Genomic DNA, 144179 nt, shown 5'->3' with positions numbered 1-144179 from the left:
CCTACATCTACAATATCTATCAACCCTATTTGGCTACCTTCTGAGACTGAGCAGAGATGGCAATGAAACATTCCAGAAATTAGATCACATACTCTTCTGGACCACATTAGGTTCCTGGATTTCACCCATTCTTTAAACTGCAGCTTTGTCATTTGTTTCTTTGTTGCCTCTTTGCCACTGGCCCATTACACTTCCCTCCCATCCTTATCTTTGCCCCTTCAATCTTTGATAACTAAATCTATCAGTACTGGCTGTCAGTAGTTACTCCGTGGGCAGGATCACAGCAAGGTAACCGTTTCAGGTTCACAGGCAGCAGTTCACATTCCACACAATGACAGAAGATTATCAAAATGATCTGACAAACAGTTTCTCAGTCTCTTTAATTCATCTACAGGAGCTTTTGGGGTGGGCTCTATTTGGATAGCAATAAGGACTGCGTGCCAGTGGCACCTCCTCCCTGGACTGTCATTTCAGTCACTGGCCCAAACACTGAAAGGGCCAAGCTCATTTGTGTTCGGTCCCCACTCAAGCTGGTGTGGCTTCCTTCACACGCTGTGAGTAATTTCTTCTCTCTGTTGGTCTGCCTTGCCATTGAGGTTGTGGAAGGAACAAGGGGTGGAACTCATGTCTTTCCCATAACTCGGATCCCTCCCATCTATTTTTCCCATTATCCTTCCATTCTGATCTATATAACTAATTATCTACCTTCTAGAACCAGCTGTTATATTCACAGCTGGCTGCCACACTCTCTCTGTGTCTCCTGCACTTGTGTTCCTATTCCTTTACATTCGCTATCTACATCAGGCAGGAAGTTAATGGTCATAATTTAATTCTTTAAGTTTCCTGTAATAAAATTGTAAGTGGGCTGGCTCACTTGTCCTGACTTTTCCCTTTGGTTCTCTATGGTCAGCAATAGTGAACTCTAATTTGCATTTTACCATGCACATTTGGACTTAAAGCATTCCTAGCAGACAGACACTGTGACTATGTTATATAGGAGTGCGTGCGTATATATATATATATATATATATATATATCTGTTTGTCCACCCCATGACTCGGCACTCCTCACACTGGGCAGGGCAAGAGAATCTTTTCTCTCTTATCTTAGGCCTTACATATGTAAAGAGGGTTTCTTCTTTTTGTTAACTAGCAGGAATGCTAATTTACTGATAACGAGAATGGTATTCCTTTGTAAACCAAATGGGGATTAATGTTCTTTCTTCTGTGTCTGTAAGCTTTTGTTGACGGGCTTTTGGGCAGATCGGCGCGAGGGGGTCGAGAGAGAGGACGCAATGCTCTAAGCTGGGCGAGGATCGGACCCCAAAGGGGGGTCCGAGGCCAGGAGATTCTCCGAGGACGGAGGGGGGGGATGAAGCTAGATGTGCTTGGTTGACCACTCGGAGGGTCCTGAGCTGTTTGGAGAGTCGAGGAGTTCAGAGGGGATCGAATGGTGGCCAGAAGACTTCAGTAATTGAGCTCCAATGGTTGTGCACGAAGTGGTTTGGACTTTGATAAGTTTGGCGCCTTTTCTTTAATTTTCTCTTCATATATACTGTATCGTTATTAATCACTTAGTTATAGTAACCTTTATAAATTGTACTCATTTAATCGCATATGGTGTACTGTCTGTTTTTGGGCGAGGCGGGGACCTCACACAGCATCCACACCAGCTGATTACCCAGTTTGGCGGGGCCGAAGGCTGCTCCCCATAGACGAAACGAGCTGAGCCAGCTTGAGGCGACCCAGGGGGTTACACATAAATGAATCCGTTCAATCACTGAACCCTGCTCATGGCACCAATTGTAGTGTGAAGTTAGATTTGCGGGTTTGGAGAGAGGTAACTGAAGACACTTGCTACCAGTAAGTAAGTTAATCACTTATTTACTGGACAAGACAGACATTCAGTAAACCATTCAAGATACATTCTAACTAAAGTGTGCACCTAGGCTCCTTTTACTACAGCACTCTTCCACTGTTTCCATGGAACCACCTGCAACCTGGTCCAAGGTCATCCAGACAGCAAAAGAGACCAGGTGCTTTCAGTGTGCTAGATCTATACTCTACCTGCGCTCTGACGGCATTAGCCAGTGCAGGTGCCAAAGAGCAGCCAATGGGAAAGCAGCAATGCTCTTTAAACGGGCGAAACCCAGCTTGCATGGGGAAGTGGCTTTTGATCAGCAGGTAAGATGGACACTTGCAACACAAATGTGAGATGTTGTACTTGGGAGGACAAAACAGGGCAGGGCTTATGCAGTAAACGTTAAGGCACTGGGGAGTGTAGGAGAACAGAGGGATCTGGGAATACAGATCTTTAATTCAAAGTTCTAAATAGATTTATTATCAAAGTACATACATGTCACCATACACAACCCTGAGATTAATTTTATTGTGGGTGTACACAGTAAATCCAAGAAAAACAATAGAATCAATGAAAGACCGCATCCATCAGGACAGACAAACAGCCATAAGACAAAAAGACAATAGGATAAAGGAGTGAAATTAGGCCATTCGGCCCTTTGAGTCTGCTCCACCATTTCATCATGGCTGATCCAATTCCCTCTCAGTCCCATTCTCCTTCCTTCTCCCCTGTGGTGAACTTCATATTCCTGTCTGGACACCCCCCCCCCCCCCACCGCTGACTGCTCTGGTGGCTCCTCCCACTGACCATGGCTCCTCCCACAGACCCCAGTATAAAGGCGATTGAGGCCTGAGCCCTGCCCTCAGTCTCCAGGATGTAACATGGTGGTCAATTGCTGCTTGTTCTTTCTTCCAGTCAATAAAAGCCAATATCTTGCCTCACGTCTCAGAGAGTTATTGATGGTGCATCATCCCCATAATCTTTCACCCCCTGATAAATAATCAAGGACCTATCAACCTTCACCTTACATACATCCAATGACCCGGCCTCCAGAACCCCCTATGGCAATGAAGACCAAACGTTTACCACCCTCTTCTCCATTCTAAATGGATGTCCCTCTATTCTGCAACTGTGTCCTCTTGTGTTAGACTCCTCTACCACAGGAAACATCCTTTCCACTCTATTTAGGCATTTCAATTGCTTTTTGATAGGTTTCAATGAAATACCCATCATTTTTCTAAATTCCAGCAAGCAAAGGCCCAGAGCCATCAATCATTCCTCATGTGATAAGCCTTTCATTGCCAGAATCATTCTCATGAACCTTATCTGAACCATCTCCAATGTTAGCACATTCTTTCTTAACAAAGGGGACCAGAGCTGCTGACAATACTCCAAGTGAGGCCTCACCTCTGCCTTATAAAGCCTCAGCATTACATTCTAGCTTTTATATTTCAGACCTCTCAAAATGAAAACTGGTATTGTATTTGCCTTCCTCAGCAATAACTGAACCTGCAGATTTATCTTTAGAGAATCCTGCTTGAGGAATCTGACATCCCTTTGCACCTCAGACTTCTGAATTTTCTTCCTATTTAGATAATAACCTGTGCTTTTATTCCTTTTACCAAAGTACAAAAAAAGAAATAGCAAATTATATTCATTGTAACGTTCTCCTTCGCGTGTAACGAAACGCCGAATTAAACGTCGAGATAAACCACAGTTAATAAGAACCAGATCGCAGTAAGATTAACCATTTACTGTTCACTCTTCACATTAACATATGGTGAAAACTGTTGATAAAACAATACAAGATTGATACAGTATTTGTTCCTTCCTTAATATCACATTTCAAGTGTAAATACTTGCAAAGGTGACTATAACTACATTACACTAAGGTGCAGTATACAGGGAGAGTTTACCTGCTCCATTGACTACTTTAAATACACTTCCATGCAAACTATCCGCGACTCTTTAACTAACGAAAGCATAAACATTATCTACCGTCGTTACTTCTAACAGGATCGGCATTAACATCTTAGTTCAATATATCGATTATCTATTAACTTACAGCGTTGCTCTCACTGTGATTTCTCATGCCTGCAAAACTACTTCTGCTCAGGTGAGCCTCGTGGAAAGCCCCCACCCTCGCGCTAATTTCAAACTGGTGTTTTCCCACAAGACGCGGCGAAACCGGATGTGACGTCATCGCATGCCGATATATTTTACATGCAATGAATATACTTTAAACACTTCTAATTCTAACTAGAAAATACTATCGAATGAATTACTAAGCGAAAATATTACAAACTAAATAACTGATATAAAGACAGCACATTCATGGTGCTCAGAAATCTGATGGTGGAGGGAAAGAAGTTGTTTCTGAATAATTGAGTCAAGTCGTCAAGTCACTTTTATTGTCATTTCGACCATAACTGCTATGTAAAAACCAGACAACTTTTTTCAGGACCATGGCGTTACATGCCACAGTACAAAAAGTAGACTGAACTACGTAAAAACAACACAGAAAGAAAAAAAAACTACACTAGACTACAGACCTACCCAGGACTGCATAAAGTGCACAAAACAGTGCAGGCATTACAATAAATAATAAACAAGACAATAGGGCAGTAAGGTGTCAGTTCAGGCTCTGGGTATTGAGGAGTCTGATAGCTTGGGGGAAGAAACTGTTATATAGTCTGGTTGTGAAAGCCCGAATGCTTTGGTGCCTTTTCCCAGACGGCAGAAGGGAGAAGAGTTTGTATGAAGGGTGCGTGGGGTCCTTCATAATGCTGTTTGCTTTGCGGATGCAGCGTGTAGTGTAAATGTCCGTTATAGTGGGAAGAGAGACCCTGATGATCTTCTCAGCTGACCTCACTATCCGCTGCAGGGTCTTGCAATCCGAGATGGTGCAATTTCCAAACTAGGCAGTGATGCAGCTGCTCAGGATGCTCTCAATACAACCCCTGTAGAATGTGATGAGGATGGGGGGTGGGAGATGGACTTTCCTCAGCCTTCGCAGAAAGTAGAGACGCTGCTGGGATTTCATTGCTATGGAGCTGGTGTTGAGGGACCAGGTGAGATTCTCCGCCAGGTGAACACCAAGAAATTTGGTGCTGTTAACGACCTTTACTGAGGAGCCATCGATGTTCAGCGGGGTGTGGTCGCTCCGTGCCCTCCTGAAGTCAACAACCATCTTGCTTGTTTTGTTCACATTCAGAGACAGGTTGTTGGCTCTGCATCAGTCCGTTAGCCGCTGCACCTCCTCTCTGTATAGGTCTTTAGGATCCTGTACTTCTTCCCTGATGGTAGTAATGAGAAGAGACGTGCCCTGGAAAGTGATGGTCCTTCATGATGTATGCCTGCTCCTTATAGCTCTGCATCATGAAGATGTCCTCAATGATCATCATGAACATTCCTTTCCTAAAGTTAACGGAAAGTAATTCTGCATTTCCAGATGTGAAATTACATTTTCAACCATACTTGACCGAAGTGATTGTGATTTTGAGCCAGTTGAACTTAAAATTAGTTTTGGAGAAACCTTCAATGTAATCTTTTGTGGGACCATCTCTGACTAGTGAAACCAGGTCCATTTAACCATTTTAGTCTCACTCAGTTTTCTGAACATCAGAAACATTGCTGATGTACAAAACACAGTAATTATGTTCATGGTTTTAGGTCTAAGGCAAGATTAGTATGTCTGTTGCATGCAGTCTCAAAAGATCATTAGGATATTATCTCTTTTTTACCATTCCTGCAAAAATGAGCCTTAAAATAAGGAACATAGTTCACCCTGACTTGGATCAAATCTCAATTCCCTCAACTCTATTTTCAGTAAATACAGGTCCAATTTTAATTATTTAATTAAAACCCCTAAATTAAGTTAAATGAAAGACATTCAGTCTAGTCATGGAGCATATGTTCGCAGTCTTCTGTTGCTATAGCCCATTCACTTCAAGGTTTGATGTGCTGTGTGTTCAGAGATGCTGTTCTGCACATTGTTTTTGTAACTGAAGCAGAGCTATTTCAGTTACTGTTGCCTTCCTATGACTTGAACCAGTCTGGCTTCCTCATTAACATTCTTCTGACCTTCCTCATTAACAAGGCCTTTTTGCCCATAGGACTGCTGCTCATTACAATTCTCTTTAAACCTTACACTGTTGTGTATGAAAATCCCAGGTAATCAGCACTTTCTGAGATAGTCAAACCACCCCATCTGGCACCAAAGATCATTCCATGGTCAAATTTATTTACATCACATTTCCTCCCCATTCTGATGTTTGGTGCCAGATGAGGTGGTGTGACTATCTCAGAACAAAACAATCGAACCTTTTGAGCATGTCTGCATGCCTTTAGGCACTGAGTGTGTGCTACATATCCTTGTACCAATATCCTTGCAGGCAGGTTTGCTAGAGTTATTGGGGAGGATTAAACTCACTTCATAGGGGATGGGAACCAGAATGATAAAGCTGAGGATAGGGCAGTTGGTGTACAATTAGTTGCAGTGCGTGGTGAATCTGTGAGACAAGAAGGAAAATGATAGAGCAAAATTGCAGTCAGTGGGATGAGTTGCAGTGTAACATAGGGACAAAATCAAAAACAGTGATGAATACAGGACTGAATGTGTTATATTTGAATGCATGCATTATATGGAATAAGGTAGATGATGTTGCACAGTTAGAGATGGCAGCTATGATGTTGTGGGCATCACTGAGTCATGGCTGAAATAAGATTATAGTTGGGAGCTTAACATTCAAAGATATACATTGTATTGAAAGGACAGGCAGGTTGACAGATGGTATGGCATGGCTCTGATGGTAAAAAAAATGAAATAATATCTTAGAAAGGGAGGACATAGGATCAGAAAATGTAGAATTTTTATGGGTAGAGTTAAGAAACTGTAAGGGTAAAAAGACCCTGATGGGAGTTATATACAGGTCTCCAAACAGTAGCCAGGATGTGGGCTACAAATTACAATGAGAGATAGAAAGGGCATGTGAAAAGGACAATGTTATGACAGTCAAGGGGGATTTCAATGTGCAAGTAGATTGGAAATATCGGGATGCTGCTGGATCCTAAGAGAGAGGAGTTGTAGAACGGCTTTTTAGAGCAGCTCGTGGTTGAGCCCACTAGGACAAAGGCTATTCTGGATTGGGTGTTGTGTAAAGAACTGGATTTGATTAGGGAGCTTAAGGTAAAAGAACTTCTAGGAGACAGTGATCATAATAAGTTAGAATTCACCCTGCAATTTGAGAGATCAAGTTAGATGTATTAGTATTACAGTGGAGTAAAGGGACTTATAGAAGCATGTGAAATGAATGGGCCAAAGTTGATTGGAAGGGGGCACTAGCATAGATGACTACAGAACAGCATTGGCTGGATATTCTGGCAGCAATGCAGAAGGCACATGATAGATACATCCTAAAGATGAAGAAGTACTCTAAAGGCAGGATAATGCAACCATGACTGACAAGAGAAGGCAAGGACAACATAAAAGCAAAAGAGAGGGCAGATAATAGAGCAAACATTAGTGGGAAGCTAGAGGATCGGGAAGTTTTAAAAAACATAACAAAATGCAACTGAAAAGCCATGAGGGCAAAGGTTAAATATGAGGTTAAGCCAACCAATAATATCAAAGAGGATACTGTACCAAAATATATAAATGTATAAAGATTATATATATATATAAAGATTAAAAGAGAGGTGAGGATAGGACCATTGGAAAATGATGCAAAAGCGGTAGTAATGGGGAACAAGGATGAACATCAGTCTTCACTTGGAATACATTAACAATAAACTGGAAGTTCAAGAACGCTAGGGGGCAGAATTGAGTGCAGTTGCACTAGGGAGAAGATGTTGGGAAGCTGAAAGGTCTGAAGATAGATTGGTCACCTGGACCAGATGAACTTTTCCCCAGGGTTCTGGAACAAGAGTCTGAAGAAATTGTGGCGTTATTAGCAATGATTTTTCAAGAATATCTAGATTACAGCATGATTCCTGAGGACTGGAAAATTGCAAAAGTCACTGCACACTTCAAGAAGGGAGGGAGTCAGAAGAAAGGAAGCCATAGGCTAGTTAGCAGGACCTAAGTGACTGGGAAAATGTTGGAGTTGATTGTTAAGGATAACATCTCAGAACACTTGGAGGCACATGATAAAACAGGCCAAAGTCAGCATGGTTTCCTTAAGGGAAAATCTTGCTTGACAAACCTGTTGGAGTACTTTGAGGAAATAACAAACAGAATGGGTCGATGTTGGGTACTTGGATTTTCAGAACTCCTTTGACAAAGTGCAACACATGAGTCTGTCTAACAAGATAAGAGCCAATGGTATTACAGGAAAGATACTAGCATGGACAGAGGATTGGGTGAATAGCAGGAGGCAAAGAGAGGGAATAAAAGGAGCATTTTCTGGTTGGTTACAGGTGACTCGTGGTGTTCAGACTAATAGTTGCTTCAGGCGGCTGTGCAGGCGTTGTCATTGGGTGTTTTTAAGGTCCATGTTGGTTGGTGGGTTTTTGATTAATCGGGCCGTGAAAGGTTACGGAGGCAGAGGAAAGGAAGGAAACTGGGTTCAGAGGGAGATTGATGAAATAGCGGAGCTGACTGAATGGGCCGAATGGCCTAATTCAGCGCCTTGTGGTCTTAGTCTTACATGATAGGCTGATTAGATATTTGCATAAACGAGCAGGTGTACAGGTGTACCTGATGCTGTAGGTGCATGATTCTATCCTGTTTATTCGCTGCGAATCCGCTAGTTTAAGTAGAGGTTCGTGCTGGCACTTTCCGATGCGGCAGGAAAACAACTGACTGAATAGAAGCCGGGTCCACTTGCGAGCGAAATCGAAGCCGCTCGCTGTCTGAAACCCAACCAGCCTATGCCTGGAGTGTAGTTCCTTTGCGTCCGTCATGAATGCGTGTGTGAGTGTGATGGTGTTGATTGATCCTCTGTCTCCTCCCCCACAATTTTCATTCATGAATGCTCTGATAATTTTTGCGTCACCAGCCAGGATGCAGTCGTGATGCATGAAGAGCTGATGGAGATATAAAAGAGAAAGAGCCAGACTATACCCCAAGTAACTTCTTATCACCTTGCAATCTCATCTGGAGGTCATTAGAATCTGGACTGCAGAGTAGTTCGGGTCTGCTCGATCCTGTTAGGTATTTTATTACTTATCCATTCACTTCGTTCCGTTCTTATATGTTGCTACTGGTCTTTGAAGGTATTTTGAAATAGTTTGCGATTGTGAATCTTACACTGTTTTAATATTATAATTCAATTACCGTGCATATCAGATCAGAGAACAAGTCTTGAAGTGCTTTTTATCTGAAGCTCTATTCAGATAACTTGATTGATGCCTTCTCTTAATTCTCTCATGTTTAGGGCAGCTTGTATTTTGATTCGGATTTCGAATATCCGGGGTATTTTAATTTAATTCTATGTCTTGCGACTTTTGTTACACCAAGACTGGAGCACGCTGAACTTCCAGTAGGCGCTGAACTGCAGATAGTCGTGTATTTGGAGATACATCGATTGTGTTTTGAGAGGCTTTAACTGCTTAAACTAATTTATGAAAAGCACCGGGCTTTAGATATAAATCCAAACATGCTAAAATGCCTATTTCATTTTATTTTCTCTCGGACTCGCCAGTTCATTTGATGCACCGAAGTGTTTTCGCTTTATGGAAAGTTAATGGAGGCAGATGTTGGTAAGACCTGAGACAAAGTTGGGAATCAAAAGGTTGAGCATGGTGCGACTAGTGTCCCGAGCTGCCTGTGTTTCAATGCAAGAGGTATCCTAGGAAAGGCAGATGATAGTGCTGAAGATGAAGTAACTGGTTTGCAAACAGAGGCAATGTGTTGTGAGGAAAGGCTGCTGGTAGGGCAAAATTGTAATCAACAGCATGAGTTGCAACGTAAAGGGGGACAAAATTGAAAAGGGTGGATACAGGACTGAAGGTGTTGTATCTGAATGCGCGCGGTATATAGAAAAGGTACGTGAACTTGCAGCACAGTTGCAGATTGGCAGGTATGATGTGTAGGTATCATTGAATCGTTCTTAAAGAAGATTACAGTGATGAGCTTAATGTCCAAGAATACACAATGTACCGCCAGGCAGGAGGCAGTGGGTGCCGTGGCTCTGTTGGTAAAGAATTAAATTAAATCATTAGAAAGATCACATAGAGTCAGAAGGTATTATGGATAGAGGTAAGGAACTGCAAGGGTAAAAAAAAGATGCTGATGGGAGTTATATACAGACCTCCAAACAGCAGTAAGGATGTGGCCTACAAATTACAACGGGAGATAAAAATGCATGCCAAAAGGGTAATGTTACAAGTCATGGGGTCTTCAATATGCAGGTAGATTGGGAAAATCATGCTGATGCTGGATTCCAGGAGGGAAAATTTCTATAGTGCCCACGAGATGGCTTTTTAGAGCATCTCGTGGTTGAGCCCACTGGGGGATCAACTATTCTGGAATGGGTGTTGTAAATGAATAAAAAATGATTAGAGAGCTTAAGGTAAAAGAATCCTTCAGGGAAGTAATCATAATATGATCAAAATCACCATGAAATTTGTGAAGGGGAAGCTAAAGTCAAATGTATCAATATTACAGTGGTTGGCCAGAATTGATTGGAAAATAACATTGGCAGGAATGACAACAGAGCAGCAATGGCTGGAATTTCTGGAAGCAATTCAGAAGGCACAGGATAATATACATCCCAAAGAGGAAGAAGTACTATAAAGGAAAAATGACACAACCATGGCCAACAAGATAATTCAAAGCCATATAAGAGGGGATATAATAGAGCAAAGGTTAGTGGGAAGTTTGAGGACTGCGAAGCTTTTAAAAACCAACACAGGGCAACTAAAAAGTCATAGAGAATGTAAAGATGGAATATGGAAGTAAACTATACAATAATATTAAAGAGGATACCGAACATTTCTTCAGATACATAAAGTGTAAATGAGAGGCGAGTGTGGATTTTGGACCTCTAGAAAATTATGTTGGAAAGGTAGAAAAGGGGGAACATCAAAATGTCTGGTGAACTGATTAATTATTTCGCGTCAGTCTTCACTGTGAAAGATGCTAGTGGTATGGTGGAAATTCTGGGTGTTGGGGCATGAAATGTGTGAGGATATCATAAATAGAGAGAAGGTTCTTGGGAAACTGAAAAGTCTGAATGTAGATAAGTCTCCTGGACCAGATGGTGTAACATCAGTATTCTGAAAAAGGTGGCTGAAGAGATATTTTAGGCATTAGTAATGTTCTTTCCAGAATCATTAGATTCTGGAATGGTTCCAGAAGACTGGAAAATTACAAATGAAACAGTATGCTTCAAGAAGGGAGAAAGACAGAAGAAAGGAAATTATAGATCCGTTACTCTGACCTCTGTGGTTGGGAAGATGTTGGAGTCAATTATTTAGGATGCAATCTCAGGATACCTGGAGGCACATGATAAAATACACTGCAGTCAGCATGATTTCCTCAAGGGAAAATATTGTCTGACAAATCTGTTGGAATTCTTTGAAGAAATAACAAGCAGGATAGAGGAGGGAGAATTGGTTGATGTTATGTACTTGGATTTTCATAAGGCCTTTGACAAGGTGCCACATGGGAGGCTGCTTAACAAGTTGCAATCTCATTGTATTACAGGAAAGATTCTAGCATGGATAGAGCAGTGGCTGATTGGCAGGAGGCAAAGGGTGGGAATAAAGGGAGCCTTTTCCGACTAGCAGCCAGTGACTAGTGGTTTTCCACAGGAGTCTGTGTTGGGACCAATTATTTGTACATTATATATCAATGATTTGGATGATGGAATTGATGGCATTGTTGAAAAGTTTGCAGATAGGTGAAGGGACTTGGGAGTCCTTGTGCAGGATTCTCTAAAGGTTCAGTTGCAGGTTGAGGCTGTGGTGAGGAAGGCCAATGCAATGTTAGCATTCATTTCCAGAGGACTAGAATATAAAAGCAATATAAAAGCATATTAGTTTCTAAAGTGCTGGTGATCCCTCACTTGGAGTAGCATGAGCAGATTTGAGCCCTTATTTTTGATTTAAAGGAGATTCACTGAAATGATTCCAGGATCAAATGGCTTGTCATAGGAAGAGTGTTTGATAGCTCTGGTGTATTCACTAGAATTCAGAAGAATGAGGGGTGACCTCATTGAAACCTATCGAATGGTAAAAGGCCTTGAGGATGTTTCCTACAGTGAGAGAGTCTAAGATCAGAGCACAGCCTCAGAATCGAAGGATGTCCTTTTGGAACAGAGATGAGGAGGAATTTCTTTTTTCCAGAGTGGTGAATCTGTGGAATTCCTTGCCACTGGCAGCTGTGGAGGCCAAGTTTTTATGGATATTTAAAGCAGAGGTTGATAGATTCTTAATTGGTCAGGGCAGGAAGAGATGTAGGGAGAAGGCAGGAAATTGGGTTTGAGAGTCATGATTAAATGGTGGAGCAGACTTGATGGGTCAAATGGCCTAATACTGCTCCAATATATTATGGTCTTATGTATTATAACTTTAAACAACTAAAATAACTACTCAATCATTCCTCCAATCACTTCCAAAAGTCATAGATATCAAGAAGTAAGATGCAATTTTCATATGATTTTATCTCTTGAATCCCAGCTCTGTGCCATGAAGATCTCCGTGTTGCTTTGCACTGCCGTCCTCCTGGTGGGGTTCGTACCCGGAGATGACTGTCGCGCCTTACAGAACTCTGTATCAACTAAACACGGCCCTGCTCAACAATCTGAACTCCAACGTTTAATTCCGCGAGGCTGGGTTCGTTTAGATGAGGAATACATTAGGCCACAGGCCTATAATAATCCTTCAACTCTTGATCGAAATTTGGTTGAAATGTTTCCTGTCGAGGCAGCTTCCAAAACACCCCTGACGCACGTCCAGCATGGAGCAGTTGGAGGCCTGAATGACGTTTACGGCAGACAACAAGATTTAGTGGATGAGATGCTAGAACGAGCTAAAAGACGCGGCACGCCTTCCCTTTCCTCCCTCGATGTTCCTTTGCATGTTCTCAGCAGAATGATCGCGATAGCTAGAGTGGAGCAACTGGTCAGGCAAGCAGAAGAAAACAGGAAAATAATGGACGCAGTGGGGAAGTAGAATCGCAATGGTCAAGAGTCCGCTATCTGTCACACAAATATGGCGCTGTTCCTATCGTTCACGTTTAGATTTCGGGCGTTAATGTAAAAATGTTGCACACTTTCACTGAATTAACGTGCTTTTGACTGTCATTGTAGAATTGTAGATAATAAAACGCATATATACCCAATTATTTATCCTGTGCGAGAGAATGCCTAATTTTTATATTTATAATAAAGCTGTACCGTGATGGCCTACTTGCTTTATTCCGGAGACAGTACTTATTTAATAAAAATCCAGTTTGTATTCTGAGGTATCTGAGGGGATTGTCTATGAAAGCACAATGCACGTAAAGAACTGATTAAAGTTCGTGTTGCAGCGCGAACCGCTCCATTGAGACGGTGTATTCTCCCGACGAGGGGGAACGCGATATGCGAGTGAACTGAGAACGCGAAAGCCCAACAACCCGCCTGCCGGCCCGATTGTAATCAGGAGGAAGCCCCGCGGAATTTCAAATATCGGAGCATACAGAACACTTATAATTGAAAATACAAGGCAGAACTCACTTCTGTTCAGCCTGAACAGAAACCTTCTCCCTCCACCCACTTCTCCCCATCACCTCACCAATCGCGGGTCCAAGAGAAGAGTTAACATGCAGAAGAGTACTGGGTTCTTCAGTTACTGGAGAGGGAGCAGCCGGGTTGGGCGAGGAAGCCCCTCAATTATTATAGTAGTGACCCACCCGAGCGGGCTGCATTTGTGTCACAGTCCTATTGGTTTTAAGGAATGCAAATGAACAGTACGGAAAGAATTGATTATTTATTTAATAAGATTTAGCATGGAATTGGCCCTTCGGTCCACGAAGCGCAGCAATCCCCGATTTAATCCTAGTTTAATCACTGGACAATTTACAAAGATCAATTAACCTACCAACCAGTACGTCTTTGGACAGTGGGAGTAAACAGGGGTGGGTACCCGCAGTCACGGGAGAACGTACAGACAGCGGTGGGAAATGAACCGGAATCACTGGTACTGTAAAACGTTGTGCTGAGCGCTGCACTATCTTGCAAGAATGAGATTTCACGGTTTTTTCTTGAAGGTGAATTTCATTATGAATAATTTTTATTTTGATATAAATAAAGCAGTCCCGCCTGACACAGTACCTTCGAAATGATCGGCAATGTTACTCTCATCAGTCCGTCAAACTGTTTCGTGTCTTCAAGACCCAGCCATCCCTAACTCAATGGTCGACAGTGAAATTAGCTCAGCGTGGTTCATAAACAGGCGACTGTAAACAACAAGCGTAAACCCAAATGAACTCCCTTAAATATTGAATGAATATTAATCTAATTTTACAATGACTGCTATTGCTCTGGATTTGATATTTTTTCTTTTGCAATTTAGCCAGCGTGATTAACATGGAGGAGAAGACAAGGCGGATGAAGTGTCACCGTTTGCTTGCCTCCGCCGCCCTCTTCACTTCCAGCTGAAGCCGAGTTTTCAGAACCGTTCAGAAAGAAGAGGGATAGATAGGCACTCAGTTTTATTCAGACTAACTAACGGCTTTCCTGGAGCATTGACCTGTTAGGAAGTTCCGGCAAACACACACAGGTGCAGGTTCACTTGGTACAGTTTGTACTCGCGATTTCGGATGGCACGAAAAAAAAGACACATCATGTAGAGGGTGCTTTTGCATTTTTGACTCATACCTGCAAGTATCTGCCCGTCAGTGAAGAAAGACCGAAGTCAAAGTTGCTAACGTAACTTTGTAGCTAAAGCAGACAGTTCCGAAGGTTCCTTTCAGCTACATCAAACCTTGCCTGGCAGACTTCTTGCCCTTTTTCGTTACAAAAAAGCCGTAAATGTTCCTTATCACGATTTTCACCCTGTCTCCCAGCTGAGCCCAAGTTAGTATTTATAAAGCTTCGGCTTAACTTCCTGACAGTTTTACACTTATACTCCTGCTTCTAAAATCCACGATCCATTGCTTGCTTTGGTAATCTGCTCTGCCATTTTGAAAAATAATCTGCGCGAACACGCCAGCGTTACTACTGCCTTGCAACATTTGTACAATTTAGCGTCATTATAATGTGACCATCTCGCACCCCTTTTGTAGAATTTCAGGTGCTAAATCCAACAGGCAGTTTTGAAGTGTATAACTGCGGCAGTTAAAGTGTTTGTTACCTAAAGCTCTTTATGGCTGGACTACCCAAGGAAAAGTTATGTTAGCATATAGAGAAGAACAGGTGCTCTGGAACTGAATCTTGGAAATCTACACTCTCGTCCTTCCAAACAAAAAACACTCCCACTGTAATTGTTCCTACTGCGTTTACTCTCAATGTTGGCTGCTATACTTTTCATCCCCTAGTTTTCAATAATCAACCTAACGTGTGATTCATCATCTAAACAACTATATGAAACGCATTGTCTTCATCTAACGTCTCCGTTTCTTCATTGAAAAACTGCTGCAAGTTTATCAGTAATATTTAACTTTTTTGTCCATTGTGTATTCGTCATTCGCCCAACCCCATTCAAGCACTTTATCATTGTATCCTGGATTATTAATTCCAAGAGCATCTTCTTCTCTGGCATTAAACTGCGTAAATACTTCAGCGATTGTGGATTGGAATTAGCAGGATAAGAGTTTATATTCTGATCGTGATTTAAATGGAGAAAATACACCTCCCTTAAATTATAATTTTAGTTTAACTGAACATTGTTCCAGGTGTTTATTACACTCTTTAATAAATTCACTGGACCAATATTTACACATTATCTAAATTTATTCGACACGCTAAACTTTCCCAAGCAAACTACAACTATTTATTCTAGTAATATATTTCCATTCATTGCAGCATAAACAACATGCTGGAGGAACTCAGCTGGCCAGGCAGCATCTATGATAATGAATAAACAGTCGATGTTTCGGGTCAAGAACTGGAAAGGGAAGGGGAAGACGCCAGTGTATGGGGGGCGGGGGAAGAGGAGGGGGATAGCTGGAAAGTGATAGATGAAGCCAGTTGGATGGGAAAGGTAAAGGGCTGGAGAAGAAGGAATCAGATAGGAGAGGAGAGCGGAAGGGGAAGGGGAGGAGACCCGAGGGAAGTGATGGGCAGGTGAGAAGAGGTAAGAGGCCAGAGTGCGGAATAGAAGGAGAGGGGAAGGGAAGGGAAGGAGGTATCGATATTCACGCCGTCAGGTTGGAGGCTACCTAGACGGAAAATAAGCTGTTACTCTTTCATCCCGAGGGTGGCCTCATCCTGGCACAGGAGGAGGCCGTGGACCGACAGGTCATAACGGAAATGGGAATCGGAATTAAAATGTTTGACCACCGAGAAGTCCCGCTTTTGGCGATTGGAGCGGTGGTACTCGAGGAAGCCGTCCCCCAGTTTACTGTGGATCTCACCAATATACAGGAGCCCGCATCGGGACCACTGGACGCACTAAACGACCCCAGCGTTTTCGCAGGCGAAGTGTTGCCGCACCTGGAAGGACTATTTGGGGACCTGAATGGAGCTGAAGGAGGAACTGAATGGGCAGGCTTAGCATTTAGGCCGCTTGTAGGGAGATTAGTGGGGAGGGACGAAAGGACAAGGGACTCGCGGGGGAAGCGATCCCTGCAGAAAGTGAGGGGAGGGGGGAGGGAAGTAGAGGTTTGTTCAGAAGTAGGATCTGTTTGGAGGTGGCGGGAGGATGCAATTAGGATGCGGAGGATCATGGTGTGGTAGGTAAGGCATTGATGTGTTAACAGTGTTATCACCGTTAAGGCGGCAGGAAGAGGGGGTGAGTGCAGATGTTCGGGAAATCGAGATGCGGATGAGGGCAGCATCAATAATGAGGAAGGAAAACCGGTTCTCCGAAGGAGGAGGACATTTGCAAAAGAAAGCCGTATCCTGGGGACGGTTGCGGCGCTGGTCAAGGAACTGAGAACTTGGAATAGCATTTTTACAGGAGACAGGTTGTGAAGAGGTATCGTCATGATTACCGTGGGAATCGATAGTTCATAACCGATGCCGGTTGACAGTTTGTCTCCAGAGGTGGAGAAAAGGGAGGGAGGTGTCAGAAATGGACCAAGTGAATTTAAGGGCAGGGTGGAAGTTAGAGACAAATTTGATGAAATTGACGAGCTCAGCATAGGTGCCTGAAACGGCACTAATTCAGTCGTCGATGTAGCGCAGGAAGAGCAGCGGAGTATTACCGGGTAAGGCTTCCAACATGGACGATTCTACGCAGCCAACTAAGCAGCAGGCGTAGCTGGGACCCATACGGATGCTCATGGTTACCCCTCGAGTCTGGAGAAAGTGGGAGGGGCCGAAGAAATATTTGTTGAGGGTGAGGACCAGTTCTGGCGGACGGAGAAGGGTGGTGGCGGAGGGGAATTGGTTGGTTCACAAACAAGAGAAAATCAGCAGATGCTGGAAATCCAAAGCAATACACGCAAAATGCTGGAGGAACTCAGCAGGAGAGGCAGCACCTATGGAAAAAAGTACACCTTTGAGGTTCGGGGCCGAATCCTAGCTTCAGAACTATGAAGAAAGTGAGAAATCTTCTCCTCTTCACTCTTCTCCTTTTCTCATCTTCCTCTCCAGTCCTAAAGAAGGGTCTCGGCCCGAAGCGTTGACTGTTTACTCTTTTCCATTGATGCTGCCTGGCCTACTGAGTTCCTCCAGCATTTTGTATGTGTTGAATTGGTTGGTTTTTCTGTCAAGAAAGAAACGGAGAGCTTTGTGGCTTTGATGGGGAATAGAAGTGGAATTGGACTGAACAACTATAGCGAAAATGAGGCGGCCGGGGCCAGGGAATTGATAGTTACTGAGGAAATCGAGAGTATGAGAAGTGTTGCGGATGTAGGTGGGAAGGGTCTGTACCAATGGGGATAAAATAGATTCGAGATATGAGAACACAAGTTCAGTGGGGCAGGAGCAGGTGGAGACAATGGGCCTGCCTGGACAGGCAGGCTTCTGGGTCTTGGGTAAGAGGTAGAAGCAAGCAGTTCGGGATAAGGGTGCTATGAGTTCTCCAGAGCTGACGATGTTAGTGATGCTGTTGGAAATAATTTTCTGATAGTCCAGAGTGGGGATCCCATCAAGGGGTAGATATGAGGAGGTGTCTGAGATTTGTCGCCTGGCCTCAGCAAGGTAGAAGTCAGCTCACCACACTACAACAACACCTCCTTTGTCTGCGTGATTGATGGTCAGGTTGGGATGATGCGGAGAGAGTGGACGGCAGTGCGTTCAGAACTGAGGTTCGAGGCGGAAGGAGGAGTGCTGAAGTCGAGACCGTTGCTGTCTCGTCGGCAATTCGAGATGAAATGATCCAGAGCTGGCAGAGGACCAGACCGGGCTGTCCAAACAGGAGGAGGGGTGAAGGCGGGAAAAGATGTCATCAGTGCAGGGTGTGGAACTTTTGCCGGAGATAGAGGCGACGAGCGAAGATCTCGACATCCTGGCGAGAGCGGAACTCACTGAGGTGCAGCCGAAGGGGTCCAGAACCTTCTGCCTCAGAGGGGGAAAGGTCGGAGGGAATGGCGAATGCCCGGCAAGGATTAGAGATGGGATCAGTCGAGGGAAGAGAACTGGTGGTTTCAGAGGGAAGAGGATGGTTGGGGTGTTCAGGGAATGTGGGTTAGGGACATGGAGGCTCCGAGGACCCAAGAGGTGACGGTGGAGCCTGTGAGATACAAGGTTGGAAGTGGTGGTGGGGGAGGGGAGCCTGGGGGCCAGCGGCAGCGAGTAAATTCTTGGTCTGACGATCAAGTTCCAGGTTGAGCCGGAGCTAATTGTTCATTGTTTCCAGACTTCATTAGCAAAGATTTATTTTCTACCTGTGACTCAGATTTTTTTTCTGGAAGTCGCGTTCAGGCCTGGGATTGTGCTGTCTATTTTGCTTTCAAGCAATGGAGGCAATGTATTATTGAACCACTGGCCGCCGAGGTCTTGGAGAGAAAGATAAAACCATTTTAAAATATTCCTTGACCCCGTACGTCTCTTTTTCACTATGTATGTCCAGTCCCATTCACCCCCATCCCCCATCCGGAGTATCTTAAAGCTCTCCGCTTCTTTCTGAGGAACAGACCCAACAAGTTCTCCTGTACCTCCACTGTCTTCCGTCCGGCGGAACTGGTTCTCCTCACGCTCAATAATTTCTCCTTCGGTTCCTCCCACTTCCTTCAAACCAAATGAGTGGCCATGGGCACTCGCATGGGTCCGGGCTATGCCTGCCCTTTTGTCGGCTACATAGAACAGTCCATGTTTCAAGCCTACTCCGGGATCGCTCCTAACTCTTCCTGCGTTACATTGACAACTGAATTGGTGCTGCTTCTTGTACCAATGCTGAGCTCGTCACCTTCATCAACTTTGCCTCCAACTTCCACCTTGCCCTCAAATTTACCCGCTCCATTTCCGAGACCTCCCTCCCCTTTTCCGATTTCTTTGTCTCCATCTCTGGAGACAGTTTACCTAGTGATATCTTTCATAAACCTACTGACTCTCACAAACACTTGGACTGCATCTCTTCCCACTCCGCCATCTCTTTCTCTCCGCCGCATCTGCTCTCGGGATGAGGCGTTTCATTCCAGAACCACTGAGGTGACTTCCTTCTTCAAAGAAAAGGGCTTGTCTTCATCCATTATCAACGCAGCCCGAACCCGCATCTCTTCCATTTCGCGAAAATCTGCCTTCACCCTGTCTACCCGCGTAGCTTTGGCTTTATGCTTGGGGTCATTGTCTTGCTAGAAAACAAATCTCCCAAGTCACAATTCTCTTGCAGGCTACATCAGGTTTTCCTCCATATTTTGCTGCATTCATTTTACTCTCAAGCCTTCCAGGGTCTGCTGCAGTGAAACGTCCCCACAGCATGATGCACACCACATGCTTCACGGTAGGGGTGGTGTGTTTTGACGGGGTGTGGTGCTTGGCTTACGCCAAACGCAGTGTTTAGTCTGATGACTATAAAGCTCAATTTTGGTTTCATCAAAGAACCTTCTTTCAGCTGACTTCAGAGTCACCCACGTGCCTTCTGCCAAAGTTAGCCGAGATTCCATGTGAGATTTTCAACAGCGGCTTTCTCTGTTCCACTTTCCCACAAAGCTGCGACTGGTGAAGCACCCGGGCAACAGTTGTATGTGCTGTCTTTCCCATCTCAGCCACTGAAGCTTGTAACCTTCAAAGTTATCACAGTTCTCTTGGTGGCTTCTCTCACTAGTCTCCTCCTTGCACGGTCACTCAGTTTTAGAGGACGGCCTGGTCTAGAAATATTTACAGCTGTGCCATATTCTTTCCATTTCTTGATGATTGAATTAACCGTACTCCAAGGGATATTCAGTGACTTGGAACTGTTCTTGTATCTATCTCCTGACTTGTGCTTTTCAATAGCCTTTTCGCAGAGTTGCTTGGAGTGTTCTTGTGTCTTGATGGTGTAGTTTTTGCCGGGATACTGACTCACCAGCAGTTCGATATTCCACATACAGGTGTATTTTTACTGTAATCAATTGAAACACCTTGACTGCTCACGTTGATCTCCGTTATGAGAATTCTAAAACCAACTGGCGGCCCCAGTGATGCTTTGGTGTGTCATATTAAAGGGTGTGAATACCTATGCAATCAATTATTTTGCGTTTTATATTTGTAATTAATTTAGATTACTTTGTAGGGTTCTGTTTTCACTCTGACAGTGTCAAAAAAGCTAAACAAAATGCACTGTGATTCAATGGTGTAAAACATGAACACTTCCAATGGAGGTGGGGGTGAATACTTTTTATAAGCACTGTAGATGTACATAATGTATATAGGCATATAATGCATATAGAAAGGAAACAACGTTTCTCCGAACCAGGGTGTAAAGCATAGTAGTACACATAACACGCGATAACGTATGAAGCTAAGAATAAAATCTACAGATGAATCGCGCTTAAATAACAAACCAAAGTGCATGAATATTAAATATTGTAAGGTATGGAACGGATTAACCAGTGACACTTTGAATACTTTGCTGCCGGGAGTTCAGAAGCCTTAATGGCCCGGGGGAAAGAAACTGTTTCTCATTCTGACCGTTCCTGTTTTTACGCATCATAGTCTCCTACCTGTAGAGAGTCAAATAGGATGCTGGATGAACGGTGGGATCCTTAATAATACTAAGGGCCCTGCATACACAGCGCTCCTGATATATGTCCCCGATGGATGGTAGCGAGGCCCGTTTGATCATCTCGGCTGTTCTCACAGTCCTTTGTAAGGACTTCTGGTCAGCTGACTGCTCCCATACCGGATGGAGACGCAACTTGCCAGGACGCTCTCAACGCTGCTCCTGATATTAGGGGACCAGGTGAGGTCATCCATGATGTGAACTCCCAGGAACTTGGTGCACTTAAATTTCTCTACGGAGGAGCCATATATTCGCAGAAGAGGATGGTTTGTCTGAAGTCCACATTGATTCCCTTGGTTTTCTCCCCGTTCAGGCGTAGGTTGTTCTTCTCACACCAACCCACCAGTTGTTTCACTTCCTCTCGATACTCTGTTTGGTCATCGTTCTTGATCCGCAAACTCGATGACACGGTTTGAGCTGGATCCTTGGACACAGTGCGTAGACTATGCGGCTGCTTTACAGAACACTTGTGAGCGGTTCACATCGACATCTTGAGCTTTCAGTTGTAGAAGAAAGTTGAAAGGGTTTCTACTACCCTTGCCATTACCCCCATCCGGCTGCCCGTCCTCAGCCTTACCCTCTGCCAGTGTATCGCCTTACGCACATTGTAACAAACAGTAGCTTGGTATTTGAAATATCACGGAGCACTTGAAATTGAACATACTGTATAGCTCCCGCCGACTTGAATAGTCTACATTCCAAAGGTATGATTACTGAACGCTATGGTTAAATGTACCTACCCCACCAGTGCCTTTAACTATAGAATCTTGTAGTTTTGTTTATCTTTTCCACCTTTGTCTCTTCATCGTTCCCCTTCTGTTTCCATCTTCCCATCACCCACATACTTGTCTGCCTGGATTTCTTCTCTCTTGTCTTTCTTTCCACCCCCATGCCCACTGGGCTCCATCTGCTCATTGTCCTTCTTTCATCGGTTCCACCTATCACCACCCTATCTCTGTCCCTCTCCCCATCTGCTTCCACGGCCGAGATCTCACTGGTTTCAACCTCAGTCTCATCCTCCGTCTTATTTCTAAATGCGGTATACATTGGCTATCTCCCCTCTTGCACTCTACATAAAACTCACACATAACACATAAAGTAATATTACCACAAATAAATTAACAAACAATAGCGTGTATAAGATACAAATTAAAAGGAAGCTGTATAACGCTAATGGCGCTTCATAGGTGATGACACCTGGGAGGCGGCAGGGAATTCAGTAGCCTTATGGCAGTACCTCCTTCCTGATGGTAGGGGGTCAAAGAAATTGTTGGACGGATGAGAGGGTTCATTGACAACGCTAAGGACCCTGCGTACGCAGCATTCTTGATAAATAACACTAGTGGGTGGAAGAGGGCCCCCAATGCATTCCTCGCGATCAATTGTAAGGACTTGAGGTCATTTGCCTGGCAATTTCCGTACCAGACGGTAATGCAGCTAGTCAGGGCAATTTTGATGGTGCTCCTGTAAAAAAATGTTTTAAAATGGAGTTGGGAAGAAGAGGAGTCTCGCTCGCCTCAATCTCCTCAGAAAGTGGAGACGCTGCAGAGCTTTCTTGATTAAAAGGATGGTGTTGAGGGTTCAGGTGGGATCGTCCGTTCTGTGCTCCCCCAGGCGGAGCCGTAAATACGCAGTGAGGAGTGGTCAGTCTGCACCTTCCAAAGATCCAGAACCGTCGCTTTGGTGGTCTTGTCCACGCTGAGGTTCAAACAGTTGTCCTCCCACCATTCTACCAGCCGCTGAATCTCCTCCCGGTACTTCGTCTCGTCATTGTTGTTGATGAGGCCTTCCACTGTTGTGTCATTAGCGAACTTGACTCGGTTTGAAATGCATCAGAGGCGATCTGAGCACACCCCTATGAAGCGCTGCTTTTAACCTATTACAGTAGAAAGGTCAACGGCTGAATTGATACGCCAGGGATTTGCAGGGATGGCAGGGATACTCCGGCGGGAAGATTCCTGTTGTGGACTACAAATATTTTCAAAGAATAACATACTGAAATGTTATTTTGTTATCGGATAAAGAGTAATGTCACGCTGGAACTTAACTCCTTTGAGTCTGTGGACTGGGCAATATTAGGGATTCTTCTTCGAATCTGAATGAGTACGCCTCAGTTGTCACCAACTTCAGAAAGGCCGGTGTGGATGAGTGTGTGCCTTCGAGAACATACCGGACGTACCCAAGTCCAAAACCATGGAGATTCGTACTTTGCTGAGGATTAGATCAATGACTTTCGAGATGGGCGATCTAGAACTATCCTAGAAGATATAGGTACAAGAAGATGTAGGTACAACCTACCGAGGGCTATTTTAAGAGAGAGAAAACAATTCCGAATGACGTTAGACAAGGAATCGGATGTTCGTCAGCTCTGGCCGGTTTCACAGACCATTACCTCCTACAAGGCAAAACCTAACTTAATGAATGGCTGTGAAGCTTCACCCCCAGATTAGCTTAACGCCTTTACGCATGCTTTGAAAGGGAAAATAAAACTACACCTGTGCGAATCCTTGCTGTGCCTGGTGACCCTGTGACCTCTGTCCCGGAGGCCGACTACAGAATATTATTCAAGAACATGAACCCTCGCAAGGCGTCAAGCCCTGATGGTATACCTGGTAGGGCTCTAAAAACCTGTGCCAACCAACTGGCGAGAGTGCTCAAGGACATCGTCAATCCCACCTGCTTCAAATGGGCGACAATCATACCAGTACTCAACAAGAGAAGGCTATCGCTCAGGGTCTCTCACATCTAGAGTGATGAAGTGCTTTGAGAAGTTGGTCACGGCTGGACTCAATTTCTGCCTAGGCAAGGAGCTGAATCCGCTGCAATTTGCCTATCGCTACAATAATGGATGCGATCTCATTGGCTCTTCACTCGGCCTTGGATCAGTTGGGTAGTAGTAGTATCTATTTCTGTCTGATGTTTATTGATTACAGCTCAGCGTTCAACACAATCATACGCTCAAGTCTAATTAACAATCGCCAAAACCTGGGCTTTTGTTTCCTCTGCAACGGGAGACAAAAGACTTCGCGGATCGGTAATAACAACCGCTTGCTGACAATCAGCACTGGCGCACCTCGAGGATACGTGCTTAGCCCACTGCTCTACTCTCTCTGCACCCACGACTGTGCGGCGCCCGCACAGCTCAAACGCCATCTAAAAAAATTGTGACTGCACAACTATTGTTAGCATAATTTCAGATGGTGACAACGAGGCGTGCAGGAGTGAGATAGATCAGCTGGTTGAGTGGTGTTGCAACAGCTTTGAACTTGATGTCACTAAGATCAAGGAATTGACTGTGGGCTTTAGGAAAGGGAAGTCGAGCGAACTCACACCAATCCTTATGAAGTGATCAGCAGTGGAAAAGGAGAGCAGTTTCAAGTTCTTGGGTGTCAACATCTCTGAAGATCTATTCTGGGTCCAATATATTCATGCTATTACAAAGAAGACACGACAGCTGCGATATTTCATTTGGAGTTTGAGGGGAATTGGAACATCATCAAAGACACTCGTAAATTTCGTCAGATGTGCTGTAGCCAGCATCTTATTTGGTTGCATGACCGTCTGGGAGGAGTGGGGGAGCACTGCACATGATCTGAAAAAGCTGCAGAAAGTTGTAAACGCAGCCAGCTCCATCATGGTGTGCACTGGCCTCCCCAGCATTAAGGTCCCCTTCAAAAGGAGATGCCTCAAAAAGGTGGCATCCATTATTAAGGACAGCCATCATCTAGGACACACACACACACAGTAAAATGTAAAAGCCTTAGACTTGGGTATATATACACTAGGATGCCTAGGAATTTTGCACAGTCGTGGGGCGATGAGCGAGCTTGTAAATTTGGCGGAAGCAAAGTATTCAGGGAATGGCGAGAGTGGATCACCGCGGGAGGAGTGTGTGGGACAGGTGCTCCAGGGGCGAGATGTAGCGGTGGTGCAGATACACCCAACTTAGTGACAACAGACAAGATCATTTTGTTCCAAACAATTGGTTCATTAATCATTATAGAATGTCTCTCTAATGATTACTGCTCCATCCTTTCTCCCTTCCACTTTTCTCAATCAGGAAATTATTTTTGTTTGCGGCGGCGCTACAGTACACTACATAAAATTACTACAGGATTGTGCAAAGGTCGTAGTCACCCTAGCTACTTCTCTCTCTCCACACACCTAGGTTTTTTTGCTCAGTACTATACTTATTGTAATTTATAGTGTTCTTTTATTATTATGCATTACTTCTGTCGCAAAGCAACTAAGTTCACGACGTATGTCTGTCATGGTCCCGACTGGAGGCGGCAGGCTCCAATTCTCTGGTGTATAGTGCGCTGCTGTTGCCCCTTTAAGACTCAGACTACCAAGTATTGCCTGCCGCATTTCTTTTTGGAAAGTCTGTACTTACAGGTACTCGGTGCTCAGTAGTAGGAGTTCCATTTCTAGTACTACTGCTTGTGATTACGTATTTAGATTTCATTCGTGTCGTCTTGTTTATTTCGAGTCTGAGTTTGAGTTAATTCTAGACCTTGCTGTGCAGTTGGATTCACCGCCATCCACAGCTCTCTCGTTACAATGCTAGTGATATTAAACCTGATTCTGATTCTGAGCTCGCTGTTCTGAAATATGGTGATCCTGGGTGCTTTTCAATAGACAATAGACAATAGACAATAGGTGCAGAAGTAGACCATTCGGCCCCTCGAGTCTGCACCGCCATTCTGAGATCATGGCTGATCATTCGCTATCAATACCCAGTCCCTGCCTTGTCCCCATATCCCTTGATTCCCCTATCCATCAGATATCTATCCAGCTCCTTCTTGAAAGCATCCAGAGAATTGGCCTCCACCGTCTTCCGAGGCAGTGCATTCCACACCTCCACAACTCTCTGGGAGAAGAAGCTCTTCCTCAACTCTGTTTTAAATAACTGACCTCTTATTCTCAATCCATGCCCTCTGAGAATAAGAGGTCAGTTATTTAAAACAGAGTTTTATTTCATGATACTGAATCCTCCTGGGCAAAGCTTTCTAATTCACCACTTATTGCGTTCACTCCAGCATATCCTCAAGACTATGCCTTATTGTCGACGTAAGTATGGGCCTTCGCTGTTTGTGTATGTGTTTTGGTGTTGGGGAAGGAAAAGCGGGCTTTGGCCTCCTTCCCCTTACTTTACAGAACACATTTAAAGCACATTTCTTATGAAGTACTGTAATATTAATTGATTGACACCTCACGCTAATTCTCTTTTAGCGTGTTTGATGCGGTTTCATTTTTATTTTTAGATTTTAATTTAATTCCATGCCTCATGCGTCTGTCTTACCAAGAAGGAACCTCATTGAACATATACGAGCGCTGAGTTATCGATATGGTCGTGTATCTGCAAGCGTGCTGAAATACTGCATAGATTGTGTATTTCCAGGTGTAACTGATTAAGATAGGTTGTGAAAATGCTACCCTTCAGATGTATGCTCTAACAATTCCCAGTCTATCGGTGTGTATTTGTGTGTCTGTCTGTCTGTCTATGTGCGTCCTTTCATGTCTTTTTGTTTTGGTCCCCGGCATATAACTTAAGGCCATCGCCCCTACTGGGACTGGGCGAGTCTTTCATGTAGTCCCCAGGTGCAGCCCATCTTCAAAGATCCTTCCTCTCCCAAGGATGAGGTCTCCGTTGACAGTTCTGTAGCTCTGGGTTTTTACGGGATGGGGTTGTTCGCCCCATGCCCAACCCTCCTCCTTTAGCAGATGGGTTTGGGGCCGACCATGGCAGAATTCAGCATATAACACAACGATACAAAGTTGTCACTGAAGCGTTAGACTTAAACTGATTTGATTATCAAATGTTAAACAGCCCAAGAACAACTGACGATGGATGTTTTTTTTTCCCCCGCTGGGTATCGAAAATTGAAGTGCCGGATTTCATTAATATGCTTCTGATTTACAAACAGTGCCTGCGGGGAGGATGTTCTGCTCGTGTACCTTTTAATTTATGATGTTTTGAAATAACTAAAACACCATTCAATCGGATGTTTTAATTGATTTTTATTTATAATTTGGCACTGCCATCCTCCTGTTGTGATTCGTGCCCGGGGGTTATTGTCGAGCCTTACAGAACTCCGTAACGCGGAGTTGTTAACGCGGCCCTGGTCAACAATCGGAACTTCAGCTCCAGCACCAATGTGGAAACGTGATTAATAATTCGCTTAACCATGGAGCAAAGTGTACAATTATCCTTCTCCACTCGCTTAAAATTTTCTCGACGTGTTTCCCATCGACGGCGCTTGCAAAATGCTTCTAACCTAATTGAACATTACTCACACAATGTTGGAAAAACATCCAAATGAACTGTCTGCATTTCGAGCGGAGACCCTTTATCTGAACTGGCAAGGAAGCGGGCAGAAGCCAGAATAAAAAGCTAGTGGAAGTAGGGTCATAAGATGGCGGGAAATAGGTGACGGTGAATGTAGGTGTGTGGGTGGGAGGGGGATGAGTAAGGGAATAACTTGAGAAGCTAGGAGCTAATAGATGGAATAAGAAAAAGGCTGAAAACGAAGGAATCGGACAGGAGACGACAACAGAGGAAGGAGATGGGGATGCGAGGTGAGGGGCAGCTCCTTTGGGAGATTTGGATGACGTTTACGGCAGACATCGAAACATCATTAGGTACACATCCACAGCTAGTCCTGAAGAAGATCTACTCTTTTCCATAGATGCTGCCTGACCTGCTGAGTTCCTCCAGCATTTTGTGTGTGTTGCTTTGGATTTCCAGCATCTGCAGACATTATCGTGTTTATATAAAACTGGGGTGTCTAAGACCTTTGCACAGTACTCTGTTTATTAGCGTGGAGCCGAGAGCCAGTTTGTAAATTTGGCGGGAGCAAAGGATGTTGGGAATGGCGATGGCAGAGTGCAGCTGGAGGGGTGTGGGGCAGTTGGCAGGGAAGGCGTGCCAACCAGACAAGGTCATTTGATCCCAAATAATTGGTTCACTGATCTTAACGGAATGTTTCTCTGCTTCCCGCTCCCTCCTCTCACCCTTTTCCCTTTTCCCAGCTATGATTCTCCTCGCCCTTCTCCCTTCCCCTTCTCAGTCCACAACAGGGAACCATATCAGAATCGGGTTTATCATCGCTAACATATGTCAGGCAATCTGTTTTTTCTTGCGGCAGCAGTACAGTGCAATGCATAAAATTACTACTGTACAAAACTCATTAGCACCCTAACTCTTTCTCTCGCTGTGTGTGTGTGTGTGCGCGCGCGCCTAAGATTGAACGGTACTGTATGTCGTGAAATTTGTTGTTTTTCGGCAGCAGTATATGGCAATACATCCTAAAATCTATAAATTACAAAAATATATATTTTTAGAATTAAATGGGAATTGCAAAAAGAAAGCAAGAACTACACGGGTACAAGGGTTCACTGTCCTTTTAGAAACCTAATAAGGCTCCCAAGGCAGCGGTTTCCAAATCCACGGCCTCTATCAAGGACAGCAAAAGTGCAGGGACACCACCACATGACCTGGGAACATGTCGCCGTTCGTTTGCCCTTTCAGTTTCAAAATCCTGGCACTCCACCCCCTCCCCCCCGCCCGGCAGCTTCGTGGCTATACTCGCACCTCAAGGACAGCAGCGGCTCAAGAAAGCAACTTTTTCAAACTCAACCAGACATGCTGGCTCCGTCTGGAAAGCCCATACACTTGAATGAATTAACAAAAAGCTGCCATTATACCTCGCAGGACATAGTTACCAAAATTTTCCATCTGTCCGACAAACTTCAGTGTTTTCCCGGTTCCGTCATCCGAACAAATCCACCAGCAGTGAATGCTGAATGAACGTTAGTTGCTTTCACCATGACTGCTATTGCTCAAGGAAGCGTCTCGGGCCTTATCGTGTATGACTGATGTTCCCTTTTATTCATCTTGTTGAACCGGGAGAACAAGAAGACGTGCGGGGGAGGGGGCAGCGGAGAGGGGAAAGGCCTTTGCTTCCCCTCCGTATTGGGATTGGGGCCGAGTTTACGGAACCAGAGTGAAGGGAAATAGACAATTCCTCCGGTTTAAGCCCAGATTGAATGCTTTCCGTAACACCATAAGATGTAGGAGCAGAATTAGGCCATTTGGCCCATCGAGTCCGCTCCGCCATTTCCTTTCAGCCCCAATCTTCTGCCTTCTCCGGGAATTTCCTGGAACATTAGGATCGCTCACAATCCTCCTGTACCTAGTAACGTGGCCACCGAGTGCACGTTGCTGGTTTCTGCTGCTGTGGTCCTTCCAATTCCAGGTGCGTTCAGAGATGCTCTTCTGCACCCCTCATACAGTATCCCTCCTGTCAGCTTGAACCTCCCTCGCTAACAGGACATTTCTCTCACAGAACTGTCGCTCGCTGGTTTTTTTTTGTTTGTATACCATTCTCTGTAAACCCCGTTGTGCGTGAAAATCCCGGGAGGACAGCAGCTTCGGAGATACTCAAACAAATCCTTCTGACACCAACAATCATTCCGCGGTCAAAGTTACTTAGATCACATTTCATCCCCAATCTGATGTTTGGTCCGAACATCCATGTTTGCACTCTTTCAGGCTGTCGCATGATTGGCTGATTAGATATTTGCATCAACGAGCAATAAAGTATCCAATAAAGTGGCCACTGGGGAGGAGGGTGGGGTCGGGAAAGACCCCGATGATGTTTTCAGCATTCCTCACTATCCGTTGTAGGGTTGTTTAGTTTCGAAAAGCCCAACAAATGCAGAGTCATTCGGCATGAAGCGCAGGTTTTGTATCACAGGGTTTGGATGCTCTTTCTACAGCAGGGCATATATAGGGTGGCTCTGAATTTTTACCTCACACCTGCATGTGCTCCGCTCGTCAGTGAAGAAAGACCTCGATGATATGAGAAGTACTGTAAAGCGATATACATACCCAACTGTATCAAAAGCAGAGCTTTGCAAACATCCAACCATTTACATCAAACCGTGCCTGGCAGTCTTACCCTTCTCCGTTACAATAAGCCCAAATAATTCCTTGCCACGGCATTCAACATGTACCCCAAGGGAACCCTAACTAATGTTTATATCATTTTAACACTTACTATCTGAATTTTTTACTCTCATGCTCTTGCTTCTAAAATCCATGATCGCACATTTGCTTTAGTGTTGCTGTATTAATCTGCCCTGGACCTCGAGGATTGCGAGGCGAAGGTTTCTCCTTTGTCACAGCCTTAGAAGAATTGTAATATTTAGCACAGAGTAGCACTCCTCATTCATTCTTCCTATTAAAATGATATAGCAATAAGAGCTATAGAGCTATATATCTAAGAGAATTACACGCAAAAAGCTGAAAAACTCAAAGGGCCAGGCAGCATCTATGGAGAGTCAACAGTCGAGATGGAGTGTATACGAATCTGTAAAAAAGAATATTTTGCAAATGTATTAAAAGTGGAGGGACATATGGGACTAATGTGCACATTTCTGCGACATCAGAAGAAAGGCACAAGGCTTCAGTTTTACATTGGATATAGTAAAAGCTACCAGGTTCCTGGTTGGATCTTCTGCCATATTAGCTATTTTCATCTCTATCCCGGACATCAGAATCAGGTTACATTTTACTGGCATATGTCGTGAAATATGTCATGGCATATGTCTGCAGCAGCAGTATATTGCAATCCATAATTTAAAGGAAACTAATTTTAAAAAGCATAATTAAAAGCAAGCTACAATTAGAAATATATGAAAAATTAAATTAGCGCAAAAAGAGAGCAAAAGAGAAAAATGCATTGAGGCAGTGTATTTGGGCTCATTGTCCATTCAGAAATCTAATCATTCTAATGAAGAACTCTAATGAAGAAAATGTTCCTAAAATGTTGAGTGGGCGTCTTCAGGCTTCTGCTCCTCTTCCTTGATGGTAGCAATGAGAAGAGGGCATGTCCTTGGTGAGGGGGAGGGGGGTTCTTAAGGATGGATGCCGCGTTTTTGAGGCATCTCCTTTTGAAGATGCTCTCGATGCTGGGGAGGCTAGTGCTCACTTTAATGCACGCAAAAAATCCATTTTTTTGCTGCTTAGACCATCCAGTGCACGGGTTCGAGGAAATATAAAGATAACAGTCTAAATTGTTTTTCTTTTCTTGCAGTGAATGCACTAAAGTGGGAAGATTCCTTTTGCGGAGTACAGTAATAATATTTTCAAAGAATGGATCTGCGAAATGTTCTAAACATATCGGAAAGGGGAGAATTTGGAGTTTAACTTATTTGCTCGCATTTCTGAAATCAAGTGATTATAGGTGCTTTTCATGTTACAGAAATGTCCTAAACTACTCTTTCCAATTCACACATAGGAGCAGAATTAGATCATTGAGCCCATTGACACTGCTCAGCCATTCCATCATGGCTGACTTAGTATCCCTCTCAAACGATTCTCCTGCCTTTTTAACGTACCCTTTGATGCACTTACTTATCAAGAACCCATGAATTTTAAATATACCCAATAACTTGGCCCCCACAGCAGTCTGTGGCAACCAATTGCAAAAATTCACTCCCCCTTACCCTTCCCCCCGGCTGAAGCTATTCTCTCTCATCTCTGTTGTAATTGGACGCACCTCTATTCTGGAGGCTGTGTAGGCAGGACTGGCCGAAGGGTCTCAACCTGAAACGTCGACTGTACTCTTTTCCATAGATGCTGCCTGGCATGTTGAGTTCCTCCAGCATTTTGTGTGTGTTGCCTAGATTTCCAGCATCTGCAGATTTTCTCTTGTTTTTTCATACATTAACCTTTTAATTTCCGGAATCAGTCGCGCGATTCTCCTCTGGACACTCTCCAAAGTCAGAACATCTTAGCTAAGGGGCCCAAAACTGCTCACAGTACCCTTAACGCATTCTGACCAATGCTTTATAAAGCCCCAGCATTACAACCTTGCTTTTGTGTTCTAGTCTCCTCGAAATGAATCAAAACAGTGCATTTGCCTTCCTTACCACTGACTCAACCTGCAAACTGACTTTTGCGCAAGCACGACCAAATCCTTTTGCACCTCTGATTATTGAATTTTCTCTCCATTTAGAAAATAGGCTACACTTTTGTTCCTTCTACGAAAGTGTATTACCATACATCATATTCCATCTGCCACTTCTTGCCCATTCTCCCAATTTGTCTAAGACAAGTCCTCTACAGTCTTTTTTCTTCCTCAACACTCCCTGCCTCTTCACCGCTCTTTGTATTGTCTGCAAACTTGACCACAAAGCAATCAATTCCATCATCCAAATCTTTGACATATAATGTCAATAGAAGCAGTCCCAATACTAACAGCTGCGGAACACCATTGGTCACTGACAGCCAATCAGAAAGGCTCCATTTATTCCCACTCTTTGACCACTACCAGTCAGCCAATCTTCTATCCATGCTAGTACCTTGTAATACTATGGGATCTTACCTTGTTAAGCGACCACATGTGTGGTATCTTCCCAGAGGCCTTCTGAAAATCTGAGTAAGCAGCATCCACTGACTCTTCTCTTTCTATCTTTCCTGTTACTTCCTCAAAGAATTCAAATGGATTTGTCAGGCCGGATTTCTCCCTAAAGAAACCATGCTGACTTTGGCCTACTTTATCAAGTGATTCCGAGTACCCCAGAACCCCATCCTTAATAATAGACTCCAACATCTTCCCAACTACAGAACTGAGGCTAACTGGCCCGCAATTTCCTTTCTTCCACCTTCCTCGCTCCATAAAGAGTGATAATAATTTTACTGTCCATGGGAACCACTCTAAAATCTGGTGATCATTACTAATGCCTACAGCCAGATCTTCAGCTACTTCTATCAGAACCTAGGGTGTGGTCCATCTGGTCCAGGTGACCTACTGTATCTACCTTAAGACTTTTCAGCTTCCCAAGCACTCTCTCCATAGTAATAGCAACTACATTCACTTCTGCTCCATGTTACTCTTGAATTTCAGGCATACTGCTAGAATCTTCCACAGTTAAAACTGACATAACATACTTATTAAGTTCATCTGCCATTTAATTTTTCCCCATTACAACCTCGCCATTGTCTTTTTCTAGCTGTCCAATCTCCACTCTTGCCTCTCATTTAATTCTTCATCTTTGGGATGCATCTATCCTGCCCCTTATGACTTGCTCCCAGAAACTTTGTCGATTACTATTCTGCCATCATCCCTGTATGTGTTCCCTGTCCAACAACTCTGGCCAGCTGCTCTCTCATGCCTCTGCAATTCCCTTTAATTTAGTCTGGCTTTAGCTTCTCCTTCTCAAATTGCAGGGTGAATTCTATCATATTATGATCTCTTCTTCTAAGGGTTCCTGTACCTTAAGGTCCCTAATCACATCTGGTTCATTACACAACACCTAAGCCAGAATTGTCTTTCCCCTAGCGGGCTCAACCACAGACTGCTCTAAAAGGCCATTTGAGGGCATTCTTGGGATTTAGGACTAACCTGATCTTTCCAATCTACCTGCTTATCAAAATCCCCATGACTATGGTAATATTCATATTTTTACATGCCTTTTCTATTTCCTGTGGTAATTCGCATCCCACATCCTAGCTATTGTTCAGAGGCCAGTATAAAACTCCCATCAGGGTATTTTTACTTTTGTAGTTCCTTAATTCTACCCACAAGGATTCTACATCTTCCGATCTACAGTAATGTTACTACTTTCTCAGGGGTTGATTTCATTATTTTTTACCGTTCTGGTTCCGTTTTACCCATTTCCCCCCTCCTCCCATATTGTCCTGGTTCTATTTGCTCTTCACCTCTCCCTCATTGGTTTCCACTGTTACCTTCCCTACCCGTCCAACACCGTTAGCTTTACGCTCCCCACGGATTGGTCCGGCGGCTGTATCAACCTTCACCCTCCCCACCCTTCCCGGCTCTACCTTTCTCCTTTTCTGTCCGCTTTCATGCACTATGTCTCTCAACTCCACACCTCCCCTACATGGTCCTATCTGCTCGTCATCCTTCCACTACCCCCGCCGCATTTCCTCAGTCCGCGCGTCACCTCAGTCCTCTGTCTCACCATTTGCCTCACTTCTTTATATTGGCTATCCTACTCTCTACTCTCGGTTTTGAAGTAGGGTTTCGACCTGGAACGTTCCTCCCACCTCCCACCCACCCCCACAGACGCTGCTCGGCCCACAGGGTTTCTCCCGCAGACTGACAGCTGAGGATTCCGGCACAGGAGACGATAAATACACCGTTAGAGAACTGCAATGGAATTTGAATTAACGTTAACATCTAATTTTGTGACAAGACATGCTAAACCTCATAAGCCTACCGTAATGAATCATTAGGATATACGACTGGTTTTTAATTGACCGGATAAATATTTTTGACAGTCTCTGCAAATACTTTCAGGATTTGGCAGTTTGATTACGTTTCTATGAATCTCTCGGGTATTTTGATGCATTTGGAAATGTAAGATTGAAAAATTAAAACAACGACATGACGATGCTAAGCTAGAGAATTTACAAAGAACGTCAATGTTGATCGACACTTATGACAAAAACAGTTCTCTTCTGAAATAAGAGCTAAATTGCCCTTCCGAGATTTATACCTGAAGTTCCTCATTTCATTACGCTGTTAACATTGTACTGTACTGTACGAGAGAAAAGACGATGGACTCTTAACAACAAAAAAACCCAGTTCCGCAACAATCGTATTATCCCATTACATCCGTTTTCATTAAACTCTGATGGCATTTTTGTTTATTAATTGAAAATCCTAAATCCCATTAGATAAGAGATATTCGGACCAGCACAGCCTAGGGTTGTTTTAATGCTGTTCGCTAGCCATGAATCAGCCAGTTTATCTTCAAGTTAGTGCTATCATTTTCCATGTATAATTGACAGGGGAAACACCACACTCAACAGAGCTAGGTCCAAATCTTGCGAAGGGACTGGGTCAGCGCATTCCTTTAAGAGTAATGTGTGTGTGTGTGTGTGTGTGTGTGTGTGTGTATGTCTGTGTGTGTGTGTGTGTGTGTGTGTGTGTGTGTGTCTGAGTGTGTGTGTGTGTGTGTGTGTGTGTGTGTGTGTGTGTGTGTGTGTGTGAGTGTGAGTGTGTGTGTGTGTGTGTATGTGTGTGTGTGTGTGTGTGTGTGTGTGTGTGTGTGTGTGTGTGTCTGAGTGTGTGTGTGTGTGTGAGTGTGTGTGTGTGTGTGTGAGTGTGTGTGTGTGTGTGTGTGTATGTGTGTGTGTGTGTGTGTGTGTGTGTGTGTGTGAGTGTTTGTGTGTGTGTGTGTGTGTGTGTGAGTGTGAGTGTGTGTGTGTGTGTGTGTGTATGTGTGTGTGTGTGTGTGTGTGTGTGTGTGTGTGTGTGTGTGAGTGTGTGTGTTTGGCCTCCTTCCCCTCACTTTTCATAATCTTTGCGTCACCACCCAGGATGCAGTCGTGACACACGGGCCGCAGATGGAGATATAAAACTGCAATAGCCAGACTTTACCCCCCAATTAACTCCTCTCCGTCTTGCAATCGCATCTGGACAGAACAAGACCACTGGGTAAATCAGGTCCGTCCGATCTTCTGAAGGTAATTTCATTTTGTTATTACGCAGGGGTAGTGGTAGTTAAAGATATTTTGAAATTGCTCGCGACTGTGAATCTCAACCTCTTTTTATGTTATAATTCAATTACCGTAGGGAACGACACTCATTACTGAGATAACTTTATTGGCGTCTTATGTTAATTCTCTTTTTAGAGAGTTGGGGTTAGTTTCTGTTTTATTTCAGTTTCTCCAATCTGCAGAGGATTTTGATTTAATTCTATGTTCGAGGCGATTGTTTCACCTAAATTGAATCCCTTTGATTACTAATGACTTTTCAAATAATTTTAAAATGAAAGAACGATTCCATAGGACATATTTTATTATTTCTCATTTACAATTCCACACATCGTAGATATGAAGAAGTAACGAATGCTTCTGTCTGCTTAAACCCTAGCTCTCTTCCATGAAGATCCCCGTGTGGCTTTGCCCTGCTATCCTCCTGGTGGGGTTCGTACCCGATGATGAGTGTCGAGCCTTACAGAACTCCGTATCAGCTAAACTCGGCTCCGGTCAGCATTCAGACTTCCAGCACTTAGTCCCACCGGGGGGATTTCGCTTCGACGAGGAATACCTTAAACCACAGGTCAAAGCGTACGATAATCCATCATCCCATCCTGGTCGAAAGCTAATTGAAATCTTTCCTTTCGACGGAGCTTCCAGAATGCCACTGGCACAGTTCCAGCGCATCCTACCTGGTGCAGTTGGAGGAGCGGATGACGTGTACGGCAGACACCAAGATTCAGTGGATGAGGCGATAGAGCGAGGAAAAAGACGGGGCACGCCTCTTCTTTCCCTTAATGTACCTTTGCATGTACTGAATAAACTGCTCGCGATAGCTAGGGTGCAGCAAATGGCCAAGCAAGCAGAGGAAAACAAGAAAGTAATGGATTCAATCGGGAAATAGACTGGCGTCCGCTGTCTGCCACACAAATATAGCTGCTAACGTTTATTTGCTCGTTAATATGCTGCACATTTGCGTCACATAAGCGTGCATTTCAAGTTTATTGTCGAATTCTAGTTACCTGTAATAAACGTATATACTTTATCATTTATCCTGCGCGAGAGAATGCCTAATCTTTATATTTCTAATAAAAGTTAAAAGGTGACGACAGTCTTCTTGCGTTATTCTTTATCGTGGAGGCGCGTAGGTTACAAAAAAAAAACCATTTCATTTTCCAGGATATCTGAAGGAATTGTCTATGAAAGCACAGAACCCGCAAAGAAACGAATGAAGTTCATGTTGCTGCGCGAAGCCTTTCCTGTGTATTCTACCAAGGCAGCGGGAACAGGTCGTGCGAATGAACTGAGAACGCGACAAGCCCGCAAACCTCCCAGTGTGAAGGACGGCCCGCAGTAGTTAAAATGTAAAGGCACACAGAACGGGTTTAATTGGAAAAACAAGACAGCACTTGTACATTACGCCTGAACAGAACTCCAACTCCTCGCCCCCTCCCCCCGCTCCTACATTTCCCCGTCACCTCGCCATTAGCGGATCCGAGATAAGGGTTAATAAGGCGGTGCAGACTCGAGGGGCCGAATGGTCTACTTCTGCACCTATTGTCTATTGTCTATTGAAACCAGTTTACAGATTCGCCCACCGCTGTTGCCGTGAAATGATCGGCAACGTTACCAGAGAATCCTTTCAGTCCATCAAACTGTTTAGTGTCTTTGCGGCCCCGCCACCCCTAATTCAGTGGTCAACAGTGAAATTAACCCAGGGGATTTGGTAAAGTATCCCATCCTCAAATTCACAAGCATAAATCGAAATCAACAGGCTCAAATGCTGAGTGAACGTTAGGTTATTTTTTTATAATGACTACTAGATTTTATCACGTATGCTTGATTTTTCTATTTAGCTGGTGAGTTTAACCAGGAGAACGAGAAGACGTGGCGGGGTGTCTCGTCGCCCTTTGCTTCGCCTCCGCCGTGCTCTTCACTTTGGACTGGAGCCGAATTTTCAGAACCAGTCTGAAAGAAGAGGAGTAAACAACAGCTTAGTTTGTTTTATGTACAGACTGTTTCATGTAAAGGCTTTCTTGGAACATCAGGTACTTACAGGTCCAAAAATTAATTTCAAATATAGACCTTATTCTTGTATATAAATACTTGTGTAGAGAGACACACACATACACACACACAAAAAAAAATGCAAAACCTGGTCTCAGCCCTCCATTTTCGGAAGGAATGACACGATACAGGAGGCGATATGGTAGCGTGGTAATCAAAGTAACTTGTTACAACGCCATCGAACACGGACAGGAGTTCAATTTACATCGCTGTCTACAAGGAGTTTGTACGTTCTTGTGTGACTGCGTGGGTTTCCTCCACCAGTCCAAGGGCTAGTAAATTATGGACATGCTATGTTGGCGCCAGAAGCATGAGGGCATTTGCCGGCTGACCCCAGCACATCCTCAAACTGGGCCAGTGATTGATGCAAAAGACACATTGCTCTATGTTTCCATGTGCCTGTGACAAATAAAACTATTCTCTAAATCTTTAAAATCTTCCCCACAGAGCCTTTTCAGTAGCTGCACCAAGTTTCAGTGCATCTCTCAGCAGGTACTCCTGCAGTCTGGAATGTGCCAATCGGCATCAAATCTGTTGGAGTTCTTTGAAGAAATAACAAGCCCGATAGACAAAAGCGCATCGGTTCATGTGAAATTTGTATTTTCAGAAGGCTTTTGACGAAGTGCTACAGATACGGCTGTTAACACATTAAGAGCCTATGGTACTAAAGGAAAGATTTCAGCATGGATGGTAATTGATAAGCAGGAGGCAAAGAGTGGGAATAAAGGGAGCCTTTTCTGGTTGGCTGTTGGTGACGAATGATGTTCCAAAGGGACTGTGTTGGGATCACTTATTTTTACTTTATATGTCAATGACTTAGGTGATGGAATTGATAACTTTGTTGCAAAGTTTGCAGATGATATGAAGATAGGTAGAGGGGCAGGTAGTTTTGAGGAAGTAGAGATGCTACAGAAGGACCGACAGATTAGGAGAATGGGCAAAGAAGTGGCAGATGGGATACAGTGTCGGAAATTGTATGGTCATGCACCTTGGTAAAAGAAAATAAAGGGTTGCCTATTTTCTAAATGGAGAGAAAATTCAAAATCTGAGGTGCAAAGGGACTTGGGAGTCCTTGGGCAGGATGCCCTAAAGGTTAATTTGCATGTTGAGTCAGTGGTGAAGAGGGCAAATGCAACATTACTGTTCATTTCAAGGGGACTAGAATATAAAATCAAGGATGTAAAGTAGAAGCTTTATAAAGAACTGATAAAGCCTCACATATGGTATTGTGAGCAGTTTTGGGGCCTTTATGTTAGAGAGGATGTGCTGACACTGGAGAGAGTTCAAAAGGAGCTCACGAAAATGATTTCAGGACTGAACTGCTTGTTTTATGAAGACCATTTGATGGCTCTGTGCCTGTATTCACTAGAATTCAGAAGAATGAGTGATGACCTAATTGAAACCTATTGAATGTTGAAATGCTTCAGTAGAATGGATGTAGAGAGAATGTTTCCTATGGTGAGAGAGTCTAGGAACAGAGTACACAGCCTCAGAATAGAGGGGCATCCTTTTAGAAAGAAAATGAGGAATTTCTTTAGCTAGGGAGAGAGGAATCTATCAAATTCATTGCCACAGGCAGCAGTGGTGGGCAAGTCTTTATGTATATTTAAGGCAAGAGTTTTTGATCAGGGCATGAAGGGAAGGAGATTGAGGCTCAGAGGAAAAATGGATCAGCCATGATGAAATGGTGGAGTAGACTTGATGGGCCAAATGGCCTAGTTCTCCACTTATATCCTGTGATCTTATGGTCTTTACATTCCATGTGCTGGAAGACCAACAAGTTCTGGGCAGACCACAGGGCATCTACATGGAGTTGCTACAGGACTTAATATTGGGGTCTGCATGTGATTCTGGGGCAGACCTTAGATCAGAGTTAAGGAGCTCTGGAAATGAACAAAATCATCCTTGCATCCTTCTCCACCACCTCTGAGAAAATTCACTGTCTGCTAAGAGATGGACGATTGTCCCCTTCCTAACATGTCTACTCTGAGAGTAGATTGCAACTGGGATGAAATCTTACTGCACAGAAAAGGATTGTGATGGCTCCCTCTCACCACCAGCCAGGAGACACCTTGGTGCTCCTTGGTGTGTTTTGATAATGAGGCATTCTGCCAAATGAAATTTGTGGATGATACCAAGCTTGGGGCTGCAGTGGACAGGCTATCTAAGCTTGCAGAGGGATCTGAGCCAGCTGGAAAAAAATGGGCTGAAAAATGGCAGATGGAATTCAATGCAAACAAGTGTCAGCAGTTGCATTTTGGGAGGGCAGACCAGGGTAGGACTTACACAGCGAACAGTAGGGTGCTGCAGAGTGTGGGAGAACTGAGGGACCGAGATGTACAGTCCATAATTCCTTGAAAGCGGTGTCATAAATAGATTGTGTTGTAAAAAGAATTTTTGACGCATTGGCTTTCATAAATCATAGTACTGAATACAGGATTTAGGATGTTATGTTGACATTTTGTAAGACGTTGGTGAGGCCTGATTTGGAGTACCGTGCACAGTTCTGGTCACCTAGCTACAGGAAAGATGTAAATAGGATTGAAAGAGTGCAGAGAAAATTTATGAGGATGTTGCTGGGACTTGAAGACCTGAGTTATAGGGAAAGGCTGAGTAGGTTAGGACTTCATTCTCCGGACATAGGAGAATGAGGGGAAATTTGATGTGGTATACAAAATCATGAAGGGTGCAAATAGGGTAAATGCAAGCTGGCTTCTCCTAATGAGATTGTGTGAGATTGGAACTGGAGGTCATGGGTTAAGGGTGAAGGGTGAAATGTTTAAGAGGAACATGAGGAGGATTTTCTTCAGTCAGAAGGCCAGTGCAAGTGGAGAATGAGCTGCCAGTGGAAGTGGTGGATACAGGTTCAATTCCAGCTTTTATAAGAAGCTTGGATAAGTACATTGATGGGAGGGTGTGAAGGGCCATGGTCCAGGTGCAGGTCAGTGGGACCTAGGCAGAATAACAGTTCAACATGGACTAGATGGGTCAAACGGCCTGTGCCTGTGCTATATTGCTCTATGATTCAGATGGTGTGCTTAAGGTACTACCTCACCGTATCCATAAAGTCCCTCTCCCACAGTCTAGGCAGGATGCTGTATGCTGACCGCTATCTGATTGACCTGTGGTCAAAGGTGTTTTCGTGGAAGAAAAAGTGATGTCCAGCTGAGAGGAACATTGCACAGAAATGGGGACAAACCTATCCTCAGAACACCCAAGGACTGGTAGAACCTCAGCACATAGTGAAAACTGGTGGTTCATTAAGGATGTCATGGCCAGGAGGTATAGGGGATAAGCTCCCACTACCTATTAAGTGCTCCAATGGTACTCATCTCAAGTAGCCTCTGACAACCAAGTTCAGCTCCTGGCCTTCACGTGTCGCCAGGAACGACTAAATCTAGCAGAACAGTTTCTACTGACAGGAGAGAAGGCAAGGGCAGGTCCAGTCACTTCAGGCAGATGAGGTTCATCAGGAGAAATTCCTGAGGAAAAATGTGGAGCTGGAGACTAAGTTCTAAGTTCAATGCTGACTGGCAACTGATGCCAAACTGGATCAGTGTCTGCTGTTCCTTTGAATTTATCAGCTGCATGGGCAACAGCTTGTTCTCCATGTCATAAGACCATGAGACCATAACACATAGGAGCAGAATTAGGCCATTCAGCCCATCAAGTCAGCTCCAGCATTCCATCATGGCTGATTCTCGATCCCACTCAACCCCATACACCTGTCTTCCCGCTATATCCTTTGATGCCCCGACCAATCAGGAAACTAGCAACTTCCACTTTAAATATACGCAAGGACTTGGGCTCCACCACAAACTGTGGCAGAGTATTCCATAGATTCACTACTCTCTGGCTAAAGAAATTCTTCCTTAGCTCTGTTCTAAAAGGTTGCCCCTCAACTTTGAGGCCATGGTGTCTAGTTCTGAATACCCCCACCACAGGAAACATCCTCTCCTCATCCACTCTCTCTAGACCTTTCAACATTCGATAGGTTTCAATGAGATCCCTCAGTATTCTTCTAAATTCCAGTAAGTACAGGCCCAAAGTTGCCAAGTGCTCCTCATATGTGAACCCCAGTCATTCCCAGTATCATCCTCATGAACCTCCCCTGGACTCCCTCCAATTTTTTCCAATTTGTCTAAGCCCTGCTGCAATTGCGTTGCTTCCTCAGAACTTCCTACACCTCCACCAATCTTTAAATCATCCGCAAACTTTGCCACAATGCCATCAATTCCATTATCTAAATGGAATTGGACAAACAACATGAAAAGCAGTGGTCCTAATACTGACCCCTGAGGAACACCAATGGTCACCGGAAGCCAAAGAGAAAAGGCCCCTTTCATTCCCACTTTCTGTCTGTCACCCATTCCACTATCCATGTTAGCATCTTCCCTGTAATGACATAGGATTTTATCATTTTAAGCAGCCTCATGTGGAGCACCTAATCAAACACCTTCTGAAAATCCAAGTAAATTACATCCACTGCCTCTCCTTTGTCCACCTTGCTCGTTACTTCCCCAAAGGTCTCTAACAGATTTGTCAGGCAAGATTTCCCTTTACAGTAACTATGCGGACTTTCACTTACTTTATCATTAGTCTCCAAGAACAGCTTTGGCTCATGTATTGGCTTGCATATTACATAGACAGCTAGGGTGCAATATCCATGGTCAATCCCAACCAACAGAGGGGTGCCTTGGTGCTTTGGATCCATGCTCAGCCTGATACAACCACGTACAAAGGTGGTCATCAGGATGTGCTGTACCTGGCAGGATAATCTCTGATAGCCTTGTGCTGCCATTGCCAAGATGTAGGACAAAGGGGTGGATACCTGCCTGGTCATCTTGGATGACGAGAAGGCCTTTGACAGGACATTACTCATGTACATGATGGCCAAGCTCTCTAAAATGGACTTTGGGGAGGGATTGATAGCCATAGTTCATTCCAAATCAATGGGTGGGAGACCATCCTATCATGTCTGGAGCCAGTCAGTGTTGTCCACTCTCTTGACTTTTTTGTGTACTGCATAGAGCCCTTTGCCAAATAGATTAGGAAGGTTGAAAGCATGAGAGTGGTGACATTGTCAGGCAGTGGAGTCACTAACTTCAAAACCTTACTGTACACAGATGATGACACCACCGTCTTCTCAGATCCATGGTCAGTTTGCAGATTGATCAGCATCTGTGACCATTCTGAGTTGGCATTGGGAACCAGAGTCAATCGAAGGAAGAGCGAGGCCATGCTTTCTCAGACAGTGGCCCAACAATTCCAGTATCCCCTACACTGCCATGTCTGGCTACCTTACTGTGCTGGGAGTCTGGTTCAGAGGAGCTGAGGAATGTAACAAGAATTTGCTGGGGCAGATTGAGAAGGTCACAACAAAATTGACTGTGTGAAAACAACAGTCTCTGTCATTAGCTGGGAAGAACTTGGTCATCAGTGTGTTGTGCTCTCAGGGCTGCTGTACTTGGAGCTGGTGTGGCCTGTTCCCCACTCTTTCTGGTCTGATAAACCCCCAAATGCAAACTTAGTCAACACAAAACATAGTGCATACGGTAGGATTTCACTCTCACAAAACCCTGCTGACTATCCTTACACAGTCTATCTTCCGAGTGTACATTGATCTTGCCTCGATAATTATCTTCAATAATTTCCCTATTACAGATGAGAGATCACAAGCAGGTAGTTACCTGATTATCACTTTTCTTAAATAAAGAAAATACTTTTCTTAAATAATATTTAGGTATCATTCTGGAATTGAGGAGATTGAGAGGGGATCTGATTGAAACGTTTAAGATAATTAAAGGATTTGATAGGATTGAGGCAGGAAATATGTTCCAGATGTTGGGAGAGTCCAGTACCAGAGGGCATGGATTGAGAATAAGAGGTCAGTTATTTAAAACAGAGTTGAGGAAAAACTTCTTCTCCCAGAGAGTTGTGGAGGTGTGGAATGCGCTGCCTCGGAAGACGGTGGAGGCCAATTCTCTGGATGCTTTCAAGAAGGAGCTAGATAGATATCTGATGGATAGGGGAATCAAGGGATATGGGGACAAGGCAGGGACTGGGTATTGATAGTGAATGATCAGCCATGATCTCAGAATGGCGGTGCAGACTCGAGGGGCCGAATGGTCTACTTCTGCACCTATTGTCTATTGTCTATTCAGTGTTCTAGTACCTTACTTGTGATTAATGAATTGACATAAATCTAGGTCAGGGCCTCAGCAATTTCCTGTTTTGTTGAACATACCATTCTGACATGTTCTATTCCCCTGCTGCTTGGGAAATCGGGTGCAGGGTTTTAAGATAATATTCAGATAAAAACAAAATTTTATCTGAATTATTTTCTCCCCTAGCAGGGACTTCTCAGTTCTGGGTACTTTCATAGAAAGAGAGACTGAAACATTTTCAAGATATTATGTAAGAAGTAAATTGCAAGTGGAAATTCATTTTAATATTTGCTCACAATTCTGAAATCAGATGATCATGGTTTTTCATAATAATACAGACCTTTCCTGGACAAAACTTCCTAACCCATCTTTTGCTTTCTCTCTAGCATATCCTGGCACTATATCTTAGTAACCGACACATATATGCAAAATAATTAATTTATCCAGACGTCTGATTATTTGTGAGCAGAACCTACATAGTTACAAATGCAACAAATGTTTGGCAGAAATAAAAAGAAGCAATGTAAGGACAAATAATTGGATTAGACCATTAAAGTGGACACAAACGCACAAAGAGAAATTTAAGCTCCTTATGATGAAGGTATTTTTTTTTAACAATAATGTGTATTGACCTGGATGTAATACCATTAAATGGGATGAAAAGTCATATATCATGGAATTACATATTCATGCTAAAGACAGTTAGTGAGCTGTCATTCAATTTGGATTAATGTTGCATTCTATTTTTGTGACTATGCATGCTGTTATCAAATCACACATTCCTGCTGTAATTAACATCATCCCTGTCAAAGTATATCTCAGAACAAAGGTTATTATTTCATTGATAATTATTTTTGAAAAATGTTATAGATTTATCAACTTGAAAATGTTGCTGTGAATTTCTCATTATTTTGATACATTTGGAAATGCCAAAATGAAATTTTCATCTTCATCCTGGTTATATTCCCTATGATAGGGAATTTACCAAGAATGTCAATATACTTCTGTATATTGATATTCAATATACAAAAGAATGTTAATATACTTTGACAAAAACATTTGTTATATGAAATAGGGTTAAAATGCACCTTCCAATAATTTTGCCAAAGTTTTTCTTTCACGATGTTGTTATAATTGCATGGCAGAAAACAAAGCACAACTCATGAAGCAATCAGTCAGAAACATTACTATCATAGCTGTATATCCAAAAATTCCAAAGTCCTAAAGGCTTTATGGATAAGGAAAATGGTTTTCTTTATTGGTATGTTCTCTATTGAAATTAGCAACTAAATCTAAAAATTGAACTAATGGTGTAGGTCACATATCTGTGACATCCTGCATGTGACTTATAAAGAAGTGTCAGTCTGAAGGTAGATTCAATAGGAAGTGAAGAATTATTGTTGGGTACATTGATATAAGGTACTTAAAGCTGATGTAAAACAATTTTATTTTGCAAGGGCACTAGGCTTATGCTCATTAAGAGTTAGAAGTCATGCAAAGATGACAGTAGATCAATGGAGGAATAAAACTGGCTTTCACTCTGCAGTTTGAGATAAAGTCAGATGCACTGTATCAGTATTCCGGTGGAGTAAAGGGAATTACAGAGGCATGAGAGAGGAGCTGAGCAAAGTTGACTGGAAGGGGACACAATCAGGGATGATGGCAGAAGAGCAATGGCTGGAGTGTCTGAGGACAAATTTGAAGAATTGCAGTTGAGAAAGTATTCCAAAAGGGAGAATGAGGCAACCACAGCTGACAAAGGAAATCAAAGACAGAATAAAAACCAAAGAGAGGGCATACAATATTGCAAAAATTAGTGGGAAGGTAGAAATTTGGGAAACTTTTGAAAACCAATGGAAGGTAACAAAAAAAGGAGAGAAAAGATGAAATATGAAATATCAGTAATATCAAAGAGGATACCAAAAGTTTTTCAGATAGATAGTAAAAGGAGCAGAAGAGAGCCAAGAGTGGAAATCAGACTGCTAAAAAATGATGCTGGAGAGATAGTAAGGGCGACAAAGGATTGGTGGATGAATTTAATAAGTATTTTGAGTCAGTGATCACTATGGAAGTTGTGAGCAGTTTGCCAGAAATTTGAGTGTCAGGGGGTAGAAGTGAGTGTAGTTGCTATTATTAAGGAGAAGGTGCCTAGGTAGCTGAAAAGACTGAAGGTTGATAAGTCACCTGGACCAGATATACCCCATAAATGGTAGCTGAAGAGATTGCGGAGGCATTAGTATTGATCTTTCAGGAATAACTAGATTTTGACATAGTTCCAGAGGACTGGAAAATTGCAGATGTCACTCCACTTTTTAAGAAGGGAGGGAGGCAGAAGAAAGGAAATTATAGGCTAGTTAGCCTGACTTCAGTGGTTAGGAAGATATTGGAGTCCATTATTATGGAAAAGGATTTGGGGTACCTGGAGGTGCGTAATAAAATAGACCAAAGTCAGCATGGTTCCCTTAAGGGGATATTTTGCCTCACAAATCTGTTGTAATTATTTCAGAAAATAACATACAGGGTAAACAAAGTAAGTGGATGTTGTTTACTTGGTGTTTCAGGAAGGCCTTTTACAAGGTGTTGTATATGAGGCTGCTTAAAATGGTAAGACCCCATGATACTACAGGAGGGATACTTATAGATGGACAGAAGATTAGCTGACTGGCAGGAAGAATTAAGTGGGAAGAAAGGGGGCATTTTCTAGTAGGCTGCCACCGTACCGCAGGGGTTGGTATTTGGACTGTTTCTTTTCACATTATATGTCAATGTTTTGGATTGATGGCTTTGTGGGCGAGCTTACGGATGATACAAAGACAGGTAGAGTGGCAGGTAGGGTAGAGAAAGAAGGAAGTCTGCAGAAGGATTTGCCTTAGACGGATTAGGAGAGTAGGCAAAGAAGCGGCAGTTGGAATATAGCACAGGAAAGTGTATGGTAATGCGCTTCCTTAGAAGGAATAAAGATGTAGACCATTTTCTAAATGAGGTGAACATTCAAAAATTGGAGTTGCAAGGGGACTTGGATATTTCCTAAAGGTTAACTTGCAGGTCAAGTTGGTGGTAAGGAAGGCAAATGCAATTTGAGAGAACCAGAATATAAGAGCAAGGGCGTGATGCTGAGGCTTTAAATGGCATAGGTCAGACCACATTCAAGTATTTATAAGAAAAGACATGTTAACATTGGAGAGAGTTCAGAGGAGTTTCTTGAGAATTATTCTGGAAATAAAATGGTTAACATATGAGGAGTCTTTGATGGCTCTGGGCCTGTACTCGCTGGAATTCAGAAGGATGAGGGAGGAATCTCATTGAAACCTATCGAATATTGAAAGGCGTAGATAAAGTGGATCTGGAGAGGATGTTTCTTATAGTGGGCATGTCTAAGGTCAGAGGGCACAGAGTCCATTTAGAACAGAGATGAAGAGGAATTTCTTTAGTCAGAGGGTGGTGAATCTGTGCAATTCATTGCTGCACTTGGCTGTGGAGGCCAAGTTATTGAGTGTATTTAAAGTGTAGGCTAATATATTCTTGGTTTGTCTAGTCAGGGCTTTGAAATGTACAGAGAGAAGGCAGGAGAATGAGGTTGAGAGGGATAATAAATCAGACATAAAGGAATGGCAGAGCAGTCTCAGTGGACCAAGTGGCTTAATTCTGTTCATTAGTCTTTACCTTAAGCTTATACCTAATTCCAAACCATATTAGCATATCTATGATGTGCATTTCACCAATTTACTCTGCCTTTACCTATAATAATGTGAGGGACTGATCTGGATTGTAAACGGAAATTGGTGCTGGGTTTACAATGTCGATTAACCTAATTCTGTTCTAGTTGGGCAGGAACTCATTCTGAATGCGCACTAATTTGATTCTTTGACATAACATCATAGCATCGAGTGTCAGGAGTGGCTCTCACCATTTCGAGTTAGCCAGCTTATACATCTTGAACTGGTGATCTCTGCACCATAAGAAAAATGGAGGGAAAGGTTCAATTGATAGTAGAGTATGCTAAAAGGTTAGCACATTATTGTGGGCTGAAGGGCCTGTATTGTACTGAACTGTTCTATGTTCTACTGCATCATCTACATCTGTCACTCAGGACATGAAGCTCATATTCTATGCTGCATCATACCCTCATGTATTTACTACTATTCCAAGTACAAATCGTCTAGCCAACTCATTCCAGATGTCTTTGTAGTCTGCTGAAACTAACTGCTGTCTGTCAGTGAGAGCAGGCATCCTTACATCCTGCAACACCATTGCAACCCATTGTGAGTGGGGAGAGAGGGTTGTTGACTGTAGGGGACAATGCCAATGGAGGAGAGAATAGTCAAGAACCCAAGGCATAGAGGCAGAACTGCAGGATGTTCATTAATCCAATGTATTATTGCTGCTGTCACACAGCTCCAGTAACCCATTTACAATCCTGACATCCAATCCTGTCTGCGTGGAGTGCTCAGTCCCTTCATGACTCTGCGGTTTTCTCCCAAGTGCTTTGGTCTCCTCCCATGTCTGAAAGTTGTGCTGGTAGGCTAACAGGCAAATGTAGACGATCTTGGTTTCAGTGCATCAGAAGTTGTGAGTGAGATGAAGTTATGGGGAATAAGAGAGGGAATGAGATTAATGGGATTGCTCTGCTGGGAATCTGCATGGATCCAATGTGATAGCCTCCTGTGTCATTCAAGGTAAATGATAAAGTTCAGTGTATGGCCCTCCTTTATCAACTGTCCCAATAGCCTCATACATTGCTCAATATATACTATCCCCATCACTCATCTATCTGTGTCCATCAGAGTAAGTTGCTAATATTCTATGCTTCACTGTACCATCATATATTCCAAGTGTATCTCTGCTATCCAGTTTAGAGCTTTATTCCTGTTACCCCATCACAATGAACCATGTCATGCTTATCTATATTAAAATTAATTTATAATTAACCCTCCATTCTACATTTATTGATAATCTCTTGTAATTTGAAGCATTTATTTCCCAGTGTTAACTATTATTTCAATTTGTTATCTGTAAACTTTTAAATTGCAATTTAAAATTCGGAGTTTAAATTAATAATGTAGATGTGAGCAACAGCAGTTCCTGTATCAATTTTCATTAAGCAACACATCTTTGTTTGCCAGTATGAATGGTTACCATTCATACTATTTCCAGCTTTTTTTGTATTATTGCTGTCTACTCTTTTAAGTGGCATAAGCTGTTCTAACCTTAGATATAAGTCAGCTATGTGATGCTCTATCAAAGGTTATTAGAAAACTCAACTACTATACATTTGCTCTTTCAATAAATCACTTAAACTTGGTCAAACATGTATGTTCTTCCTTATAGAAATCTGTGTTTGCTATTCTACATTATATGTCTACATGGTTTCAATTATATTACATTATGTATGGATTTAATTATATTTTGTATCACTGACATTACAGTGCCTAAGCATGTTCTACCTCTCTGTCTAAACTAACTGGTTGTCAGTCCTCTCCTTTTATTTATTTTTCCGATGTATAGAGTGGTGAATCTGTGGAATTCTCTGCCACAGGAAACAGTTGAGGCCGGTTCATTGGCTATATTTAAGAGGAAGTTAGATATGGCCCTTGTGGCTAAAGGGATCTGGGGGTATGGAGGGAAAGCAGGTACAGGGTTCTGAGTTGGATGATCAGCCACGATCATACTGAATGGCGGTGCAGGCTCAAAGGGCCAAATGGCCTACTCCTGCACCTATTTTCTATGTTTCCATGTTTCTATAATAGTGTCTCTGTTACTCCAGACTACTTTTAAAGTTATTTAAAATAAAAATGGGGCACACTTGTAAGAGAACTTGGAACATCTTAAGCAAATAAAATGGGATACTTATTTCCTTACACACTTTGACTCCAGTGAAAACATAGGCAGTAGTGATTAAAAGACAGGGGAATAAAATAAGGGAAGGGATATTCTAAAATAGTTGTAAAGTGGTTACCTATAGAAAGATTTCAAAGTGCAAGGAGCAAGAACATAGAACCACAGTTAACCTTCACCCTTCTGTGCCCAGTGTGTTTTCCTGATGACCAGCTTATAATTAAGCATATAACTTTTAAAAAAATGACATTTATCAACATTAATAGACAAATGAATGACTCATTCTCATGTGAGAAAATTCCAAAGTCAAGTGAAGTTCACAAGACACACTCATTATAAAAGGATTCATTCCTGAAAAAGAAAACATTTTTCATCCAGGAAAGATCTTTAGGGCATCAATCCACCACTCACTCAATAATTTCTGGGATTGCTTTATATGCCACATAAAAGTAGTTTCTCACTCTCTCAAATGGATATGATCATCATCGTGGTATAAGGATGGATCGCGAGGAAACTAAATTGTCTAAATGTTATCAATTATTCATCAGGATGCACTTTTAAAAGTTTCAAAATGTGTCATAGATTGGCAAATATGGAAATACAACTGTTTAGCATGAAATAAAAATGCAACAGTTGTTGGCTAATGATAACATAATCATCATGTTTTTGAAATTACTGTTGCTATTCATCAATCTTGAAGTGTAAGTGATGGAGAATTGGGTTTGTAATCCGAACAGGTGTAAATTTTCTCTCATCTCATAATTTCAAGAATGAGAAGGAAGAACTTGTCGGAGCCTATGACCCAAATATACTATCAGTCTATGGTCAGCCAACGTTGAACAATGTTAACATGAACATAACAAAATAGTAGCTAGGATAACCTAATTTCAAAGTTGGAACAAGTGTGCCTCAGGCTGGGTGGTGGATGAAACTATTTCACTCTAAATATTTATATTAAAAAACAATTGACATACTTTTCCTTAAGCAGGAGGAGAGTGTGAGTAACTACTTTGTGTTTTAAAGACACCATATTTAAAAATATTCTTCCTACCCAGAAAAGAAAAAATCATGTACTGAATCTGATTCCAAAGGTGGCGAAGTGCGATCATCAGAACCAAAACTGAAATGGAGAACGCTAGACCCTATGGGAAATAAGATACACTGGGTCTGCACTTTTGTTGACAACTAGTTCTTTAAAAACTTTAGTAAATGCAAAACTCTGCAGAGTGGTGAGAAGGCATTCACTGAACAATGCAGTCACTGTTATTCGTGGAGAAGCATTTTGTTTGGGTACATTAGATTCCACGTAGTAGAGTGCAGTTGTTCTCCTGAAGGGAGTGGAATATCTCCTTACTGATCTATTTTGTTGATCTCTTTTTGGGTCTCATTAAGGGAGGATTAGCAAGGGGATTTCACTTCCTGTCTGTGTCCCATCAATTCTTTTCCCTCTTTGCAGTGATTCTTGTTACTAAGGGGACTGGTGAAGCCCTCCAGTTCCCAAGTGTATTTTTCCCCTTTGGGAGTTTAGAGAAAATCATCTGGATCCAGTCTTATTTCCTAGCCAGCATTACTTTAATATCGATGATAATGCACTTATCAACGCTTGAGACAAAAAAGGGCAGGGCTTCATTTTCAAAAGCTTATTTATCCACGAGGACTGTCAAATCCCAGTCTGGCCTCGGCCCCGGCTCTGGCTGGGCACGTTTTAGCCCAAGTCAGCAGCTGGCCTCTCGACTTCCCAGTACTGCAACCTGAATGACATGAGCTAATTCAGTGCAAAGCAGAAGGTCAACCAGAGGACTTCCTTTTTTGGATTGCTCAGTGCCACACTGTGTTGAGGTTATCCTTTGAGCTTTGGGAAACACGAATGTATTCCCTCTTGTTAAAAAGACACAACTGCAGTCTACTTCTCGATGCACGAATCTTACTTAGATACATGAATGAGTATGACAGTATGTTAAAACTGCCCCACAACATGTGCAGAACTTGTTGTGCAAACAATTAACCCCTCACTGACCTGTGATTGAGCAGCTGCTGAACTAGCTTCATTAGTTTCCACTTCCCGTGCAGATGAACTGCTATCTACTTCCAGCTTCTTTACATCATTCTCAACTGGAATTCTTGACCCAATTTGAATGTTATTATCCCCTGAACTCTTGTTCACTGGATTCAAGTTAGGGCTGGTCTTGTCCAAAGAATGAGCTTTATGCCAAGCAGGGTAAAACAAAGGTTCTGCTGCTGCTGAAGCTGTTGGCAACTGAGTTCCAGACTCCAATGCAGTCATCTCTGTGACGGCCTTCATTAAACAGGATAAAATAAGTAGACACTAACTATTCTTTTATCTCTGTACACTAATAAGACAAGCATTTAAACAATACTGTGTTGTTTTAAGGATATATCAGTGTAAAGTTCTTGCTCCTTGGCGTGATCTGTTTTAACAAGAAAAACTAATATTTCCCATGGGTAAAGTGGATAGCGAGCTCGTCTTCCCAAATTCTGATAGTGAATTAGGATGAGGACTCTCCAAAGTTAACAGAAACAAAATAACAAAAAGAAATGGCTTGATGACATTACCAATCATCATTATTTAATAGAGTCCCATCAGTCTTTTAAGTAGCAGGTCAGAACAGTGCAGCTATGCTAACCATAACTTTCCAAAACTATTTCGATTTGAGTACTGAAGGGAACTTATTTTCATTTGAATCCAAGATATGTGCTAATGACAGCCTGGTATCTTTGAATGTAATGATGGCAAAATGGGTCCCTTTCCTCTCCATTCCATCACCAGCACAGACTTTAGTAACAATTCCGTTCTCACACATTGTTGATCTCGAGCTCAATAAGACCAACACCCTTCTTTCTAATGCTGATGGTGAAAACATCAAGCGTGTTTCGATTGGCTAAAAAGAGGCGTTTGGAGTTGTGTCATGGCTGAGTTGCCTGTGTTATTTTCTGTAGAGTTTATTGTGCAGTAATAGTCCTTACCACTTAAAATCTGAAGCTATATAAAAAGAAATATATATTTGACATGTTCTAATCAAAAAAAAATGTTCAACGAAGGTTGAACAAATTTATCTTCATCTATCCAATTTTGAATTGGTGGAGTAAAAAGGCACAGGTAATTTATATGGAAATATACAAACTCAGCTCTGAATGCTAACTCAACTACTATGTGTCGCCCTCAAAGTTCAAAGTACATTTATTATTGATGTATGTATATGTTATACAAACTTTAGGTTCATCTTCTTGCAGGCAGCCACAAGACAAAGAGGTAGCACATAGATGTGGATACATAATTAAGCCATTCAGCCCATTGGTCTGCTGATTTATTATCCCTCTCAACCCTGTTCTCCTTCCTTCTCCTACTAACCTTTGACACCCTTACCAATCAAGAACCTACCAACCTCCACTTTAAATATACTCAATGACTTTATTCCACACAGCCATCTGAGACAATGAATTCCACAGATTCATCACTCTCTGACCTGAAATCTTCTTGCCTGGTACTCCAATATTCTTCCCAAGTCAGTGAAAAGTTAGGGGTTGTGGTCACAGTCCATGATTTATTTTTCCCTGAAGCCATGGGCTATGTCTTCTTTAGAGAGCATACGCTATGCTGCCAGTGATTGCATTCAATAGTAGTTGTTAGGGTGATGGATTGGGTTAACAGGTAAAAGAAACAAGTATTATCTATTAAATGAGGCTTTTGATCAGTTCAATTCATAGATGTTTGTGAGAGAACAGCAATACAACCCACATATTAATACCAAGCTGACAAACTGTTCAGGAGAATTTCCATTTACCATGGCTTGCTGAAGTAGTCAGGCTCCTTTCTGTCTATATTGACCAAGGTATAAGCAATGTTCTAGTTAGTCCCACACTAGGTTCTAAGTCAGCTGGTTCTGGGTTCAAGCATAGAGACTTTTCAAAGATCTATGCTGACACTCCAATGCTGAATTGGTTTCACATAGTCAAGGTGTTGCCTTTTAGATGAGGATAATTTGAGGACTTTGCTGCTGTCTTAAGTGGATCCCAAGGCAGTATATTCTGGAAGAGCAATGGAAGTATCCTTGGTGTCACAATCACTATATACCTCAGTCAGCTAGGTCACTATCATGTTGCTTTATATGGGAGTTTGCACTCTGCAAAGTGGCTGCATTTCTCATATTAGAAAAGTAACTACACTTCAAAGCTATTTAGCACTTTGAAACATCCAGAGTCTAGTAAAATCTGTTTATTAATTTTAAATCTATTTTTCTTTCTCTGCATGGTATGGTGGTTTGATACTTATATTCCCAGAACTATTGAAATTGGGGCATGGGACTTGGGTGGAGCTCTGGATGTTTAATAGAATATAGGTCTCTATAGCACAGTACAGGTCCTTCAGCCTAATGCTGAAGTTCCTCAGTTAATGGTAGTTGTCCATGACATAAAAAAAGTTGGGAACCCCTGACCTATAGTGCTATGCTGATCTTTTAACCTACTCTAAGATCAATCTAACCCTTCATGCTTCATAGTCCTCCATTTTTCTATAATCCATGTGCCTATCTATGAGTTTCTTAAATTTCCCGAATTTATTTACCTCCTCCACTAACTCTGGCAGTGTGTTCCATGCACCCACCACTCTCTGAGTTAGCCACTTCTACCTGGGAAAATGTCTCTGGCTATCCACTCAATCTATGCCTCTGATCATCTTGTACACCTCTATCAAGTTGCATCTCATCATCCTTTGCTCTAGAGAGAACAGTCCAAACTTGCTCAATCTGTCTTCCCTCATAAGACATGATCACCAATCAAGGCAGCATCCTCTGCACCCTCTCTAAAGCCTTCCCCCCTCCACCTCACCATTCAGCATTATTTGGGTCTAATACACATCTAGAGTCAATTGTGAAAAGCTGAGGGCTCAGTGCCTTATCGTAAGCCTCTGATGCATCATGCCAAAGTTTCCTTCACACTAGAAACATTTCTAGTTTTAAGCAGCTGCTGACATTGAAAAGCTGCAGCAGCTTCTTTTCCATTTCTGTAATGTTGGGCTTCCAAACAGAGCTGATAGAACTAATGGCAACACAGAGACACAATACTTAAATGGTACCAGCAAAGTATTGCGATTGCGGTAGGTAAAAATTCATAGCCATCATATTTTCGGCAGTAATTTCATCAGAGAGGCAAATCCAGATTTGATAAGTGTAATCTGAAACAGGTGGAATAATAGCTTTGGCCATGTCTCAACCAAACCTTAGGCACGCACTCTTTCCAGGCAAGACCTATAATTTAGAGCATTAATTTAGTACCCTGATCCCAGGGACACTGAGGCCATGTGTGTTCGCTAACATATGGCTCTGTTGATCTGAGTTGGGTTAGCATGGATATGGGATTAGAGAGGCTGGAATTTGAAGCAACAAAATAATCTGCTGGAGGAACGCAATGGGTCAGGCAGCATCTGTGAAGATAAAGGAACTGGTGGTATTCCAGATTGCCGTCCTGCATCAGGGCTGAAAGTGGAGAGGGAAGATAACAATAATAATGAGGAGAAGGAGTGTTAGACAGGGGCCAGGAGGTGATAGGTGGAGTGAGGAGGGGTAAAGAGCCAGGTGAGGTGAGGGGAGGGTAGAAGTGAACACAGGGACTGGTGGGTGTTAAGTTGGGACACGTGGGCTGCAGGTGTTGGAATTTGCCCCATCCTCCACTTGCTCACCATCCCTCAACATTTCTCAATCCACCTATCACCTGCTAGTCCATGTGTTACCTCCCCACTCCCCCACTACTCCTTTTCCTGGCTATCTTCCCTTTCCCTTCCAAATGGGCTCTGCTTGGCTTGTATAAACTTCTAACAGTTTATGCACTGAAACACAAGGAATGGACAGACTTCTTGCTCTTGATGGAATACAAAAGCAGGCAAAGCAATGGATAGAAGCTGAGGGTCACTGGCCTGAAATTCACGGTTTCTGTTTGAAAATTTAAAACTAAAAACTGTTTCATTTATATTAAAATTTGAACGATTGTTAATGAACCAATTAAAAACACAGACACATAATTGAAATACAATATATAGATCCACCTGGGCAATTCCTTTCCCAGCCCTGGACAAATGATACAAGTGGGGAAGGAACTCAGAGCAGAAGCCTGATATTATATGTGATTTCATTTTTCAATCATGAATGATTGGGGGCAAGAGCTTTGAGGTGATCCAGAACATTAGCCTTTTCAGACTGTCTCTTGAGAGAATAAAACCAGGACTTTACATTCCTGATAGCAATTCTGTGACTTTCATCATAATTCTTTTCTCATCCATCTCTAAAATAAAATCCTTCCTAGCAAAATGAGGCTGCACTTTCTGAGAATTTTGAAATGCTGCCACTAATTGTTAGCATCAAAGCTTGAACGTCTGGGTTACCTGCTGAACAGCATCTGCTGGCAATGAATCATTTTCCACTTCTGCCGCCAATGCAGCTGTGCTTGTGGGTGCCGGCTCTGCTGGAGACGAGGGCGATGGCATAGCTTCAGCAGGTTCTTCCTGTCGTTGGGACTGCTCCACTTCAGTGCGAATCCCTCCGGTTTCTTCTGCTGCTGCTTCTTCCCCCTCTCCTTCCAGTTCCTCAGTCTCCTCGTCAGCTGTGGGTTTAAAGTGTGTTAGTTCACATGTGTGAGTGCTCCTTTGGCGCTGTCAGCTTCTGATATATGAACACCCAGTAAATGGCAGTAGTATCATCACCAAGCTGTTGCACGCTTGGGTGACGGGTGTGAGCTGGGAGGAGGGTTCGAGCTCGGTGAGATCATTGATTGGCATTGGCCAGTGCAGGGACACTAATATCACCAGCAACATCAGCACTTAAGAAATAAGTAAAAAATCAACAAAAAGACAAAGATGCTGGAAACTGGAACAAAACCAGAGCACGGGAAGAGCTCAGCAGACGAAGGAGCATCAGTGATTGCAAAGAAAGCTTACCAACATCTCCACTTCCTCAGGAAGCTAAAGGAATCCGTCATGTCCCCATCCGCCCCCATCAACTTTTATCAATGCGCCATAGAGCACACCCTTATCTGGATGACCGACAACTTGGTGTGGCGACTGCTTTGCCCATGACCTCAAGAAACTGTAGATACTGTTGCTGTAGACACAGCTCAGCACGTCATGGAAAATAGCCTCCCCTCCTGAGACCATGTCCACTCTTTTCCCTGCCTTGGTGAAGCAGCCAGCATAGTCATAGACCCCACCCACCCCAGAAATTGTCTTTTCTCCCTCTTCCATTAGGCAGAAGATAAAAAAAAAACCTGAAAGCACATACCTCCAAGCTTAAGGACAGCTTGTACCCTACTGTTATAAGATTATTAAATGGTTCCACAGTACAATAAGGTGGATTCATGACATCACAATCCACCTTACCATGACACAGTACTTCATTGTCTACCTGCACTGCCCTTACTCTGCAGTCGTTACACTTTGTTCCGCATTACCTTGGCAACCTCACTGCACTGTGTAATGATTAGATCTGTACAAGCAGCATGCTGACAAGTTTTTCACTGTGCCTCGGTACATGGGACAATAATAAACCAATTCCAATCCCAGAAGGTACAGATTGGCAAAGGGTCTCTGATGCTATGTGCCTGTGATATTGCTGCAATGTAAATTTTAAAGTGTCAGCTGAGATTCATACATTTGAAGCAGTTCGGTTTTTAACGTTGGATTTCTACTTCTTAGTGTTATTTTATTTCTGACAAGTTTCTGTTTGTGATTTCTCTCACTGTATTTATTATTAAAAGAATACGAGGAACTTCTCACTGGCCACAGGAGTAGTACTAGAAGAAGAAGAATGTTATTTTTTTGTTCAATAAAGGTAGTGAGGATAACCCTGCAAATTATAGAGCAGTAAATATGACATCAGCAGTGAGCGAAACATTGGAGAGGATTCTTAGAGACAGGATTTACAAGCATTTGGAGACTCACAGGCTGATTAGGCATAGCATGACTTTGTGAGGGGCAGGTTGAGCAGCCTCACGAGCCTGATGAAATTCTTCAAGTAAGTGACAAAGTAAAATAGTGAAGGTCGAGCAGTAGATGTGGTGTGGATAGTGTGGAGGGTTGTTGTAGGTTGCAATGGGACATTGACAGGATGTAGGACTGAGCTGCAAAATGGCAGATAGAATTCAACCTAGACAAGTGTGAAGTGATACTGTTTGGAAGGTCAAAGCTGAAGGTAGAGTACAGGGTTAATGGCAGGGTTCTTAGCGGAGAGGAGGATCAGGGTGATCTTGGGGTCCATGTTCATAGATCCCTCATAACTTCCATGCAAGGTGATAAGGTGGTGAAGAAGGCACATTGCGTGTTGGCCTTTATTATTCGGAGGATTGAGTTCAAGAGTCACAAGGTAATGTTGTAGCTCCATAACTCTCTGGTTAGACCATAAAAGGAGTATTGTGTTCAGTTTTGGTTGTCTCATTATAGGAAGAATGTGGAAGCTTTAGAGAGAGTACAGAAGATATTTACCAGGATGCTGCCTGGATTGGAGAGCATGTCTTATGAGGACTGCTTGAGCAAGCTGGGGCTATTCTCTTTGGAGTGAAGGTGGATAAGTTGTGACTTGATCAAGGTGTATAATATGACAAAAGGCACAGACAGAGTGGACAACTAAAACTCTTCCCTGGGATTGGCATGGCTTATACAAGAGGGCATAGTTTTAAGGCGACTGGAGGAAAGAGTAGGAGGAGATGTTAGAGGAATATTTTTTTACAGTGAGTGGTAAGTGCTAGTGGTGGTGGTAAAGGCAGATACAATAGGAAGATTTAAGGCAGTCTCAGTTAGGCACCTTGATGAAAGAAAAATGGAGGGCTACGTGGAGAGAAGGGTTAGATTGATCTTGGAATAGGGTAAAATGCCGATATAACATCGTGGCTGAAGGGCCTGTACTGACCTATACTGTTCCATACTCTGTGAGACATAATGGAGACACAAGATGCTGCAGATGCCGGGATCTGGCGCAATGAACTATTTCCTGCAGGAACTGAGCGAGCTGTACAGTGTCTGTGTAAGGTAGTTGATGCTTCAGGCTGAGACTCTGATGCAGGACCCTTTGCCTCCATAGATGCTGCCTGACTCACTGAGTCCCTCCAGCATCCCGTTGCTTGCATAAGCAACATAACTTCCTCGTTAAAGTTGAGACAATATCATCATTAATTAGTCCCACCCATAAAAAAATATAAAAGGATCAGCATGAGGAATTGAAAATGTGGTTACATTTTAGCTGGCTGTATTGGATTTGAAAAACAATTTTAAAATTCACTGTGCCTAAAAAGAGCCCTCTCTCAAAAGCCATGCCATAAAATTAAAAGAAAATGTGTAATTGTAACTTTAAGAGTTCAGCTGATCTCAACACATAGCTGTACGTGAAGAAGCAGAAGGTGGGGAATTGAGACCTTTTTGTCTTTGTGATCGGCTCATCATGTTTGATATCTTCGGCAATTATTTTGAATGAGTGAATAAATCAGCATCTGAAAGATGGGTGAAAATTATAGTATTTGCCTGATATTACTCCAATAACTTCATTAAAGAAGGCATCTATTTTGCCAGACTACTGCCATCTGGTGATATAAATATCATGGGTGCTGCTAAACATTTTGTGACCTAATCAGCCAAGCATTTTCTAATTTTATTTCACAGGTGAAATTTTCTTATTTTAGATTTCCTCCTTGTTATTCATAAGTTTCTTGATTATTTTAGGTAGCCACATTGTAATGAGCACAACATTCACTTTGGAATTGCTCTCTAACCTTTAGCTTGCTGCTTATTACAAAATGTAAATGCTAAAACATATTAGTGGAAAATCTGCTTACATTTCTGGAAGTTAATCTCTTTGAGCACCATTTCTTCCTTTGTAAAAACAGCTGAAAAATGATCCATGTTCTCAAAGCCACGTTCTATCTTTTCCAGGTGTGATATCTTTGATGCTTCTGAAATCCTAAGAAGTTTTACAATATTTATAAATGGATTGTATGGTGCCACATCATATCCTATGAAATACCAACAAAATAAATCTATTCTGCTTGGTACTCACTTTTTAATGAGAGGTTTTGTATTCTGTAAGAGAAATAAACATCGTTATTAAACATTCAAAACAATCACTGCAATAAATGCTGTATTTGACAGATTATTTAAAAGAATGCTACTTAAATTATGTGATTGGTAATTGAATAACATCTGTCTGAAACCTCACCTCTGCTCTTATATTGATAACATTAACCACCGCCAAAATAATGAACTTAATGGATCCATGCACATCTGTTAGAATGCCTAAAGTTCAAGTTCAATACAAATTACCATTTGTATGTTTTAAAGAATAATTTATTGGGTGGATCAGATATGTTTGGCTCAAATTGTGATATATCATTTGGAGGCCAGTTGAAAGAGAAAAATGTGGATCTTCTCCTTGAAAACATTACTTCCTTTCTCTCCCACAATGTTGCGCAACAGAAGTTAGTCCACAACCTATGACTAACTTTCAAGGATTCTCAAACTCATGCTCTCAGGGTTATTTATTATTATTATTATTATTATTATTATTTTATTTACACAGTTTGCCTTCTTTTGCACATTGGTTGCTTTTCAGACTTTGTAGTTTTTCATTGTCTGTTATATTTTCTAGGTGCTACTAGCAATGCCTGCAAGAAAATGAATCTCAAGATAGTATATGGTGACACATATGTAATTTGATAATAAATTTACTTAGAGCTTGCAGTGTTTTCTCCCACCCATCATGGTAGAGAGCAGGAAACATTGTCTTCCTCTCTCTACTATTGTTCATCAGACCTCTCTAATTACTCATTCATTCTCTATTTCATTTCATGGGGTTTCTCTTTCTCACATTTTTAAAAAAATCTCTGTAGACCTGGTTCAAGGTTAGACACTCATGAACAACATTTAGCACAACCAGTACTGATCTGGGATAGCAAGATAAAGCGTAAATCCCAGTCTATCCTATTCAAGATCAAGCTTCAGGAGAGTATTCTTTCTTGTGCCATGCGCTTTCCACATGAACTACCTTTGGCATCTTTATAACAAATTCCCAATTCATGTTAAGTTAGAAACAGTGATATAATTTCAAGAGTACTGGTAACTGAGCATAGACTTCCCAAGATCAAGTATTACTTACAAGACATTGTATACCACACCCACCAGAGACTTTAATAATTCAGCAAACTGAATCTCAGTGATGGAAAGCCAGTCTTTCAGTTAGATCGCCTTGTGTGTTCTATCTTGCGTGCTTCTGTAACAGGTTTCAATTACTTCCTTAATGCTTCTGCATATAAAAACTTGGATCATGTCACTATTCCAGTGATCGTAAGAAGAGTGTTGGAGAGGCTGATGTTCCATAGACGTAGGTCAGGGATATTAAATTCTCCATGCCAACTTGTTCAATGGACTCCACAGAGAGAATCCCACAGGAATGGAGCATTTTGATAAGTGTCCCCATAGCAGGCTCATTCAGGAAGTCTGGCGGCATAGGATCTAGGGAAACTTGGCTGTATGGATACAAAATTGGCTTGCCCATAGAAGGCAGTGGATGGTAGTGGATGACCTGGAGGTCAGTGACCAGTGATGTTCCATAGGGATCTGTTCTGGGACCCCTGCTCTTTGTAATTTTTATACATGACTTGGATGTGAAGAGTGGGTTAATAAGTTTGCAGATGACACAGAAGTTACCAGAGTTGTGGATACAGGCGTTAATGACAACATTCTTGGAAATGTGGAGGAACAGAGGGATTTTGGGGTCCATGTCCTCCGAGCATCAAAGATGCTGTGCAAGTTGATAGGATGGCTAAAAGGCATATGATGTTTTGGTCTTCATTAGTTGGGGAATTATGATCAAGAGCTGTGAGGTAATGTTACAGCTCTGTAAAACCCTCATTAGACCATATTGTGAATATTGAAATATACAGTTACCCTATTCTCCAACCTAATAGTTAAAACCTGATGAAGTTCCACAGAAAGCAAGTTCTAGAATCACATTAAACAACACACAAGGTTGCAAGTACACCATCACTTTTGCCTGATTGTGCTTCATAAATTATTTCCTACACTTTCAGATCAGAATCCACTTTTATACTGATACGATTGTCCAAAATATCTATCAAAAGCATGCACAGACATCTTAAGATTGCAATATTTTTGTCAGTAAATAACAACCACAAATCTCACAAGCAATAGTAAAAAAAAACACTGAATATGTTACAGTAAACAGATGAACAGTATTGAATAATAGGACCAAAATCTTGTATTGTAATACATTATGGTACTCTTAAGGTATGCGCATTTCCGGAAAACTTTAGCCACAAAAGACCAGGTGAGTACCTGTAGAAAGACCGCTATTTCAGGCTCCTCCATGCACTGTAATCCAGTCTCGATAACCTTGGATACTGTCTCCAGATGTTCTCCATATTTTCTCATCAATGAGCGAACATGCTGTGTTTTTTCTTCCTGTTCCACAGTAATGATTTGCAACATGTCTTTTTTCCTTTCCTCGAGCATGGCATACAGGCCATCAAATTTTTCACACATCAGTTCCTTTTGACAAGAACCGTTACTCTGTAAAAATTAGGAAATGGTTATTTTCATATAAACTAAATCTCAAATGTTTGAATGTCAACATTAGTGACTTTAGGGACGAGATAATTTTTTACTATATTAATATACTATATCTGCCACAAAGGGAAAAAAATCATGTATAGAAATTAATTTTGTGCGACATGTTAAATATCTGTTGGTAACTGGATCACTTATACGCCTGCCTGTGGTAGGTGCCAATTTGTTTGCTTGAACACACAAACTCCTTGACCTTTTTTGGTCAAATTCTAGGGACTTAGCAAGTTCAGAACAACATAATCAGGGACCTGGTAGCAGCCGTCAGGGCGAGGCCAAGGCATGTTTGAGATGGAGTTGGAGCGAGCAGAGCGGAGGAGTTTCGGAGTCTGTCCACCTACACCGAGAGGGAGGTTTGATCAATCTGAGCACTGGGCCAATTTGGCAAATTCAGGTATGGACCTGAACGTGGAGGAGGGGTCCAGGCCCAGAGCGTATTAATATGACAGGGCCCGGTCTAAGACCCGATGTTTGGACGATTTAACCGCCAGGCCAGAGGCAGTGTCTCAGGACCGAAGGTCAGTTCTGATCGCTGTTCCGAGGTTGCTCCACTCCCCGCTGTGTGGCTGAAGGCCTGCTCCGGCTGCTTCAGGCTTCCTGTCTTTGGATTCACTTTCATTCTGAATGCTCTCGCTTGCTTTTAATGTTTACATGACTCATTTTCTCTCTCTCTGCGCATTGAGTGTTTGCTGGATTTTTTTAATTGGCTTTCTGTTTAGGTTTCTTATTTGTGACTGCCTGTAAGGAGGTGAATTTCAAGATTGTATAATGTATACATACTTTGATAATAAATATACTTTGAACTTTGAACAGACTTTGGGAATGCCTCATTTTAGTCACGGATACTGGGGCAAAAGTAAAATATAAAATTAAATGAATGCAAATTGAAAATATACCTTTGTGAAAATACTTCTGTAGCAGAGTGAAGGGGGGACAATGGCATCAAGAATGCAAATTACCTCAATATTTCTGCATGTCTCTTCCATCTGAGTAACTACAGACTGAATTCGGTCGTTGCTCGCTACCAGCATTGAAATCCCATCACTGAGTTCAGACTGCATACAAAAGCAAACAAAACATTCTAAATAATCCAAGCAATAATTAGATGGGACTCTGTTTCATATTATATATATTGGAATGAAATTCTTAAGTTCAATATGATCATTCCTCACAGGTTGGCGGGTAAGTTATCTTTGTTGGGGCTCACCACCTCCCTCTGTAACCGGATCTCGGAGTTCTTCATGGAGACACCTCAAACAGACCATGAGGGCAGCAGCATCTCTAGCTCCATCACGATGAGCACCGGTGCCCCCAGGGTTATGTGCTCAGCCCCCTTCTGCTCACATTGATGATGCACCACTGTCCTGCTAGATCCATCTCTAACCACAACGTTAAGCTCACTGACGACATGACTGTGGTTGGCCTCATCAGCAACACAGGTGAGTCAGAGAGGAGGCAGAGCGATTTGTGGACTCTAACGAATGCAGCAACTTCATTCTCAACCTGGGCAAGACTAAAGAGTTGATTGCAGAATTCAGGAAGGCTCGTGCTGACCACTCCCTACTGCTCATCAGTGGCTCCTCCCTGGAGAGTCAGGAGCTTCAAGTTTCCTGGAGTGTGCATCATGAATGATAACTCTCTGAGATGTGAGGCGAGACATCGGCTTTTATTGACTAGAAGAAAGAACAAGCAGTAGCTGACCACCATACTACATCCTGGAGACTGAGGGCTGGGCTCAGGCCTCAATCGCCTTTATACCGGGGTCTGTGGGAGGAGCCACGGTCAGTGGGAGGAGCCACAGGAGCAGTCAGCAGGGGGCGTGTCCAGACAGGTATATGTAGTTCACCACATTCACCTCCCCCCCCCTTTGTTTTAAAAGAGAGTCCCCATGGGGCGGTTTCTTACAAGTATATGGCAAAGGGGAACCGCGAGTACTCGTCGATAATGTTGAGAAAGTAGACATTGCGGTCGGTGGAGGGAAGGGGGCCCTTAAAGTCAACACTCAGTCGCTCAAAGGGGCGGGTGGCCTTGATAAGTTGTGCCTTTTCGGGACGGTAGAAGTGCGGTTTGCACTCAGTGCAGACTTGGCAGTCCCTGGTCATCGTCCTGATGTCCTCAAGGGAGTACGGCAGGTTCCGGGCTTTCACGAAATGGTAAAATCGGGTGACCCCTGGGTGGCAAAGATGTGCATGGAGGGCGTATAGCTGGTCGAGCTGTGCGCTGGCACGCGCTCCTCGGGATAGGGCATCAGGGGGCTCATTGAGCCTTCCAGGCTGGTACAGGATATCATAGTTGTAGGTGGAGAGTTCTATTCTCCACCGCAAAATTTTATCATTTTTGATTTTGCCCCGCTGTTGGTTGCTGAACATGAACGCAACTGAGCGCTGGTCGGTCAGCAAGGTGAACCTTTTGCCGGCGAGATAGTGCCTCCAGTGCCTAATAGCTTCCACTATGGCCTGGGCTTCTTTCTCCACCGTGGAGTGCCGAATTTCAGGGCCTTGAAGGGTACGAGAAAAGAATGCTACTGGCCTGCCTACCTGATTGAGGGTATCAGCCAGCGCAAAGTCGAAGGCAGCACACTCTACTTGGAAGGGAATGGTCTCGTCCACCGCATGCATCGTTGCTTTGGCATTGAACCCTTTAATGCGACTGAAGGCTGTGCGGGCCTCGGCAGAGAGGGGAGAAGTGGTAGACTTGACCAGGGGGCGGGCCTTGTCTGCATAATGGGGGACCCATTGGGTGTAATAGGAAAAGAAGCCCAGGCACCGTCTGAGGGCTTTGAGAGTGGTGGGAAGAGGGAGTTCTAACAGGGGGCGCATACGGTCGGGATCAGGGCCAATGACCCCGTTTTCCACGACATACCCAAAGATAGCGAGTCGGGTGGTTCCGAACACACACTTGTGCCTGTTATAAGTGAGGTTCAGGGCTTTGGCCACTTGGAAAAATCGTTGGAGGTTGGCGTTGTGATCCGGCCAGTTGTGACCACAGATGGTGATATTATCCAGATAGGGAAATGTGGCCTTCAGTTGGCACTGGTCCACCATCCAGTCCATTTCCCTCTGGAAGACAGATACACCATTTGTGACACCGAAGGGGATGCACAGGAAGTGATAGAGCCTGCCGCCCGCCTCGAAGGCAGTGTAGGGGCAGTCCTCTGGGCGGATGGGGAGCTGGTGATAAGCGGATTTCAGATCTATTGTTGAGTACACCTTGTACTGAGCTATCTGGTTGACCATATCCGTGATGCGGGGTAGGGGGTACGCGTCAAGCTGCGTGAACCTATTGATGGTTTGACTATAGTCCACAACCATCCTATTTTTCTGCCCAGTCCGAACAACAACCACCTGGGCCCTCCAAGGACTTGTGCTTGGCTCAATGATCCCCTCCCTGAGCAGCCGCTGCACCTCTGACTGAATGAAGGCCCTGTCCCCTGAGCTGTACCTCCTGCTTTTAGTTGCCACAGGTTTACAGTCGGAGGTCAGGTTGGCGAACAGCGGTGGGGGAAGAATCTTGAGGGTGGAGAGGCTGCAAGTGGTGTCAGTAGTGCAGCTGTCGGCATGGTGCTGGGTGGGATGTGTGGTTCGGTGTGTGTGTGTGTGTGTGTGTGGTCAGTAGTGGGGTATATGGCGAAGTCCCACAAAACTGAGGATTCCTGACAGTGAGTGGTGGGAGGGGCCCGTCATATGCCATAGTCACACTTTCGAGGTGGCTCTGGAAGTCCAGCCCCAATAGCACAGGCGCGCACAGTTGAGGCATGACCAGTAGCATAAAGTCCCAATATTTTGTGCCCTGCACCACCAATGTCGCTACACAACCCACCCGAATGTCTGTGGAATGTGACCCAGAAGCCATGGTGACCCTCTGGCTTACCGGCTGTGTCACGAGTCCGCAGCGTTGCACTGCATCCGGGTCAATAAAACTCTCAGTGCTGCCTGTGTCAAACAGGCAGCTAGTCCTGTGCCCCTCCACCAGGATGTCCATCATTGACCTTGCAAGCTGGTGTGGGGCGCTATGGTCGAGGGTTACGGAGGCCAGAGTTGAACTGCCATCTTGGTGCCCAGTAAGCACCGGTGAGTAGGGGGCTGGGCATGTTGGCGCCACGAGGCGGGCAGGCAAGATGGTGGCAACCAAGATGGCGGCCCCCATGCCTCACACGCAGCGCTGCCTGACCCCGCTCGTGGTTCCGACTTACAGACCTTGGCGAAATGGCCCTTCTTCCCGCAGCTGGAACAGGTCGTTTCTCGGGCCGGGCAGAGTTTTCGGGGGTGCTTTTCGAGTCCGCAGAAGTAACACTGCGCGGGCTTGCGACTGGCAGCAGCTGTGGTCGGGTTTGGGGAGTTTGTGGACTTGCGACTGGCAGCAGCGTTGGTGGGGTCTGAGGTGTCCACGGAATCGGCGGGAGATCGCGCAGCTGGACAGCGTCAGCGTTGTGCAGAACAGCCTCCAGCGTGTCGGCCGTCTTGATCGCCGAGAGTAAGGTATGATCGGCTTTTTCCAGCAGCCGCTAGCGCACGTACACTGACCTGATCCCTGTAACAAAGGCATCTCGTACGAGGAGCTCCGCATGCTGTTCCGCCGTGAGAGTTTTGCAGTCGCAAGTTCGCACGAGTGTCTGTAGGGCTCGGAGAAACTGTGCTCGACTCTCCAGCCCGCTGTCGTCGCGTAGCTAAGCGATGTCTTGCGTAGATGGTGTTCACCGGCCGCAGGTACTGTCTTTTGAGGGTGTCCAGTGCCCCTTCGTAGGTTGGCAGGTCTCTGATAATTGAATAAACTTTTGGGGTGACCCTCGAAAGGAGAATTCTGTGCATAACAGCAGGTTCAGTTGCACTAACCCCCTCCAAATATGATTGGAAGCATGCAAGCCAGAGTTCAAAGGCAAGAGCTGCTTCAGGGGCTCGGGAGTCCAAATCCAATTTTTCCGGACGTAAAATACTTTCCATGTTTTAAAACTTCTAGAAAATAAATTGATGCACCATCAATAACTCTCTGAGACGTGAGGTGAGATATCAGCTTTTATTGACAGGAAGAAAGAACAAGCAGTAGCTGGAGACTGAGGGCCGGGCTCTGGCCTCAATCGCCTTTATATAGGGGTCTGTGGGAGGAGCCACTGGAGCAGTCAGCAGGGGGCGTGTCCAGACAGGTATATGTAGTTCACCACACTCACCTGACCCCTCAACACGTTAGTCCAGAAAGCACAGCAACACCACCACTTCCTGAGGAGATTAGGGTGAAAGGGCTCTCCACTCCCATTCTAAACACATTCTACAGGAGCACCATTGAGAGTGGCCTGATCAGGTGCACCACCCACTGTTTTGGGAATTGAGAGGCATCTGACCGCAAGACCCTGCAATGTATTTTGAAGACTGCTGAGAGAGTCACTGGGGCCTCTCTGACAAACCCCCCCCCCTCCTGCACCCATCCAGAACATATACCAGAACTGCTGCTTTCGCAGGGCCCTCAGCATTGTCAAGGACTTCTGCCATCCATCCCACAATCACGCTGATCTCCTACCATCAGGCAGACGATACCACAGTGTAAAAACAAGAACTGGTAGGCTGGGAAACAGCTTCTTTCCCCAGGCACTGAGACTCCTGAATACTCCAGGAGCAGCATATCGTTGCATATTAAACAATATGCTTTACATGCATCTTAGGGCAACTTGTACATCTACAGAACATATATTTCATCCATTAATATTATTATGTTAATATTATTTTATGTACTGAGATATCAGAGATGTCATCCTTCTTCTAAGAATGGGGTTTCCCTTCCTCTCTCACCTGCATCTCCTCCATTTCCCTGACATCCACCCTTGTCCCATCTCCGCACCACTTTAACAGGGATGGAGTTCCTCTTGTCCTCTCTTACATACCAGCAGCAATGGATCACAAATGAGTTAGGTTTTAATGTTAAAACGACTCTTTTTATTAGTATCTACTCAAAAATATAGAAAATTAAATGAAATAACCATAAGTTATAAGTGTTATGTGTGTGCGGCTCACAAACTGTCAAGCTTAGGAACAGTTCTTAAAGACTTAAGATGGCAAACTAGAAAGGTCCAGTAATCCATGGAATAAGTGAGGGGAGGGGACTGGTAAATCCACGTTAAAATGTAGAGGGGGCGATCACAAAGAATTCCACAGGTTCCACGCCAGGAAAACAAAGTAACAGTCGCCAAAGGTCTTATCCGTCAAGTTGTCCTGAAATCCACGTAGAAATATCACAAGGTGACAGTCACGAAATATACCCTAGCACAAGTGGTTACCACATAACATACCCAGAACCAGGTAAGGGTTAACGAAAGTGGTGGCCACAGGATACTCCAACAAAATCCACATATGGATCATAAAAAATGAGTCGTACATCCAATGTGCACGGTGTGCCGTTAATCAACCCAATCCTTTGGGCATGGGAAAATGTCAGACTTTACCCATTGTCGCAGCAGGCTCCTGCCCGCAGCTTGCAGTCCAAAACTATCTCTCTCTCTCCCCCCCCCCCTGAAATTCCCAGCTGTTTGTCGCAGCTTGTTATACTGACGTCATAGTCCCACCTCATCCAGGCGTTTTAAAGTGACACCCACAGTAAACGAAACCATGGTCACGTAACTTACTTACCACCCAAATGTGCTTTTGCATCCAGCACATCATCCTCCACAGTGTCCGCCATCTTCAATGGGATCCACCACCAAACTCGTCTTTACCTTCCTGCCACTCTGCTTTCTGTGGGGATTTCTCCCTCTGTGATTCCCTTGTCCATTTGTCCCTTTCCACTGATCTCACCTCCATTCAGCGCCTTACACAGTCCTTCCAGGTGAGGAAACACTTCATCTGTGAATCTGTTGGGGATATCTACTGTATACGGTGCTCCCTATTCAGCCTCCTCTACATTGGTGAGACTAAACGTAGACTGCTTTAGCAAGCACCTTCACTCTATCTGCAAAATGCAGTATTTCCCGGCAGGCAACCATGCTAATCCAATCTCCATTCCAATTCTGACATGTTTGATAGCTCTCAGGTTAGAGGAGCAACACCTCATAGTCCATCTAGGTAGCCTCCAACTTGATGGCATGACCATTGATTTCTCTAAATTCTGGTAACTTTTCCTCCTCCCCCTTCCCTCTTTTTCCGTTCTCTACTCTGGATCCCTTCTTATCTCTTCTCACCTCACCTGACCATTTCTTTCCCCAGTGCCCCTCCTCCTCTCCTTATTCCCTTGAGTCACTCTCCTGTCCTATCAGATTCCTTCCCATTACCTTTTCCACCTATCACCTCCCAGCTTCTTACTTCAACCCCTCCCCCACCTACCTGACTTCAGCTATCACCTTAAAGCTTGTACTCCCCCCTCCATCTTCTTTATTCCATCTTCACCCTCCATTTTCAGTCCTGAAGAGGGGTCACGGCCCAAGTCGTTGACTGTTTATTAATTTCCATAGATGCTGCCTGACCTGCTTTATTCCTCCAGTACTATTTTTGCTTTATCCTTGATTACCAGCATCTGCAGAATCTCGTGTATTAATATTTTATGTGCTGTATGTGTTATAAGGACTGTGATTTGCTCCTTGTCCCTGAGGAATGTTGTTTCATTTAGCTTTATACACATGTACAGTTGGACAACAGTAAACTTGAACTTGAACTTGAAAACTGGATGATGCTTTGGCTAAAATTACTAAACCGAGACGATCTTAGCTCAGGATTGACAATATGGTTTGTTTCACACTGCTACGGGACATTTGGAAAGTTAAAGAATAAACTTGTCTTATTTTATTATTTCTACAAATACTGACAATTAAGTTGCCATATAAATAATTATAGGCTGATACCAGAAAATATATTTTAAGGATATAATCAGTATACATATATAGATATATAAAATATTTAATAGAGATACTAAGGTTAGGAGTTAATGACCAAGAAAAATGTTATTAAGCAAGAGTCTTAATAATGATTATTGTTTAAATTTATCCATTCTGTGCATGAGTGTAACTTATGCATCAAAGTGATGGAAAGGTTTTGGAGTTCCACCTGTCAGATAGGTAGCACATATGTAAGTCTGCACATCGTGCCCACTGGAAGCTGTTCTGCTGGCATAAACACTGAACAAGCTGAATACTTCAGCAGTTTCAAAATTCATTAATCCAGTGATTCATTCATGCAAGCACAAGAAAAAATACTGCAGTATTTGTAACTTCTGACCAACTGCTTCCAATTTGTCACTACACACAATAAACAAGCGAGTGGATGCTTTGATCCTTTTATTAGCTTATTGTTCTGCCCTTTTAATAAAAGCTTACACTATAAAAGAAATAGCTCATCATATCCATTCTCAACTGTGGAGGAACACAACTTGAGAAACAGGACTGCTGAACGAGGAGTGCATGCCTTAATTTTATAATTAATGTGGCAGATTTATTATAAAAAGGTAACAAAATGCATCTTAATCTTTGTTAGTTACAATAAATTTTGCAAATGCAAGTCTCTTCCAGATTATGTAGAGTTTGATTCTGTTAACTTTTGAAGCTTTTATTCTGATGATTTGGAACTTTTTTTATCTATTATTGTCAGATCATATAGTGTAGAGGACCTAATCACTGTTAAAAACCATTGGTGTTAAAATTAGATATACACATTTGTATCTAATCAATAACTTTAAGCAGAACAGAGCAAAACAGAACAGGTTGACTCTGTGGTTAAAAAGGCATATGGTGCATTGGCCTTCATCAATCATGGGATTGAGTTTAAAAGCCGAGAGGTAATGTTGCAGCTATACAGGACCCTGGTCAGACCCCACTTGGGGTACTGTGCTCAGTTCTGGTCGCCTCACCACAGGAAGGATGTGGAAGCCATAGAAAGGGTGCAGATGAGATTTACAAGGATGTTGCCTGGATTGGGGAGCATGCCTTATGAGAATAGGTTGAGTGAACTCGACCTTTTCTCCTCGGAGTGATGGAGGATGAGCGATGACTTGTTAGAGGTGTACAAGATGATGAGAGGCATTGATCGTGTGGATAGTCAGAGGCTTCTCCCCAGGGCTGAATTGGCTAACACGAAAGAGCATAGTTTTAAGGTGTTGGAAGTAGGAACAGAGGAGATGTCAAGGGTAAGTTTTTTATGCAGAGAGTGGTCAGCGCCTGGAATGGGCTGCTGGCGGTGGTGGAGGCGGAAACAAAAGGGTCTTTTAAGAGACTCCTGGATGGCTACATGGAGCTTAAAAAAATAGAAGGCTATGGGTAAAGCCTCGGTAGTTCTAAGGTAGGGACATGATTGGCACAGCTTTGTCGGCTGAAGGGTCTGTATTGTGCTGTAGGTTTTCTATGTTTCCATGTTTCTAAAACAGTTGTCGTTGGTCAAGCAAACAATAACTTGACTGAGGCATTAGTACAGACACACTTCAGTGGCCTATTCTCAAGTTTTGTATATTTGTTTGTCTCTTGAGTTTCAGGTAAAGCTACTAAATAGGTGAGTAACTACAACTGATAGTACAGTGGGAATAGAAAATGAGAATCTCAATCCTATCCAATACTTAATGAAAAGCCTAATATTTGAGGGTGAGTGGGTTATGCCCTTAATATATTAAATGAAAACAGTATTTCAAACATTCATCTCATTTTGATTATTTCCTTTAAAAAGAACCCAGAAAGTACCAGAGATATCAAGTTCAATTTCAAGTTTATTGTCATTCAACTGTACACATGTATACAGCAAAATGAAACATTTCTTCAGGGACCAAGATGCAAATTGCAATACAGCACATAAAATAATATTAACACAGTTATATTGATAGATAATAAATAAGAAGTATTCTGTAGATGAACAAGTTGACATAAAGCGCAGACACGACATATAGTTAAATATGCAACAGCACAATGCTACTGGCCCATTCATAAATAATTTGTATGGGGCGGTAGCCGGGTATCACAGCCTTTGTGAAGAAGTTGTTAACCAGCCTAACAATCCTTGTTCTTATACAGTGGTACCTTCTGCCTGATAGTAGGAGGCAAAAGCGACTGTGGGATGGAAGGGAAGGTTCCTTGACAATCCTGAGGGCTCTGCAAATGATTTGTTATAGACCAAAAGTACAAAGCATGGTCTTGCGACTATCCTTTGAAATACAAGCATTTGAAAAGTACAAGTACGTACAAGGAATGTCAGATTGCCTTCATACTAATACAAGTATATTAAAAGAGTCCTGGAATAAATCAGTTTTTGCCTTTTGAAATGAAGTGGTTTTGTGCTGTTCAAAGAGGAGAAAGGGTAAGCCTTATAACAATTTAGCTGAAAAATAAGACCCACCTTTTGTCTTTTGTAAATATTACTGAGTGGAGCCACCTCGCAGTCTTTATGAGCACCAAATACTTTACACATAGAGCATGTTGGTACTTCACACGTCATGCAATAAATGTTGATTCGCTCATCATCGTGTTCTTCACACATGGGTTGTTCAGTCTTCTTCTCAGGTCTGCGAACAAAACTGAATGAATGCAAATTCATGATACATCATGATATCCAGTCAATACAAGGGAATTCCAAGATGACATGGACTGACATTTCATTCCACTGTCTGGGGTTTCTAACCTTGTTCTCACTTTTTTAGGAAACTGCCCCACTTTTCCAATCACAGAAACGTAGAGCGAACATAGCACAGAAACAGAGGAGAAAATAGAATATATCAAAAAAAAGTATCTAACCACCATTTATTAATAGGTAACTTTACAACCGTATCTGCACTTCGGACTTCGGCTTCGGAAGTCATATGCGTGCCCACAGACGTTGACTGCACAACACATTCGTCTTCTTCGGACTTTGAGAGACTACTACTAACTTTACAAATGTTTGCAGGAAATACCCGGGTGCACATTGAAGTCAAAAGGTAAAAGATCCCAAGTGATTTACCAATGGCACTCAGCCATAACTTAATATCATTTGAAGGATTGAACTGTACTTAATAACAGAGTTCCCAGTTTTTTTTGGGGGGGTGCAAGGTGTTAGAGTACATTCTAGAATTAGGGTATATAGTAAATATTAACCAGCAACTGACTTCAGCAATCTTTAGACCTGAATGTGGATTGTAGATTAATTTTAAAATGCAGTCCTGGACAATAGTTTCCTGAAGCTGTGGACAGCAATTAATTGAAAAACAACAGACAATGCTAATTAACTAACAATGCTGAGTTCCTCCAGCATTTTGTGTGTGGAAATACTGATTAACATTCATTTTGGGTGTCTGAAGTGTGGGTGTGAAGAAGGAGGTGTGAAAATGATACGTAATTGAAAGGAAGCATTGTGGATGCATTGTAAATATACTGTAGAATCTTCCTTGATCTTTAGCATATAAATACCATGAAATATAGTGTTGAGCCAGCCTCTTCCGTTGAGAGGATCTCAGTATGATGCCTGTTGCTCATTTTTGTTGAATAAATACGTCTATATCCACTAGCTTCAGTGTCTCTCCAGTAACTTTATTCACATTAAAACAAGACACAATTTCTAAGTTGGCAGATGAGATGAAACTTGTCATTATTGTGAACTGTGATAAACTGTAGCAGGGGCTGGAATGAGCAAATATGTAGTAAATGATCTTTCCTGAGAGGTGTTACATCTGGTAGGATGAATGAAGAGACGCAATATAGAGCAAAGGCAGCTGTTCTAAAAGGAACACTGATACCTGTGGATATTAATCCACCAGGCCTGTACTCACTGGAATTTAGAAGAATGCACGGGGATCTCATTGAAACCTACCAAATGTTTAAAGGACTAGATAAAGTGGATGAGGAGAAGATATTGCTTCTGGTGGGGGTATCCAGAACTGGAGGGCACAGCCTCAAAGATGAGGGGCAACCTTTTAAAACAGAGGTAATGAGAAATTTTTTTGGCCGAAGAGTGGTGAATCTGTGGAATGCTCTGCCACAGACTATGGGTACATTCAAAGTGGAAGTTGATAGATTCCTGATTGGTCGGGGCACCAAGGGATATGGTGAGAAGGTAGGTTGAATGGGGTCTGGGATCAGCCATGATGAAATGGTGGAGCAGACTCAATGGGCTGAATGGCCTAATTCTGCTCCTATGTCTTATGGACTTAATCATAGAAAGTGCCAGGGTAGGTTGAGGTAATGCAATCTCAGTTTTGTACTTTATAAATAAAGGCAAGGGCATAAAAGCAGTGAAGTCAAGCTGAACTTTATAAATCTCTAGCCTAGCTTGAACTGGAGAGAAGATCATTTCTGATCACCATATTGAACAAGGTTGCGATGGCATGAGAGAGGATCAAGAAAAGTTTTAATAGAATGATTGCTGAGATGAGAGACCATTGTCATGTGTAGATTAGAGAAGCTGGGTCTTTGTACATTAAAGAAAAGGCTGAGATGAGATTTGATAGAAAGATACTGCATAAGATAATGAAGGGTCTCAACAGAGTTGGTATTAGGAGGCTGCTACTTTTGCTGAAAGGGTCACAGACTATGTCACAGGTATAAAATAAAGGGAAGGAGGATTAAGAATGAAATAAGGAAACACCTTAACGCAGTGTGTGGTCGGAATCTAAAGAGCACTGCACGCAGATGTAACGTGGGCAGGATCCCTTGCAGCCTTTAAGAAGGAATGGGCAAACGTATGGTGAAAGAGCCAGTGGAGAAAGGGCCAGCTCGTAGAGAACAGGCACTGGCACAAGACAAATAATATCCTTTTATTCAGTAACCATTCAATCACTGTTAAAGGAGAACATGGTGCTAAACCAGGACTGACAGCTGTATTCTCTCACAGACACAATATCCTTTCCTCCTGTGGAGAAAATGTGGAGACAACCACCAGTGCTTAAACTGTGCTCTGTGAAGATATGAACTGAAATTGGAGTGCATTTTCACTTGTAATTCCCTCTCTCCCTTCAGCTGATACTCACATCAACCTTTCCTCATCAACAGATATTTCACAGAAAACCTGGGCACATGTGCAGCATTTTCAATGTCGATGTAGACAAAAGTGAAATACATGACTATAAACTGTCACAAAATCATCCCCCACAGAATTTGGGCCTGACGTTCTCTTAAGGAAACCTGACACCCGGGTCATCTCCTGCTGCACACTGGGCATGTGTAATGAAATGCTTGGTGAAATAGCAGCTTTGCTGGTATGACTGCAGAGCCAAGAAGTGTGAGGAGTCTAACACAGGGCTTGGAGCCCAAACACTTCCTGTGTAGAAGTGGTGGCTACAAAGATCTGCTGGAGGAACTCAGCGCGTCATGAGGAATCTGTGGGGAAGGGGTTTGGGGGGAGTAATCATTGATGTTTTGGTGGCTAGCTTCATTTCCATTAGACCATAAAATATAGGAGCAGAATTAGGCCATTTGGCCCATTGAGTCTGCTCTGCCACTTCATCATGGCCAATCCAATTTTCCTCTCAGTCGCAATCTCTTGCCTTCTCCCCACATCCCTTCATATCCTGACCAATCAAGAAACTTTCAACTTCTGTTTTAAACATACATAAAAACTTGGCCTGTACAGCTGCCTGTGGCAAAGAATTCCACAGATTTACCACCCTCTGGCTAAAGAAATTCCTCCTCATCTCCATTCTATAGGAACGTCTCTCTATTCTGAGGTCCTCTGGTCTTAGACTCTCCCACCATAGGAAACATCCTCTCCACATCCACTCTGTCAAGGCCTTTCACCATTCGATAGGTTTCAATGAGGTCATCCCTCATTCTTCTGAATTCTAGTGAATACAGGTGATTACAGAGAAGGCACAACAGCAGGAGTTTGAAGACTTGGCATGACACCAAATACTCCTGCAGATGTCTACAAATGTACCATGGAGAGCAGTTACATCACAGTCTGGTATGGGGGGGGGGGTGGTCACTGCACATGATCAGAAAAAGCTGCAGGAAGTTATAAACCCAGTCAGCTCCATCATGGGCATTAGCCTCCCCAGCACCAAGAAAATTTTCAAAAGGCAATGCCTCAAAAAGGCACCATCCATCAAGGACCCCCATCATCCAGGACATGCCCTCTTCCCATTGCTACTATCAAGGAGGAGGGAAGGTGCCTGAAGACCATACACTCATTGTTTTTGGAACAGCTTCTTCCCCTCCATCATATTTTTGTTATTGTGTATTGCAATGTACTGGTGCAGACAGACGACAAATTTCACAGCACATGCCAGTGATATTAAACCTGATTGTGATTCAGATTTATTGCAAAAACTCTCAGTGCCAACATTTTATTGAAGTAATCACCAAACAGGAATATAACTGGATTATAAATACACAGTATTTATGGTAGCGTAGTGGTTAGTGTAATGCCTTACAGATTGGGGTTTATTTTCTCCACTATAAGGAATTTGTACATTTAACCTATGACTGTGTGGGCTTACTTTGAATGCTCTGGTTTCCTACCACATTTCATGTAAGATGCATGAGTTAGGGTCAGTAAATTTGGGCATAATATGATGCCACTGGAAGGTTGGAGATAGGACATTTGTCATGTGGCCTGTCCGAGGACATCTTAGACTGTGTTGGTCATTGCCGCAAAACAACACATTTCACTGTATTCTTCAATGTACGTGTGACAAATAGATCTAGTATTTTTTAAATCTTTACTATTGTTGCAGGAGACATTCAGAGGCAGGGAATCCTGTAATGAGTAAGTGTGCTGCTTAACGTCATTCTATCATGCACGAGGTGTTTGCACGGCTGAACATTGCTCTAAAAGCACTCAAGGCCAACTAACCACCCCCTATCCGGTGCCCTCTTGTTTTCACTGATAGACTGTGGCTGTAGCTTGCACTGTCTACAACACAACACACTGCAACTATTTTTCAAGGCTCCTTTAACCCCCATGATCACTGTCATCTTGAATCCAAAGTAAACTCTGCAGGTACACAGGAACACCGCCACCTGCAGGTTCCCCTTCAAGTTTCTGCTGAATTTAAATGTGGGAAAATCCTGCGAGAGTTTCTTCATCGAAAGACCACAGCAGTTCAGAAAGGTTACAGCACCTCTGCAAGGCAAATAGAAATGGGCTATGAAAGTTCTCAACAGTGACATTTAAAGCTTCCTGTAACTTGGAACCATTCATACATTAAGAATGGAAAATCTCCCCCCGGCATGCGGCTCATGGACTCTTTGTTGATAAGCTATTCATAGCTTGCTATTAAAGATGCGCAGGCCCAGAATTTTGTCTGTACAACACCCCAAGCAACTGGTGTTGGAAACCACATTAATAGGGGGTCAAACAAACTTACATGTTTCAGAATGAGTTGATACCAATCATAAATATAATATCAACGGTTCTAGGCATTACGGCATCTGCAGTCTCTTGTCTGTCTCCAAGTTATTCCTGACATAAGGAGCAGTCACAGGCCAAGTACTGTGCAACTCTGTGCAAAACAAACCTCACATAGGCTAACCCAAAATGGAATCACAGTCACCACACTCACAGGCAGTTATAGAATCATAGGTTCACAGACAAGTAGAGGAATACAGCACAGAAGCGGACCCCTCAACCCATCTAGTTCATGGCAAGACTGTTGAAGTTGCCTACTCCCATCAATCTGCATCAGACACATAGCCCTCTATATCCCTACTATCCAGGTATCTATCCAAGCTTCTCCTAAACATTGAAATCGAGCTCGTATGCACCACTTGTGCTGGCAGCTCATTCCACACTCTCACAACTCTCTGAGTGAAGAAGTTTCCCCTCATGTTCCCCTTAAACTTCTCACCTTTCACCCTTAGCCCATGACCTCTTGGTATAGTTCACCCAACCTCAGTGGAAAAAGCCTGCTTGCATTTACCCTATCTATACCACTCATAATTTTGTATACTTCTATCAAATCTCACCTCAGTATTCTATGTTCCAAGGAATAAAGTCCTAACCTATTCATTCCTTTCTTATAACTCAGGCCCTTCAGACCCAGTAACATCCTTGTCAATTTTCTCTGTACTCTTTCAACCTTGCTTACGTTTTTCCTGTAGGTAGGTGACCAAAACTGCACACAATACTCCAAATTAGGCCTTAGCAATGTCTTATATAACTTCAAAATAATATCCCATCTCCTGTACTCAATACATTGATTTATGAAGCCCAATGTACCAAAAGCTTTCTTTACGATGCTATCTACCTATGACACCACTTTCAATGAATTGAGGACCTGTTTTCCCAGATCCCTTTGTTCTACCACACTCCTCAGTGCCCTACCATTAACTGTGTATGACCTACCCTGGCTGGTCCTACCGAAGTGAAAAACCTCGCATTTTCTGCATTAAATTCCAACTGCCATTTTTCAGCCCATTTTTCCAACTGATGCAGATCCCTCTGCGAGCCATGATAGCCTTCCTCACTGTCTACTACACCCTCAATTTCAGTGTCATCTGCAAATTTACTGATCCAGTTAACCACATTATCATCCAGATCAACAAAGCTCCAACAGAGTCCTCTTCAATAGCAGCTGGCCAGAAGAAATCTTGCAGGGACAACTTTGAAAATATCATTGTACTTTCCAAGATACCAACATCTGGCCAGTCACTCAGTCTTGAACAAAACATTTTACTTTCAATAGATTGAGACACTTGGTGAATTGGAAAAATACACCCAACAGAAGGACTCACAGCAGATATTAGGCAGAGGGGTGGCCTTTACATATATCTGCAATGCAGTAAAATGCCCCTTCAGTTGTGAATGCAAAAGTTGAATTGATCAAAAAAGGACGGCCCCTCATTTGGCTAATGGATTTTCTTAACTCACATTAGCAGTGAGCACCACAGTGGAAAGGTTCAGCAGGGTTTCTGGGATTGAGAGCAGTGCGGTCACTTGGGTTTGCTTGCTATAGACGTTGATGAATATATCAGGATGGTGTTCATTGACTATAGCTGTACGTTCAACACTATTATTCCCTCAAAACTATTCAATAAGCTCCAAGACCTAGGCCTCCTTGTGCAACTGGATTCTTGATTTCCTCACTTGCAGACTTCTGTCAGTTTGCATTGGCAACGACAGTTTTCCTCCTCAATCTCCATCAGTAAAGATGCACCACAAGGCTGTGCGCACAGCCCCCTGCTCTACTTGCTTTACACTTACGACCACGAGGCTAAGCACAGATCCAATGCCATATTTAAGTTTGCTGACGACACCATCAGGGAGAGATACAGGAGCTCAAGTCCCACACAGTCAGGTTCAGCAATAGTTATTACCCCTTGACATGCTTTCAAACCAGAGGGGATAATTTCAATCACTGTAACACTGAAATAATTCCAAAACCCATGGACTCACTTTTAGGGACTCTGCATCTCATTTTCCCAATATGTATTGCTTATTTATTATTATCAATATTAATATTATTTCTTTTTGCATTTGCGCGATTTGTTGTCTATTGCACATTGGTTGGTTGTTCTTCTTTGTTGTCTGCAGTTTTCCATTGATTTTGTTGTGTTTCTTTATATTTACTGTGAATGCCTGCAAGAAAATGAATCTCAGGGTTGTGTACGATGGCATATATGTACCTTGATAATAAATTTACTTTGAACTTTTCTAGCAACTCAACAAAACCTCTTTAAACTTACTCCTTGAGGTCAGAGTTATGACAAAAATTGTTTCCACTGGTAGGTGAGACTAGAACCAGGGGTCATAGACTTAAGATTTGGGGGAGTAGATTTAGGATGGAGATGAGGAGGAACTGCTCTTCCCAAAGAATGGTGAATTTGTGGAATTCTCTGCCCAATGAAGCAGTGGAGGCTACATCAGTAAATATATTTAAGACAATTTTTGCATAGAAGGGGAATTAAGGGGTACGGGGAAAGGCAGGTGGGTGGAAATGAGTCCATCATCTTATTGAATGGTGGAGCAGGCTTGACAGGCCAGATGGCCTACTTCTGCTCCTATTTCTTATGTTCTTAAATGGGGCTAGTCATACTAGTGCTATCTTGATGTTGGTGCAAATGAATTTCACCATTTCTTTAGAGTTTTTTGAAGCAGTGATTGCTAATGCTGTTCAAATGTGAAAAAATTACACAGATGAATTTCTAGTCCTTGGTGTTTCAGTGAAAACTGCCTAATGGGAAAAGTCATCTGCCTTCCCCTACTGGTGATCACCTTCCAAAATACATGAGACGTAAGTGCTTGTTCTGGCAAACTCATCTTCAATACAGGCTGACTGATTGGCAAATGTTCATGTCTTGGAAAGTACAGTGGAGTGAAACATCAGTGATTGAGTTATCTTTCCAAACAGACATGAGGTTGGGCCAGAGATATATGTAATTGAGAAAATAGGGCCAGGGGTAGGGCATCTAGCTACTTAAAGCTGTCCCACCGTTCAGTAAGATCATAGCCGATCCATATTTCCCCAGTCGTCAACTTCAATTCCTCTTCAGGATGAAGTAATGGGACTTCATGGAGGCAACAATGTTTAGCTGAACCATCTAAATGAACTGAACTGAAAGAAGGACGACTCAACATGTCCTGGTAGGTTTATCTTGCACTGAATAACTGAGGACTGGTCAAGGATGAGTGGGTGCTAATAGTCTCAGGTGCGGTCACACCTATTCTTCTCCTCTGAACACTTCCTAACCCACTTGTGCCATGGCTCAATCTAAATAAATTCAAGCTGTGCAGTTTGATTGCTGAATGAAATGGTAATGTTGAGTTAAAATGGTATTAGAATAGTCTGAGGATCATTGACTTAGCAATTATAAAGCAGATGCAATTAAAACTTATATAAATCAGAAAAAAATAAGGGGAAGATAACTTTGTAACTATTTCAATAAATTTTATTGTTTATTATCTGCACTTTTGTGTGTTTTTGATAAACAAAAGTTAGTATATTTTTTTAAATATATATATTTTATAATAGTTAGTTTGATAACTTTCAAAATTACTAAAGTAATCAGAGACATGTTAAAATCTTAAAATCAGTGCCAAATTTTACAGTTGCCCTTGGATTTTCTGACTGTCATAGGCTACCAGAGCAGTTTTGGAGGTTGGGTTTCCTCATGGCCAGTTGTCATCTGGTACACACCATTGGGTCTAGGGTGCTGCGAGCCAACTATCTGGGTCCTGTGTATATGACCAAGTTAATTGTGACTGTGGGTGGTAAGAGGTACTGTGTCAGGATGACTTGACCCATTATGGTTTACATAGAGATTCAGCAGCCTGCTGCCTGGGGTGGAGTATGTAGTGCAGTTAGATTAGGTGAACTGCAGGAAATTTATCCCCATAACAGAGGTAGATAAAACTAGAGGGCATAGATTATGGTAAAGTAAAGAGATTAGAGGGAAAATAAGGGGACCTTCTTTACTGGAGAGTGGTAATTACTTGAATACACTGCCTGAGAGAATGATTGAAGCTGGGTTGCAGTATGACATGTCTAGGTGAACACTTAAAATTTCAGACATAGAGAGCAGTGGATGAAATGCTGGGAGATGGGGTCATTATGAAAGGTGCCCACTTATTTGTGTGGATAATTTGGTCTAAGTGACCTGTTTTCGTGCTATACAAATTCTGTGGCTCTAAATTTGACAGTGGGTGGCAAGATGGCCTGTGTTAGGGTGACCTGGCCACTCTGCCCCACATAGTTAACGCTGCCCCATTCAGTTCTGGTCTCTCTCCAGGGTTGTATTCATTCTATCCACCTCCCCCCACCTCCCAACCACATGCATCCTATTGTTGCTAGGAAGCTCTTAGAAACAACATTCAAGCATTGGAAGTCTCTTTAACAACTATGGAACCCTGCACAACTTTGTGAATATTTAACAAATTCTGCATTTTGCTGATGTAACAGAGAACATTGATAAGGGCAATTTGGATGATACGGTGTATTGAGCCTCCAAAAGACACATGAGAAAGTCGTCTTCTGTCATGAAGTGGATCAGCTGATGAGAGTAAAACAAAATGAATGGCCACTGAAACAGAATGGAGCTAACTTTATTGATTCAGCAAAAATTTGGAATAACCGGTCCTTTTCCGTTAACATTCATGTCCAAAAGTGGGCATGTATGCAGATGTGATTATGCATGTGTGTATGTCTGTGTGTACGTGTGTGTGTGTGTGTGTGTGTGTGTGTGTGTGTGTGTGTGTGTGTGTGTGTGTGTGTGTGTGTGTGTGTGTGTATGTCTGTGTGTGCGTGTGTGTGTGTGTGTGTGTGTGTGTGTGTGTGTGTGTGTGTGTGTGTATGTCTGTGTGTGCGTGTGTGTGTGTGTGTGTGTGTGCGTGCGTGCGTGTGTGCGTGTGTGTGTGTGTGTGTGTGTGTGTGTGTGTGTGTGTGTGTGTGTGTGCTCGTGTGAACCCAGCGATAGAATTGTTTGTCCTTTATGTCTTTTTTTATGATCGCAAGACACCGCTGTATATTAAGAACATCAAGTACTACAGGTCTACCCCATCAGCTGCTCGACAGCGCTGGAGCTGGGCCTACAGTGCACCGCTGTTGTGTTGTTGCCTGGACTCGTTGCCGTGCCGCAGAGGCACGAGTGATTATCTTGGATGCTTTTTTGGTGATTGCAAGACCCTGTTGGACATTGATAATGTAGAATGCTGCAAGTTTGGTTCACTGGTGAGACTGTGTTGAGACTGTGGAGCTGCGTTGTCTTGGTTGTTGGTGGACAAGATCTTCATGCCGCCTTATTACCTGTTGCAGCTGCCCAGGAAAGGAGACGCCAAGGTGGTGTGAGAGAGAGTAGAGGTCTGTTCAGGTCTGCAGGAATCCATACTGGGTTGGGGGCGGCCCCTCCTGTCAGAGTTGCTCTCCAGTGTTTGCTCGGTGCTGTCCTCTAGTGTTCACTTGGTGGAAGATCAAGCTAGACCAGGACAACATCCCATGAACAAGGCAGTCCGAATAGGGAATTGGAGTATAATTTTTTTTGTGAATGTATTTTTCTGCTATTATAACCTTATGTGCTGTTGGAATTGGTTTAAACTAATATGGCAGGGGGATGAGAATCAGCATGATAGAGCTGAGGATGAGCCAGCAGGTTTACAAGTAGATGATGGATGTAACATGAATGTAAGGAAGGGCAAGCCAATGATTGGGTACAACTGCAGACAGAGCAAAGAGTTAAGTCGTACCACAGAAACAAAATTCCAAAGGGTGAAGAATGCAGGACTGGAGGTGTTGTATTTAAATGTGCGTAGCATTCGGAATAAGCTGGATGAAATTGTGGTGCAATTAGAGATTGATTGGCATGATGTTGTGGGCCTCACAGAGTCATGGCATAATTGGGAGCTTAACATCAAAGGATGTACTTTGTATTGAAAGGACAGGCTGTGGTGTGGCTCGGTGGGTAAGAGATGGAATTGCATCTTTAGAAAGAGATGACATGGGGTCAGAGAATGTCGAATCTTTGTGGGTGGAGTTAGGAAACTGCAAGGGTGGAAAAACCATTATGGGAATCATATATAGATCTCCAAATTATAGCCAAGATGTGGGGTTGAGATTGCAAAGGAAGTTGGAAAAGGCATGTAACAAGGGTCATGTCACAATTGTAATGGGGGACTTCAACATGCAAGGAGATTGGGAAATCAGGTTGGTGGCAGTGATTGTAATATGATTGAATTCATACTGCAATTTGAGAGGGAGAAGCATAACTGACATGTATCTGTATCACAATGGAATAAAGAGAATTACAGAGACATGAGAGAGGAGCTTGCCCGGGTAGATTGGAGGAGGATAATGGTGGCTGAAGTTTCTGTGAATAGTTCACAAGGCGCAGAATAGATATGCCCCACAGACAAATAAGTTCTGAAATGGCGCGGCTGACAAGGGAAGTTAAGGACTGCATAAAAGCCAAGGAAAGGGCATATAATGCAGCAAAAGTGAGTGGGAAGTTGAATGATTGGGAAGTTTTTAAAATCCAACAAAAGGTAACTAAAAAAGCCATAAGAAGGGAAAAGGTGAAATATGAGGGCAAACAAACCAATAATTTAAAGCAGAATAGCATAAGATTTTTCAGTTATGTAAAGAGTAAAAAGGAGGTGAGAGTTGATATTGGACCACTGGAAAATGATGCTGGTGAGGTAGTAATGGGGGACAAAGAAATGGTGGATGAAGTTATTAAGTGCTTTGCATCAATCTTCACTGTGGAAGACACTAACAGTGTGCCAGACATCCTTGACTGTCAGGGTACAGTGAGTGCCACTGCTATTACAAAGGAAAAATTGCTAGGCAAACTCAAAGGACTTCAGGTGGATAAGTCACCTGGACCAAATGGACTACATCCCAGAGTCCTGAGAGAGGTTGCTGAAGAGATAGCACATGTATTGGTCATGATCTTTCAAGAATCACTTGATTCTGGCCTGGTTCCAGAAGACTGGAAAACTGCAAATGTCACTCCACTCTTTAAGAAGCGAGGAAAGCAAAAGAAAGGAAATTATAGGCAAGTTAGCCTAACCTCAGTGGCTGGAAAGGTTTTGGAGTCCACTATTAAAGACAATGTTTCAGGGTACTTGGAGACTAATGATAAAATAAGTCAAAGTCAGCATGGTTTCTTTAAAGGGAAACCTTACCTGACAAATCTGTTAGGGTTCTTTGAGGAAGTAACAAGCAGAGTGCACAAAGGGGAGACAGTGGTTGTCATTTACTTGGATTTTCAGAAGGCACTTGATAAGGTGCTACACATGGGGCTACTTAACAAGATAAAATCCCATGGGATTACAGGAAAGATACTGGCATGGATCGAGGAATAGTTGACAGGCAGGAAACAGTGAGAGGGAATAAAGGCGGCCTTTTCTGGTTGGCTGTCAGTGATTAGTGGTGTTCTTTCGGGGTCAGTATTGGGACCACACATTGTTTGTCAATAATTTAGATGGAACTGATGGCTTTGTGGCAAGGTTTGCTGATGATATGAAGGTAGTGCTGAGGAAGCAATGGGATTGCAGAAGGACTTAAACAAATTGGAAGAATGGGCAGATGGAACACGGTGTTGGGAAAAGTACGATAATGCATTTTGGTAAAAGGAAAAAAAGTGCAGTCTATTATCTAAACGAGGAGAAAATTCAAACTTAAGAGGTACAAAGGGACTTGGGAGTTCTCATGCAAGACTCCCAAAAGTTTAATTCACAGGTTGAGTTTGTGGTAAAGAAGGCAAATGTAATGTTGGCATTTATTTCAAGGGAATCAAATATAAAAGCCAGGGGATAATGCTGAGGCTTTATAAGATACTAGGCTGGCCACACTTACAGTATTGTCAAAAGTTTTGGGCTGTATATCTCAGAAAGAATATGTTGTCATTGGGGAGAGTCCGGAGGAGGTTCTGGGAATGAAGGGGTTAACATATAAGGAGTCTTTAGCAGCTTTGGGCCTGTACAGTACTCACTGGAACTTAGAAGAATGCGTGGGGATCTCATTGAAACCTACCGAATGTTGAAAGGACTAGATAAAGTGGATGTAGAGAGGATGTTTCCTATGGTGGGCATGCCCAGAACTAGAAAGCACTGCCTCAAAATTGAGATGTGACCCTTTAGAACAGAGGTAAGGAGGAATTTTTTTAGCCGGGGATAGTGAATCTGTGGACTGCTGTGCCGCAGATAGCTGTGGAGGCTAAGGCAGTGAGAAGATTTAAAGTGAAAATTAGTGTTTCCTGATTGGTCGGGGCATCAAAGGATATGGCAAGAAGGCAGGCGTATGGGGTTGAGTGGGATCTAGAATCAGCCATGCTGGAATGGTGGAGCAGACTCGATGGGCTCAATGGCTTAATTCTGCTCCTATGTTTTATGGTCTTCTGGCTGAATTAAGCATTCTGACAAATGCCCAAATAAAAACTTTGATTTACATGTATTTGAATGTCATATACGTCCTGCTGACGATAAATGCTAGCTGTAACATATAAAAACAAATCCTAATAGCAAGACAATTATTTTTAGTACATTTCTCACATGATTGACTTGTCAATGTCATAAGCTTGAGCTCATGCTAATTTGTGGCATTCATTTCTGAGGTAAATTGGTTTTAAATAAACTCACTGTTTATAATTCTGAAACCATTAGTCAAAGGAATTTGCTTTGCAGTGCTGGACTCCACTGGGTGGAGGAGGAAGAGAAAATCTGTTGTTTTACGTTCTTCTCAAGCAGTTCAATTCAAGAACTTTAAACCAACCAATCAGATGACGTAATCTGAGAATGCATTTTGTGCTACAGGATCCTATTCACAGTCAATATAAAAGTTTCTTTAAAACAGAGCTCCAACTGCGATGTCTGAAATCACATTCAAAATGGGCTGAGTAAAAAAAAATGTAATTGCTAGAAATGTGAAATGAAAGCAGAAAGCGCTAGAAACACACAGCAAATCAGACCACACTTGGATTATTGTGTTCATTTCTGGTTGTCTTGTTATATGAAGGATGTGGAAGCTTTAGAGAGGGTGCCGAGGAGAGTTACCAGGATGCTGCCTGGATTAGAGAACATGTCTTACGAGGAAAAGTTGAGTGATTTAGGATCTTCCTCTTTGGAGCAAAGGGGGATAAGAGGCAACTTGATAGAGGTGGATAAGACTATGAGAAGCACAGATGAGTATACAGTCATTGCCTTTCATCCGGGGCAGCAATGGCCAATATCAGAGGACATGTAGTCAAGATTAAGGAGAGATGTCAGAGGTAGGGTTTTTTATAACAAACAGAATGGTAGCTGCCTGGAACACAGCATCTGAGGTGGTGGTAGAGGCTGATATAATAGGTATATTTCAGGACGTAAGAAAACTGGAGGGTTATGGATTGTGTAGGACAGAAGGGTTAGTCTGATTATGGAGCATTCTGTTTTTTATGTTCTATGTTTCACATCCTAGACCCTTTGTGAGAACTGGGAGAGAAAAATTTAGTAGGGTATATTTCAGTGCTATCTCTCTATGAGGAAAAACTGGTTCAAGAAATAAGACCATAAGTCTATAAGACACAGGAGTTAGTTATTCCTCTCTGCACTCTGGGCAGCAACTTTACTGTGCCATTAGCTTTCTGTCAGCCAACTCACTAGCTCAACACTCAAAGGAGCCAGCCAGATTCGAACCCAGGACCAGTTGTCTCAAAGTCTGGTGCAGATGCCACTGCACCACCAGGTAACCTGGACATGGGAGCAGAATTAGGCTATACTGCTCTTCTATTCGATCATGACTGGTTTATTTTCCTTTTCGGCCCCATTCTTCTGTCTTCTCCCCATAACCTTTGACACCCTTAAAGTAGCGAAAGTCTGCAGATGCTGAAATCCAAAGCAATGCACACAAAATGCTGGAAGAACTCAGCAGGTTAGACAGCATCTATGGAAATGAATAAACAATCGAAGAATCAGGCTGATACCCTTCTTCAGGATTGAGAAAGACAGGGGAAGATGCCAGAATAAAAAGGTGGGGGGAGGAGAAAGAGGCCACCGAAAGGCGATAGGTGAAGCTAGGTGGGTGGGAAAGGTCAAGGGTTGGAGAAGAAAGAAGCTGATAGGAGAGGGGAGTAGACCAGAGGAGAAAGGGAAGGAGGAGGGGACCCAGAAGGAAGTGATAGGCAGGTGTGAAGAAGTAAAAGGTCAGTGTGGGGAATGGAGGGAGTGGGTGGAATTTGTTTACTAGAAGGAGAAATCAATATTCATGCCATAGGAAGCCAAAGAACTGACGATTGAAACCATGGATCTGGCGAAGAAGAAAATATCAGAGAGGTCCATGACAGGCAGCAGAGAGAGAGAGGTCCAGAGCTGTGGCAGCAACTGAGACAGAGCTCTGCATGGTGGAAAGGGCGGTGTGTCGAATGCGGAGGGAGAAGCAGTTAACTGAACAAGAGTACCTGGGATCCTCGGTGGGTTCAAACTGAGAGATCTGAGAACAGAGCTGGAAGTCATGTGTTATGGGATGGCAGCGAAGACAAGCTCCCAGCAAGAATACATGGTTGTGGTAATGGGTCTCAGTGAGCAATTGGTCAAAGAGTTGGAGGGCAGCAGACATCACAGAGGGGGAGCAAACAGAGAGGGTTTCACTGAACTCCTGTCAAAGAGACGATTTAAACTTCTTCAGGGTACCTATAATCCTCTGCTTTAAATATACCCAATACATTTGGCCTCCACAGCCACCTGTGGTAATGAGTTCCACAGATTTACCACTCTCTGGCTGAAGAAATGCCTCCTCATCTCTGTTCTAAATAGATACCTTCACTTCCGGGACTGTGTCACCTGGTCCTCGACTCTCCCACTATTTGAAGCGTTCTCTGCATGCCCACTCCATCTAGACCTTTCAATATTCGGTAGGTTTCAGTGAGATCCCCACTCATTCTTCTAAATGTCAACATATTTAGGCCCAGAGCTCCACACAGCTTAATCCTTTCATTTCCGGGATCATTTTAGCCAGTTCTTATACAGACAGAAAGGAATAAGACCGTAAGACATGGGAACAGAATTAGGGAATTTGGCCCATTGTGTCTGCTCTGCCATTCTATCATGGGTGATTTATTATCCCTCTGAGCCCCATTCTCCTGCCTTCTCCCCATAACCTTTGATGCCCTGATTAATCAAGAACTTATCAACTTCCACCTTAAATATATCCAATGCTGTGGCCTGCACAGCTGTCTGTGGCAATGAATTCCACAGATTTACACCTTCTGGCTAAATATATTTTTTTTCACATCTCTGTTCTGAATGAACGTCCCCCTCTGCTGAGATTGTGCCCTCTGGTCCTAGACTCCCACACTATAGGAAGCATCCTCACACACTTCCATTTTATCTAGGAGTTTTAGTATGTAGTATGTTTTAATGAGGTCCCATCTCATTCTTCTAAACTCCAGTGGTTACAGGTCCAGAGCCATCAAATGCTCCTCAGCTGGTATCTGATTCATTCCTGAGATCAATCTTATGAACCTCCTCTGGACCCTTTCCAATGCTAGCACATCCTTTGGATAAGGAGCACAAAACAGCTCCTGATACTCCAAGTGTGGTCGAACCAGTACCTTATGAAACCTCAGGATATCATTTGTACTCTAGTCCTCTTAAAATGAATGCTAACATTGCATTTACATTCCTTACCACTGACTCAACCTCAAAGTAAACTTACTATCAAAGTACATATGTGTCACCTTGCAAAACTCTGAGATTCATTTTCCTGTGGGCAGACTCTGGAAATCTATAGATTAGTAACTATAAACAGGATCAATGAAAGATCAACTCACTGAAGACAACAAAGTGTGCAGACGCATATATAAATAAATAGTAATAAATAACAAGAACATGAAACAATAAGGTAAAGAGTTCTTAAAGTGAGATCATTGGTTGTAGGAGCACCTCAATGATGAGGCAAGTGAGTGTAGTTATCTGGTTTGTTCAAGAGTCTGAACAAGGTAACTTTTAAGGTGGACTCTGCATCTCTGATTTTTGAAGTTTCTTCCCATTTAGAAAATGTCCACACCTTTATACCTTCTGCCACAGTGTATGACCCTGCATCTAATCTAATAGTCTGAGATTCAAAGCTGAAGATTGGAAGGCTACTATGTGTCCGGATGGAAGATGAGGTATTGTTCCTCAAGCTTGCAGTGATGGTTTCTGCCTGCACCTGGTAGAAATTGTGAAGGATGATCCATTGCAGATGCTTCTGAGCACCTTATCATTGGAGTGAATTTAATGGAGAAGGAGGAACTGGGAAAATGAGAAAAATCTTTACAGGAGGCTGGATGGGAGGAAGTATAGATGAGCTAGCCAAGGGAGTCAGTGAGCATATATAACCATATAACATATAACAATTACAGCATGGAAACATGGCCCTTTTAGTCTGTGCTGAACGCTTACTCTCACCTAGTCCCATCAACATGCACTCAGCCCATTACCCTCCATTCCTTGTCTGTCCATATACCTATCCAATTTTTTTTAAATGACAATATCAAATCTGCCTCTACCACTTCTACTGGAAGCTCGTTCCACACAGCTACCACTCTCTGAGTAAAGAAGATCCCCCTTGCGTTACCCCTAAACTTTTGCCCCCTAACTCTCAACTCATGTCTTCTTGTTTGAATCTCCCCTACTCTCAAAGGAAAAAGCCTATCCACGTCAACTCTATCTATCCCCCTCATAATTTTAAATACCTCTATCAAGTCCCCCCTCAACCTTCTACACTCCAAAGAATAAAGACCTAACTTGTTCAACCTTTCTCTGTAACTTAGGTGCTGAAACCCAGGTAACATTCTAGTAAATCTCCTTTGTATTTTGTTGACATCTTTCCTATAGTTCGGTGACCAGAACTGTACACAATACTCCAAATTTGGCCTCACTAATGTCTTGTACAATTTTAACATTACATCCCAACTCCTATACTCAATGCTCTGATTTATAATGGCTAGTATACCAAAAGCTTTCTTCACCACCTTATCTACATGAGATCCCACCTTCAGGGAACTAGGCACCATTATTCCTAGATCGCTCTGTTCTACTGCATTCCTCAAAGCCCTACCATTTATGTCCTATTTTGATTACTCCTACCAAAATGTAGCACCTCATACTTATTAGCATTAAACTCCATCTGCCATTTTTCTGCCCACTCTTCTAACTGGCCTAAATCTCTCTGCAAACTTTGAAAACCTACTTCATTATCCACACCACCACCTATCTTAGTATCAGCTGCATACTTACTAATCCAATTTACCACCCCATCATCCAGATCATTAATGTATATGACAAACAACATTGGACCCAGTACAGATCTCTGAGGCACACCACTAGTCACCGGCCTCCAACCTGACAAACAGTTATCCACCACTACTTTCTGGTATCTCCTATCCAGCCACTGTTGAATCCATTTTACTACTTCAATATTAATACCTAATGAAGTGCATTAATATAATGAGTAGTTGTGCCTCAAAATGGTACACATAGCTTAAAAGTTTCATCTCTTTTTCTGACAGTGGATGGCCAAAGACATTGATAATAAGGATTGTGAGTGAACACCAACTGAACTAATTAATAGCAGTCGCAGCTACAAGATGTCAGATGCCTTAGATCCTATTGTAATGAAACAGGTAAGGTTAGTCTCCTTTTAACTAATGCCAAAACAGACTTCAATTCTCCAGTAAAAGTCTGTAGCAGTGAATGACCACAGTTTCAAATGAGCAAAACAAACAATGCTATTATACTGAAATGTGCACTGCACATTGCTTTATGCTACTCCACGTGTTCAAAGATTTTAGTGCATATTCATATTGAACTATTCCAACTATTCATGGGAGCATCATCAACAACATTTTACATTGAATCCTGTAAAACGATTGGATCACAAGCCTGATTCAAGGTTAAGAAAGGGAGATGAAGGGGGATGGAGGAAAGAGGGAGGGGAGGAGTACAGATGGAAAGGGAGGGGGAAAGAAAAATAGAAAAGGGCAAAAGAATGTCTAATAGCAACGTTACCTTGTTCAAAGTTCATTAAACTTATTTCCAAGATCAAATATTAAAACTTCATGCTGATTACTAGAGGTACCTGATTGACTCTTGCTTGTATAAGTCAATAATGTTTTCAACAAGTAGGTTTCTTTGAAGACCATAAACTCCATGTCTGTCCAGAACCACTTCATGTCGACAGGAAGGACAACGGAATCGACCCCCTGATCCTACCGTGGAACTGCCACGGGTTGACCAGTATGGATTGGATGCCTGATTATAATCGAAAATACATAATTAGTTAATTATATATAGCTTTATAAACATTTTTATTTTATGTTTTTGAATTTGTATTTCACTTTTAGTAGATTACTAAAGTAAGAATACCAAAACAACAGTATTTTGGCTGTCCATTTTTATTAGTAGCTTTAATACAGTTTGTTCATCTTGACTCTGATATGTAACCACAAATTTCTGTTGCAAAGACTGCAGTTTTATTGCAAGAATATCACGCTTGTTTGTTTTTTTACCGTCTTTCCCCGTTATGTCTGTGCACTTACAATGCTCTCCTATTGATCAGACCAACACTTAATCATCCTAATAATAGTAGCTCTGAAATTTCCTCTTTAAGTCTTCTGCTTCACTACATTTTTCCTTTCTTAAAGCCTCTCTTTAAAGTCCATCTTTTTAGGCAAGTTTATGTTATCTTCTCAGCTCACATGGCTGTGGTCAAATTTGTCAAAAGTGTGGAACACTTCTGGTTATTTTAAAGTGTTCAACATGCCATTTAATATCAAGTTATATGTGTCAAAGCAAAATTGTAGTCAGCTGAAGTGTTTAAAACCACGTGTATTACTCTTACAAACTCTATGCACCCACCTGTATTCCCCCCCCCCTTCATTCTGTCTGTTATAAAGTGGAGAAATGGAGCTTCTGAAAGATACAAGTGATGATGCCAGCCGAAGGATGGGTATGAAGGAATGAAATGTAAACTCAATAGGAGAGGAGAGAGGAAAGAAACAAATGCCTGGCAAGGTAAGATACAAGTCTGGAATGGCTTCTGAAATCAAACTCATTGCTGAGTCTGCAAATCTGTCAGAATATGAGGTACTGTTCTTTGAGCTTTGTCCAAATGAACACAGGGATTGCCCGGGTACGGTAGGCCACAGACTCTGTGCTGGAAGGTGGGACTAACACAGATGTGTGCTCACCAGTCGGCGTGAGTGGACTGAAAGCCTTGTTTCTATGCTGTAGGAATCTATTATTCAGTGATGAAGAACTCAGAGTGGGAGTGGAATGGAGAATTAATCTGTTAGTGAAGTTCTGAAGTTAGAGATAAGTTGTAAGATGGTGGTGATCTCAGACAGTGGCCACTCTGGTTCCAAGCAAAGGTGTATTTGTTTGTTTTGTAAGTCTTTTTTATGAACAGAGGTCACTGCTGGATATTAAGAACATCGAGTACCCCTGGGACTATCCCATCAGAAAGTTGCTCATTAGCGATGGAGCTGGACTTACTACGTACCATTGTGTTGCCTGGACTTGCTGTTTACCATTAGATGGGCCACAGTGTGAGTGATTGTCTTGGATGTTTTTATTATGATTGTTGGACATTGGTTACATAGAATACTGCAGGTCCAGTTCACCGGTTCGTTGGGAAGACTGACGGCAGGGAAGCTGCGTTGCCCTGGTTGTGGCAAAGTCTGGGCCCCAAGTTGTTTCGGTTGAATAGAGAAGGAGTTGCCAAGATGGTGAAGGGGAGCCTCTGTGGGGCATGCGGGAATCCATACGGGGGTTACAGTCTATCCCCTCTCGTCAGTGCTGATCGCCAGAGTTTGATCAGTGACGCCTTCCAGTGCTCGTCCGCTGGAAGAATGAGCTGGATCTGTACAAATTACCATCAATTCTACAGTCATGCCACCTAGGGACTTGGGCTTATATTCTATTTCTTTGTGACTGTATGTTTTTATGAAATCATAACCATGAGTGCTATTTGTGTCATGGTGTTGGTAATTAGTTTTGCACCTTGGCCTTGGAGGAACACAGTTCCATTTGGCCATATTCATGTATGGGTGCTTGATAATTAAACTTGACCTTGAACTTAACACTGGGCCTGGTGACTTCCAGTTGCAGAAGGCTCGCATTTCCACTGTTCAGAGGTCAAGAAATCACTTTGCTCTTCAGTGATAACAGTTCGCCCTAATCATCCACAAGCAAGGTGCTGGGTTATGGCAAGATGAGAGAGAGAAAAGTTTCAGTATTCAGAGTTGGTTGTCTCAGGAGAAAAATTATTAGCAGCAAACTACTGTAAAAAAAGAAGTTGCTAGCATTTGTCATCCAACAGGAGGAAATCACTCACCACAGCCAAGTCAAATGATCTCTTTTGCAGTGTTTGACATCAACCCTACATACCTCACTGAAACAGCAATTCCATGAAACTGAAAATTAGCATAGAGACAACAGACATCTGACCTTGTGCAAATGAAAGTATTAGGAAATCAAACATTGAAACATAAGGACTAAAGGAGAGAGTTTGCACCTTGTTTTAAATTCCATTTTGATCACAGATCTCCTGCATTCACCAGTTGAGTGAAGACAGGAGGTTTCAGCCAACATGTTGCTATGGGGAATGGAATGGTTATGGTAACACAGTAAGCATGCCTTTAATTAAATGCTTGGTCAATCAACCCTAATCATACTAACCATCCACTAAGGCAGGTCTGGTGTTTTATTTGTTGTCTGTTTCTCTGGAGAAATTAACAAATGGCATGTTAATCTCCTTTTGGATCACATGCTAAAAATATGAAAGCTGTTATTTTTATCAATGTCTTTGCTCCTGTGGAGATCTAAATGCTTGTGGGTAATAGATGAAAGGACCTCTCCAATTCCTATATTCAATGTCTAGACCGATGAAGACCATGGTGAAAACATTTTTCTCCATCTTGTTTACCTGTGACACCATTTTCAAGGAACTATGCACTTCTTCTCCATTGTGATCTCTATGCCCTACCATAAATAGTGTATTCCTACATTGGTTTGACTTTGAAAAATGTATCACCTCACACTTACTTATACTGAAATCCATTTGCCACTTCTCAGCCCACTTCCTTAACTGTTCAATATCCTCCCAGAAATCTGTAATAACCTTCTTCAGTACCAACAACACCTCCTAATTTCTTAACATCTGAAAACTTGCCGATCAAGCTTTGAGCATTCCCATCAAAATTATTTATAAAATAATGAAAAACAAGGGTCCCAACACTGACCCATGGCACATGACTAATCACTGGTCTCCATTTCAAGAAACAACTTTCAACCACCTACCTGCTTCCTACCGCTGAGGCAATTTTCAATCCATCTAACTAGCTCACTTTGGATACCATGGAATTTAACCTTCCAGACTAACCTGCAATATAGGAATTGTCAAAAGCCTTGCTAAGGTCCAGTGAACAACGTGCACTGCCTGACCTTCATCTACCCTTTTGGTTAAGTTTTCAAACAACTCTAAAAGATTCATCATACATGTCCTCCCATGCACAATGTCTCTGCAAAGACACAAAGTCACTACAAATGACAAAATAAATAGCTCAAAACAAAGGAATAACCGGGTGCTCCATCCCAGCTGTGACGAACTGGGTGCTCCATCCCAGCTGTGACGCACCGGGTGCTCCTGTGACACACCGGGTGCTCCATCCCAGCTGTGACTCACCGGGTGCTCCATCCCAGCTGTGACGAACTGGGTGCTCCATCCCAGCTATGACGCACCGGGTGCTCCTGTGACACACCGGGTGCTCCTGTGACGCACCGGGTGCTCCATCCCAGCTGTGACTCACCGGGTGCTCCATCCCAGCTGTGATGCACCGGGTGCTCCTGTGACACACTGGGTGCTCCTGTGATGCACCGGGTGCTCCATCCCAGCTGTGATGAACCGGGTGCTCCATCCCAGCGGTGACTCACTGGGTGCTCCATCCCAGCTGTGACGCAACCAGTCAGAACACTCTCTGCTCTATTTTAAATCCCACATAAAGGAAGTGACTTGAGCAGCATTTCTACACTTTAAAAGTATCGCAAAGGTATGGCCATTTCTGTCACATAATGATGCTGAAAAACTAGTTCATGATTTTATTTTGAATAGACTAAATTACTGCAATACACTCTTTATTGACCTTCCAAAGCAACCTATTGATGAACTTCAACTGATTCAGAACACTGCTGCTGGACCTTTAACCAAGGAACATGTCACTCCCAGACTAGCTACTCTTCATTGTCTTCCTGTATCTTTTAGAATTGGCTTTAAAGTTCTCTTACTTGTTTTTAAGGCTCCTAATCATCTGAGACCGGAGTACACAGAATCATTTTCATTTTATAATCTAGCTCAAACTCTCAGGTTTTCTTCTTCTGCTCTCTTAAGTTTAAACAATCTCCCTCAAAACATAATTGGCAGATCCGCTTTTTTGAACTATGCTCATAAACAGTGGAATTCAATACCTAAATCTATAAGGGATGCAGACTCAGTTGATACTTAGAATTGCCATTTATCTATTTAACCTTGCTTTTAACTAATATCTTAATGTCTTTTCTTTTTGTATTTATTTTTATTTTATTATCATGGTTGTATTTTTATCCCATTGTAAAGCACATGAAATTACATCATCTGTATGAAAAGTGATCTACAAATAGTTATTATTATACCTACAGAAAATCTCCTCAAACTCCTAATGAAGAAGAGCCACTGGCCTGCCTTCTTTGTGATTGCATCGATGCGTTAGGCCCTATACTGATAGATCCAGTCCTTCAGAATACACTCCAGTAACTTCCCTAGCACTGATGTCCAGCTGACCTGTCTGTAGCTTCCTGGCTAATACTTTCTACCCTTCTTAAACAATTTTAACCACTTTCCAGTCTTCAAAAACTTCACCAGTGGTTTACAATGAAGCAAATGCCTCTGCAAGGTCCTCTGTATTTTCTTCTTCAGCCTGACATTGAATATGAGGCTGTACTTGGCCATGCATTGGGGATTTATCCACCTTAATGCACTGCAATGCTGCAAACCTCCCTGGTCATATGAATGTTCTCCAAAACATCTCCACTTATTTCCCTTCTCACTTGAGCAACCATTATTTTATCCTCAGTAAACACTGAGGAGAAATATTCATTAAAAATCTTGCCCACTTCCCTCAGCTTGAGACATAAGCAGGACTACTGAGCTCTCAAGGGAACTACCTTCTTGCTAGCCACCCATTTACTCTTAGTATAGAATATCTTGGGGATTTCCTTAACCTTATCTGCCTGCTTCATCTCATACCTTCTCTTTGCCTGATTTCCCTCTGTGTATATTTTTAATTTTTCTATTGTCATTGAGAAATTCACCAGCCCTCCCCCAACCTCATAAACCCAATGTATGCTTCCTTCTTTTTCTTGATCAGAGCCTCAATATCTCTTGATCCAGGTTTCCCTAAACTTACCAAGTTTACTGTTCGCCGTAACAGGAATAAGCTGCCTTGAGGATCTTGATATCTCACTCTTGAAAGCCTCCCACTTGCCAGCCGTTCTTTTTCCTTCAAGCTGCCTCTTCTAATTGATCACTGCCAGATTCTACCTAATTCTCTCAAAATTGGCCCTGCCCCACTTTATGACCTTAATCCTGTTTGTTTCCACTACCATCTCAAAACCAACAGAATTATGGTCACTGGAATCAAAGTCCTTCCTGACGGTCATTTCAATAACCTGCCCTGTCTCATTTCTCAAGAGAAGGTCCAGGATAGCACTCTCCTAAGTAGGTCCCTCTATACATTGGACCCAGGAAACTTTCCTGGACATATTTCAGAAATTCAACCTTGTTTAGGCCCTTAACACTCTGTGTGGGCCCAATCAATACTGCGGCGTTTAAAGTCTCCCACGAGTACAACTCTGTTCTAAGAATAACTATGAGCAATTCCTCTACACACCTGCTCATCAAGTTTCCACTGCCTATTGGAGTTTCAATGATACAGCCCTACTACAAGTGGTGCTCCCCTTCTTGTCCCAGGTGGTGAGGGTCTTTCGTGACAGATGCTGCCTTCTTGAGACATTGCCTCTTGAAGATGGCCTCGAAGATGAAGAAGGTTGTGTCAGCTGATCTGTCTCACTGCTGTATGTCTTCTTATCACTACCTTCATTTGGTTCCTTAATGACCTTCTCTTTATGATAATCTCACCACTGGGAACACTTGGCAATGATTGCACACTGTTTAGTTCTGCTATTCAGGTAATGAAACAGTTTCTGCCCATCTGCAGCAAGAACTGGATGACATTCAACATGCAACCATTTTAGCTGGTGTAGTCAGCCTGCACAGTAGTCGGGCAGAGTGAGACACATGGGACTGAATCTCTGCCAACTATCCCCATGGAATGAGCTGTCAGGGAAGTACAGGTCACGCTGCAGGGAGCAGAGATATGCAGCTGCAGCTTCCTGTGCTGGCTCATGTTAAGAAAAAGCTTCTGTCCTGGTGCAGACTTTGAAGCACATTTCCCAGTTATGGGAACATCTAAATTATAAGCTTTTTTTAAAAATAGAAGGTAAAGAGCTTAATTTTCTGTACATACTATTGACAGGAGAATGAGTATGATCCAGATACTACTGCAAGCAACTACTTTTAGGTAGTTTAGTTCCTATGGAGGCTGTAGAGAATAAATACAAATCTATCAGAATCATTAACAAAAATGGACTATGAACAAAAATGGCTGGAAACAACTTACTTATATAAGTACATTTAAAGTCCCCTCCTCTGTAATTTCATCCCTACTTTCTTCTATTTATTTTAGATAATTTGATCCTTCCAATAAAATAGTGGGAAGGAAATTGATACAGGAACTTTGGACATTCATTTGACAACATTGTCAACAATAAAGATTATTACAAGGATTTCAGAGATAATTCATTGCCCACCGTGCTGTTTATTGCCTTATGGCTTTGTGGGGCCCGGTTCATGACTGGCTAGCACTGTCAAGTTGGGTGTACTAACGGAGTGTTAAAGGCTGAAGTAAAATGCATCCTATCAATCCTTACATTGCGGGAAGTGCTAGCAAAACACAGGTTACTGTAAGCACCTAGATTTGCAAACACAAGATAGGGAGTAAGGCAGAAGTCCTCCATATACTGGGAAGATATAAGACATCCATGTATCGGCTCCTCAAAAGGCAAAGTTGCGCATGGGCTCTGCTGCTGAAAATTACATATATTTTTGATGTGCCTGTCAAAGCTGATGGACATATATAAGAAACATTTAGTTTATTGACTTGTCTGCTGAAAAGGAGCACGGAGAAATCATAGCCACCTCCATTTATATTTTTGCCATTTGTATCCTCACGCAGTATCTAATTCTCAACATATCAGCTTGTTTGGCAAAGCAATCTGTTTAGAGTCTGAGTGGTGTGGTTTCTACTCAGTTGGTGCATGCGGCCTGCCACACCAGCTCAAATTACTCTCATGGAGGTTAATTGTAAACCATACAAGATCAGACTACTGCCATAATGGCTGTAGTAGCAGAGTCTAAAAGGGCTTTGTGGGTGCACAGAACAACAGCAGCCCATCCTTTAAGACATTACCAGGGGTTGTGAAGTACAAACCTGGGCTAAGAATGGCTTGGCAAAATGTATGTACTGACATTCCTCAGGCTGGTCTTTGCACTGTTATTTTTAAGTACTTTGGTGTGTCAGACATTCAGAGTCACTGGGTACGGTCCAAAGCCAGGGCAGCACTCCTCGAGGACATCCTCCAAAGTCATTAACAGTCAGCAACCTGCTGCTACCTATGTGGCAGCCATCGAGAAACTTAGCACAGGAGCTCAAGTGCAGCAACAGGTCCATAAAGGAAGTACACATTGCAAGGAATGCTTTATAAGAGCAAAAGCAACAGGAGCAGAGTGGACCAATTAGTCCATTGGGTCTGACCATTGATCCATACGTGGCCTAAATACCACTTCCCCAATCCCTCCCCAATACCCTGTCAACCTCTGCAACTCTCTGGAGTGGTCAATCCAAAGAATCACCAACATTTAGAAGAAGAAATTCCTCCTCAGCTCCTCCTTAAATGGGCGATCCCTTATTCTGCAACTACTTCCTCCCCCACACCCCCCATATCTCCGGACAACACCCACCAGAAGAGATATTTCCTCTGTACCTACCCCGTCAGCTCCCACTCCAAATCAATGTCACTTCACATTCTTCTAAATTCATACAAGTTTACGCAGAACTTAATTTGTTTTTATATATCCACCACTTCATCCCAAGAATCTGTTTAGTGGACATTCCCTGTGCTGCATCTAATGCAGGTATGGTTTCCCTTAAATATAGACCAAAATTATATGCAATATTCCAGTAGAAATCCCACCAGTACCCTGAAAATTGCACAAAAAAACCTCCTTAATGTTATATTTCATGCCTCTAATAAACTTCAAAGTTCAAAGTAAACTTATAATTGAAGTACATATTTGGTATCATATGCAACCCTGAGATTTGTTTTCTTGTAGGTATGCTCAGAAAGTCAAAAAACACAGCAGGATCAATCCTGCACCAACAGAATGGACAAACAACCAATGTCAAAAGACAGCAAACTGAGTAAATACAGAAGAAATAAAAAGAAAGAATATAAATAAATAGATAGATTAATAAATAAATAAATAAGCAAGCAAGCAATAAATATTGATAACATGAGATGAAGAGTCCTTGAAAGTGAGCGATAGGTTGTGGGAACAGTTCAGTGATGGGGGAGTGAAGTTGAATGAAGTTATACCCATTGGTTTAAGGGGCTTATGCTTGAGGGATAATAAGTGATCCTGAACCTGATGGTGAAGGCCCTGAGGTTTCTCTACCTTCTTCCTGATGGCAGCAGTGAGAGATAGTGCAGGTCCTTGAAGTTGGATGCTGCTTTCCTGCGACAGGACACGTCTCAATGGTGGGGAGAGCTTTAACTGTGATATACTGGGCCATATCCACTACTTTTTGTAGGATTTTCTGTACAAGGGCATTGGTGCTTCAATACCAGGCCATGATGCAACCGGTCAGTATGCTCCCCATCACATACCTATAGAAGTTTGTCAAAGTTTTAGATGCCATGCCGGATCTTTGCAAACCTCTAAGGAAGTGGAGGTGCCACCATGCTTTCTTTGTAATTGCTCTAGACCCAGGACAGTTCCTAACAAATGGTTACACAGAGGAGTTTAAAGTTTTTGACCCTCTCCAACTCTGATCTCCTGGTAAGGACGGACTCATAGTCCTCTGATTTCCTTCTCCTTAAGTCAATAATCAGCTCCTTGTCAACATTCCATTTGCCTTCCTCAATACTTTCTGCACTTGAATGCCAGCTTTATGCTCTAGGATCATTTGGTCTGCCAACATTTTGCGGTTTTGCTCTATTTAAATATTAATTTACACAAGGGCGGTCAGTTGACATTGATGGGCTTTGTGTCATAGCTGCGTGAGTAAATGTGCTCTGCGATGCTGATTTGGTGCTCTCTATCATTCTGTCTCTGTGGTCAAGTGGACACTGTGATGGTCAGAAACAGATGGAAGGGTTAAGGGAGATTGTAAATGGAGTGAAAGACTGGAATTCTTTGAAAGGGAAATCTGGTTTGTTGTTCACTGATTACCAGATCAAAGACGAATCCTGCTTTATTTTCTCTTTTCCTCCGTCTCCTCTCTATTCTGATAAGCAGGTGCTGGCAAATCCAGGTAGTTCGGCAGATTGTAGAATAAAACAAACTCGGTGACTTGCTCTGCTGTATGATGCAATGTTGTTGTACAGCAGCCAGGATAATGTTTGAGGATACCTCAATCAGGCTGTAGTTGGTTGCATGACTCACCATGTGCAGTTGCTTCTTGCCAGCGATATTGTGTTCTCAAGTGTGTTGATCTCAAGCAGGGTTTGGGTGCTGACGGGATAGTCCTTACGTTCAGCTACATAGGACCCTGGTCAGACCCCACTTGGAGTATTGTGCTCAGTTCTGGTTGCTTCAATACAGGAAAGATGTGGAAGCCACAGAAAGGGTGCAGAGATTTACAAGGATGTTGCCTGGATTGGGGAGCATGCCTTATGACAATAGGTTGAGTGAACTCGGCCTTTCCTCCTTGGAGCGACGGAGGGTGAGAGGTGACCTGATAGATGTGAATAAGATGATGAGAGGCACTGATCATGTGGATAGTCAGGGGCTTTTTCCCAGGGCTGAAATGGTTGCCACAAGAGGACACAGGTTTAAGGTGCTGGAGAGTAGGTACAGAGGAGATGTCAGGGGTAGGATTTTTACTCAGAGAGTGGTGAGTGCCTGGAATGGGCTGCTAGCAACAGTGGTGGAGGTGGATATGATAGGTACATGGAGCTTAGAAGAATAGAGGGCTATGGGTAAGCCTAGTAATTTCTAAGGTAGGGACATGTTCGGCACTAATTTGTGGGCCGAAGGGCCTGTATTGTGCTATAGGTTTTCTATGTTTCTATGTTTCAAGTTTTCTTTGAGGGAGATGAAGGGCAGAACGTACTGATACAAAATAAAATCACAAACAAGAGAAAATCTGCAGATGCTGGACATCCAAGCAACACACAGCATCTATGAAAAAAGTACAGTCAACGTTCTGAGCAAGCTCTTACAGCAGTCCTGCTGAAGGGTCTCATTCAGAAATGCCAGTTGTACTTTTTTCCATAGATGCTGTCTGGCCTGCTGAGCTCCTCCAGCATTTTGTGTGTGGTTCAAAATAAAAGCCCCATTTGCTGCCACCTGGATCTTCAAAAATGTTCATTATTATGGTTTCAAACCAATTATACATTCAGATAGTCTTGTAATCTCTTTTGCAATGTTGCAGCCTCAATACATGAGTCATTGAAATCCTGCATCACCACATGCTCACTATCATCAATATCCGTCTTCATGAGGCCGTCCCTCAGAAAGATGGCATCTATCACTCAGAACCAGTAGCATCTGGGCCATGTCGTCTTCTTGTTACTGCCGTCCAAATGGAGATGCAGGAGTCAGAAACAGCTTCTTCCCTTCTGACATCAGATTTCTGAATTGTTCACTATTGGTCTCGCAATATTTATTTATTTATTATAATTTATAGTAATTTTAAGTCTTTGCATTGTTGTGCTGCTCAAAACAATAAATTTCATGTCCATGAGCCCATAAGATATAGGAACAGAACTAGGCCATTTGGCCCATTGAGTCTGTCCGCCATTTCATTCTGGGTGATATATTATCCCTCTCAATCCCATTCTCCTGCCTTCTCCCTGTAACCTTTGATACCCAGGTTATTTTTAAAAAACTATAAACATCTGACTTAAATATGCCCAATGACTTGACCTGCACAGCCATTAGTGGCAATGAAATCTACAGATTCACCACCCTCTGGCTAAAGAAATTTTTCCTCATCTCTATTCTGAGTCTGTCCCCTTTGTTCTAGACTCCCTACCAAAGGAAACATCCACGCTATCCTACACACCTTTATTTCTTCTATCAAAGATTTCTTCTACCTTCCACCCCCCATTCCATTGCCCATTCCCTCGATCTGTCTAAGCCTTTCTGCAGGCACTGCTTTCTCAACACTACCTGCTCCTTCGCCTATCTGTGTGCCATTCACAAATTTGGCCACAAAGCCATCAATTTCTTCATCCAAATCATTGACATGTAATGTGAAAAGAAGACTCCTGCGGCACATCACTAGTCAACGGCAGCCAACCAGAAAATGCCATCTTTATTCCCTCTCTTTCCACTAGTCAGTCAGACAATCTTATATCTATGCTAGTATCTTTCCTGTAGTACCATGGGCTCTTACCTTGTTAAGCAACATCATGTGTGGCAGCTTGCCTTCCAAAAATCCAAATAAACAACATCCACTGACTCTGCTTTGTCTATCCTGCTTGTTAGTTTCTCAGCGAATTCTATCAGATTCGTCAGACAAGATTTCCCCTGAAGGAAACTTGCTGACTTTGGCCTATTTTGTCATGTGCTTCCAAGTACCCCAAAACCTCTTCTTTAATAATAGACTCCAACATCTTTCCAACTATTGAAGTCAAACTAAATGGCCTATAATTTCCTTTCTTCTGCCTCCCTCCTTTCTTAGAGAGTGGAGTGACATTTACAATTTTCCAGTCCTATGATACCATTCCAGAATTTAATGATTCTTGAAAGATCATTACTAATGCCTCCACAATCTCTTCAGTTCCCTCTTTCAGAACTCTGGGGTGTAGTCCATCTGGTCCAGGTGACTTATCTATCTTCAGACTATTCTGCCTCCCAAGCACCTTCCCCTTAGTAATAGCAACAACACATACTTCTACCCCTTGACACTCTCATATATCTGGCATTCTGCTAGTGTCTTCCACAGTAAAGACTGAATAATTACTTATCAAGTTTGTCTGCTATTTCTTTGTCTCCCATTACTAACTCTCCAGCATCATTTTCCAGTAACATGATATCCACTCACATTTATTTTTTACTCTTTATATATCTGAAAATGCTTTCTGTATCTTCTTTTACATTATTAGCTAACTTACTTCATCTTTTCTCTCTTTACGCCTTTTAGTTGCTTTTTAAAGGCTTCTCAATTCTCTATTTTCCCACTAATTTTTCTCTATTATATGCCCTCTTTTTTTCTCTTATGCTGTCTTTGACATCCCTTGTTAGTCACAGTTGCCTCATCCTCCCTTTAGAATATTTCTTCATCTTTGGATATCTTTCCTGTGCCTTCTGATTTGCTCCCAGAGACTCCAGCTATTGCTGTTCTGCCATCATCCCTGCTAGTGTCTCCTTCCATTCATCTTTGACCTGCTCCTCTCTCATGCCTCTGTAATTCCCTTTCCCCCACGGTAATACTGATACATCTGATGTTAGCATCTCCTTCTTAAACTGCAATTCTATCATATCATGATCACTGCCTCATAAGGGTTCCTTTACCTTAAGCTTCCTAACAAATATGGGTAATTTCATAACACCCAATCCAGAATTGACATTCATCCCTGACATATTTAGTTGTTTGCCTGTTCTCCATCTCCCTCTGGTGCTCCCCCCTCCTTCTTTCTCCTGAGGCCTCCCGTCCCATGACCCTTTCCCTTCTCCAGCTCTGTATCACTTTCACCGATCACCTTTCCAGCTCTTAGCTTCATCCCATCCCCTCCGGTCTTCTCCTATCATTTTGCACTTCCCCCTCCCCCCACTACTTTCAAATCTCTTACTATCTTTCCTTTCGGTTGGTCCTGACGAAAGGTCTCGGCCCGAAACATCGACAGCGCTTCTCCCTATAGATGCAGCCTAGCCTGCTGTGTTCTACCAGCATTTTGTGTGTGTTGTTGTTTGAATTTCCAGCATCTGCAGATTTCCTCGTGTTTGCTCTTGACATTCCCTTCGTGGGCTCGACCACAAGCTGCTCTAAAAAGCCAACTTGTAGACATTCTACAAATTCCCTCTCTTGGGATCCAGCCCAACCTGATTTGTGTGGCCCTTGTGTTTACTCTACTATACAATAAAGTAATGGCTGGACTATTAACTCAGTGCTACTTCCCTGCAGTAACGCTATACCATTCCTGGTAGGTAACAATTTCTAAAGATTCATCATTCTCCAAGAAAGGCTTCCTCAGGAATGGCTAACCTTGAACCCATAATCTCAATATCTACCCTGTAAACCCCTGGAAGGAATTTTTAATGTTGCAATGAAATCAGGTCTCATTTGTCAGAGCTCAAGAGGCATCAAATCAACAGTGCTGATGTCACAACTGTTCACAATTACTGCACAATCTCAAACCATTACATTTCTGCATGTACACATATCTTCCACCATGATGGAACAATTCTCCACATTCACCGTCCATTACCTGGTTATACTTATTCTCCCAGTTCACAACTAGCCTTTGACTACACCCATTTCCTCCAAAGTCTTTCTTGCACCCCATCCTGCTACCGATACTTGTTTTATTCTCTCCACTTCTTTCATGTTTGATTTCTAGCTTTTCTCACTTCTGATGATACCATTCATCAGCCTGAACAGTTGATGAAATGTTTCTCTCGGCACAGGAGTTGTCTGACCTGCGGAGTATTTTCCATTTTCTCTGGTTTTATTTAATTATTGCTGGAATATTGGGGTGGTACTCTAGCCTTGGAGTTAGCGCAACCCTATCACAGCACCAGCGACTATCATTCAATTCTGTCGCTGTCTGTAAGGAGTTTGTATGTGCTCCCTGTGACTGTGTTGGTTTCTTCTGGGTGCTCTGGCTTCCTCCCACATTCTTAAGGTGTACGGGTTTGTAGTTTAATTGGTCACATGAGTGCAATTGGGCGGTGGGGTGGAGATACATCTTTACCAAAGGATGAGTAAGGCACCCCTCTTCTCTGCTAGGCTGCAGGTCACCCTTGGACAGGATGTAGAACCTGTGTATCCACCCTGCCCCCCTCCCACCCAATCAGGGTCATGTAAAGCCATGGAAGCAGATGGTGGATGGTTGTATGAGCACCTGATGCACAACACAAGTTTTGGTTATGTGATCACTGACATATGTAACCAGGCAGACAATCTCTGAAGTGTATTGATAACGGCTGGTTTCACCTATCTTTTCAAGACTCTGCCCAGAAGAAGGCAATGGCAAACGACATCTGTAGAAAAGTTTGTCAAGAACAATCATGATTATGGAAAGGCCATGATCGCCGACATCATATTACACGGCACATGACGATGATGGTGGTGGTAGTGGTGATGCTGGCCTTGTAGGTCTGGAAGATCTTGTTACATGCTGCATTACTAAATAAAAATAACAACAATGTGATTGCTTCATATTAAACGTATGAACTAATATAAAACTGCTAGACTCAGGGGTATAACAATTTCAGCTCTAGCTCCAGAAATGGATTTGCCATAGCACTTAGAGAGATGGCGAAGCCCAGGAGATCTCAATGACAGCTGTTCCCCCTCCGCTCCATTGCATTTTTATTACAGTTGCAGTGGGAGTCTGCTGGGCAATTTACATTATTCAAGATGAACCTCTCTTGGAAGACTGAAGATATATAAAAGGAATCCCTATATTAATATTCCCATTCCTTTGACTCATTTGATATTTTAAAGACAAGTATGTTAACAGAAGCAGGCATATGTTTCATTCTACCATTCAATAAGATCATGGTCAATTCATTACCTCTGTGCCATATTCTAGCATTGGGCCTATATGTCTTGATTCCCCTAATTCCTGAAATCTCTGGTTTGAGACAGGCTTTGTATGGGGGTTTAGCAGGCTGAGAGTGAATCCTACAGCAATGTGGTCTGGATTGCTTCCCTTTCACAAAAGTGGAGTTGAGGTTAGCATGTTTTTTTTAATATTTCAGGCATTGTTGGCATGCCCAGCTTTTGTTGCCCTTCTCCCACTGTCTCTGAACCTATTGCAGAGGACATACTCAGAGTCAATATCAGGGATGGAGTCACATCGAGACCAGATCAGTCAAGGAGACACAGAGACTGCAGATGATGGGATCTGGAGCAGAAAACAAAGTACCACAGGTCAGAGGAGGGAAATGGACTGTCAATGTTCTGGATTGAGATCCTTCATCTGGATTGAATGATAGAAAGAAGATGGACACTAGAAAGAGGTGTGGGGAAGGGATAGAACAGAAGTTGACAAGGGATTGATAGATCCAGGGTAGAGGAGAGATGGCGAAGGGTGACAAACAAATGGAGGAGGAAGAGTGACAAGGCAACAGGTGATAGCTGGAGCAACCAGACTGCTATAGATGATGGAATCTGATAGGAAAGGAAGGTGGAACAAGGAACCAAATCAGAGGTAGGGTGAGCAGATGTGAACAATGGGAGGAGTATGGATAGGCAGATGGATTGGATAGCCCAAGGCAAAGAAACAGGATGAAGGTGGTTGGGGTGAGGAACTACAGGTGATCAGGGGGTGAAAGGAGAAGTGTACAGGGGGAGCAGGTTGAACTGGAGAATTTAGGTAAAGACACCAAATTTCTCTCCTTTCAGGGCATTTTTAATAACATGATGTTCATCACTTCTCAGACTATTTTTTTATACTCTCAATATGAATTTAATTTTGACAGCTACTATGATGGGGTTTGAACAAAATTTTCTGTATTTAGGCTTCTGGACAACTAGTCCAGCAATCTAATCACTGCACCATCATCACACCTAGTGGTGGACAATAGTGGCATTTGGATCCACAGAGGTGGATATACTTGGAAGCACAAATGCCCAGGAATAAAGCAGTCTATAAAGAGTGGTGGATAGAGCCCAGTCCATCATTGGCAAAGCCCTCCCCACCATTAAGCGCACTTACATGGAGCGCTGCCACAACAAAATGGCATCCATCATCAAGGACCCCATCGTTCAGGCCACACTCTCTTCACACTACTACCATTGAGCAGGAGATATCGGAGCCAGGGTCCGGGACATCTCAGATCGGGTGCAGGCTATTCTTGAGAACGAGGGCATGAACCCAGATGTAGTGGTCCATGTAGGGACCAACGATGTAGGTAAGGTGAGTGAGGGGGTCCTGCTTAGAGAGTTCAGGGAGTTAGGAGTGAAGCTGAAAGGCAGGACCTCCAGGGTGACAATCTCGGGATTGCTACCTGTGCCACGTGTGAGTGAGGTGAAGAATAGAATGATTATGCACATTAATACGAGGCTGAGAGCATGGTGCGGGAAGGAAGGGTTCAGGTTTTTGGATAATTGGTCTTTGTTCCAGGGATGTCGAGATCTGTTTCGAAGGGACGGTCTACATCTGAACTGGAGGGGTACTAACATTCTTGCAGGAATGTTTGCCAGTGCTGCTGGGGGGGGGGGGGGTTAAACTGGATGTGCAGGGGGCAGGGATCCAGAATACGAGAGAAGATGATATGATGAAGGATAAGGAACAGGTGGGGAATACACGTTTCCCAAATATTAATTGTGTAAAGGAGAAAGGTGAGACAGAACATGTGTTGGAAAAGTTACATGTACAGAGGGTTGGTCAGAAGGAGCATGGGGTTAAATGTGTAGAAGGTTTGGGTGATCTTGAGAAGGTCATCAAAATTCAAGGTGCAATTAGCCCGATGGAAGTTCAAGGAGCTGGGTTAGGTACAATAGACAGTGTTTTAAGCAAAGAGAGGAGGAATGGGCTAAGAATTCTATACTTGAATGCGCGTAGTGTCAGAAATAAGACAGATGAGCTTGAAGCTCAGATGAAAATGGGGAACTACGATATTGTTGGGATAACGGAGACATGGCTGCAAGGGGATCAGGCCTGGGAATTGAGTGTACCAGGGTATACGTGCTATCGTAGAGACAGAAATATGGGAAGAGGGGGTGGGGTGGCCCTGTTGGTGAGGAATGAGATTCAGTACTTAGCAAGGGGTGACTTAGGAACAGGGGAAGTAGAGTCTGTGTGGATTGAGCTGAGGAACAGTAAGGGTAAAAAGACCCTAATGGGTTTTGTGTACAGGCCCCCAAACAGTAGCGTGGATATTGGGTACAAGTTGATTAGGGAGTTAACATTGGCATGTGCTAAAGTAATGCAGTCGTTATGGGAGATTTCAGCATGCAGGTGAACTGGGAGAATCAGGTAGGTGCTGGACCCCAGGATAGGGAGTTTGTGGAGTGTCTAAGGGATGTATTTTTGGACCAGCTTGTGCTTGAGCCAACCAGGAACCAGGCTATTTTGGACTTGGTGATGTGTAATGAACAGGAATTGATAAGTGATCTTGAAGTAAAGGAGCCATTAGGAAGTAGTGATCATAACATGATAAGTTTTTATCTACAATTTGAGAGGGATAAGGGCAGATTAGAGGTGTCAGTGTTGCAATTAAATAAAGGAGACTACGGAGCCATGAGGGAAGAGCTGGCCAAAGTTAAATGGGTGGATGCCCTGGCAGGAAAGACAGTGGATCAGCAGTGGCAGATATTCTTGGGGATAATACAAAAGATGCAAAAGCAGTTCATTCCAATGAGAACGAAGGATTCAAAGAGGGGGAAGGGGCCACAGTGGTTGACAAAGGAAGTCAGAGATTGTATAGCATTAAAGAAAAAGAAGTATGACAGGGCTAAGATGAGTGGGAATACAGATGATTGGGAAAGTTTTAAGGAACAGCAGATCTTAACTAAAAAAGCAATATGGAGAGAAAAGATCAGGTATGAGCTCAGTCTAGCCAGGAATATAAAAGGGGATAGCAAAAGCTTTTTTTAGCTAAGTGAAGAGAAAGAAGATAGTTAAGAACAATGTTGGCCCCTTGAAGAATGAATTGGGAGAAATTGTTATGGGAAACAGGGAAATGGCAACAGAATTTAATGCGTACTTTAGATCTGTCTTCACCAGGGAGGGCACAAGCAATCTCCCAGATGTATGGATGGGCCAGGGTCATAAGATATCAAAGGAATTGAAACAGATTGACATTAGGAAAGAAACTGTGATGAGTAGACTGATAGGACTGAAGGCTAATAAATCCCCGGGTCCAGATGGTCTGCATCCGAGGGTTCTAAAAGAGGTGGCTCAGGATGCATTGGTAATCATTTTCCAATGTTCCTTAGATTCAGGATCAGTTCCTGAAGATTGGACAGAGTGGCTAATGTTATCCCACTTTTCAAGAAGGGAGGGAAGGAGAAAACAGAGAACTATCGCCCTGTTAGCCTAACGTCAGTCGTGGGGAAGATGCTTATTAAGGACGAAATGTGGCATATCTTGATGGCAGTAATAGGATTAGGCCGAGCCAGCATGGATTTACCAAGGGCAAATCATGCTTGACTAATCTGTTGGAGTTTTTTGAGGGTGTAACAAGGATGTTAGACGAAGGTAAGCCAGTGGATGTAGTGTACCTAGATTTTCAGAAGGCATTCGATAAGGTGCCACATAGGAGATTGGTGAGTAAAATCAGAGCTCATGGCATTGGGGGCAGGGTTTCAACATGGATAGAAAACTGGTTGGCAGATAGAAAACAAAGGGTAGCAGTGAATGGGTGTTTCTTGGACTGGCTGGAGGTGACCAGTGGGGTACCACAGGGCTCTGTATTGGGACCACAGCTCTTTACGATTTATGTCAATGATTTAGATGAGGGCATTGAAAACTATATCAGCAAGTTTGCTGATGATACTAAACTGGGTGGCAGTGTGACATGCGAAGAGGACGTTAGGAGAATACGGGGAGACTTGGATAGGCTGGGTGAGTGGGCAGATACTTGGCAGATGTCATTCAATGTGAATAAATGTGAAGTTATCCACTTTGGAAGCAGGAACAAGAGGGCAGAGTATTGTCTGAACAGTGTAGAGTTAGGTAAGGGAGAAATGCAAAGAGACCTAGGAGTCCTAGTTCATCAGTCAATGAAGGTGAATGAGCAAGTGCAACAGGCAGTGAAGAGGGCAAATGGAATGTTGGCCTTTGTTACAAGGGGAATTGAATACAAGAGCAAGGATGTTCTTTTGCATTTGTACAGGGCCCTGGTGAGACCACACCTGGAATATTGTGTACAGTTTTGGTCTCCAGGTTTAAGGAAGGACATTCTGGCAATTGAGGAAGTGCAGCGTAGATTCACTAGGTTGATTCCTGGGATGGCAGGCCTGTCTTACGCAGAGAGATTGGAGAGATTGGGCTTGTACACGTTGGAATTGAGGAGATTGAGAGGGGATCTGATTGAAACGTTTAAGATAATTAAAGGATTTGATAGGATTGAGGCGGGAAATATGATGTTGGGAGAGTCCAGTACCAGAGGGCATGGATTGAGAATAAGAGGTCAGTTATTTAAAACAGAGTTGAGGAAGAACTTCTTCTCCCAGAGAGTTGTGGAGGTGTGGAATGCACTGCCTTGGAAGACGGTGGAGGCCAATTCTCTGGATGCTTTCAAGAAGGAGCTAGATAGATATCTGATTGATAGGGGAATCAAGGGATATGGGGACAAGGCAGGGACTGGGTATTGATAGTGAATGATCAGCCATGATCTCAGAATGGCGGTGCAGACTTGAGGGGCCGAATGGTCTACTTCAGCACCTATTGTCTATTGTCTACACCACCAGGTTCAGACACAATTATTATCCTACAGCAATCAGGCTCCTGAACTGGTGGGCATAACTTCACTCTCCAGAGCTCAGAGCTGATTCAACAATCTATAGACCCGTTTTTAACGCCTCTACAACTCATGTTTTCAGTTTTTTTATTATTTGCACAACTTGTCTTCTTTTGCATATTGGTTGTCTGTCAGTCTTTACTCATGTATAATTCTTCATAAATATTATTTTATTTCTTTACTTTCCTGCAAGGGCCTGTAAGAAAATGAACCTCAAAGCAGTATACGGCAATATGTATGTACGCACTTTGACTTTTCTAATAGCTGTTATGCTTCCCAGTGACATATGAAAGCGAGAATACAGATTTAAATTTGAGCTAGTAGCTAATGTGAGACAGCATATATAGAGTTAATTTTGAATAATAGGCTTTAGACTGATTGAATATTTTGAAGAACAGGAAAATGGAAGTTAGCTAGGAGCATGGTGGAATAACTATCTCTACTCTTAAGGCAGGTTTAATTTCCTGCCTCCATCATTCATCAATTTTATTTCCTTTACGAAACTTTCATTAAGCACATGCAGAACAGAGCAGTCTTCCAAAAAAGTTCATGGGAAAAGGTTCTGAAGTGAAACACCCTGCGCATCCCCTCTCCAGTTGGGGCAACGGTACCCCAATGCCCTATTGAACAATCTCAAAATGGATTCACTCCTTCACACCCACAGTAGGACCTCACACTGTGATGTTAATGTTACAAATTAATTAAGTTGCCACTTTCTCCTTTCAGTGGCCACACATCCCGACCATCAGTAACTTACCTGGAACATATCATTTGCACACTTCCGACACAGGTTATGCTGACATGGAAGAATAACAACCGGTTTGGAGAATAATTCTAAACAGATTGGGCAGATCAGCTGCTTTTCCAGGTTGTCCATGGTTTGACGATCATTGGACAAAAGGTTATAATCCATGGAAGCTGTCATGTCAGAAAACTTTAGCGGTTTTATCTAACTTCTGCAATTACTTTCAGAAATTAAACTGTGTCCAGCTTCTCTTCCTTACTTGCCCTGAGGCTGTGGCCTGATTGACTAGAGCACTTCTTGATGTTTCTGCATTATCTTTGATTGGGTTGGTGGGACTGAGGTTGTTTTTAGCATCACAACGTCAGCGGTTGCTATGCTTGCTTACTTTGCTGTGTCCTTATATGAAACTGACACTGACTGATGTTGACTTCCAGAGCTGCTGTCTGCCCTCTCTCTGTCCCTCCAATCTTACACCTGTCAGCGCTCAGATCCAAAACAGCTGTTTCTCTGAACACTGACATACAAAAAAATGTTCTTGTACCAGAATTAATCAAAACAATCTGAAGGAGAACTGCAAATTACAACTTCCCAAATTCACAGCTCCAACACAGTGTTGTTCTAAGGTGTAAATTTTGCTTTATTAAAATATTTTGATGTCAGGATCATGACCACTGACAATCTTGACAGTTCTGCACAGACTCACTTGATCCTGGAATGAAGCCAGAGTTTTAAATAGCACAGAGATACTGTACACAGTGTGTCCTTATTGTACTGAATAAGCAGACTTCACCATTGCAATCTGTTTAACTGTAAGGAGGTGAAAGTTTTCAGACTAATAAAATCTTTATGCATATAGTTTGACATAGAAAGTGGCTATGCCAATGTATAATGATTTCAACACAGAAATATTCTGATTAATGAAATGCAAATTCAAATCATAAATAAGTTTTATTATTATGTTCATAATGTTACTAACTTGAAGATTCCAGTATTACACATCTTCAATTGATTTTATTTCATATTCTTCAAGTTGACTTTCTCTCTTATAGGATTCCTTTTGTAGTCTTGTCTTACTGAATTTTGGTTTTCAGGGTCAAGGAGCCTGAACAACATAGAACCCTGACCTTCCAACACAGAACATAGAGCAGTACAGTACAGAAACAGGACCACTAAGTCCTTGCAAATACAACATTAATTTAACTAATCCCACCCTATACAATGCCTGTAGCCTATAGCAATCAGAAACGGTGAGTTGTTTTTTTCAAATTGTCAGCAATCGTTCATCCCTGTGCTTAGAGGGGAGAACTGGGCCGAGCCTGAGTGCCAACAAGCTCAACTTGGCTGATTAGCTGGGATCCCACAGTAAGTTAGTCATCTCCTGACACCCAGGATCTTTCTGCTCACGCTCACATGGGTCCCAGCTGTGCCTACCTTTTTGTTGGGCTACGTGGAACAGTCTATGTTCCAAGCCGACACTGGTGACTGCCCCCCGCTTTTCCTACATTACATTGACGACTGCATTGGTGCTGCTTCCTGCACCCTTGCAGAACGCATCAACTTCATTAACTTGGCCTCCAACTTCCACCATGACCTCAAACTTACCTGGTCCATTTCCGACACCTCCTTCCCCTTACTCAGCCTCTATCTGGAGACAGTTTATCTACTTACGTCTATTACAAATCCACAGACTCTACAGCCACCTGGACTATACCACTTCCCACCCTGTTACTTGTAAAATTCTCATCCCTTTCTCTCAATTCCTCCATTTCTGCCACTTCTGTTCTCAGGATGAGGGTTTTCATTTCAGAATGAAGGAGATGTCCACATCCTTCAAAGAAAGGGGCTTCCCTTCCTCCACCTCAATGGTATCTCTTCCATATCACACACATCTGCTCTACCCCATCCTCCCGCTACCCTAGCATGGATAGGGTTCTTCTTGTACTCACCTACCACCCCACCAGCCTCCACATCCAGCTTCCACCCAGCACCCAGGGCATGCCCTTTTCTCATTGTTACCATCAGGTAGGAGATACAGAAGCCTGAAGGCACACACTCAGCAATTCAGGAACAGCTTCTTCCCCCTCTGCCATCCGATTCCTAAAGGGACATTGAACCTGTGAATACTACCTCACTTTTTAAATGTGTATTATTTCTGTTTATACACAATTTTTAAACTATTCAATATACATATTCTGTAATTGATTGAATGAGTTATTAGTATTATTTTTTCTTCTATATTATAGAACATAGTACAGCACATTACAGGCTCTTCAGCCCACAATGCTGTGCCGACCCTCAAACCCTGCCTCCCATATAACCCCCCACCTTAAATTCCTCCATATACCTGTCTAGTAGTCTCTTAAACTTCACTAGTGTATCTGCCTCCACCACTGACTCAGGCAGTGCATTCCATGCACCAACCACTCTGAGTGAAAAACCTTCCTCTAATATCCCCCTTGAACTTCCCTCCCCTTACCTTAAAGCCATGTCCCCTTGTACTGAGCAGTGGTGTCCTGGGGAAGAGGCGCTGGCTGTCCACTCTGTCTATTCCTCTTAATATCTTGTACACCTCTATTATGTCTCCCCTCATCCTCCTTCTCTCCAAAGAGTATAGCCCTAGCTCCCTTAATCTCTGATCATAATCCATACTCTCTAAACCAGGCAGCATCCTGGTAAATCTCCTCTGTACCCTTTCCAATGCTTCCACATCCTTCCTATAGTGAGGTGACCAGAACTGGACACAGTACTCCAAGTGTGGCCTAACTAGAGTTTTATAGAGCTGCATCATTACATTGCGACTGTTAAACTCTATCCCTCGACTTATGAAAGCTAACACCCCATAAGCTTTCTGTGAGGCAACTTTCAGGGATCTGTGGACATGTACCCCCAGATCCCTCTGCTCCTCCACACTGCCAAGTATCCTGCTATTTACTTTGTACTCTGCCTTGGAGTTTGTCCTTCCAAAGTGTACCAACTCACACTTCTCTGGGTTGAACTCCATCTGCCACTGCTCAGCCACTTCTGCATCCTATCAATGTCTCTCTGCAATCTTCAACAATCCTCTTACACTATCTACAACACAACCAACCTTTGTGTTGTCTGCAAACTTGCCAACCCACCCTTCTACCCCCACATCCAGGTCATTAATAAAAATCACAAAAAGTACAGGTCCCAGAACAGATCCTTGTAGGACACCACTAGTCACAACCCTCCAATCTGAATGTACTCCCTCCACCAAGACCCTCTGCCTTCTGCAGGCAAGCCAATTCTGAATCCACCTGGCCAAACTTCCCTGGATCCCATGCCTTCTGACTTTCTGAATAAGCCTACCATGTGGAACCTTGTCAAATGCCTTACTAAAATCCATGTAGATCACATCCACTGCACTACCCTCACCTATATGCCTGGTCACCTCCTCAAAGAACTCTATCAGGCTTGTTAGGTGCGATCTGCCCTTCACAAAGCCATGCTGACTGTCCCTGATCACACCATGATTCTTTAAATGCCCATAGATTCCATCTCTAAGAATCTTTTCCAACAGCTTTCCCACCACAGACATAAGGCTCACTGGTCTATAATTACCTGGACTATCCCTACTACCTTTTTTGAACAAAGGGACAACATTCGCCTCCCTCCAATCCTCTGGTACCATTCCCTTGGACAACGAGGACATAAAGATCCTAGCCAGAGGGTCAGCAATCTCTTCCCTTGCCTCGTGGAGCAGCCTGAGGAATATTCCATCAGGCCCGGGGGACTTATCCATCCTAATGTATTTTAACAACTCCAACACTTCCTCTCCCTTAATATCAACATGCTCCAGAACATCACCCTCACTCATATTGTCCTCACTGTCAACAAGTTCCCTCTCAGTGGTGAATACCGAAGAGAAGTATTCAATGAGGACCTCGCTTACTTCCACAGCCTCCAGGCACATCTTCCCACTTTTATCTCTAATCGGTCCTACCTTCACTCCTGTCATCCTTTTGTTCTTCACATAATTGAATAATGCCTTGGGGTTTCCTTTACCCTACTCGTCAAGGCCTTCTTATGCCCCCTTCTTGCTCTTCTCAGCCCCTTCTTAAACTCCTTTCTTGCTACCTTATATTCCTCAATAGACCAATCTGATCCTTTCTTCCTAAACCTCATGTATGCTGCCTTCTTCCACCTGACTAGATTTTCCACTTCACTTGTCACCCATGGTTCCATCACCCTACCATTCTTTATCTTCCTCACCTGGACAAATTTATCCCTAACATCCTGCAAGAGATCCTTAAACATCGACCACATGTCCATCGTACATTTCCCTGCAAAAACATCATCCCAGTTCACACCCGCAAGTTCTAGCCTCAGCCTCATAAATTGCCCTTCCCCAATTAAAAATTTTCCTGTCCTCTCTGATTCTATCATTTTCCATGATAATGCTGAAGGTCAGGGAGCGGTGATCACTGTCCCCCAGATGCTCACCCACTGACAGATCTGTGACCTGACCAGGTTCGTTACCTAATACTAGATCTAGTATGGCATTCCCCCTAGTCGGCCTGTCAACATACTGTGACAGGAATCCATCCTGGACACACTTAACAAACTCTGCCCCATCTAAACCATTGGAACTAATCAGGTGCCAAACAATATTAGGAAAGTTAAAGTCACCCATGATAACAACCCTGTTATTTTTGCACCTTTCCAAAATCTGCTCCTCGGTATCTCTGCTGCTACCAGGGGGCCTACAGAATACCCCCAGTAGAGTAATTGCTCCCTTCCTGTACCTGACTTCCACCCATACTGACTCAAAAGAGGATCCTGCTACATTACCCACCCTTTCTGCAGCTGTAATAGTATCCCTGACCAGTAATGCCACCCCTCCTCCCCTTTTTTCCCCCTCTCTATCCCTTTTAAAGCACTGAAATCCAGGAATATTGAGAATCCATTCCTGATCTGGTGCCAGCCAAGTCTCCGTAATGGCCACTACATCATAATTCCATGTATGTATCCAAGCTCTCAGTTCATCACCTTTCTTCCTGATGCTTCTTGCATTGAAGTACACACACTTTAGCCCTTCTACCTTACTACCTTTATACCCTTTATTTTGCTACTCTTTCCTCAAAACCTCTCTGTATGTTAGATCTGGCTTTACTCCATGCACTTCTTTCACTGCTCTATCACTCCGGGTCCCATCCCCCTTGCAAATTAGTTTAAACCCTCCTGAACCATGCTAGCAAACCTACCTGCAAGGATGTTGCTCCCCCTTGAGTTCAGGTGCAAACCATCCAATCTGTACAGGTTGCACCTTCCCCAGAAGAGATCCCAATGGTCCAAAAATCTAAAACCCTGCCCCCTGCACCAACTCCTCAGCCACACATTCAACTGCCATCTCCTCCAATTCTTACCATCACTATCACGTAGTACTGGCAGCAATCCTGAGAACGCCACCCTTGAGGTCCTGTTCTTCAGCCTTCTGCCTAGTTCCCAAAACTCACACTTCAGGACCTCATCCCTCTTCTTGCCTATGTCATTGGTCCCAACATGTATCACGACTTCTGGTTGCTTTTCCTCTTGTACCAGGATGTCATGGACCCAGTCAGATTCATCCCGGACCCTAGCACCCGGGAGGCAACAAACCATACGGGTTTCCTTCTCACGTTCACAAAATCTCCTGTCTGCTCCCCTGACTATAGAGTCTCCGTCCCATCCTTCTGCACCACAGGTTCAGACTCAGTGCCAGAGGCCCTGCCACCGTGGCTCACACCTGGTCAGTCATCCTCACCAACAGCATCCAGGACGGTAAACTTATTATTGAGGGAAATGGCTACAGGGGTGCTCTGCACTTTCTATCTACTCTCCTTCACTTTCCCCCCTCAGACTGTCACCCAACTACCTGCTTCTGGCAGCCTAGGTGTGACTACCTCCCTGTAGCTCTCATCAATGACTGCCTCATTTTCCCTTATGAGTCGAAGGTCATGCAGCTGCTGCTCCAGATTCCTCACACAGTCTTCCAGATCACCCAGCCGCAAGCACTTCTGCTAGATGTGACTCTGCAGGAGGGGGGAGTTCCCCCAAGACTGCCACATCTCACAGGAGAGGCACATCACCATCTCAGGAGACATTGTAAAGACTAACTGGGAACAAGCTCGTCCTCCACCTCTCGAGTCAAAGCCTCAAATCGCCACACCTTCACTGGCTATTTTCCACAGGTTGCTCCGCTTGAGGTAACCCTCTATTTATTTGTTTGAGCTTTTCAAACTGCTGGGTCACCTGACCTCAATTGCCAAATCAGCTGCTTTCTGCTGAGTCTGAGCTATTCAAATCTTGATTGACTTGATTGCACAATCCAACTGCCAAAACTGCCAGAATCTCTCGAGTCAAAGCCTCAAATCTCCACTCCTTCACTGGCCCACTCATTCACTGACGATAGTCATTGAGCCAGCTCACCCTGCTCTTCTTGGGCACCATTATGATCACTGACCTTTTGAAGCAGGTGGGGACCTCCCAGTGCAGCAGTGAGAGATTGAAGATGTCCTTGAACACTCCCGCCAGTCGGTTGGCACAGTGCCCTCCGAGATACACCATCAGGGCCTGACGGTTTGTGAGGGTTCACGCTCAGGAAAGATGTTCTGAATTTGGCCTCGAAGACAGAGATTTCAAGGATTTGCACAGGTGTAGTTTTATCCTCCTTTCAAAGCACGCTTAAAAGTTGCTGAGATAATCTGGGAGTTCATCACAGCCATTCATGATGTTAGGTTTTGCTTTATAGAAAATAATGGCCTACAAACCCTGCTAGAGCTGACATGCATCCAATTCCACCTCTAATTTCAATCAGAACTGTTTTTTCACTCTTAAAATAGCCTTCTGTGGGTTGTACCTGTATAGTTCTGGATCACTGGTCTTGATTGCCACAGATCCAGCTCTCAGCAGACTATGAATCTCCTTGTTCACCTACAGCCTTTGATTTCGATATGTCCAGTATGCTCTCAAAGGCACACACTCACCCACAGAGATCTTGATGAAGTCGATGAAAATTGTTGCATATTCATTCAGATTCAAAGATGAGTCCCTGAATATTGTCCAGTCCACCGACTCAAAGCAGTCCTGTAAGTGCTCCTCCTTCTTCTTTGATCACACCTTCTTGACCTTCATCACTGCTGCTGCAGTCTTTAGTCTCTGCCTGTTCGCTGGGAGTAGAAGTACAACCAGGTGATCAGACTTTTCTCAAGTATGGGCAAAGGATGGCACAGTAAGCATTTCTGATGGTGGTGCAACAATGGTCAAGTGTGTTGACTCCTCTAGTTCCACAGATGATATTTTGGTGGTAGTTGTTCAGAGACTTCTTCAAGCTGGCCTGGTTGAAATCCCTGCAACGATAGGGAAGGCATCTGGGAGCACAGTTTTGTGACCGCTTAATACAATGCTAATCCTCTCCAGTGCCGACCTGACATTGACCTGAGGTAGAATGTTATCAGGATGATGGCAGAAGGCTCCCTTAGCATATAAAATGGATGACACTTGACTGCTAGATGTTCCAGGTCGGGTGAGCAGGATTGAGACAGAACCACCACATATGTGCACCACAATGAGTTAATCATAAAGCAATTTCCACTTACTAAGGAGAAGGTACTTGGGAATCTGAAATGTCTGAAGGTAGATAGGTCACCTGGTCCAGACGGACTACACCCCAGGGTTCTGAAAGAGGTAGCTGAAGAGGTTATGGAGGCATTAGTAATAATCTTTTATGAATCACTATATTCTGGAATAGTTCCAGAGGACTGGAAGTATTACTCCACTCTTCAAGAAGGGAGGGAGGAAGAAGAAAATAAATTGTAGGCCAGTTAGCCTGACCTCAGTGATGGGGGAAATGTTGGAGTTGATTGTTAAAGATGTGGTTTCAGGTGAAGGCACATTATAATATAGGCCAAAATCAGTATAAGGGAAAACCTTGCCTGACAAATCTGTTGGAACTCTTTGAAGAAATAACAAGCAGGATAGACAAAGGAGAATCAGTGGATGTTGTGTACTTGGATTTTAGAAGGCCTTTAACAAGGTGATGGACATGAGGCTACATGATAAAAGCCGGTGGTATTGTAGGAAAGATACTAGCATAGATAGAGCATTGGCTGACTGGCAGGAGGCCAAAAGTGGTAATAAAGGGAGCCCTTTCTGATTGGCTGCCTGTGATTAGTGGTGTTCCACAGGGGTTGATATTGGGGCCACTTTTTATGTTGTATACCAATGATTTGGGTGATACAATTGATGGCTTTGCAGACGATACGAAGATAGCTGGAGGGGCAGGTAGTATTGAGGAAGCAAGGTGGCTGAAGAAGGACTTGGATGGATTAGGAGAATGGCCAAAGAAGTGGCAGAGGTCGGGAAGTGTACAGTCATGTGCGTTCGTAGCAGGAATAAAAGCATAAACTATTCTCTAAACAGAGATAAAATACAAAGATCTGGGGTACATGGGGACCTGGGATCCCTAATGAAGGATTCCTTAAAGGTTATCTTGCAGGTGGAGTCAATGGTGAGGAAGGCAAATGTAATGTTAACATTCATTTTGAGAGGACTAGAATATAAAAGATGTAATGCTGAGGGTTTATAAGGTACTGGTGAGGCCTCACTTGGAGTATTGTGAGTAATTTAAGAAAAGAAGAGCTGACATTGGAGAGGAGGCTCATGAGAATGATTCCGTGAATGAAAGGCTTATCAGATGAGGAGCAATTGATGGTTCTGGGCTTTACTCAGTGGAATTTAGAAGAATGAGTTGGGAATTTCATTGAAACCTACTGAATTTTGAAAGACTTAGATAGAGTAAATTTAGAGAGGATGTTTCCTATGGCGGGGGAGTCTAGGACCAGAGGGAACAGCTTCAGAATAGAGGGATGTCCCTTTAGAATGGAGATGAGGAGGAATTTCTTTAGCTAGAGGCTGGGGAATCTGTGGAGTTCATTGCCATAGGTGGCTGTGGAGGCCAGGTCATTGGGTGTATTTAAGGTGGACGTTAGTAGGTTCTTGATTACTCAGCATGTGAAAGGTTGCTGGGAGGCAGGAGAACGGGTGGGGTTGAGAGGGAAATGGAGTGCAGCATTCGAAATGTCAAAGGTTAACCACGTTTCCATAAAGCAAAGTACGCCACAGTCCCTGATGTCCCTCTAGTACTACAATCTTGTTCCGAGGCTTTCAATTTCATTTCCCAGAGTTTGTGCATTCACTAGGAGGATAGTGGGGAGCGAGGATCTAAAGCTCCTGCATTTCATTCGTATCTGTAAACTGGCTTGGTTTCCGTGCTTCAATTTTCTATAGAAGTTCGTTAAAGTTTTAGATATCATGCTGTAGCTCCGCAAACTCCTAAGGAAGTAGAGGTGCTGCTGTGCTGGACCCAGAAGAGGTCCTCTGAAGTAATAACACTGAGGAATTTAAAGTTGCTGACCCTTTCCACCTGTGATCCTCCAATGAGGACTGACTCATGGACCTCTGCTTTCTTTCTAGTGAAGTCAATAATCGGTTCCATAGTCTTGCTGACACTCAGTAAGTGGTCGTTGTTAAGGTACCACTCAGCCAGATTTTCAATCTCCCTCCAATATGCTGATTCATTATCACCTTTGACTTGGTCTAGGACATTAATGTCATCAGCAAACTTGAATGTGGCATTGGAACTGTGCTAGCCACACAGTCATAAATGTAAAGCGAGTAGAGCAGGGGGCTAAGCACACAACCATGTGGTGCATCTGTGCTGATGGAGATCATGGAAGAGATGTTGTTGCCAATCCAAACTAACTGGGATCTGCAAGTGAGGATCCATTGGCAGAAGGAGGTATTGAGGCTGAGGTCTTGCAGCTTATTGATTAGAGTAGAGGGGATGATAGCATAGAATGCTGAGCTGTAGTCGATAAAGAGAATGCTGATATATGCATCTTTGCTATCCAGGGTTGGGTTGCGTGAAGGCCAAGGAGTTGGCTGTTATACATTTCTGTAAGTGCGCTGTGGAGAGCATTCTAATTTGCATTGCCATCTGTTATGGAGGGGAGATGACACAGGACTGGAAAAGCTGCATAAGGTTTTCAACTCAGCCTTCCCAGCATTGAGGGCACCTTCAAATGGTGATGCCTCAAAAAGCTGGCACCATTATTAAGACCCCCATCAGCCAGGATGTGCCCTTTTCTCATTGCTACCATCAAGGAGGAGGTACAGGAGTTTGAATACACATAGTCAGTGTTTCAGGAAAAGCTTCTTCTCCTCTGCCATCAGATTTCTTAACGGGTAATAAACCCATGAACACCACCTCACTATTTTTGCTCTCCTTTTGTACAGCTTAATTAATTTCATTAAAAAAAATATATCTATATATAAAATGAAATTAACTGGGATCTGCAAGTGAGGATCCAATGGCAGAAGGAGGTATTGAGGCTGAGGACTCAATAATATATATTATATATATATATATATAATATATATATACACACACTGCATATGTATATTTCTTGTTGTAATTGTAATACATAGTTTTTTAATGGTTTTGCACGGCAATGCAATGCTGTTTAAAAGAACAAATTTCACAACATCTGCCATGACATGAAACTGATTCTGATAGGTGCTGAATTGGGCCAAAATGTACTGGTCCCAATGTGTTCCAATTAACCAGAATCTACTGTAACCTTTCATTGACTCTGGATTTAAATCCCGTAATTCCCTGCAAAACTGCACTGCGGGAGTACATTAGCCAAAAACTCCACAGCTCACCCTTAACCTCAATTGGGAATAAAAATAAATGCTGGTCACGTGTAAAAGTGGATATTTCCGACCCCCCTTTCTCGATCTCTTTGTATCTGTCTCTGGAGGCAGCTTATCTACTGATGTCAATTATAAACCCACTGATTCTCACAGCTACCTGGACGATACCTCTTCCCACCCTGTTACTTGTAGAAATGCCATCCCCTTCTCTCAATTCCTCCAGCTCTGCTGCATCTGCTCTCAGAAAGAAGCTTTTCATTCCGGAATGAAGGAGGTGTCCTTCTTCTTCAAAGAAAGAGGCCTCCCTTCCTCCACCATCAACGCTGCCCTCAACTGCATCTCTTACATTTTGTGCACACCTGCCCTCACCCCATCCTCCTACCACCTTGCCAAGGTTAGGGTTCCGCTTGTCCTCAACTACCACCCCATCAGCCTCCGCATCCAGCTCATGATTCTCTGCAGTCTCCAAGGGGATAACACAACCAAGTGCATCTTTCCCTCTCTCCAACTTATTGTTTTCTGCTGCAGTTGCTCCCCACATGACTCACTTGCCCATTTGTCCCTTGTGGTGAACTATGTGCCTGTCGGGACACGCCCCCCCTGCTGACTGCTCCTGTGGCTCCTCCCACAGGCCCCTGTATAAAGGAGATCTGAGGCCTGAAGCTCGGCCTCAGTCTCCAGGACGTTGTATGATAGACACTCACTCCTGGTTCCTTCTTCCAGTCAATAAAAGCCGATATCTCGCCTTACGTCTCGGTGTGAGTTATTGATGGTGCATCATCCCTCCTCACCGATCTCCCTCCTGGCACTTCTCCTTGCAAGCGGAACAAGTGCTACATCTGCCCCTACACCTCCTCCCTCACTACCATTCAGGGCCCCAAACAGTCCTTCCACGTGAGGCAACATTTCACCTGTGAGTCTGTTGGGGTCATCTCCTCTGTCCGGTGCTCCCAGAGTGGCCTCCTGTATATCAGAGAGACCTGATGAAGATTGGGAGATGGTTTCACCGAGCCCCTACACTCCGTCTGCCAGAAAAAGCAGGATTTCCCAGTGGCTACCCATTTTAATTCCACTTCCCATTCCCATTCTGACACGTCAGTCCATGGCCTCCTCTACTGTCACGATAAGGCCACACTCAGGTTGGAGGAGCAATACCTCATATTCCATCTAGGTAGCCTCCAACCTGATGGCATGAACATCAATTTCTCCAACTTCTGGAAATGCCCTTCCTCCTCCTTCAGCATCCCCCTTTCCCATTTCCCTCTCTCACCTTATCTTCTTACCTATCACTTCCCTCTGGTGCTCCTCCCCTTTTCCTTTCTTCCATGGCCTTCCGCCCTCTATCAGGTTCCCCCTTCTCCAGCCCGGTATCTCTTTCACCAACCAACTTCCCAGCTCTTTCCTTCGCCTCTCCCCCTCATTCACCTATCGTTTTGTGTTTCTTACTCCCCTTATCCTAATGGAGGGTCTCAGCCCAATATATAACTTGTAGTCTGTTTCACAGATGCTGGCTGGCCGGCTGGCCTGCTGAATCCCTCCAGCATTTTGTGTGTATTACCAAGCTAAAAAGGAGAGCTTAAGATATGGCGACCAAATATTTAATCAATAAAGAGCACTTGAATGAGAATTTTCAGGAAGAAGAGAAAACCGAAGAAAAATAAAATATGATCTCCACGCAGGAAGCCGGAAGAGTTGGGGCATTCCAGAAGAAATGGAAATCCGTCAAGGGTTGCCACAACTACCCAAGCCGATTCGACTCGGTACCGGACAATCCACGCTCATCTACATTGTCTCGCAAACACAAGAAAATCCGCAGATGCTGGAGGCAGGCACAAGATGCTCGGGGAACTCAGCAGGTTGAGGAAAATGTCGGTGTTTCGGATCGAGACTCCTTCTTCAGGACTTTCTTGTTTAAAGCATTCCTCACGTTGCCCTAAACTTAGAAATGGCGTTTTCAATATAAATTAAATTTCAGCCTGAGCAAAACCCACGGAACACAACGTGCACAACTCGGGAAACACTATGCACACCCTGTGTGAACCGACATAGCGTGTACAGACCGTGCGCGGCCCACGTCAGCGTAAATTCAGAAATATAAATGAATGTTGTGGTAAAAGTGTTTCACTTATGATCGTTATTTCCGTCTGCAATGCCTTGCAAAAAAAATGATGGAATGGAATAAAAGGTTTTCCTTCGAGCCGGAATCGAACCAGCGACCTAAGGATGACTAGGAGTGCAGCCACTACAGTCCTCCGCTCTACCAGCTGAGCTATCGAAGGAACACATTGGGTGATGCGCTCCGGCGCCACAATAACTTACCGCAACGTAGCGTGACCGACCCAGCCGGGCGTGCCCAGCGCAGTCTGCACATGCACACACTCACCGAAATAAGCACCGCCTGTGAAAGCCGGATCAAACTCTCTTTCAATGTGCAAGACGTTCATCTGTAGCGTTCCAACAGTCCATCGGTTCAATCACAAACCGTTTAATCATTGCCCACATTGATCAGTTTGCTACGTTCAAAAATCCTGAACGCTTGTTTAGACTCAGTCTGCGCCGCCGAGACTAATGTGTAGCATTTGGATAAGATCACAGATGTCCGTCAGACCATCTTTACCTATCAATCAGCCTGAAACCATCAGGCAAGGAATGGTCTTTACTTAAATGTAAACCAGTTAGTCCGTACGTACTTTAAACTAATGATTATGTGTTGTGCTGTGATCGCTGTAATCTATCTTGGGGCTCCTGTTCTTGAAACAGTTAAGAGATATCTGTTAAAAGCTGACTCCAGAGTGGCTAGCTTCAGAAGATTATTGACACTGGTGAACATATTCAGACACATCACAGATAAAGTGTTCCTTGCAACGCAAAATGCTGCAGGAACTCAGCAGGTCAGGCAGCGTCTATGGAAAAGGGTAAACAGGTGACGTTTTGGGCCGAGACCCTTCGGCGGGACTGGGCCCCCCTCCCCGCCAACTTCACCCTTACCTTGATTCATTTTGGTGGAAAGAATGATGAAAGACTAGAGATGTGTCCAACCCCAGAACAGAGTTGAATAAAACTTCTTTATGTTTAGAATTAGGGTAAAAGGGTTCGAGGGAATCAGGAAGTTTGTTTTACTCCCAAAGGATTTTGGGATCCGGAATAGAAGATGGGCAGGCGGGAAATCTCACAACATTCAACTACAGTAGCTTCCACAGTCTAGGCCAACTTGAATCACCAAGGAATAGAAAATCCGGATCATGAGCTGGTAAACGGGGTTAAAGCTGAATATTTGGTGGCTGCTTGGATATAGTGGACAAAGGATGTGTTTCTGTGGTGCATGATTCAATGACTCTGTGACGATAAAAAATTTAAATGCTACCTTTAAAGTGGATACAGGAGCAGAGTCAGGCAAGAGTTTAAGCATGCAAGCCTTGAAGGCTGACAATATTGAGAAAGCTGTGAAAAAGTAAAGGAAATTGTTATTAGAGTTAAGGGATAGAGTACAAAAATCTTTTTTGCTCAATCTGTGGAATGCACTGCTACAGACTGTGGTGGAGGCCCCAGTCCATGTGTATATTTAAGGCGTAAGTTGATCATTACCTGTTCAGTCGGGGCATCAAAAGATATGGCGAGAAGGCAGGTAATTGGGGTTGAGTGGGATCCAGAATCAGCCATGATGGAATGGCAGAGGAGATTCAATGGGCTGAATGGCCTCATTCTGCACCTATGTCTTATGGTCTTAAAACCATAATGGTTTTAAAACATTACTTATGCCGTGGTTTGAGTATTGTGATCAATTCTGGATATAACACTCTGGGAAGGATGTAGGGTCTTAGAAGGAAACATTCATTCACAAGGATTTAATCTGTGTGTCAAAAGAAACTGCGATTGTTGCTCTTAGAATAAAAAAAGTTGAAAGTATATTTTATGGAGCTGCTCAGCATCATGAACAGGAGAAAATGATACTGCCTTGGAAGGGTCTCAATGTAAAGTAAATGGTAAAAGAGCAACAGACAATTTGAAGAAAACATTTTTTTACATCACACGCTCTCAGATTTGGGCTGGATAATGGTGGTGAAAAGTGATGATTTAATAATATGTAAAGCAATTTTGATAATTACTTGAGGTGGAGGGTGGAGCAAATAGGACTACGTGAAAATAGCAGGGAAGGGAAATTAAATTGAAAGCCTTTTCAAGAGGGTGATGCAGGATTTAACAGGCCAAACGGCCTCTGGCATTCAGTTCCATGATTCCACGCTTGTGTGACTCAGGTAGGGTTTGTACTGAGGAAGTATCAGACCAGTTCCATGTTGGATTCTGGCTGTCAGTGTTGACTATCTCTGCGTGAACCTAGTGACCCAAAGGGTCTGTTTCACAATTTAATGACTCTGTGAAATAAAATTTAAACACTACCTTTGTAAAGTGGATGCGGGAGCAGACTGAAGCTCAGGATAATTAATATTCATGTACTGCATGAATTCATTGTCAATAACAGGTCTAAGTAGTGAGGAAGACTTGTTAAAGCCAATACCTGGGGATAATGCTGTCAATGGGCTGGATAATCCAAATGGAAATAATAAACCTAACTCGTCTTTAGATCTTTATTCTGTCTAGAGAATGACATGATCATTGGATTCCATGGCAGGCAAGTGAGTACATCTCACCATTCACTCACTGGAGAAGTCAGTCCCTAAGCGTTCACCATGGAACTGTCATCTCCTGATCTTCGCACAAGTTTGACTTGTTATATGGTGCTGAGATGTAGTAGTGCACAAGACTTAGACAAGATTTAGAAGCTTAGAAATCTACGGCACATTACAGGCCCTTCAGCCCACAATGTTGTAACCATGTAACCTACACTAGAAACTTAACCTACTGCATAGCACTTTATTTTTCTAAGCCCCATGTACCTATCTAGGAGTCTCTTAAAAAACCCCATTATATTCGCCTCTGCCACCTTCACTGGCAGTGCATTCCATGCATCCACCACTCTCAGTGTGAAGAACTTACCCCTGGCATTCCCCTCTGTACCTGCTTCCAAGCATCTTAAAACTATGCCTCCTCGTGTCAGCCATTTCAGCCCTGGGAAAAAGCCTCTGGATATCTACACTATCAAAGCCTCTCATCATCTTTTTGACCTCTCTCAGGTCACCTCTCATCCTCCGTCACTCAAAGGAAAAAAGGCCAAGTTCACTCAACTTATAAGGCATGGTCTCCAATCTAGGCAACATCCTTGTAAATCTCCTCTGCACTTTCTCTGTAGTATCCATTTGTTATGATAAAATAGAATATAAAAGCAAAGTTGTAATGTTGAGACTTCAGAGAGCACTGTTGAGGCCTCATTTGGAGTATTGTGAGCAGTTTTGGGCCCCTTATCTTAGAAAGGATGTGCTGAACCTGGGGAGGGTTGAAAGGAGGTTCACAAAAATGATTCCGAGATTGGATAGCTTGTCATATGAAGAGTGTTTGATGGCTCTGGGCCTGTATTCACTGGAATTCAGAAGAACGAAGGGTGACCTAATTGAAACCTATCAAATGGTGGAACGCCTTGATAGAGTGGATGTGGAGAGGATGTTTCCTGCGGTGGGAGAGTCTGAGCCCAGACGACACAGCCTCAGAATAGAGAGGTGTTCTTTTAGAAGGGAGACGAGGAGGAATTTCTTTAGCTGGAGAGTGGTGAATGTGTGGAATTCTTTGCCACAGGCAGCTGTGGAGGCCAAGTCTTTGTGTACATTTAAGGCAGAGGTTGAGAGATTCTTGATTGGTCAGGGCATGAAGCAATACGGGAAGAAGGCAGGAGCAGCTTTAGGCCATTCAGCCCATCAAGTACGCTCCACCATTCCATCATGGTTGGATCCCAGATCCCATTCAACCCCATTCACCTGCCCTCTCACGATATCCATTGATGCCCTGACTAATCAGGAATCTCCCACTTTGAATATACCCACAGACTTGGCCTCCACTGCAATCTGTGGCAGAGCTTTCCACGGATTCACTACTCTTTGGTTAAAAAAAATTCCTCTTTACTTTTGTTCTAAAAAGTCATCCCTCAATCTTGAGGCTGTGCCCTCTAGCTCTGGGTACCCCCACATTCAGTAGGTCTCAATAAGATTCCCCCGCATTCTTCTAAATTCCAGTGAGTACAGGCACAAAGCTGCCAAACACTCCTCATATGTTAACCCTTCATTCCCAGAATCATCCTTGTGAACCTCCTCTGGACTCTCTCCAATGACAACACATCCTTTCTGAGATATGGGGCCCAAAACTGTTGACAATTCTCCAAGTGAGGCCTGACCAGTGTCTTATAAAGACTTAGCATTATCTCCTTGCTTTTATATTCTATTTCCCTTGAAATAAATGCCAACATTGCATTTGCCTTCTTCACCACAGACTCAATCTGTAGATTAACATTCTGGGAGTATAATTTTCTACTTAGTTTTGCTAAATAGAAATTTGCAATTGTGTTATTATTGCGACCTGTAATGAGATTCAATGTAAAACCTGACCTTTCGGCAGTACTTTTTCCCTAATGGCTGTACACTTTCTGAATGATATCATTGTAGCTCTTTTCTAAATTCTGGTTAGGCATTAACTTTAGGTCTTAACTTAGTTTGTCACACCCAGCAAAAGATGTATGAACGTTCAAATGTGTGCCTTTTTGCATTCTCCTGGGATTGACGATCAAGGGATAAACAGTAACAGGCCCCTTACTAGTCTCTCATTGGGCCAACTTGCCTGTCTTAACTTAACTCTGGTGTCATCAGTGTGCAGAAGGTCCAGTTGTGATCACTGTGGGTGTGCTGTGTAGATCCAGTCAGTGAGTCAGCAGCAAAACATGGGCGGAGTAATCCAGCCCATTAACTGAGGATGTGTTCATATGGTGCGAGCTGCAAGTACAGCACCTTAGCCAAGAACAACAGCTTCTTCTATTTTAATACCACCTTTAATATAGCACTGGGACCCAAATAACCACTTAGTGTTGTCAAGTTTTATAAGAAGATGTGCAAGGTGAGGCTTGATAGAGGGACAGGCAGATTTTTTTTAAATGAGAATTCCATGCCTCCCCATTGCAGAGTTACTGAATTTGGGATTGATTAAAAGATCAGGATTTGGGGTAGTTCAGATTCTCAGTGTGTTGTTGGGTGACAGAGAATAAAACAGCTGCTCATACCAAAATAGAGTCTAATCTATCAAGTTCAGTAACCTGGACAGCAAAGGGTATTGGAATGTTAATTCTGCTTCTGTTGCTATTGTATTTTGCATTAGCGAAACAAAATTGCTTTAATGTTAGCCCATATTTTGACAACACTCTAAAACTTCGGGAATCTATTCAAGTGCTTCTTCCAAAGTTTACAATGGCAGGTCAAGACTTTCAGCTTCATTTGGGGAATAAAACAAGTGGCATTGCTCGTGAATTTTCTTCGCATTGAAGCCAATGTAGGACAGATCCTTAAGAGCACAGAGGATTTGGAATTCAGCTCAGCATGTGTCTATCAGCAGCTTAGTTTAACAGTCCTAAACACATTACACATGCAGGGGAAAGGATACATTGCTTCAAGTATTTGTCAGTAGTAAATGTGCCAACATTCCCATTGACCTTGGAGAAAAAGCTCCCTACAAGATTTGACAACTGCAGTGACAAGACAACTTCAACACCTATGGCAGAAGAGCTTATGTTCAATAAGCCTCTTGAATCCCAGTGACTGTGATGGCATCAAGCTGCTTGAAAAACTAGTCATGTTAAAGAATTTTCACAGCCAGGAAACTAGAAAGTACAGTAATTTAGATTTAAATTTAGATTAATGTTATAAACATTAAACAGAATAATAAATGACTGGAATATGATTAGATGAGAAGTTGAAATATAAACTTCATTAATAAACTTACTAAAATAAAAAATGCCCCTTATAGTTTGTAATTTTCATTCAAGTTCACACAACACTTATAAAAGAGCTTTGACAGGATGAAATAATTAAAAACTCACTTAGATGTCATTGAACTAGTATTTTTCTTGTCTGGACTATTTTGTAAATGGCTCAAATCTGGGTGAGTTCAAGTGTTTCTTTTTAAATTCAGTTCGATACAGATTTGTTGCATCATTGGTGCAATTTCTGTATTAATTGAAAAAAAAAGAAATGCTGGAAAGGATCAGCAGATCAAGCAAAATCAATGAAAAGAGATCAAAACTTTGTTTTAGATCATTGATCTCTCAAAATCAAATATCCCTTTAAATAAAGATGAAGTAATTAGCCATCAAAACTGTCTAAAACCTTAACTAAAACTTAAAGTAAACAGTCAGTACCAGGGTTAATTATTTAAATCACTCAGATAGTTTTGTTATCTTGCTTTCTTCTGAGATTTTCCCTTACACTTGAGTTAATGTACTGTTAAAAAGAACTTGCCTGCAAGTCCGCATTCCACAGTGAGGTAGGTGTTCATTGTTGTCTTGGGATGACATATTTTGTGGATAAGATGTCGACTGTGAAAGAAGGATCGGAAGGGGACGTCCCCTCTCTTTGCCAGCTCTGGTGCTTATTGGGGAGTTTTGGTGATGAGACCTTCTGGGATATGAGTGGGATATGGGCTGCGTTTGCACTGAAGAGGGCAACTCTTAGAGCATCTCATGCTCAATAGCCAGGTTCTTGTCCACCATCAAAGGAAGCATTGTCTCAAGTTTATTTTGGTTTTAGCTATCGGCTCCAGGCAGTTTGTAGCATGCCTCAGCCCCTCTGAGCGAGATCCCCGGGTAATTAGAATTTACACTATGTTGGACCAGCTGACTATTTCTCACATGAAAGCATGTTCTCAATCTTCTTGTAGTTGATTCTCCCCCAAGGCCAGCTGAAACTATTCACAGACGCTGGTCAATCTAGGGACTAACCTTGGATCCAAGCAGAGGATGGTAATATCATCCATGTGCAGGAAGGCATTGAGATGCCACTTCTGCTGGTTACTTTTCCATTCTGACAGATGTTAGACCTCTGCAACTACTTCAGAGGCAAAGTAGAACCAGTGGTGCCAACCTGCTTGTCAATTCTAGTTAATGCTGCCTAGGTCTCTTCACACAATTGAAGTATAGGAGGTCAGATCCTCATTATTGCTTTTTTCCAGTCCTTTTTAATTAAAGATCAAGTTTATTTGTCACATGTGCATCAACACATGAAAACATACAGAAAAAAGCATCGTTTGCATATAATCAAATCAGCAAGAATCACACCGAACAGCCCAAAAGTGTCACCACACTTCTGGCACCAATATCGCAGGCCCAGTTCTTACTAACTCTAAGCCATACATCTTTGGAATTTGGGAGCACCCAAAGAAAACCTACACTGTCATAGGGAGAATGTCCACACTTCTTGCAGATAGCAGCAGGAATTTTACTCCAATATACTCCAATTTTATTATGATTGCAAGTCCCTGTTGGACATTGGTAACGTAGAGTACTGCAAGTCCAGTTAACTGGCTCATTGAAAAGATTGATGGTGTGGGAGTTGCACTGCCTCAGTTGTGAAGGGGACTAGGCCAAGGCCATAGGTTTGCCTATTGCAGTCACCCAGGGGAGGAGATGCCAAAGCATTGTAGGTGAGGTCTTTGTGGGCAAGCTGGAATACCTTCTAGGTTGGGGTCTGCCCCTCCTGAAGGGTGCTGCCATCCAGTGTTCACTCAGTGCTGCTCTCCAGTGTTCACTCAGTGCTGTTCCCCAGAGTTAACTCAGTGCTGCTCTCCAGTGTTCACTCAGTGCTGCCATCCAGTGTTCACTCAGTGCTGCTCTCCAGTGTTCACTCAGTGCTGCTCTCCAGTGTTCACTCAGTGCTGCCATCCAGTGTTCACTCAGTGCTGCTCTCCAGTGTTCACTCAGTGCTGCCATCCAGTGTTCACTCAGTGCTGCTCTCCAGTGTTCACTCAGTGCTGCTCTCCAGTGTTCACTCAGTGCTGCTCTCCAGTGTTCACTCAGTGCTGCCATCCAGTGTTCACTCAGTGCTGCTCTCCAGTGTTCACTCAGTGCTGCCATCCAGTGTTCACCCAGTGCTGCTCTCCAGTGTTCATTCAGTGCTGCTCTCCAGTGTTCACTCAGTGCTGCCATCCAGTGTTCACTCAGTGCTGCTCTCCAGTGTTCACTCAGTGCTGCCATCCAGTGTTCACCCAGTGCTGCTCTCCAGTGTTCACTCAGTGCTGCTCTCCAGTGTTCACTCAGTGCTGCCATCCAGTGTTCACCCAGTGCTGCTCTCCAGTGTTCACTCAGTGCTGCTCTCCAGTGTTCACTCAGTGCTGCCATCCAGTGTTCACTCAGTGCTGCCATCCAGTGTTCACTCAGTGCTGCTCTCCAGTGTTCATTCAGTGCTGTTCTCCAGTGTTCACTCAGTGCTGCCATCCAGTGTTCACTCAGTGCTGCTCTCCAGTGTTCACTCAGTGCTGCTCTCCAGTGTTCACTCAGTGCTGCCATCCAGTGTTCACTCAGTGCTGCTCTCCAGTGTTCACTCAGTGCTGCTCTCCAGTGTTCACTCAGTGTTGCCATCCAGTGTTCACTCAGTGCTGCTCTCCAGTGTTCACTCAGTGCTGCCATCCAGTGTTCACCCAGTGCTGCTCTCCAGTGTTCACTCAGTGCTGCTCTCCAGTGTTCACTCAGTGCTGCTCTCCAGTGTTCATTCAGTGCTGCTCTCCGGTGTTCACTCAGTGCTGCCATTCAGTGTTCACTCAGTGCTGCCATCCAGTGTTCATTCAGTGCTGCTCTCCGGTGTTCACTCAGTGCTGCCATCCAGTGTTCACTCAGTGCTGCTCTCCAGTGTTCACTCAGTGCTGCTCTCCAGTGTTCACTCAGTGCTGCCATCCAGTGTTCACTCAGTGGTGCTCTCCAGTGTTCACTCAGTGCTGCTCTCCAGTGTTCACTCAGTGCTGCCATCCAGTGTTCACTCAGTGCTGCTCTCCAGTGTTCACTCAGTGCTGCCATCCAGTGGTCACCCAGTGCTGCTCTCCAGTGTTCACTCAGTGCTGCTCTCCAGTGTTCACTCAGTGCTGTTCCCCAGTGTTCACTCAGTGCTGCTCTCCAGTGTTCATGCAGTGCTGTTCCCCAGTGTTCACTCAGTGCTGCTCTCCAGTGTTCATGCAGTGCTGCCATCCAGTGTTCACTCAGTGCTGCTCTCCAGTGTTCATTCAGTGCTGCCATCCAGTGTTCACTCAGTGCTGCTCTCCAGTGTTCACTCAGTGCTGCTCTCCAGTGTTCACTCAGTGCTGTTCCCCAGTGTTCACTCAGTGCTGCTCTCCAGTGTTCACTCAGTGCTTCCATCCAGTGTTCATTCAGTAATGCTCTCTGGTGTTCACTCAGTGCTGCTCTCCAGTGCTCACTCAGTGCTGCCATCCGGTGTTCACTCAGTGCTGCTCTCCGGTGTTCACTGAGTGCTGCCATCCAGTGTTCACTCAGTGCTGCTCTCCAGTGTTCACTCAGTGCTGCTCTCCAATGTTCACTCAGTGCTGTTCCCCAGTGTTCACTCAGTGCTGCTCTCCAGTGTTCATGCAGTGCTGCCATCCAGTGTTCACTCAGTGCTGCTCTCCAGTGTTCATTCAGTGCTGCCATCCAGTGTTCACTCAGTGCTGCTCTCCAGTGTTCACTCAGTGCTGCTCTCCAGTGTTCACTCAGTGCTGTTCCCCAGTGTTCACTCAGTGCTGCTCTCCAGTGTTCACTCAGTGCTTCCATCCAGTGTTCATTCAGTGCTGCTCTCCGGTGTTCACTCAGTGCTGCTCTCCAGTGCTCACTCAGTGCTGCCATCCAGTGTTCATTCAGTGCTGCCATCCAGTGTTCACTCAGTGCTGCTCTCCAGTGCTCACTCAGTGCTGCTCTCCAGTGTTCACTCAGTGCTGCTCTCCAGTGCTCACTCAGTGCTGCTCTCCAGTGTTCACTCAGTGCTGCTCTCCAGTGTTCACTCAGTGCTGCCATCCAGTGTTCACTCAGTGCTGCTCTCCAGTGTTCTCTCAGTGCTGCTCTCCAGTGTTCACTCAGTGCTGCCATCCAGTGTTCATTCAGTGCTGCCATCCAGTGTTCACTCAGTGCTGCTCTCCAGTGTTTACTCAGTGCTGCCATCCAGTGCTCACTCAGTGCTGCTCTCCAGTGTTCACTCAGTGCTGCTCTCCAGTGTTCACTCAGTGCTGCCATCCAGTGCTCACTCAGTGCTGCTCTCCAGTGTTCACTCAGTGCTGCCATCCAGTGTTCATTCAGTGCTGCCATCCAGTGTTCACTCAGTGCTGCTCTCCAGTGCTCACTCAGTGCTGCTCTCCAGTGTTCACTCAGTGCTGCTCTCCAGTGCTCACTCAGTGCTGCTCTCCAGTGTTCACTCAGTGCTGCTCTCCAGTGTTCACTCAGTGCTGCCATCCAGTGCTCACTCAGTGCTGCTCTCCAGTGTTCTCTCAGTGCTGCTCTCCACTGTTCACTCAGTGCTGCCATCCAGTGCTCACTCAGTGCTGCTCTCCAGTGTTCACTCAGTGCTGCCATCCAGTGTTCATTCAGTGCTGCCATCCAGTGTTCACTCAGTGCTGCTCTCCAGTGCTCACTCAGTGCTGCTCTCCAGTGTTCACTCAGTGCTGCTCTCCAGTGCTCACTCAGTGCTGCTCTCCAGTGTTCACTCAGTGCTGCTCTCCAGTGCTCACTCAGTGCTGCTCTCCAGTGTTCACTCAGTGCTGCTCTCCAGTGTTCACTCAGTGCTGCCATCCAGTGCTACTCAGTGCTGCTCTCCAGTGTTCTCTCAGTGCTGCTCTCCAGTGTTCATTCAGTGCTGCCATCCAGTGTTCACTCAGTGCTGCTCTCCAGTGCTCACTCAGTGCTGCCATCCAGTGTTCACTCAGTGCTGCCATCCAGTGCTCACTCAGTGCTGCTCTCCAGTGTTCACTCAGTGCTGCCATCCAGTGCTCACTCAGTGCTGCTCTCCAGTGCTCACTCAGTGCTGCCATCCAGTGTTCATTCAATGCTGCTCTCCAGTGTTCACTCAGTGCTGCCATCCAGTGCTCACTCGGTGCTGCTCTCCAGTGTTCTCTCAGTGCTGCTCTCCAGTGTTCACTCAGTGCTGCTCTCCAGTGTTCACTCAGTGCTGCCATCCAGTGTTCATTCAGTGCTGCTCTCCAGTGCTCACTCAGTGCTGCTCTCCAGTGTTCACTCAGTGCTGCCATCCAGTGTTCATTCAGTGCTGCTATCCAGTGTTCACTCAGTGCTGCTCTCCAGTGCTCACTCAGTGCTGCTCTCCAGTGTTCACTCAGTGCTGCCATCCAGTGCTCACTCAGTGCTGCTCTCCAGTTTTCACTCAGTGCTGCCATCCAGTGTTCATTCAGTGCTGCCATCCAGTGTTCACTCAGTGCTGCTCTCCAGTGTTCACTCAGTGCTGCACTCCAGTGTTCACTCAGTGCTGCTCTCCAGTGCTCACTCAGTGCTGCTCTCCAGTGTTCACTCAGTGCTGTTCTCCAGTGTTCACTCATTGCTGCCATCCAGTGCTCACTCAGTGCTGCTCGCCAGTGTTCACTCAGTGCTGCCATCCAGTGTTCATTCAGTGCTGCCATCCAGTGTTCACTCAGTGCTGTTCTCCAGTGTTCACTCATTGCTGCCATCCAGTGCTCACTCAGTGCTGCTCTCCAGTGTTCACTCAGTGCTGCCATCCAGTGTTCATTCAGTGCTGCCATCCAGTGTTCACTCAGTGCTGCTCTCCGGTGCTCACTCAGTGCTGCCATCCAGTGTTCACTCAGTGCTGCTCTCCAGTGCTCACTCAGTGCTGCTCTCCAGTGTTCACTCAGTGCTGCTCTCCAGTGTTCACTCAGTGCTGCCATCCAGTGCTCACTCAGTGCTGCTCTCCAGTGTTCACTCAGTGCTGCCATCCAGTGTTCATTCAGTGCTGCTATCCAGTGTTCACTCAGTGCTGCTCTCCAGTGCTCACTCAGTGCTGCTCTCCAGTGTTCACTCAGTGCTGCCATCCAGTGCTCACTCAGTGCTGCTCTCCAGTGTTCACTCAGTGCTGCTCTCCAGTGTTCACTCAGTGCTGCTCTCCAGTGTTCACTCAGTGCTGCCATCCAGTGCTCACTCAGTGCTGCTCTCCAGTGTTCACTCAGTGCTGCCATCCAGTGTTCATTCAGCGCTGCCATCCAGTGTTCACTCAGTGCTGCTCTCCAGTGCTCACTCAGTGCTGCTCTCCAGTGTTCACTCAGTGCTGCTCTCCAGTGCTCACTCAGTGCTGCTCTCCAGTGTTCACTCAGTGCTGCTCTCCAGTGTTCACTCAGTGCTGCCATCCAGTGCTCACTCAGTGCTGCTCTCCAGTGTTCACTCAGTGCTGCCATCCAGTGTTCATTCAGTGCTGCCATCCAGTGTTCACTCAGTGCTGCTCTCCAGTGCTCACTCAGTGCTACTCTCCAGTGCTCACTCAGTGCTGCTCTCCAGTGTTCACTCAGTGCTGCTCTCCAGTGTTCACTCAGTGCTGCCATCCAGTGCTCACTCAGTGCTGCTCTCCAGTGTTCTCTCAGTGCTGCTCTCCAGTGTTCACTCAGTGCTGCCATCCAGTTTTCACTCAGTGCTGCCATCCAGTGTTCATTCAGTGCTGCCATCCAGTGTTCACTCAGTGCTGCTCTCCAGTGCTCACTCAGTGCTGCTCTCCAGTGTTCACTCAGTGCTGCTCTCCAGTGCTCACTCAGTGCTGCTCTCCAGTGCTCACTCAGTGCTGCTCTCCAGTGTTCACTCAGTGCTGCTCTCCAGTGTTCACTCAGTGCTGCCATCCAGTGTTCACTCAGTGCTGCTCTCCAGTGTTCACTCAGTGCTGCTCTCCAGTGCTCACTCAGTGCTGCTCTCCAGTGTTCACTCAGTGCTGCTCTCCAGTGTTCACTCAGTGCTGCCATCCAGTGCTCACTCAGTGCTGCTCTCCAGTGTTCACTCAGTGCTGCCATCCAGTGTTCATTCAGTGCTGCTATCCAGTGTTCACTCAGTGCTGCTCTCCAGTGCTCACTCAGTGCTGCTCTCCAGTGTTCACTCAGTGCTGCCATCCAGTGCTCACTCAGTGCTGCTCTCCAGTGTTCACTCAGTGCTGCCATCCAGTTTTCACTCAGTGCTGCCATCCAGTGTTCATTCAGTGCTGCCATCCAGTGTTCACTCAGTGCTGCTCTCCAGTGCTCACTCAGTGCTGCTCTCCAGTGTTCACTCAGTGCTGCCATCCAGTGCTCACTCAGTGCTGCTCTCCAGTGTTCACTCAGTGCTGCTCTCCAGTGTTCACTCAGCTGCCATCCAGTGCTCACTCAGTGCTGCTCTCCAGTGTTCACTCAGTGCTGCCATCCAGTGTTCATTCAGCGCTGCCATCCAGTGTTCACTCAGTGCTGCTCTCCAGTGCTCACTCAGTGCTGCTCTCCAGTGTTCACTCAGTGCTGCTCTCCAGTGCTCACTCAGTGCTGCTCTCCAGTGTTCACTCAGTGCTGCTCTCCAGTGTTCACTCAGTGCTGCCATCCAGTGCTCACTCAGTGCTGCTCTCCAGTGTTCACTCAGTGCTGCCATCCAGTGTTCATTCAGTGCTGCCATCCAGTGTTCACTCAGTGCTGCTCTCCAGTGCTCACTCAGTGCTACTCTCCAGTGCTCACTCAGTGCTGCTCTCCAGTGTTCACTCAGTGCTGCTCTCCAGTGTTCACTCAGTGCTGCCATCCAGTGCTCACTCAGTGCTGCTCTCCAGTGTTCTCTCAGTGCTGCTCTCCAGTGTTCACTCAGTGCTGCCATCCAGTTTTCACTCAGTGCTGCCATCCAGTGTTCACTCAGTGCTGCTCTCCAGTGCTCACTCAGTGCTGCTCTCCAGTGTTCACTCAGTGCTGCTCTCCAGTGCTCACTCAGTGCTGCTCTCCAGTGTTCACTCAGTGCTGCTCTCCAGTGTTCACTCAGTGCTGCCATCCAGTGCTCACTCAGTGCTGCTCTCCAGTGTTCTCTCAGTGCTGCTCTCCAGTGTTCTCTCAGTGCTGCCATCCAGTTTTCACTCAGTGCTGCCATCCAGTGTTCATTCAGTGCTGCCATCCAGTGTTCACTCAGTGCTGCTCTCCAGTGCTCACTCAGTGCTGCTCTCCAGTGTTCACTCAGTGCTGCTCTCCAGTGCTCACTCAGTGCTGCTCTCCAGTGTTCACTCAGTGCTGCTCTCCAGTGCTTGCTTTGTGGGAGAACAACCTGGATACCCAGGAACTTGGGCTATATTTCTTTTCTTTGTGACTCTACATTTTTGTGAAATATGTGCTATGTGCAGTGTGCTGTGTGCTGTTGGTAGTGCTTTTTGCACATTGGCACTGGAAGAATGCTGTTTTGTTTGGTTGCATTCATATATGTCGAATGATAATAAAACTTGAACTTGAACTACCAAGTGCTGGTTAGCACTGTAAAGTAATGTACTGACTGCTTAGCCACCATGCCATCCATACTAATCCTTAATTTCCCTCTTCTAAAAAAACATGTACATCCCCCTGAAGAAACTCACATTTTCTAAACTTCTAATTGATTTAGTTCTATAATGATTAAAACTTAGATAAGTAATGCAAGATGCTTGGACAGGCACATGGATGAAAGAAAAATAGAGGGTTACGGGGTAGTGTGGGTTTAGTATTTTTTAAAGGATATATGGGTCAGCACAACATCGAGGGCTGAAGGGCCTGTACTGTGCTGTAGTATTCTACTGTCTAGTAAACTAACCAAATTTGACTTATAATAATAGTATTCCAGATCTTGCTGATAGCAGGGTCCTCGTATATCAAAAGTAGATGTTGCTGATGATACTTCAGTTAATACGTCCATGGGATAGACTTGATTGAACAATTGATTATTTGCCTCCTATGTTTTTCTATTTACCTTTTAATGTCCAGGTTAACATCATGAAAAATAACAAAAAAATGCATAGATGATGTGTGCACAAAACATAACTACTGAATCATTTTAATTTCTGATTATGAATTCAGGAAGGTGCAGACTGATCATTCCCTAATGCACATCATAGACTCCTCTGTGTAGAGAGCCAGGAACACCAAGTTTGTTGGAGCACACATCACAGATCATCTCACCTGGCCCCTCAATAATCAAGAAAGCATAGCAGCACCTCCACTTCCTGAGGAGATTGAGGTGAGAGGGTCTCCTCACCTCCGCTCTAAACACATTCTAGTGGTGCACAGTTGAGAGAGTCCAATCAGCTATATCGCTGACTGATATGGCAATTGCAAGGCTTCTGAGCACGAGACCTTTCAATGGATTGTGAGGACTTCTGAGAGGATTATTAGGGTCCGTCTCCCAACCACCTGCATCCAGCAGATACCCAAGAAGCATTGTCTTCACAGACCCCTCAGCATTGTCAAGGACTGTTAGACTGGGTAACAGCTTCTTCTCCCAGGCTGTGAGCACTTTGCTGCCACTTGCATTTGCACTTTATGTCAATTTGTGCACCTGCAGAATACCTTTTTATCTATATTACCGTGTTAATATTATTTTAAGTTCTGTATGTGATATACAGTGCTCACATCTACAGTGATGAAATGCTTTGAGAGGTTGGTCATGGCCTCAGCAAGGACCTGGACCCGCTACAATTTGCCTATCGTCACAGTAGGTCTACAGCAGATGCAGTCTGAGTGGCTCTTCACCTGGACAATACAAACACCCATGTCAGAACGCTGGTTTTTGACTATAACTCGGCGTTTAGCAGCATCATTCCCACAGTCCTGATTGATAAGTTACAGAACCTGGACCTCTGTATGTCCCTCTGCAATTGGTGCCTCAACATCTTAACCAGAAGACCACACTCTGTGTGAATTGGTGATAATGTCTCCTCCTTGCTGTAGATCAACACTGGCACACCTCAGGGGGGTGTGTGCTTAGCTTACTGTTCTACGCGTTCTACAACCATGACTATATGGCTAGGTATAGCTCAAATACCATCTATAAATTTGCTGATATTACAACCATTGTTGGTAGAATCTCAGATGGAAATGAGAGGGCGTACAACAACCTTGCATCCAATGTCATTAAGACCTGATATATGTACTGTGTTTTGCACCCTGGTCCCTGAGGAATGTTGTTTCATTTAGCTGTATACACATGTACAGTTGAATGACAATAAGCTTGAACTTGAACATCCATTCTAACCATTCATAACTTAAATAGTTTCCTTGTTCAAAAAAGTAAACCTTTCTTTTCTCACAGTTGGACGTTAGGAGAACAGAAAGAAATGTTTAGGTAACCACGAAACACAACCATGAGAGGGATCCTGTGTGACTTTGAATGAGTATTTCAAAAGTTATTTTCTAGGTCTTGTCAGTCTTTCTCACTTCTGTTTATATACTAAAAGTATTTGGTTATACAAAGTGCTGTTAGCACTGAGAAATGCACTATGCATATATATTATAACAGATTATTATTTTTATTTGAATCTCCACTTGTTGGTGGATAAACACTATAGAATTAAAGTAATATAATCAGGAACTATGGACTTGGAGGTGACACACTGAATTTTAGGATACAAAATCAAAAGCATGTTTTTTCTTAGAAGCTTCCCAACAAAAAAATTAGATCAGGAAACTTCTTGTTACATGTCTGCTGCAGTCCTTCCCTTAAAATGGTGATCATAAAAATTATATCACAATTTAAAATATATCTGACTACAGAAGTACCCTATTAGAATATCTTGTGTTGTATTCTACTTCAATGGAATATAAATCTAAACTTTGAAATAGGGAACAATTGTTGAATTTTAAGAGAGCAGAAGATGCTATACATAAAAGAGTATACAATTACAGTTTATTCCAGAAATTCTGCTAAGAGTACAGGTATTATAACATTTTCTACAGTTTTCAACATTTATCTAAGCCTGTTGCATACAAAATAGAAATGTATTTCTTTTGTTTGCAGATATTTGAGAAATAAATATATTATGAAAGCTAAAATATATCATCCTAAATTTACAGAACTAAAGTGCAAATGACTGAGCCAAAGTTCAGATAGATTGAAAAATCCTGTTCTAAAGAATTAATTTCTGTATTGATTTATTCAAATTATTTTAATGAACTTCCGTCTTGACCTGAAGTCCGCTGCTAAAATCTTTAGCATAGTTAATTAGCACTTCACAAGGATCACCCAATATGACTTAATTCTTGTATTTGTCATCGTATGTTTCTGTTGCAGAACTGACGAGCATATCTGATGTTGTAAAAAAATGCAGTCATGAATATTTGAACTACTGAAATACCTGGAGCAGTAGATTCATTTCTGTTGGGGAATGATCAGCTAGTAAAGTGGAAAGAAGTGATCCAGCTTTCGCTTCCAGCATTGTTGGAAACTGTTTAATAGCTATATTGTCTTATCCAGAAAGCTGTAACTGCTTCCGTATTATACAAAGCCTGACAATTAATTTGTGATAGGTAGAGTTGTTGGAATATATTAAAGACATTTTTCACCAGAATAATTTAAAATAAATGACTGCTTATATCCAGATTACATTATAAGGTAAAGTAAGCAAAACAAAAGGAAATTGATATTATCATGTTCAGAGCAAAAAAATAAGCAACATTTAACTTTGTTTATAGATCATTTCTTCAACTTGCTGGACAGAATTGATGGTGTTCTTAAGTGATTAAAAATTGGTAGTTGATGGCTTAATTTTCCAAATGAAAACTGCAACCTCTCTCAAGACAAATCCTATTGTAGCGGTTGCACGGAATTTCAGCTCAACTTCCTATTCCCTCAGGTTCTATCCGTCTGTGTTGTAGGTACGTCGGCTATCGCCAATCAGCTGAGTTTTTTCATTTGCATTTGTTGGCTGAAGAACGATGGGAACCTCTCCTTCTGCAACCACAAAGCAATAAAGAGTACAGTGTTAGCACATTGAGCTGATGTTTGGATATACCAGAGCATACCGTTCTGAAGCCAAACAAAAATATAATACAATATCCAAAAGTTAATGGAAGAGTTTGCTGTCAAGCCCTTCTGATCAATCAGCATATTGATCAGTTTGGCATTAAAATGTGTTGAAAGCAATGCTTTATTTTCCCTCAACTTTTAATTTTTATTCATATATAATTACTCTTGCCTATTAGATGCAAAGATACACAGATCCATCATTCTGATGTCAATAGAACAGATTGAGGTTGTTTCTGAATTAGAATAAACTATGCTCTCACTATGCAGATGACACTGCAAGCACTCAAGGGCAGCTGTGCTATTAAACCATTGATGGAATCCATTTCAGCAGAGGCAGCTGAAGAAACATTCTCTGCCGTCTGCCACCGAGTGACTGGCAGGCTGGAGAATGGAATGTTGCTTTCTACTTTGGAAATACTCATCTGTTTCAAAGTGGACAAAATCAAATGTTGTGTCAACGTGAACAAATTCACTCAGTACTTTACAAGCTGATTTAGGAAAACAGATTTTAAATACAAGCAGGTGTACAGGAGAGTGATGTGTGATTTGTCAAATATTGATTTATATTGCCAGTGGTATGAAAATGATATGATCTACACAACAGTTGCTAACTATAGATGAAGCCTCGTTAAAACTACAACATGTGGCTTTCTGACATAATTCAAGTAATTTCACAATGCAATCTGAAGTAAAGCATTAAATTCTCTGGTTAAAAGTCTGACCTATTCAGAAAATAAATTTCTGTCCCAGATCTCTGTTCCATAACTCCCTCCTATAGCTGTGAGTGTATGCTTGGTGGGGACACTATTGGGTTGTACAGTGATGTACCCAGGTTGGAACATCTGTTGCAAATACATTGCTTAGTCTCACACAAGAAGAATAAACATCTGAAACAGAGGTTCCCAGATCCACGGAAATTCTACTTTAGTCAAGTCCCTTTCCCCAGTCTAGGAAAAATATATAACTCAAAAATAATGGCCAGGGCTTACTGACAGCAGGGGCTCACCATCAACGTGGAGAAATACTTCAAATATTTTTGCAGACCCTTCAATGTTGACTGTTGGTAAATCCCATCCTGTACCTGGGCCAAGCATGATGTCTCTCAGGTCAGCCAGAACAAACCAGTACCTAATTTGTCTGTAGAAAACGTTCAATGTGCTTATCCATATACTCAATCTTTGCCAGTTGTAAAAGTTGTTAAGGAATTTGAATGC

At 43.3% G+C, this 144179-nt stretch overlaps 3 protein-coding genes and 1 non-coding gene across 5 annotated transcripts in view; 1 reads left to right on the top strand and 3 right to left on the bottom strand.

Annotated features, from left to right (window-relative positions):
* Positions 1 to 36017: 36017 nt before the first annotated feature.
* On the top strand, positions 36018 to 36518 carry LOC132382562 (corticoliberin-like). Its single transcript, XM_059952919.1, has one exon. The coding sequence runs from the start codon at positions 36018 to 36020 to the stop codon at positions 36516 to 36518; it is 501 nt and encodes a 166-aa protein (XP_059808902.1).
* Positions 36519 to 37020: 502 nt separating this feature from the next.
* trim55a (tripartite motif containing 55a) lies at positions 37021 to 112581 on the bottom strand. 2 transcript variants are annotated; one of them, XM_059952722.1, is made up of 10 exons: positions 112398 to 112581; positions 91703 to 91875; positions 72604 to 72769; positions 63274 to 63369; positions 62027 to 62260; positions 59733 to 59755; positions 59512 to 59636; positions 56078 to 56295; positions 51701 to 51979; positions 37021 to 37582 (listed from the first exon to the last, which is right to left on the bottom strand). In XM_059952722.1, the coding sequence occupies exons 1-10, from the start codon at positions 112563 to 112565 to the stop codon at positions 37463 to 37465; spliced, it is 1602 nt and encodes a 533-aa protein (XP_059808705.1). In that variant the 5' UTR covers positions 112566 to 112581; the 3' UTR covers positions 37021 to 37462. The 2 variants fall into 2 exon arrangements, with proteins under 2 accessions (XP_059808705.1, XP_059808784.1); XM_059952801.1 differs by lacking the exon at positions 51701 to 51979.
* A 12709-nt stretch (positions 112582 to 125290) lies between these two features.
* trnay-gua (transfer RNA tyrosine (anticodon GUA)) lies at positions 125291 to 125380 on the bottom strand. The gene is given in 2 exon segments: positions 125291 to 125326; positions 125344 to 125380. It is a non-coding gene; the product is annotated as a tRNA-Tyr (tRNA).
* A 17415-nt stretch (positions 125381 to 142795) lies between these two features.
* The window catches only part of LOC132382409 (dnaJ homolog subfamily C member 5-like), a 15699-nt gene continuing 14315 nt past the window's right edge, over positions 142796 to 144179 (bottom strand). Inside the window, exon 4 of the mRNA XM_059952610.1 lies at positions 142796 to 142890. Coding sequence (XP_059808593.1) covers positions 142796 to 142890 — 95 coding nt within the window. The remainder of the gene's footprint in view (positions 142891 to 144179) is intronic.

The sequence above is a fragment of the Hypanus sabinus genome, chromosome 1 (assembly GCF_030144855.1).
Source record: "Hypanus sabinus isolate sHypSab1 chromosome 1, sHypSab1.hap1, whole genome shotgun sequence".
NCBI classification, from domain to species: Eukaryota; Metazoa; Chordata; class Chondrichthyes; order Myliobatiformes; family Dasyatidae; genus Hypanus; species Hypanus sabinus.
This window is presented reverse-complemented; position numbering and strand designations above follow the sequence as displayed.

Excerpts from the sequence above, each read along its gene's own strand:
- trim55a (XM_059952722.1), bottom strand. The coding sequence starts at position 112,565 with ATGACAGCTTCCATGGATTATAACCTTTTGTCCAATGATCGTCAAACC. Across the intron at positions 91,876-112,397 it reads GTGCAAATGATATGTTCCAG|GCATCCAATCCATACTGGTC; the intron begins GTAAGTTACTGA and ends GATTATAATCAG. Across the intron at positions 59,637-59,732 it reads ACAAAACCTCTCATTAAAAA|GATTTCAGAAGCATCAAAGA; the intron begins GTGAGTACCAAG and ends AAAACTTCTTAG.
- LOC132382562 (XM_059952919.1), top strand. The coding sequence starts at position 36,018 with ATGAAGATCCCCGTGTGGCTTTGCCCTGCTATCCTCCTGGTGGGGTTC.